This window comes from Rhyacophila brunnea, unplaced genomic scaffold (assembly GCF_057557595.1).
Source record: "Rhyacophila brunnea isolate RB1 unplaced genomic scaffold, BYU_Rbru_1.0 scaffold_2, whole genome shotgun sequence".
Taxonomy (NCBI): Eukaryota; Metazoa; Arthropoda; class Insecta; order Trichoptera; family Rhyacophilidae; genus Rhyacophila; species Rhyacophila brunnea.
Genome location: NW_028232859.1, coordinates 48,784,549 through 48,928,727, shown reverse-complemented (window position 1 = coordinate 48,928,727; position 144,179 = coordinate 48,784,549). Strand labels below are relative to the sequence as shown.

Genomic DNA, 144,179 nt, shown 5'->3' with positions numbered 1-144,179 from the left:
ACAGATTATGCCATTCGGCAGACCCGACAAAAAGTGAGTGTCATTTTTTTTCCAGATGCTTCGTCCGTATTAATGTCATTGACTAATCTATAATCAATGAATAATTTTATCATTCAGATAACTTAAGAATTAGGTAAACATTTCGTAACATGTTTCCGAATAATATCTATAGTATTATGTTCGACAAAAATAATGGTACCTACATTTTTAAATTTTGTAAATTGTTCATTAAGTATTTTTTTTATTATTAAATTGTTAGCAACGTGCAAGTACATTAAATTAAAAATTGAAAAGACACTGACAATTCGTAGAATTTAATATTAATTATATTTTCATTTCTTGTAAAATGGAATTCTACCAAGTAAATGCTAACTCAATTAATACACTGACAATAGCTAAGAATCAAGGAAAGTACATAATAGTATTGGTACCGAATAACAAAAACTAATCAAATCTAAAACGAAATTTGACAAAGTGTCTCTGTTACATGATTACTATTAAATTTCGTCATATTTAGGTAGGGTGTAGGTAGCGCAATTAGTAAAGCTCATTGTATAATATGACGGATACGGGTTCGACTCCCGCTAGGCACCATATTTTTTCATTATAATACGTTTGTTTCAGAGGTGTTAACGGATTATGTGTGCACACGGTATGTGTGTACATATGTGGAACTAAGAAGAGTAAGCATTACGAAACAAATTGAATTAAGATCAATATACATTTTGAATGCAAGTCAATGAATAACATGTCGTATATACGCCATACATAAATGGGTTGAGTTTTTTTGGGACATTTTTGTTAAATTTGGAATAGAATACAAATGCCAAAATCAATCATATAAGAAAGGGCACAGTGTTACCATCTTTAATAATATGGTGGTTATAATAATAATTTGTACAGAGATATTGTAAAAAAACAGGAATATTCTTCTTCTCGAATCTTACAAAATTATATTATTTTGGTATCATCATCATCATCATCAGCCTGAATCTATCCACTGCTGGACGAAGGCCTCTTCAAGCTGCTTCCACTTCTCTCGGTCCTGTGCATTGCGTTGCCATGTATAGGGGAATCTCAAATTTTGTTTTTTTTTTATCTTTTACGCCCGGCCCGATAAGCAAAAATGTATTACGTATAATATTGTTATGTATAATACTTATAATAAATTTAACAATAATATATAAACGGGTGACACACATTACTGATTATCGGGTACCAAAAGGAACTCCCCGAATGCAATAAATTATTATTTTTTAAATATTGCAGTTTACTGTCAAATTATTTTCCTCAATATAATATGGATACAGTATTCAATAGGTCACACAGTAAATGACAATATATCTATATGCATCAGTCAAGTGGCTAAGACTCCATACTAGGCGATAATTTAAAACCCACCCGCTTAAGAAAAAATAGTTTTTAATAATTGCCTATTAACGTATTTAAATAATAACTTGATTATGTTATATTCTACAAACATAGGTAATGATTTAAGTAATTTGATACATTTCACCTATATAATAAATAAGTATAAACAATTACACACAATATCAAAACCAGTATCGCATTCTATCACGTGACTTGAGGCTTTTTGAATAAAGCCTAACGGGCCCTTAGTTTTTTATGCGTATGCATTAATTATTTCAACACGCTGGATTCGTCTCGTCGTCCCGTCGTCCCAAGGTCTCAGCGTGGATCCTCGTGTTCTAGATCGAGTTAAATTGCGGTTGGGACGGTAGGGCATTAGTACTTTTTTAAACTATCTATTTCGTTGCCTTTCGACGTTTCTTTAAGGGCTGTAGCACACAAACTACTCTACTTGAAGCTAAGTCAAGGGAAATTTATGCGGGCTGAGAAAAATGCCCTATTGAAAACAATCTGTCTACACTCTACAGTTTCTAAAGCAGTGGTCTCCAAACTGAATAAGGATGTGAGCTACTTTCAGAAATTGAATTTGTCTGGTGAGCTACTTATACATATTCCTTCTTTATAATTATTTATCATCGTCCTTTATCGTACCATACATAATATTATTATACATAAAATAAATTAGGACAATGGTCGTCCAAGAAAATATAAAAAGGTTACTTTAATTATTTATTTATAATCAAAATAATAATTGAAAAATATCTTGAAATAAGTGTGATTAAAAGTAAAAATAATTTGTAAAAAGAATGGCATTCACTTTTCCTCCACATTTTTTTAAAATTCTCGATGAGTAGGTACCTTGTCACCCCATCCAAATGCAATTATTAAGATGTACCTACATCTGTGAGTCTGTTTCTACTTTGAACCACCTTCATAGTGGAAAACGTTGATTAACATAAATATGTAGAACAAAACAATGCCTTTACTTTATTTCGGAGTCCAATAATAAAATTTGAGAGGCAAATTTATAAATAAATGATAAAATATCCTACGCGAGCTACCGGTAGCTCGCGAGCGATCGTTTGGTGATCACTGAACTCTAAAGTCTACCCGCATTGGGTATTGCTAATTCGAATTCGACCAGGGCCTATGAAACCACCTTGCAAAAACATTGGAAAACTATGTGAAGAGCAAGGCGGTAGTGATTGTGATGTATATTTCGTCATATTCATTGGGAAGTGAGAACTGCGATTTATAGCCGCATTTTTCCCAAGGAAACATAGATGTCGCATAGGACTGTTATTCTGAGTATGATTATACTTATACTAACTTATATGACTGCAATCAATGTAGCTGAAAGGCATGAATCGTTGTCACATGTCACCGTTTATTATTTTGATTCTTTTATTATACCAATCTCGTTTGCCATGGTCCACGAAAGGTCTCGGATGTCTGCGGCTGCCATCTGTAATACAAAGTTCAGGTTGTGTCGTTCCTTGCTGAAAATGGGACAATCGAGGAGTAAATGCAGGACGTCCTGGTCGCTTCGATCGTCGCATGGGCACTTTTATTTTACACCGTCAGATTTTCCACTCGCATGACTCAGCGATCGGTAAGGATCTGAGACATCTCAAATAATAGCGACTTGTTCACCCTGACGTCTTGTGCTACTGAAATAGGAGATAGAAAATTCGGGTGAACTCCCCTGTAGGAGAGTTCAATTACCGCGAGTTTCATTCGTTGTTCACCATATCTGAAATTAATTTTCGTGTGGTTCTGAAAAAAAGTTATCATAGGCTATCGCGGTCATGGGTTCAGAGGCACCATGTCAGTGACGTCCCTAGACAAAATGCCGCCCCTAGGCAGCGCCAAAATGCCGCTTCATTTATGTCCAGAATTTTTTTTCATCCTTTCAGAAATCCAATATCTAAGAAATGTGTTATATTGAAACATCAGGTACTAACAAAATATATACCTACCACTAAAACAAACAAAATTAAATTTATAAATATTTTTCCCCAAAAGTGGGATTTTTTTGACGTTGGTAATACCTACATCGCGAACCCGTCAAAAAAATTACAGTCCTGTCAAACCTTTCATGTTAATTACTACATTTTGTTTCCAACCAGTGAGCTGGTTTTTTAATGGAAAGATATTTTCGTTATTACTAAGTTTATGTAGCTATTTTTATATATTATACAAAATGATTATCCTCGATTTGCCGCCCTTTGAGTAACTGCCGCCCACAAGCGACGCTCAATCTGCCTACCCCCATGGGACGTCACTGCACCATGTCATGCAAATTCGTCGGCTCTTAGATTCCCATCCATCCCGGTGAATCTCCTTATCCACTTGAAGCACACCTCGGGGTAATACTGTCTCAGTATTGCTGGTGTACTGTGAATAGAAAAGATAATCGGATTAGTAGACAAGAGTTATCTAATTGCTTGGGTCAAGCTTTTGGAGTCCGAATAAATACAAATACCATGGTTGGACCTGATAATATGAGCCTGCCCAATCCAGAGCGCGTTTTATAAAAAGGTAAAATATATGTTTTTTCAGTAAAATATTGAAGATGAACCAAATTCAAATTCAACAAACTACTGTAGATATGGCTGTTCTAAGACTTGTTTTAAGTTATTTACCACCGCTTTTCACAGATACTTCGTACCCTTGTGGCACAGCCTCAAGGGTTCTGTCGTCGTAGCCGGCCCTCCCTTACCCTGCGGCGGTGCTATACGGGTGATCTACGCGCTGCTGGTCTCCCATGGCGAGAGTCGCAAGCGTTGGTGATGGACCTAGAGAGGTGGCGCGAACTTGTAGTTGCCCTATGCCCCAATGCTGGGTCGTGACAGGGTGAAAGAAGAAAAAGAAGACCACAGCATATCTACCTTCAACAGACACCCTTCGCACTGGTATACATGTGAAAAGGATTATTTTAAAATATCTTGATTTTCGTGGTTATTTCATATTTCATGGTGTTTTGTCTTCTCCATCCTTTATCAAAGTTTAAGGATATACTTCAGCTGGGGCACGGTCTAAAACGATCGTGACTACGTGACGCGAAGATTGTGCTAACAACGCGTGCAGAACAAAGCATAATTTGTCATAAAAATTCAACATGCGTCCATTTAATGTTATTTTTATTGTTCTATTATTATTAATAATAATATATTCATTGACATGTTTTCTTTTTCAAGTTTTTTAGTCATCTTTACACGATTTCAGAATTAATTTCTCCGACGCCATCACAAAACAAATTGACGTGTTCACAGCTCGCTTTTGCTCTCCGATTGGCAGCGAGTCCGAAATTTCGTCGCACCTATAGTTGAAAATTATTTGCCGTTTCACTTGCTCTTAATATTTAGTAGAAAAAATATAGTAAGTAAGGTATAAGTGCGTAGTGTTTCCGGCCTCCTCAGGGTTCTGGATGAGATTTTCCTAAATTATGACACTTTTGGGTGTGTCAGTAGGCACATATTACCTATTTAATATTGGTAAATATGAAAAAAAAATACAAATTATTGATCATAAAATATTATAATGAAAAATGTATAGGTATATTCAATAAAGTTGCCATCATCGCATAATTAAAATCGCACCGTGAATAGAATAACGGTCAAAAAGAAAAACCACGTTGATTTGGTAAATGAACATTTTTAATACTGCTCTAAATCAATTTGGGCAACGTAGACTTAATGTATAGGTATGTAGTTTTTGCTTTTATCCCTGAGGTTTTGAAAATTGGTACCCAATGGCATAGCTTCCTTAAATTAGGAAAGAAAGCCGTGTTTAACAAAATGTAAAAAAATTACAAAAAAGGATGTAAACTGGCTTCTAGCAAGATTTTAATTATAGTGGAAGATAAATCTCACATTTGGTTTTAAATCAATCTTAATAAACTGAAACAGAGGGTAATTATTACGCTTGGAAAAAGAAGCCATCGATATACAACATACAACCACAACAGTATTAGCAGGGCTTTTGCAGGCTATATTAATTGAAAACTTTACAGCTTCGGATTCTTTCAGCAAAAGCCTAGAAACTCAAATCTGGCAATAATCTTAAATTATTACACAATTTATATTACTAGCACTACTATTAAGCATCGTTCAACATTGCCTAATTCTAAGATTTTCGAAATACAATTTCCTTTTAAGTAATGCTTGTACATAATATAGTAGGTACATCGTCTTGAGCATGCATAATGTCCAACTTGTCAATTAGCGGAATGGATTTAGTTCAACCACACCAATAATTTAGTACCTAATAAAAATGTAGAAATCTTATACATTCTGTAATATTACATGATTTTATAATGCTTTTAAATGGTTTGCATTAATATTCTTATTATTTATTTATTTAGCCAACTTATGCGAAAAGCCATTTTCTAATTAACCAAAAAGAAGCACGCGTGACCTTGTCTTATCACTTGATTTGTATAGCACCACACTCGTCCTGCGGTGTGTTAGAGAAAGAGTGAGACTTGAATCCCCATGCTTTAAACTTTAAACTGACGCGTAGTTTCCTCATACCTGCCTTATTTACTTAGGCTCTATCCACACCAAAAAAATACCAAAACTTATCATTTTCCCGACGAATGGGTGTTTAGTAGGGCGAAGTACTTTTGTGTGTTTATGAAAGCAGATCGTTGGAGCGGAGGTCGGAGCAGGAGCACGGAGCACTGGAGCACTGGGATTTTACCCGGAGAATGAGCGGAGCCGGAGCACCGAAAATGTGTAGTGTTCCACTGCTCCGGTTGTTTTTTTATTATTATTAAATTTTCGTCCTAAAATCCAATGAAAATAGTAAGTATATTTTGACACTTTGCAACACTGGAATTATTTGAAATATAGCAACACTGCCGAGTGATAAATAACCTCACTTTTTTGATAGAAGAGGCAAATAATGAGATACGATTTGCTGTCGTGTTTTGTTAAATAGATGATAAAATAAAAATTAAATAGATAATGAAAATGACGATTATTTTAAAACTACTTATTTTTTAACATTTGTATACATATAATACTACCTACTTCATTAAAATTTTACCCGGAGCGGAGCCGGGGCAAGTATTACGCTCTGGATGAAAGAAAAGTGTGAGTTTTTGTTTAATTTAAATTTAAATTTGATCGCCTCATTGTAGTCAGACAGATAATATTAATTATAATACGTTTGTTTAAGTTTAAGAATGACAAAAAGAGGGTGTGGTAGTCTACTTAAAGCGATGCCTGATCTAGAGAATGCTCTTTGCAATGATTAAGAAGACGTATTAAGAAAGGAAAACCAAATAATGGTGACATCCTACTTACCAATAAAGTAGGCTGGTCTCATTATTCAACTTTTTCAGATTTATCAAGTACAGATGTAACCCCTCCATTATACTAGATAAATAATTACAAGATTGAGACAAGTTGTTTATTCTCCCAAGGTGCAGAACCAACCTGCCACTGGTAATGCCAATTGGGAGAGTGATAACTATGTTCAACGAAATTGCTTCGGGTGTTGATATATTCCACCTACGTGAGAATGAGTTTAGGTGAATGTTGTTTTATAAATTCTTAAAATAGGGTCTGCTTAACTCATCCGGTGTACTTCCTTGTACCTATCTAATTCATCTACTGATATATCTCTTTTTTTATGTAATACTTTATATATCTTTGTTTCTGAATGTCATGTTGTGAACGTCTTAAACTTATAATTTGTAATGTCCACAATATGTTAAAAAAATAAATGAATTGAATTGAATTGAATATCACGGACCCAACATAAAAAAATAAAAATAAAAGATAAAAAAAACTTTTTATATACTTACAACGTTTTTAAATTTTCTGTTGAATCATATAAACTTGACTTGACTAGCTTAAACGATCAAAAAAATTTGTACTTGATAGAAATAATACTGAAATGTCATTTTGACATCCATATTGATTTCCATAGTAACGCACGTATATATTAATAATTTAGTTGCTAGGACCCCAGACCCCTAGCAACCAATAATAGTGGATTGGATTACGGATTTCTTCCGAAATAACTTTTCATACAAAACAGAATTAACTGAAAATGAATTCAATTCTACTTAAAGATGGCTAAAAGTATTAAAAAATGCATTGGCATCGTGTTCTGATATATTCTAAAAGTTTCAAATGTCTAGCTAGTCGGGAAGTTAGTTAAAAATCGATTGCAAGAATTGTACCGGGATAAACAACCACCGGACAAATAACACTACGACCTAATAAAAACGTTGTAAAATATAAATCTCCCTTTTCTCAGTCAATGTTTTATTACCGAGGATCCTGGGTTTCATGAGCAATTCCTAATCCTGTGCAGTCTCTGAATTCTAAACTGGCTGAACGGGTTACCGATATCCGACGATGAAGATCCTGCCACATTTTTGATTCGATCATTTCATCGGCTAAATTATATTATTATAACACGTAGATATCAATAATTATCAGCATAAATTTTAAGTATGTACAATAAAAAAATGTTTAATAGTCATGAGCATGATTTGGGCGCACAGAAGACAGACCTTTATGATGTTACACGTATTTTTTCCATCTAACATTGAACCGTATTTCAAACAAAATGTATTAAAGTACGCAGGTTATAAAAAAAAAGTAAGAAAATGTTTGTCAGTTGAACACTATTATGCAATTATTCCAAGATACCATTTTGACACAATATTTTTATTATCGTTATCAACCGCAGAATATTTCGGAAAGGACTTTAATTAGTATCAGACTTTATACCGCAAATATTCTTAAAACCATATCAGCGGAAGTAAAAATTTAGATTTTAAATTCTACAAGAAGTCTCCTTCCGCAGAAGGACGTCACAACGTCAATTCTGAAATTCATTGTTGATGCTCATAATAACATTCTATATTACAAACGTTATTCAACAATAATAATAATACTAGGTACCTACAAGAACCCCATGAATGAAACGTCACAAATCCTTATTTGCTATTTACCTGTCGAATGGCTAAATCACGAATGGCGAAAAAAAATGTTAACAAACCGATGACGTCTTTTGCCCATAAAAAAACGACGCAAGAAGCTACAGCATGGTGGACTGCTTTTAATGGGATTTAGTGGGAAAGCCATTGGCAGCATTTTCCGCGGGCATTAGAACCTTGTTGATTTTGTAGATTTCTCAGAATATTTACGAAGCCTAGAAATAGAAAAATCGTACGCTTGCGAACGAGATATACCTATCAGGTATATGTGTGATCCATACTCTAGGTCAGTGGTTTCCAAACTTTATGTTACTACGCCTCCCTTTTAAAAAAATCTAATCTTTAAGCACACTCAATTTCAATAGTAGTCAGTCCAAATGCATCATCGTTCATTGACAAATGGATTCTATCATGGGCCCCACATCCTGAAGCGGGCCCACCTACCTATTGCTGAGGTTAAGGGCAGTGTGGTGCTCAAATATAGTAAATTATACACGGGAGTAATCATTTAAGAATATCAATCACCATATAGGTATCACATCAAATTGCAACGCAACAACCACATATAATATTATTAAATATCTGTGAAACAAAGCAGCCCCGCAGGCGACTTATTTTTACTCTTAATAAAATAATGTGAAAAGTGCATTAGCAAACTAACCAAAAACTCAGTAAATAGATTTTTGTTTGCTTCAATATATCCGGCGCAGAAATCATTTAAAAGTGGAAACATGGCGAACTTATTTTTTTTGTAATTTTGATTTTCAAAGCTCCAACTTTTTATGAATGCCTTCACTTTGTCTTTTAAAATTACTGAATGCATTAGTGGGCTTGGCATTAATTTATTTACTCTTTTTTTATTTCAACCAAAGAGACAAGTTTAACAACAAAATTATCGTTCCTAAACAAATTTACCTCAAATTTCAACATTATGATTTGACCGTTTTATTTCATTTTTTCACGAAATAGCCAGCACGCTTCACTAGAAGTGAGGAATTATAAAATTAGTCTCCTTATTTTCAGACAGGTTTGCAAACAACCTTTTATAAGACTGTTTTTATGTGGTTTATAACTGGCGGCCGTTATATAAACTATGCATTTGCAAACTGCAAACCAGTGGCTGCATTAATTTTGGTAAACTTTTCGCGCCTGCCTTCGCAACACTCCGCGCTTCCCAGTTTGGAAATCGCTGCTCTAGGTACAGTGGATCTGAAATTCGTAATAAATTTAGGTTAACTAAAGATATAGTAAAAACACAATATATCCTATAGTTAGGACGAATTTGAGAAAAATTATCAGGGGCCAAATGTAGTCCAAGAGGTACAGTTGTAGCATTATTATAATTTCCCACTGGAAATATTCGACAATCAGGTAGGTCATATTATTGGAAAAATTCATTTTATGAGATAGTTAATTCTAATTTAAGTGTAAGGATGACAGTGTCAAATACAGTGACGTCCCGTGGGGGTAGGCAGATTGAGCGTCGCTTGGGGGTGGCAGTTGCCCGAAGGGCGGCAAATCGAGGAGAATCATTATTTATATATCAATAGCTACCTAAACTTAGTAATAACGGAAATATCCTTCCATTAAAAAGTCCTTTGTGAACAGCAATAACACGTGCAGATTTGCAAATAATGTTTGAATTATAGGTAGGTATCCAAATTTAATATGTTTGCTAGTTACTCGCGAGTTTTGGAAGTTGTCAGGCGTATTTTTAAATGTACCTATCTGAAATCGTAGACATTGTCTATTGAAGCAGATATGGCATTTAAATTAGATTTAGTGGTATATAATTATCATTTTAGTAATGTATCCACACTACCACAGATTTCTTAGATATTGGAGTCATGAAAGGACGATAAAAAGTACTGTACCTAACTATAAAAAAATGTGCGGCATTTTGGAACTGCCCAGGGGCGGCATTTTGTCTATGGACGTATCTGGTCAAATACACTGGATAATCTGAATAATGAGCCGATTTTATGTAAAAGTCCATTAGGATAAATAATGTAAGATAAAAAAATCATTAGTTCTCTTTCCTCTTTTTCACAATAATTGCCAGTAAGTATATTAATTTATGTATCGATTAATAATATTATGTACCACTTGAATTATAAATGTAATACGAGTACAATATATTAATTGGGAATACGTTACTATGGATACTATGATAAAGTAACCATTAAATTAAGTTTATATTACCTATTAATTTATAATTATATATTATTATCAGCATGTCATACCAGAAAAACGCCTAACAATCGTACAAAATCTTGCCTTTTCTTTGTTCTTCGAATAAGTTAGAATCCTGCAATTTAGAGAATATCGTCATCCAGTATTAATCTTTTTCTTCGGCCATGTCCGTCCCTTAGCTGCATATGGATACCACGCAGCGTTCTTGCGTCGTTTCAGGTCATACCAGCATCCCGTAGCTCCACAATAGATAGTGTTAGTCGGTTGGATTGGATAACAGGCATTCCAGATTGAGCTGGGAGCCAGGTCCAACGTCGCTTCTTCACTGTCAGGGTAATGAGAGGCTGCTTGGTGCGTTCTCTTATCTTCTCGTTACTCCTAAAGTCATACAACCTAACGCACAGTAGATATCCATTGCAAATATCTGTTCTTGTGTGTAACTACTTTTAAAACATTCCCAAAAGTTAAAAAAAAAAAACTGCTGATGCTTCACAGACCGAGTGTGGTGCGGGGTGGCTTGATTTGGGGATTCCATGTTTGTATTGCCCCACTCTCTGTAGGTTCCTATCAATGACATTAATATGGACGAAGCATTTAGAAAATAAAATGACACTCACTTTGTGTCAGGTCTGCCGGATGGCGAAATTCATATTTAATATCGGTATCCTACGCTCAAATGAACATTCTGCTTGCAAGCGGTCTGGCGACACCGCTGGGTCTGCCCATACAAAATTTCTGACTGTCAGGTTTCGACTCTACCGTTATTATTGTGTTACAAAATGCCAATGTGCCTAGCTAAAAATTGTAAAAAAATCTACTAAACACTCCAAGAAAGATGGGATATCACTTTTCATGTGTTAGTATTATTTATTATTTATAAAATGCCATTTTAAGATGTTGATGAATGTTTATTCAATGCAATTGAATGACAGGAACCATTGGACAGTCAGTCGCCTGTGATTCGCTGGGCTCACTTGCGTCTAATCTCCGAGAAGTCGTAAGTAACCAAGAATCTATTTCTAACGCAATGAGTCATGACACTAATACGCCATTACAATAAAGGTTATATTACTATAAATTCTCGAAGCTTGTATCGCATATTGGAAACGGATACGTCATATGGTCACGTGACATCTACCTATACATCTGTGAATGACTTTCATGCACAATTTCTCATGCGCGCCGGGTATGAAGTGAGTTGTCCATTTAATATGTCATTGGTTCCTATCCATTCATTAATGTGAATTTAGACATCATCAATCATAATAACGAATTATTGTACAATCGTTCCCCAATTTTTGGATCGGTAATAAAATATAATATAATCAACGTTCACATGCGTTTATCAGTCACATTCATCCCACCATGTCAAGTATGACGACCAAAATCCCCGTTAATCTCTGACGGTAGAAGAATAATTTTATTTCTCATCGTATCGTGACGCATGCCAAACGCAGATGAAAATTGGTGGGGATTACCTGCCAACTGATTTACGCGGTTGCGGTTGCGCCTGCCTCCAGTGGAAAGACTGCCAATGCCAAGTGAGTGTATGTGTAGTACTCGGATGTTGTTTGTATTGTTAACTACATGCATCAATCGCGAGCTGGGAAACACCTTACTCTGTATGCGCATAATCAATCTATTTATAAACGACTACACTTTATACTAGTCTTCATCTGAAACAACCAGCGACAAATCTTTTCATTTTTAATGTATTTTTAATCTCTATATAATAATATTATAGGTACTTGTGCCCTATTTATTCTTATGCAATAAATCATGGGGGGGGCAAACTTTTTGGATGGAGGGCCAAATTCAAGAATTCAAAATGAGCAGCGGGCCGCAAGTAAAATACCATTTTTAGATATACACTATTTATTATCACGAAAAATAAACAATACAAAAAAATAATGAGAAGAATGAAACTGTTGTAAGTACATTTTTGAACATTTTTTTAAATTCAGGTGTTAATTTTGTAGTTGATATTCTCAAAACTGCTTGTAAATGGGCATCGGAGATATTTGATCGTAAAGAATTTTTATTGAGGTTCATGATCGAAAATGTTTGTTCACATATTATATAGGTTGATCCAAAAATAACGAACATTTTTCTTGCATAATCTTGTAGTTGGTTGAATTTGTCTGAATTAAGGGCATTGTAAAATTAGGAGATTTCTTCACGACGATGCAATTCTCTTAAAGCAGTGTCACACTGCAGATCAATAATCTCAAGTTGTAGCTCTGTCGACACACTATCAATATCTATTAAAATCGATATTCAACGTAGAAAATAGTGGTTACATGGTGTGAGACGAGATGAAGACGTACTGAGATAATACATTTACGAAACAACAAATTCTTCAAATTTTAATCTATTGTCAATATTTTTAAAATTTATAAAAAAGTTATTCGTAATCAGAAGTACAATTAATGATAGCGGGCCGCAAAAAAATACACGGCGGGCCGCAGTTTGCCCCCCCCCCCCCCCTGCAATAAATAGTTCCATTACAATTCAATCCTGTCAGAGCTATAAATTTAAAAAGAAATATGTGTAATTAAAAGTATTCTCAATCAAATTGTTGTAAATTTTGGATCTGTTGTATTTTGTATGTTGGCAGTTTGTATTCCTGGCACCGCTCTATGATTTCTCTGACGACTTGGATATGGTCCCTAGTGCTGTATCCTCCTCTAAATCCGGCTTGTTCTCTTGGTTGGTTCTCGTCTAGTAAGTACATTTTGCAGACGGTTTGAGTGAATTTTTGTGAACGTCTTGTAGAGAATAGGGAGTAGACTTATTAAACGATAATTTGCTGGGTCTTCTCTGTCACCTTTTTTGTAAAGAATGAAATTGCTGGCATTTTTCCATGCCTCTGGGACATCTTCTTTGCGTATGCAGGCTGTGAACAATTGTGCAAGCACTTCATTTGCATCTATCGTTAGATCGTCTTCCCCGTGGCTTTCCCACTTTTCATGTAATTTAAAGCATGGGTTACTTCCCAGGATGTGATTTCGGGAGTATGGTCTTCCGAATTTCCATTTCACTGAAGGTCTAAGTCTATAGTCGTATTGTCAGCGTCATCACTCTAGAGATCGCTGTAGAACTCTTGAACTCGGCTTAACAAGTGTTCCCAATTTCTGATGATAGAACCATTTTTTGCTTTTAGTGCTGTGATTTGCCGTTTTCCTATCGACAAGCATTGCTTGTTTTTGTTCAAACTTCTGTCTGCTTTCACAATTGCTTGTATGAGGTTTACATTGAATTTACGAAGGTCTTATATCTTCCCTCGGAGGGTTTTGCAAAGTGGTGAAAACTCCATATCGTTTAGTGCCTGTTTCTTTCTAGATTTTTACGCCTTTTTTTCTGCACATTGTAGAATGATATTCGTTATATCCTCCGCGTTGGATAGGGAAACAGTTTCATTCTCACCTAAGAAAGCCGATAGTGGATTTTTGAGTTCATCTTGGAATTCAGTATTGTTCTGCAAGTATGTGCGAGCATTTGACTTCTTCTATAGTTTGGATCTTTCTGATTTGACGTTCAATCTTATCTTACATCTCACCATCCGGTGATTGCTGCCGGTGTGAAACCGATTGATCACCTTACAGTTTAAAGATGTATATTTTCTGTCAGTGAGGATGTAGTCAATTTCACTTGGTCCATTTACGTCTAGGTTTTTGTTGAAAAAGGGAATTCATGATATGAAGATTGTTGATTTCAGCAAATTCCACAAGCATGACCCCTCTACCATCCATCCATTGAGCCATATCCGAAATGTCCGACCGCTACGTCATCTCTTTGGTGTGATCCAATACGTGCATTGAAATCTCTCATTATCATGTTGAAGTGGCATTTACTTTTATTTTTCAAAGATGTTATTTCCTCGTAAAACTCTTCCACTTTTTCATCAGGATAGCTCTGTGTCAGAGCATATGAATGCAAAATCTGAATCCGGTACCTAGAATTCTGCTCCGAATGCTCTTTTAGTGTAAATGCAACTTAAGCGGTCGACATAAAGATGCAACATTGCAAATATCAACAATTAATACACATTCCGATAAATTTGCGACTGACTTCGTATCTCTCGAGTTACGGCATGGCAGCCCTGCACGCCTGTTGACCTTTCCCGCCGTAATAAATGTAAGAGCCAGATGCACCGTACGCCTGCGAGGGGCATAGAGGTAAAATTTACCAGGCATATTATTTTCGTCTAGGACTAGGATGACTTTTATTTCTGGAAGTTTAAGCCGCAAACTTTGATTTATAATTATATTTATTACTTACTCAAAAAATTATTTTGACTTTAATAGGAAACATAAATAAGCATGTACCTAATTATTTTTGTTTAAGCGGTTATCAGTGAAAAACTGAATTCACATTCGCTCATGGCAATGTCTTACAGTGTTTACAATCGTTGGGTATGTAATGGTTTTATTTTTAGTTCCATAATAATATAATTATTCAGTTGTCATACCTTCCTTTGGTATATATATAGGTACATTCTCATTATGACGCTGTACAATGGTATAGTGATCAGTTTGAATAGGTACGCAATGAATGAATTTATCAATGTCATTGCGACAGGTAGATACTTACACTGTGTTAATATTTCTATAAATTTGAGTGCTGAAAGATTATGATATTAGTAATAATATTAATAATGTTTTCCGTGGCGCAATTTATTGGAGATGAAGGTCAACCGTTGGGAATTCCGCATTATAAAGACGGGTCAACGAACAATCACATGCCGTGGTACCTAGGTATACCTAGCATTCTCCGGTGAGAGGCGGCCTTAACATTCAATCGATAATGCTATTATTTATTTAACATCAATTAAGCTGATATTGAAAGTTTTAAAAAGATGCATCGAGCTACAAACTAGGCAGAAGCAGAAACATAATATTTGAAATATAATGTCATAATAATTATTTTATTTGTAATGCTGCGCATCTGGCGAATAATCCTGAACGTTTCTCTTTGGTACGCTCTTGCATGATGAATACGGCGACCACCCGTCTTTGCTTAAAACCCTTTGGCGGTCATTTATTTCAGCGTGTTGTCATTAATTTAGATATTATTTGTAAGTAAACTACTACTATCAGTTTTTGTCCTTTATTTTGACTTTAAAGCAGTCAATCCAACAACTAACACTTAAAAATACTTACAACTTACTATAGATCAGTGGCGAGGGGTGGAGGTAGGCTGTTAAGATTCGACATAAATAGTGCATACCTACTAAACTTTGTTAGTTATACTTATTTGTTTTCATTGAACTTAAAATACAATTTGAAGATGGTGATGGTGATGGTTCGTTTTTAAAATTCAATAACATATTCAATTCAATAATCATACCTAAAACAAACCGTACTAGTCTAAATCAGTCCTTCTCAAACTTTTCATACCACGGCCCCCGAAATCAGAAAAAAACAAATCCAAAGCTCCCCTCCCTAAAAAGTTTAGTCTTTAGTGACCAACAGTACATTATTTACCATTAATTATTATTATATGTACATTTTTATTAAAAACAATAGAACATTTCGTTTACATATTTGCTTGTAAAGCAAGAATTTAAAAAAAAACAAACAAAAAATAACTTCAAATTTATTACAGCTACAGCTTACAAAAACAATAAAATCAGAGATATTTTTACATATTAAATCAATATCCAGTACAATTTTCCATATCGGATGTGAAAATTCGACCTCGAGATTTTGACTGATTTGTATCGGGTATCGTCCAGTGATCACGTTTTATGATTTTTTTTCAAACACTGAAATATTTCGCGGCTCCCTGGCAATAACTCCAGGGCCCCCTAGGTGGCCGCACCCCCCAGTTTGAAAAGTACTGGTATAAGGTGCTATGGGCGATCCGACAAAAATAGTGAACACTTTTTCAGTCATACTTATTTGTTTTCGTTGAATTTCATTAAGCCCTACCTAACCAAACCATAATCGATAAAAAAATATTCTTCTATCTATAATTAATATCTAAAATTATGTATGGTTTAATAGTTTTAGATATTTAATTGATAAACGATATTTTTTTTACTATTATCTACTATGGTTTGGATTAGGCAGGTTTTAATTGAATTTTAAAAACTAATATACACTATCTACACCAGCGATTTCCAAACTGGGGGGCGCGGAGTGTTGCAAAGGGAGGCGCGAAAAGTTTAACACAATTAATGTAGCCACAAGTTAAATGCATAGTTTATAAAACGGTCGCTAGTTATAAACTACACAAAAAAACAGTCCTATAAAAGGTTTGCAAACCTGTCTGAAAATATGGAGACTAATTTTATAATACCTTACTTCTATACTATTGTGAAGCGCGCTTGCTATCTCGAAAAAAATTAAATAAAAGTGTCAAATCATAATGTTGAAATTTGTTTAAGAACGATAATTTGTTATTAAAATTGTCTATTTGGTTGAAATTAAAAAAAACGAGTGAATAAATCAATGCAAGGACCACTAAAAAAGACAAAGTGAAGGCATTCATAAAAAATTGGAGCTTTGGAAATCAAAATTACAAAAAAAATAAGTTCGCCATGTTTCCACTTTTAAATGATTTCTAGGCCAGATATATTGAAGCAAACAAAAACCTATTTCCTGAGTTCTTGGTTAGTTTACTAATGCACTTTTCACATTATTTTATTAATGTTAAAAAAGTCGCCTGCGGCTCTGCTTTATTACAGAACTATTAAATATTTTAAATATCTGGTTGAAAGATCCTGGCCTGGGGGCCCGCTTCAGGATGTGGAGTCCACGATAGAATCCATTTGTTAATGAACGTTGATGAATTTGGTTGACTACTATTAAAATTGATTGTGCTAATAAACAAGCACATTCGTTGCATGAAAAACAAATTAATTAAAAAATGAATTTAATATAAGTAGTAAAAACTTGTTTTTTTTTTCATTTTTGTATTACTTAGTACCTACATTGTTGACTGTTTAAAAAGGATTTCATGAAATAAAGGAGGGGGAGGCACCAAAATTAGGTTTTTTTAAAAGGGAGGCGTTGTAACATAAAGTTTGGAAACCACTGATCAACACAATGTAGTCATGGTTCAATGAAAACAATTATGTTTGACTGACAATGATTAAATGCACTATTTACTAGTATGTGGGATCTTAACAGCCCACCTTCACCCTTCGCCACTGCTATCGATAGTGTTCATAATATGTCTTCAGTATTTATAGAGGAGATCGTTTATTTCGGGCAGAATCTTAAATGTTAAATAACCACCTTTCTTATTTTTGGCTCTTTGTCATTTCAAATTTAAAGTATACATTTGCTTTTCCCTCCCCCACCCGCCATGTTTCCACATCCGTTATACAGGTGTATACCGTGGCGTAATGAACGTTATGAGTTCTTCAAAGTTCTGCTGATAGTGTCCAAGAAGCAACTTCCCAAGATCTCGGTTGGCGTGCACTAGACTGCAATGTTTCTTAACCTTTATAAATCTGCGGACCACAAAATAATCATAAAATGTTTTGAACATTGGAACAAAATAATAAACTTTTTATATTTACACTGTTTTTGAAACAATTGTCGAAATATAATAAAACCCCACTTCAAATGTTGGGTTTCTAGGTAACTATTTTTGAACTGCAGAATATTTTTGCGGCCCTCCCAAAAATCTTTGCGCACCACCGGTGAAGAACAATGCACTTGAGTGTGAGTGATTCCTACTTCGGTATAATGTATTACCTACGGTCAATTCCCGTTGAGAAAAGACCGTCTCGCTCGCTGTAAAATGCGGCAAACTTTTTATAGGCTCGTAGAAATCAAGTCGCAATGGCCGACCGGTGCAACCGAGGGTCGGACCAACTTTACAAACTCTTCCCTATCAACCGACATATGGAGAAACTCCCAGAGGATGTGATCGGGATCTTGCAATTCGTCACATAAACAAGTCGGAGATTCTTTAGGCCAAGCTGACAGAGCTTGGAGGCAAAACCACCGTGTCCGGTTAAGAACTGAGAAGTCCAATGACCTGACTATTAATTAATTAAACTAAGTGATATTAATACTAATTATTACAATGTATATCCACCTAGAATTTACAGTTAACACCGTAAAAGAAAACATTATATAATGACAGTTTTAGAACTCGAGTCGACAAATTGTATTGGTGATTTTATTTCTAAATAACGTTATTTAAACTAAATAGCATTATTATTTTAAATATAAACAATACTCAAAAGTAGCCCAGTATAGTCTATTAATATCATAATCGAAATTACCAACAGCCGGGGTCGATCCACTGCTGGATTAAGGTCTCCCCATGGGTCCCTGCACTCTCCTCAGTTCCTAGTTCTGCCACGTATATTCACCGAACTTATTCTACTCTATTAATATACCTATAACTTATAATGTAGATACCTAAAACCCCCACAAAATTGTATCAATATTTTTATGTGCATAATATCTCAATTTGTAAGTGATGGAGAGAAGTCCTTTTGCTTTTAACTTACTCACATAATAATATACTTAATCTCATTTGATAGAGGCGAACTCACCATCATTATAGGAATCCCAAACCAACCATTTAAATTATAACAGCTCATCTAATCTTCAGCTTTGGTAGGCTAGACCTTTCCTCTTTAATTTCCACCTGATATTATGTCAATTACATTACATAACAACTTGATCCTAACCCAATCTAACACACATTGAAAAACAACTCGTGAATTTTAATTTAAGACATTATAAACTGACGCGTTAACTGCTGTAGTATTTCCAACTGTATCGTTTACGATTATAGTATAATACTACGAGTATTATTTTGATTCCGTAAAAAATGTAATAGAACAAAATGGATTGACTCGACTAAATGATTTTACTAAATTACTCGACTAAATTTGTCTGTTCGTATACGTTTAGTTACTAAGTTACTCGCCACTAGACTAAATTACTCAACTAATCCCAACCGGCCTATAATGATTAAAACAATAAAAGGCATTAAAGTTCTCCGTCCTCAAGTGATTATTTTTATGATGTATGACCTCATTTTAAAAATATTGCCATTTTTTATCTATGTGGACGATTTTGGCCACGCAACTTTCGTCAATTTAGTGCAAAAACGATTAATGTAATTTATGGTCAAATAAATTATGATATTTATCGTAAAATTTTATGAGGTTGCCAACAATGTTCTCAATGTGTACACCCCTAAGCGATGGTGCCCATAGAACGCGTCGGGCGGGCGAAGTCGGCGTATGAAGTGTTTATTCATAACCATAATCACACGTCTCTTCCCGCGCATTACCTTCACCTATGTAATAAGCGGCCCAAGCAGCACAAAATAATTATTTTTACAGCGTCTCTCATAACAAAGCAATAAAAATATTATATTATTTCGGGGCTTGTCATTAATATTTACGACGATATTATTCAACCAGCGAAATATAGGACACGGAACAATGACTTCTCTGTAATTAAATAATTGCTTTTCGCCCGTCGATCGACGACGCTTCGCGCAGCGTGATTTTGGTAGCCGTGTTCAATGAATGGACTTCTTTGTATTTTCATTAAATCGTATCGCCGAGAAGCGAAAAATAGTGACTCATACGGCAGGCGGGGCGCAAGGCATCGTCAAGTCCAGTGTGCGCTGGCGTATTTGATTACGTTGTATTTTCGATGATTTACGCGCCACTTGTAGAAATTTTGCGCGAGCGCCGCACTCGCTGCGTCAATGGGCGTTATGCCTAAAGGTTACAGTTACAGTCTCACAACCATGAATAATTATTAATTTCCGTCGTTTGCGGAACTTATTGCTCGAAATGCACTGCCAATATTTACAGTTCGCGTCCTTTGATTAATTATAAGCACCGCATGGAACGGCGAAGTGAAGTCAAAGCGCCTCGATAAAAATTATTGTAGAAGTTACCTCAGCGATCTATGAAAACATGTCCGGCCGTTTGAGGAACTAATTGCTCCAAATTAATTGCCAACGTATAGTCTCTATGTAGTAGTATGTTTCCAGCTCGACTTTGGATAACCGCCGAACAAATGGTTAAAAATAATAAAACGAAGTCTTGATGAAGTCCTGCTATTATTTCTTAATGACCAGTACACAATAATGACGAGAACTCTGCTATGCTAGGACGGGACATGGTGAAGTATTAAGTAAGTATATACCAATGTAAAAATAAATATCTATAAACATCTTATATTATAATAAATATTTTATTGCCAGAAATAATGATCACATTATTTTTTTCCCTTTTCGAAAAAAACTCATTCAGAATGAGAATCGAGAGCCTTTTTTCACCTTTTTTGCAATTTTTGTAGTTACACCAATGACATATTGTGTGTAATATACCTACCTAATGTATATAGTATAATGTAATATAATGTGTAATATTGTGTATGTTACGCCGAATGTGCGAAACTGACTATTACATGAAATGGCCAAAATTTTGGCTAATTCATGTAATAGTCAAGCCCGTTGCCTTATTCGTGAATTAGGTAAATTATCTGCCGAGTACGTGAATTCGCCAGGGTATGGAATTCTTAAACTGTCAACATGACAGTAGAAAAAGTAAATTTAATACGGATGGTTTTATTAGTTACTAGCTGAAGTACCCGGCTTCGCACAGGGTCGTTTCGTGGTTTAGTCCAGGATCCCATAGACTTTTCGTATAGATAATATGCGGAACGCATTCTGACAATTGGAATTGGTTCTAGGGGTCACCAAGATATATAATGTCGATGTTGCCAGACGATATTAGTGGTAAATTTTTTTTTATTGATGTTTTAATTTTTTTTCTTATAACCCACCAAAAATTGTTCTGAGTTCTTCAATAAAACCAAGCCCGAATCAGGGATTGATTGAAAATGCAATAATTGTACAATGCCATCGGCATGGTCGTAGAACGGTTTGTCCCATTTGAAAAAATAAAAATAGCGGGTAGTGCAATGTGTTCAAAATTATCTATTCTTAAGATCCTCCTGGCTTAAATTATTTTATTTAGTAGCATTTTTGCATAGAATCACTCAGATTGCTTTCTTTACCATTAATATGCATATGACATTAGTTTTAGTATTGTGGTTAATACAGAAACAGTGTAGGTTGCACATATAGGTAGGTGTATAAATGAAATAACGATAACCACTAACCACACTAATTAGACAGTTATTAAAAAAAAAAGAAACAAGTCAAGTGTTCAAACTGCTTTAACGGCCCACGTGCTCGTCGTAGGTCAAAATTGAGTTTTTATTGTATTTTCAAACCATGATCCTGGACACTCCTTAAACGTTATAGATAATCTATTTATATAATTTTGAAGCCTTATTATCCTTTATAGTTATTTTAAACATTTGATGACTGCATAAAGTATTTTTGTTACATAAAATAGTATTCTTTTAAACCTCTCGCTCTAATAGTTTAGAATATAGTCATATTTCGGTACATAACTGTGCAGTGGTGTTAAGATTTTTTACGTTTATTAATTTTTAAACGCATTTATGAAACCATTAGTATAATTTATTACGAGATAATTTTTGTAAAATATTCACGATAAAAAATTATATTGATAATCTCTGTGATCCCAAATTTGACAAGAATTAGGCATTTTATTATTCAAAAAATCGGCAAGATTAACACATTTGAAGATGATTTTAGAGATACTTATTATAAGTTATGTCTTTGACCATTCAAGTGTGATAAACATCTTATGAATAATGATTGCTTTATAATAATTATTGACCTAAGAATAAGGTAGTGTTTTTTTGAAATACGGCATTTCTTTTGTCATTCCCCGGTGGTTAAGCTACAACATACGGCCGTAGCCATAAATTGACAAACTATAATTAAAATAGGGAGTAAAATGATATTGACGCGCGTGTTTGAACATGTACCGTTTAAAAAAAAATTTAAAAAAATCGGTTAGGTACATGGTCAAACACGCGCGTTAACATAATTTTACTCCTTACTTTAATTATAGTTTGTCAATTTATGGCTACGGCCGTATATTGTAGCTTAACCACTAGGGAATGACAAAAGAAATGGCGTATTTCAAAAAAACACTACCTTATTCTTAGGTCAATAATTATTATAAAGCACTCATTATTCATAAGATGTTTATCACACTTGAATGATCAAAGACATAGCTTATAATAAGTATCTTTAGAATCATCTTCAAATGTGTTAATCTTGCCGATTTTTTGAATAATAAAATGCCTAATTCTTGTCAAATTTGGGATCACAGAGATTATCAATATAATTTTTTAACGTGAATATTTTACAAAAATTATCTCGTAATAAATTATACTAATGGTTTCATAAATGCGTTTAAAAATTAATAAACGTAAAAAATCTTAACACCACTGAACAGTTATGTACCGAAATATGACTATATTCTAAAACATTAGAGCGAGAGGTTTGAAAGAATACTATTTTATGTAACAAAAATACTTTATGCAGTCATTAAATGTTTAAAATAACTATAAAGGATAATAAGGCTTCAAAATTATATAAATAGATTACCTACAACGTTTAAGGAGTGTCCAGGATCATGGTTTGAAAATACAATAAAAACTCAATTTTGACCTTCGACGAGCATGTCCCCCCTTAAGTATCATGATCACAGTTTTTACAAACACTACTTACACATTTGCACAATTTTTTCAATTTCAATTTCAATTTCAATTTATTTATTTTTACATATTGTGGACATTACAAATTATAAGTTTAAGACGTTCACAACATGACATTATAATTAATGATATACTTGTCAAAGCCGATTTTTTATAACTACATGATAATGTACAGCACTTAGAATTACATTTGCATGGTGTAACTGAATAATTAGGTTCATTCGTCATTTGTCTTGGATACACATTATTTTCTTGTAACTCATAGCCAAGTTGTAGGAAATCAATAGGCTCAAATAGTGGATCAGATGAGCTTTTCCATAAATAAACTTGTGCTGAAGCCTTTAAACAGTGTAAATACAATGAATCATATCTGAATATCACTCTTGACAAATTTAAACTAAATCCAATATTTTGGGAAATAAATTTAGATCGAAGTTCATCCGCTGTTGTTTTTTGTTTACATAATAAGTAATTGCAAACTTTTTCCACGTCTTGAAACTGCTATGGTCTCCAACAATCCGTTTCCTAAAGCAGAAAGTGCATCCTGAACAAAACTCATTGACGAGATGGTTAAAGCTTGTTTTTTGTACCTATGCGACTAGTGGTGTCGCAGCCGATTAAAGAATGTAATGCTGGCAAAATATTACAAATATTTTCGCCAAGAGATTCAGCTGCCAAATGGCATCCTAAAACACGGGATTTCTTCTGAGATCCCTCAAACCATAATCCACGGCAACCAATCGTTGCAAGTTTATTCCAGAAATAAATGCCTAAGATTAAAACATCTGTATCGGGACTGTGGTAATCTCCAAATTTTGCATTTTTACAGCATGAAATATATGACAGAACATTCTATAATCTAGAGTCTGCTTCTAAATGATTTTGATTTTAAATCAATGGCGTCAGTGAAAATTGATCACCGCAATTTAAATCATTGTGTGGGGTCGTCAAATCCACCACAAATTTACATTACATTTCATTTTGATTTTTGCAAATGTGGGAGCATTTTTGCAAATAAATTTAACAAACTGTAATTTATTTTGAGCCTACTGATTTCCCACAACTTGGCTATGAGTTACGAGAAAATAATTTGCATCTAAGACAAATGACGAATGAACCTAATTATTTCGTTAAACCATGCAAATGTAATTCTAACTGCCGTACATTATCATGTAGTTATAAGAAATCGGCTTAAGAAAATTGACCACAATACTAAAACTAATGCCATATTCATATATATAATATGGTAATGAAACCAATCTGTATGATTCTATACAAAAATGCTACTAAATAAAATAATTTAAGCCAAGGAGGATCCTAAGAATCAATAATTTTGAACACATTGCACTACCCGCTATTTTTATTTTTTCAAATGGGACGAACCATTCTACGACCATGCCGATGGCATGGTACAATTATTGCATTTTCAGTCAATCCCTGAATCGGTCTTGGTTTTATTGAAGAACTCAGAACAATTTTTGTTGGGTTATAAAAAAAAATTAAAACCTCAATAAAAAAAATTTACCAATAATATCACCTGGCAACATCAACATTATATATCTTTGTGACCCCTAGAACCTATTCCAATTGTCAGAATGCGTTCCGCATATTATGTATACGAAAAGTCTATGGGATCCTGCACTTGTTATATTTATCTTAGATACGAGGGTGGGTCAATAAGTCCTTAGAAAAGCCGACAGGTGGCGCGACTAGTACTGTAAGCGGTTTGTTTTCATGCAGCGGCACTACCGATTCAGTATGCTGCGAAGTTTCAATCAGATTGGTCGGGTTGTTGTGTGTTTCTCGTACATTTAAAAAAAAATTTGCTTGTGGAAAATGGAAAAATGGAAAATGGAGAAAATTGAGTTTAGAGCTGTTATTAAACATTTTAATATAAAAGGGTTAACAGCAAAGGAAATAAAAAATGAGTTGGATTTAGTTCACGGCATATCTGCTCCTTCACTTGCAACTATTTATAACTGGTTAAATGAATTTAAACGTGGTCGTACATCAATAAAGGATGAACCACGCTCAGGACGTCCTGTAGAGGTGACTACACCAGAAATGATCAATAAAATCCACGATATGGTGTTAAGTGACCAAAGATTAAAGTTGAGTGAGATAATTGAGGTTACAGGGATCTCAAAAGGTAGCGTCATTTCTATTTTACATGACAAATTGGGCATGAAAAATATTTCTGCAAGATGGGTGCCGCGTTTGCTCACAGTCGACAATAAACGCAATAGGGTGGTGGCCTCTAAAGCCCTGTTGTCGCTCATGCAACGCAATCCGGATGAATTTTTTCGTCGCTTTGTGACTGTAGATGAAACATGGGTACACCACTATACTCCCGAGACGAAAGAACAGTCAAAGCAGTGGATTGCGAAAGGCGAACCATGTCCAAAGAAGGCGAAAACCGTAAAATCAGCTGGTAAGGTTATGGCTACTGTATTTTGGGATGCACGTGGAATTATTTTCGTTGACTATTTGGAAAAAGGAAAAACAATAACAGGGGATTATTATGCATCTTTATTAGACCAGCTAAAAAACAAAATTGAAGAAAAACGGCCTCATTTAAACAGGAAAAAAATCCTCTTTCATCAGGACAATGCCCGTGTTCACACATGTTTACGATCAATGGCTAAAATTGAAGAATTGAAGTTCGAATTGGTCGACCACCCACCGTATTCGCCAGATTTAGCTCCCAGTGACTTTTTCCTTTTCCCAAACTTTAAAAAATGGCTAAGTGGACAACGTTTTTTTTCAAATGAAGAAGTCATCGATCGGACAAATGCTTATTTTGAGGACCTTCCGAAAACTTATTTTTCTGACGGTTTAAAAAAAATTGAGAAACGTCTAACCAAGTGTATTGAGCTCCAAGGAGATTATGTTGAGAAATAAAAAAAAAATACAAAAATAAAAACTGTTTTAATGCTTTTTTCTAAGGAATTATTGACCCACCCTCGTATTTAAAAAATAATAAGAGGTAATTATTTTTTTAATATTAAACTATCTGTGTAATAAAATATGGCAATATGAAAATAATTCTAATATGAGTAAAGTTCAACCAAAAGAACACTAAATTAGAATCGAATGTTATTAATATGTAGTAAAAAAAATCAAAATTGGATGAAACAAACAAACAACAAAATTTGTATTTTATATAATACTTTTTTATCTAAACCTTCTCAGGTGTACGCACAACTGACAAAAGTTTCATCGCGATCGGATGAATGGTATAGGAACGCATACGAATAGAAGAAGATGATGATTTTCTAATTCAGAAATCTTCGTGGGCATGCGCACGAAAACTCACCAAAGTTTCATTGCAATCGGATTAGTGGTATATGAACGCCTACGAATAGAAGAAGAAGAAGAAGAAGATGGTTGTACTAATTTAGAAACCTTCGCGGGCGTGCGCACAACAACTGGTCAAAATTTCATCGCAATCGGATGAATGGTATAAGAACGCATACAAATAGAAGAAGATAGAGTAGAAGAAAAAGAAGAAGAAAATGATTGTATCAATTCAGAAACCTTTGCGGGCGTGATTACAACACTTGATCAAAATTTCATTGCAATCGGATGAATGGTATAGGAACGCATACGAATAGAAGAATATAGAATAGAAGAAAAAGAAGAAGATGGTTGTAAGTACTAATTCAGACATCTTTGCGGGTGTTACCACAACAACTGACGAAGGTTTCATCGCAATCGGATGAATGGTATAGGGACCATACGAATAAAAGAAATATAATGAAGACGAAGAAGAAGATGGTTTTTCTAATTTAGAAACCTTTGCGGGTGTGCGTACAATAACTGACGAAAGTTTCGTCGCAATCGGATGAATGGTATAGGAACCATACGATTAAAAGAAAATAGAATGAAGAAGAAGAGGAAGATGATGATTTTTCTAATTCAGAAACTTTCGCGGGTGTGCATACAGCCACTTACCAAAATTTCATCGCAATCTGATGAATGGTATAGGAACGCATACGGGACAGACAGACAGACAGACAGACAGACAGACAAACAAACAGACAAACAGACATTCACTTTTATATATAAGATATAGCCTATACTATTCGCGCAAGTGCAAGCAAAAAGTTGACAAAGTTTTATCGCAATCGGATGAACGGTATGGCAGCGTAGGGCATTTTTATATATTAGATAATTGGACATAATATAATATTATTATTATTAGGTTAGGTTAGGTTAGGTTTTGTAATTCTGAATTCAACTGAATGTCCATTTTGAGGTTAGCTAACAAAAATCAACAAACTATGACAAACATACAATCGACCATTGCACGATTGATACCCAAGCATGAATCAAATCGCAAAAATACCTTTTAATAAAATTCTTCCGTTATCATATTATAGTTCTAGATTTTTTTGTGCATAGTAAACGGATATGAACATTATTGTAGTTATTGATTGGTATATTTTTATATTATAATCGATATCAATGACATTTGGCACATTTGGTTAGTTTGATTAGTTGCAAAAAACACCAATGGAGTGCGACCATCTATTTTGACCATAGAAAATATACGTAAAATTTGGCCAATGCATGAGCATTATTAATTGACACATTTAGTTTAGTTGCAAAAAACACCACCGTAGCGCTTCTATCTAATTTATCCAATGCATGAACTAGGCAGAAAAATTATTGCCGAATTCACGCACTCGGCATATATTTTGTCTAATTCATGAATAAGGCAGCGGGCTTGCAATTTTCATGATTTAGGCAAAATTTTGGCCATTTCATGTAATAGTCAATTTCGCACATTCGGCGTAACATGTATAATGAGATATTATAATTTAAATAGGTGTATAAACATAATTCAAATTTTAAAATCATTGTTTTTTTAAGTTACATTTTGTGTTCTCAAGGGGTAGAGACATGCTAGCAGAGAACCTAGCTGAAAAATACGAAGCTTGCAATTTGAGATTTTTTTTTGATAATTTACAGTTTCAACTGTACCTATTAATTAATAAATATGTATCTGAAAACATTAAAAAGATCTTTTTTTAAATTCAAAGATAAACTTACAATTATTGTAAAAAAAATGTAATAAAATGTGAATTCGTTGCAGGGTCACATCTTATTATTACATTATATTTTATGGTCATATTTAATATTAAAATTTAGTTTATTAAGTTTTCAATTTTTTCTCGTGTAGATTTTTGACTAATTCGTTTTAATATTTTTTATATTTATTTTAAAAAACATCGATTTTTATAAAAATATAAATGTGTAGATATAACTTGAAATCGTTTTATTTTTATTTTTAATTTAACATTAAAATATTTGTTAAATAAAAAGTAAACTTATTTAGGTGAATTTATTATTATTATTCGACCATGTCCAATCCTAATAGGATCATAATATGGGCCTGGGGTTTGCTTTAACAGATTTTGTTTTTACGATAAATGGATGTCAGCTACTTGTTCAACCAATTAGGTCCATACTCTGATTCATACACAAATTGAAAAACAATATGTGAACTTGTCAGACCCATGATCCTGGGACCCACGACGCTATAGGACGATGCTTAAGCCGCGCGGCCAACGTGGGTGAATACTTATAATAAAAAAAACTGCTATAAATTGTGGGTTCGTTGAACAACTGTTTTTTCCTGGTACAGCGTATTTTATGGTTGTGTCATTTAATAATTTCTTTAGGAAATTCTAGTGGCGAACGGAAGAAGATTCCGAAAACGAAAATTCCGGATACAGAAAGTTCCGAACACAGATAATTGCTAACACAAACATTATATTATTCAGATGTATAAAAATTCAATTTTAGAACGATGAGAAGTTTAAATAACGTTTGTTATTAAATTGTTGATTGCACCTATAGGTAGAGATACGATTGAAAACAAACTAATAAGTATAGTTTTTTAATTTTGTAAATTTTAACTGTTTCTTTTTCGTTTATGGTGTTAACAGTCAATTATTCATGGTGGAAATTTATGGTACTATTAATTTAAATAAAACGCAATTTTATAGGACTAATTCCACTTTTATTAAATATTAAACTCGGCGGGTTTCGGACCCTCAGTGGGATATTGTCAACTAGTAAAGAATATACAACAAAATATACATTTGTATATATACTAAATCAGACTAACCAGGAAGCAGACAAGGGTTTGCGATGTAATAGAGTTCATTAAAAGCCTCAAATGGAGATGGGCTGGACACATAGCTCGAAGAATGGAGTTATTTAACTTTTTAGGCTTTTTGTTATTTTTCATCATAATTCCACCCACCACCCCCCAAAAATGCTGCAATTGCGCACAGAGGGAGAAATTACAGTTAATAAGCATAACTGAAATTTACAGATAAATTTACCGCCGTATTTACTCGTGAGATGAAAATTCATTTTGACTTTTCGTATAATGGCGGACGCTGATTGGTCCAAATTTTGTAAGAGGATGACAGACAGAGTGGGGGTAAAATGCCGCGGAGAGAGGGTACCAATTAACGAAAGTTACTAACTTTCCCTTTTCCCGCGGCGGGTGCCTCATGTAGTATTATAGCTCATTGGAACACTAAAGTAAAATCCAATATTTGGCATGTCCGAAAAATCACAAGCAGAACTGATTTAGGACGACAGGGAGGAAATAGCACAACCTTCCTAAGAAAATTCACAGGGGTTCAGAGGAATCACTCTTGGGGGCCTCAAGGCCCTGGGATTTCGGTTTTAACGCCGGAATATGATTCCTCATGAACTCCACTACCCTGAGGATCATTTGCGGGGAAGTTTACCATCGAGCGGCGGCGGCCTGAAAACCCGACCCCTCGCGGGTGTTCTTTTCGCATCAAATAAGACGTCCAGGAGAACGTCACGACAGTGTACCGAAATTTGGCATCAAGACGAAGTGATGGACACCTCTAACTCCCCTGTATGTGCGATACTCGAGGGGCTGCACCCGGGACAAGAAACCGCGGAACCGAGAATTTCATAATAAAGTCAAAGGGAAATTCGGGCCTAACCGATTCGTCCAAATTGCATAGAAGATCACTTAGGAATTAGAAAATTGATGAGGAATTTCATCCCCTTGACGAGGGTTGACCTTTCTTGGGTTAGGAACGCTGATATCAGAAATCTAATTTTCAGATTCATATAAAAGGAATCGATATTCAGTTTATTTCCGAGATTCAGAGGTTGACTCCATGTCGGATCATGGCTTCGTGAGCAACCCACCAGTGCTCGAAATAGAAAATTTTATGAACCGGAGCGCTCGATAATTTTCCAAAAAATTACGTCTGCCAGATTTTTTGTTATAACTATAGATACCTACTTAAACTACCTACCATGGAAGAATACAATTAAAATAGCCATTAAAAATGCACATCGACTGAAGATATGGACAGGCAACGCTTATCAGCGCCGCAGGCGAAAATACAATGCATTTTTACGAAATATACTCTAAAAATGTATAGTTATTTTCTTTTTTGTCTCTATTTTCTGCATATGTACCATCTAACCCCACAGGACGTCACTGTATTTTTACTTATAATTAATAATGTATTTATTTTGATTGATTTGATTTAATATATTGATTTCGTAATAACACAATCAGGGGCGTTCCTAGGATATATGCTGCCCCTTAAATAGACTGAAAATGACGCTCTTCCGTATTTCCAGAAAATATTATTATCCTTCACGTATATTAAAAAAAAAAGATTTAAGAACCGGTACGTTATAATATTAAGTAAGTCGCTTGAGGAGTTTACTAGACAGCTCGCTGGAAGTCAGATATTTTACGAACCGGGACGCCATTTTAGAGGTTTTTACGAACAAGAACGCCATCTTCGGAAATCCCACGAACCGGAACGGCACTCCGGTGCGTTATGCTCCATTCCGAGCGCTGCCACCCACTAAAATCCACCAGCCGAGAATTACGTGATAAATACCTACCAGCCAAACTGGCAGGCCGCCATTTTGAATTAAACGTCAAACCGTAATACCTACCTAGGCGACAGTTCGGTACTTTACGCTTCACTTCACGGTAAATCATCGGTGCCACAACAGAGGCTCTTTAATGTTGGCGGTTCTCCAACTTGTATTTTATTGACTCCGCGCCTACTATATGGACTTACGTAAGTGTTTGTGTTTTTGTGAACCCTAATTTCGTTTTACAAACTTTACCGATTCTTTTACAAACAATTTTTACAAGCGAATTTTTACAAATAATTTTTACAAACTTTTACTTTACAAACATTTTTACAAATTTACTTTTACAAACTTTATGTGGAATTATAAGACTTGTGTTACGTGACAATATATAATTAAATTGTGAAACTACATATCGAGTTTGCTTTTTGATAAATATTTGTAAAAAGTTCCTCCACTCCATGATCCATACACCCTCGAGACCTTAGACGATGACCCCAGATTTAGGGCAGAGCTAGCTGCTGATCTGATGTGTTTCACTAGGTAATTTAATTTTACCCAATATTTTTTCACATTGGGCTATCAATCAATCACGAAACTAGAGCTCACATTAATAATGCCAGTTTTTATGTTTATTAGAAAAAATACTATCAATTAAATATGCGTCATTTCTATGTATTATAAACAATTTGTCTTTAATCCCAAAGCAAAACCGACATTAATTGACTATGTATAAAATCATGTAAAAATATAATTGATGCAAAATATGATGCCTAGAAGACTTGATAAAAATGACTGTATTTTTTATATAAATGCTGAAACTTTGTTTATTGTTTGTAACATTAATTATTATTAAATCAAGGTAAATTATATTGTTCACTAGTTCTATTGTAAATTAAATTTTAATGTTATTATTATGTAGGTCTTAAAAAATATGCAATTGTCGTTCCGTGCCTCCCCGTAGGGCGAAGATATACCTATATCTTACCAGTAAATTATATTTTTAAATAGAGTTAATACTTTTACTAATAATTTTAGACTAAATATATAAATTCCATAGTCGTTGCTAGGACCCCTTAGCAACCAGCAGCGACCATAAGACCTACTGTTTTGCTTCAATGTTTATTTTTATAGAAAACTAGCGAGTACCCGGCATGCCACCCAAAGAAAGAAAGTGTTTGTGTATTAATTCTGTTTATTGAAGTGCTTATGGATACACAATATTTTTTGTTTTTCCGTCTGGTGCGTACACGAATAAATCAGAAGATTTTCGAATCAGAAGAACACATACGAATAGAAAAGGATACAATAGAAGAAGAATAAGATGGTTGAAATTCAGAAACCCTCGCAGGTGTGCGCATAATAACTGGCGAAAGTTTCATCGCAATCGGATGAATGGTATGGGAATCATACGAATAAAAGAAGATATAATGAAGAAGAAGAAGATGGTTTTTCTAATTTAGAAACCTCCGAGGGTGTACACACAACAACTCGCCAAAGTTTCATCGCAATCGGATGAATGGTATAAGAACCATAATTGAGGCGTCTAATTACAAAAGCGACAAGTCCACAATTCAATTTTCGGGAAACAACATTATTATGTTTTAAGTTTCAATTTATTATTTGTTTTAACGTGAGATTATTTTTTCCGTTGTATTCTATGTCGAAATTTGAACCAAATGGCAATTCGTTTCAGCCGATAAACTCTTAAATGTAATAAATATAGGCAAAATAAAATTGGACGAAGCGCTACTTATACCACACTTTTTAATTTATTCCGCATAAGGCACGTATTTCCGTGGCACTGTCAAGAGTTTACCAGATGCTACAGCATAGGAGACGCTCTTTTCAATATTGAACGTTACCTTATTGGTTGACTTAAACACGCGCGAAATCAACCAAGCTTTAAATAATATGAAACACGGACTTGACGCTTTTTGTAATAAATCGAGACATAAAATATTTTTTTTCGTAGGGTTATGTCGCGTTTTTGAATTTATAGATCAATACGTCATATTGTGTAAAAGTATACAAAGAATACGTGCGTATTTTTTTCTCGATTTTGACCAAATGTGGACTTATCGCTTTTTGGAATTAGACGCCTCATATAACCTCAGCCTTATATAACCAAGCCATATAAGCCTCATAACGTATAATATAAAATGGTATGATTATGATTATGTATATGAGTATGAGTATGAGTATGAGTATGAGTATGAGTATGAGTATGATTGTGATTGTGATTACGATTACGATTACGATTACGATTACGATTACGATTACGATTACGATTACGATTACGATTACGATTACGATTTCGATTTCGATTTCGATTTCGATTTCGATATGATATGATATGATATGATATGATATGTTCCACTTTTGACTACAAAACAAAAATGAAATATTTTTATTATTTTTGGCGGTGACAACTGACAGATATGACGTTAGCTGGTACTACCTATACAAAGACAACTTACAACATGCATTCATAGACTATAATATACCTGGCCGTAAAACAATATTAATTTTACCTACGCTGTCATTTGAACAATAAAATGAAATTGCTCAGCCGTAGTGGTTTGGCGGGCGCGGCGTGGCGGCGTCTTGCGAAACTCAAACGTATAACCGTGTGTGAAATGTTCGTAGACAGTGTCTTTTTTTGGGCGTAATACACACGGTTATACGTTTGAGTTTCGCAAGACGCCGCCGCACCCGCCAAATCACTACGGCCGAGCATAATTTTGTTTATTGGTTGTCTTGATATTGAACGTACCTAGTAAAATTGAGATTTTTAAAGTTTAACTAGCGTTGAATATTAGGTTGCTCGTTATAAACAAACGAAACATTTATGCACGCAGGAGATCTAACGATACAGTGAAAGCCATCAATTTTTCAAATAAATACTATGTGCTGTGACATTGGAGTGGTGAGAATTGTTTTTTGAGACAGCTTTGACTGTTGTGAAGAGCTTCGCAAAGGATAGTACTTTTGACGACACATCTATAAAAATACATACAGGTGCTTGTCAAATTGAAGCACGAATATATTAATTTGTACACATATTATGGAAAAGAGGTAGGAAGGAAGCATTACAGCCGGGTTGGCTGTGACACGAGACACTTTTGACAGGACACAGATGCGGTTGTTTTTTTTCGGAATATTTTAACGGGTACTTAGGTTCGTTTCTTTCAACATGTACGAAACAAATCCAATTAAACCATAGACAATATACATACAAATTGTATGAGACCGGAAATGGTTTGAGATTTGACGTTTGGTTCAGTGTATCATTGAAAATCAAACCGTTCTCGGATCATCAGAAATGGTTTGACATGAAACTTCAAACCAATTCGGACGATTCATAGACTAAGACGATCTGTCAAACGGGAAATCATTAAAAAGTATACATAACCTGAAAACGATATCGATCTAAGATTTTCTACAAATATTTCGTTTGTTATTTTCTCGACATTTGACTTTAATATAATATTTTGTAGGATTAAGGAAAATCGACATGCCTAAAAACAGCATTCTCTGGCATGTGTAAGATCATCGTGATATGTTAATATTAATATATTTTAGATTTAGTACTTTGTATTTTTGGTTTTCAATACAATGGATTTATTTCAATGTATCCCATTATTTTTTGAATCGTCGTCGGAAGATTCGTCTGATGATGATTTTTTCATGCTGGAAGACTTTCAGCCCATTGCTAATAAGAAAAATGAAAATTATTGCGAAGATACTGTTGTAGACTACACGGACAGGCAGTTCATGATGCATTTTCGCGTTTCTAGAGATGTGCATGCAGATCTCACGGAACGATTTCAAAATTCTTCTCATTTTCCAACCCAGAACAGAGGCGGCAATGATAGAATCATTGCCACATACCATTTACTGATATTCCTTTGGTTTGCTGGACATAAAACTGCGTCATTTCGAGATGTGGCTGATAGATTTAATATCACTATCGGTTCTCTCTCCAGAGTCATCAAAAGAGTGACTGTGTTTATTAGTAATTTATCCCCAGAAATAATACAATGGCCAACGAATTCTGAGAAAGCAGTTATAGAGATGGCTTTTAGGGAGAACGGGTTTCCGGGAGTCACCGGTGTCATTGATGGTAGTCATATAAAAATAGATAAGCCAGAAGATGATCCATTGTCATACATCAATAGGAAATTATATTATTCAATGCAGGTAAGACAAGATATTTTTCTATGATATTTCTTTGTCTTAGATATATTTGTGTTTTAAAATAATAAAAAAGACTCGCCTTAGATTAAAGAATAAATAATCTCACATAAATTTAATCATAGCACTGGTTCAAAGAATGTTTTTTAATAAGTTTTCCAAGTACCTAGCTGAAAATCACAAATCTCATTCGTGCCATACTTGTTTGCAGGATTTTATTGCTTTCTGTATGACTAACTATCCTTTATTTTAGTTGCAGGCTGTGTGTGATGATAATCTCAAATTTCGAAATATCTATGTTGGATATCCAGGCTCAGTGCATGATAGTCGAGTATATCGAAATTCTTCACTGTATAGACAACTTGGCGACAGTAGATATCCCTGCCTCAGGAATTTGCTGACACCTTATAAAGCCAGGGGAGTACTAAATCAAACTCAAATTAATTATAATACCAAACTCAGTAAAAGTAGAATCAAAATTGAGCACGCATTTGGTCTACTGAAACAAAAATTTAGACAACTCTACCACTTAAAACATTGTTTTAATTACTCACTTTATTCGAGCATGTTGTGTTTTACACAATATGTCTCTAAATGACCAGTTTGAGTGGGATATTGATTCACCTACTGGAAATAGTGTTGAAGCAGGTTCATCCTATTTATCCCGCAATAATAGTACAGCTGGCGCAGATAGACGAAATGAGATAGCTCAACTTCTTGCATCCAGGAACTTTCCATAAAATTTTTAATGCTTTTAGTATGTGTATAGGCAGAGTTCAATATTTCAGTTAAGTACCTACCTATCATGTTTTTATCTGTAACTTGTTTCTATGGTATCTATTTGTTGTTCGCCGGTAGTAGGTATATTTGGTTACTTCATCAAATATAGATTTTGTGGGAGCAAAAAGTATCAACTGAATGGAGTCCTACCTGGTATTCTTAAAGTACCTCTTACCTAGTTTAATTTGTCTTTAATATTTTGTTTAATGGTTAGTTATAGGTTATTAGTTTTAGTTAGTCTAGTTTTTTCAATTTTATTTAGGTACCTACCTAGTCTTTATTAGTTACTATATTTGTTTCCACACTTCACTATAAATATGTTTTCTATTTTGTTTAATGGTTAGATATAGGTTGGTAGTTATATTTACATACATTGTATATACTTATTTTTGCTTAGGTTAGCAATAGTTTCAACATAATAAGTATAACAAAAGTATTAATTCTTCTTCTTCGGCCATATCCATCCCTTAGTTGGAGCATATAGACACCACGAGGCGCGCCCAAGAATCCCTGTCGTTTGCCAGTTTTCTTGCATCGTTCCAGGTCAAACCAGCATCCCGTAGCCCCGCCATACATACTCTATAGATAGTATTTAGCGGCCTTCTAGGACGCCGGAATCCAGTTGACTTGAAGAACAGGCAAGCCAGGTTGAAATTCTCTTCTGGCATCCGCAGCACGTGGCTGAGCCAGGTCCAATGTCGCCTCTTCACTCTCAGTGCGATGAGAGGCTGCTTGGTGCGTTATACCTCCTCGTTGCTCCTACAGTCATACCAGTATCCATCGCAAACATCTGTTTTCGAAGCTCAGTCAACTTTATACTGAGCTTCGAAAAATATGTAGAAGGCTTCTTTTTCTGTGTACATATATATTACTAATATTGACCATAATGAAGAGACTTTTAAATATAAAACGCTGTGGAATATGCCTCCTGGGGAAACCACAAAGTAAAAAAAAACGCACCATAGTACTATACCTCCAGGGTGGTGTGGAAATCAGTACCTACATAATATTTGTTTCGGTGTTGTAAGTGCCTATTATTTAACGAATATAATATCATATAAAAATAATTCACTGGAATACAGCCACACAATTCAGGTTCAAAATCCCACAAAGCCGGGTGTGATTTCAGCCACTGGCATAGTGCCATATACGCTAAAAACTGCTGGAGAAGGGACTCGTGGAATTAAGAAGAAAAAGAATATGCTATGAATATAAATAAAACAATATCTATCAGAAATGGTCGAGGAAGATGCAATGATAGACTTAGCCACGCCTTACAGGTACTTACCCACTGGCTGATCTGGAAAGATATAGAAGATTCGCATTGTATCTCAGGATACCATTGTGATATAACAATAAAACTAGACTGCTCTTTTAAAATTACATATTACTTCATTGAAATAAAATCATAATATGTTAAAACTTGTTTTTTTTTTACAATTTTCCATAAGTACCATTCCGTAGGTTACCATCCGGCACCACCAGATTTTCTAGTGCTTGTTTACTGAGATTACATCATAATGTTGGGCATAAATTCTAATTCTGAGACTAGTTTTCATAAATTCTAAAACTGATTCAATTAGTTTTAATTTCAAATCTTGCCAATACAGTTCAATCAAATTTTAAAATAAAGTGAATTAATGATGGAAAGTATATTGTCATGGTAATGCTTAAAAAAGAAAGTGTAGAATGTTTTTAATATTTTTATTAGATTAAAAATGGGCATTGGAATTTTAATTACAATAATGGAAAAGGTCACATAACTATTTAACAAATCAACTTAACTATCACAAAAACTATAGCACAGATCAAAAGTAAACACTTGATGTTAATGGAAATATTATGTGACACATTACTGTGTCGGACAAATACAACCATACATAGGAAATATAAAAAATCAGTTGGTAAAGCCGCGTTCGCACGGTCCAAGTACACTTGGACCGAGTGCCATCCAAGCGCATTCGTATGAGACAGCTTTATACTAATTATTCCTATCCAAGCTACTCTGACCGCGTCCTACTCATCCAAGTTAGCTTGGATAGGAGTAATTTGTATAAAGCTGTCTCATACGAGTGCGCTTGGATGGCACTCGGAACGAGTCAACGCGGCTCAAATGATCACAAGCATAAGATTGTCAATTGCACAATGGTGCTGCGGAACTCCAGTACGCAACCCTGGCTCCGCACAAAGGTATTTCTGAAACAAAATGTATACACATTAATAATCAGTATGAAGGTAGCCATTCAAAGATGCGTTTTATACATGAAAGCAAAATAGGGTAGATTGTTTATCATTGCTTTGTAAACTGAATATTTTGTAATGTTATTAGGCAGCTGAAATTTTGCGAGTATTAACTATAATGATTGAGACATTCATGGTTGTCACTTTTTTTAAGGACAGACAGTGTGTGAAAATCGATTCTGGGTATTTAAAGGTTGTGAAAATACCAAGCACTTTGTAAACACCAACCCATGCTATGTTTAGTAGGGAACGAGATGCTGCAAGAAATTCACGTGGTGTCCATAACATCTCACTCATGAATATTGATTATCTTGGGACGAGTAAGAGATATACATCGATATAGTATTAGCCAAAGATATCTGTAACACCGCGACCAAGCCTAATTTTATTTTACCAAACTATTTATTATTACGGCAATATGGACAGTTCCGCAGAACTGACTTCTATACGCGTGGGTACAACACTTTGGTATTTGTTTTAAATAGTCTTAAACAACTTACCTTGTTCCATTTTGAATCTACGTAAACTTCGTCTCAATTTCTGTTTGATCGCGTTAACTGTTGTTAGGCTTCGTTGTAGTGTTAATCAATAATTATTATTCGGACGCGCTGAAGGACTGCCGGTTGACGTTTCAAAGTTCGTTTTTGACAGGTTTTTGTTTTGTTTGGTAATATTAGTCTATGGTAATGGTGTTGTGACGTAGGAGTTGCCGTTTTATGGAAATAAATGAATGAATTAATTTTAAGCATTGGCAACACTACTTAGTTGTCAGAAAAGCGTTTCCGTGGACATTTACCAAACGGTCCCAAACCATCCCAAACCCAACCGCCCGATTTCGTTTGTTTGATGCAGGTTGAATGATACATACTTTGTTCGCGTAATTTAAATGGAAAAACAATAAAAAATACATAAAAAAACATCCAATAAAATTACTCAAAGGTATGCATTTAAAAAATGTGGAAAAAAATATTTTGTGTTAAAACTTGACGGCTACCTAGGTAGGTACTCAAAATCAAATTTCACGTTGACGGCGCTCCATTGACACGCAAGTCAGACGATTTACAGTCTTCTGACTTTTTTTTTCGTGTGGAGCACCCCAGATCTGCGGACTTTTTAATCCGTAGACCAGGCTCGTTGGATTTCAAATTAGGTTCGTATCTTTCAACCTGAACGAAACAAATCAAATTAAACCATAGGCAATATACGTACAAATTATAAAGTAGAAAGTAAGCCGGAAATAGTTTGAGATTTGACGTTTGGTTCAGTGTATTGAAAATCAAACCGTTCTCGGACCATCAGAAATGGTTTGACATGAAACGTCAAACCAATTCGGACGATCCATAGACTAATGGCGATCTGTCAAAGTGATGATAGGCATTATTCAGCATTTATATATCGTGAGATGTTCATATTAATATTATGTTAGACATTTACACCATAGAAGCTTACCTGAATTATGAACCTATATTATCAAAGAGATTGGACAGTCTTCAATCTCTAGATTAGATCTAGATCTAGAGGTATTATAGATTAATAATCAATAGGTACCTATTATTCATAAGTAACCATAGGTACGCGAACAAGACGCCGCTTTTGGTCATAATATCTCAAAACCCAGCCATATTTTCTATTGTTGTTTTTATTTAATAAAACGCATTTTTTTGTAGTACTTATTCCACTTTTAATCAATAGATTAGGACCGGTTTCGGACACGGACAGTTGAAAATGTCCCTCTGAGGCGGACGAATAAATAAGTCGAGCTGTCAAATAAAAGTTGCGACTATCGTAATGTCTTCCGATAATCCTATAATTTTGTGTTATTTTAGACTTGCATAAAATAATATAGCAGTGAAAACAATACAAGTTTTACTTTTTCTTTTATGTATTTCATAAATACAAATAAAAAAATAATTGATCAATCTCTCATTTTCTAATGTGTAAATTATTAACAAATTAATTAATGAAAATGTTTAAAACAATTACAGATTTTTTTCGGTCCAAATGATCGCGTATTAATGTAAAATCGAATTTGCATAATGATCGACGGACGAAATCTGGCAACTAGGAGAGTAAAATATCAAACATGTTTGAAATCCAACAAGCCTGGTCTGCGGATTAAAAAGTCCGCAGATCTGGTGTGCTCCACGCGAAAAAAAGTCCGAAGACTAAATCGTCTGACTTGCGTGCAAAGAGATTGGACTTGGATTGCGTGCCAATGGAGCGCCGGTTTTAGGATCGAACATTGTAAAAAAGGACTTTTTCTGTTAATTACCACAGCCCACCCTCCTTCAACAGGCACTCTTCGCCACTGTACCATGCATATACGTTTTAATGCCAGCGCTCCATTGGCGAGCCAAAAGTCCGAGGACAATAAGTCTTCAGATTTTTCTACATTCTGCTACTGGCTAACAGACGTTCAACGAAACGAGGTATATTATTAATTTGACGAGTAAAACCGTCGACTTTGACAGCATAGATAATATACGTAAATTTGACAGTTAAATCGTGATGGCGTTAAATGATACCGACGTTTTGTGTTTTTTGGGTTATTGGGTGGCAGATAATCTAATAACGAAGCAAAGGGTACACAAATACTGGGTGAAACAATGGTTAAGGAAACGAACGACATTATCCCACACAAATTTAATATGAGAATTGCGTTTGCAACCGAGCGATTTCCGCAATTATTTGCGAATGTCGGAGGATGTATACACAGAACTGTATAATTTGGTCTCCCCATTTATTAAAAAAAAATACTATTATGAGGGAAGCTATTTCTCCTCATGATAGATTATGTGCAACCCTGCGATTTTTGACTGCCGGCGGAACGTTCACTGACTTGCATTATAGAACTGCGATTGGAAGACAAACTCTGGGCAAGATAATTCCCGAAACTTGCCAAGTCATCATTGACGTTTTGAAAGGAGAATATTTCAAGGTGTGTATTATATTATACGTCATCTAATAAAGTTGGGCAAATTTACAAATATATAATTAACAAGTAGACGTCGGTTGGTCTTATAAAGTGAACGTTTAGTGGATTGTTTTACCTATATAACTCATAGACGGCAACAGCATAAGAATGACAGACAAGATGCATTTGAGATAGGTATATATATAGTCACAAATAAGGCCATCGTTGACATGCTAAATATTCAATAGACCGTTAGAATTCTGTACCTAGCCAGGACTCTCCATATAGGCTGTAAGCAAGCTACTTAATTATTCCTGTTGAATGTATTGTAATACTAGTCATATTCTTCGAAAAGCAAGCATGGAATTTGATTTCTAAATGAGGCCACATAATAATATAGGTATGCTAACATAACTCAAATACTTACCATTTGTTGTATCGCTTAAGCCTTAAGGTTTATAGGCATAAAAAACAAACAAAAAAACAAATATTTTACAAGATATTTATTCACACAAAAAACATTAATTTATTATACCGGCTTTTGTACATTTTTGCTTAATATACGATAAACTGGTTGAGTATGAACAGTAGTTGCTGGCATTATTTTGTCACTTTGTCCCATAAAGGCAACTTCATGCATCAGCTTCTCGGCCAGCAATCTTTGTCCCTGTGACATCGATCGTAGTTTCATGGCCATCATTTTGCCAAAAACATCAAATTCATCTTCAGTCTTGCTTAGTTTGTCGGTGATTAATTCTAACACTTTGTTGGCGCTATCATTCGATTTTTTTCGTTTGAACGATGGGGATTCTGGTGCTCTATTAAGATTCGACCTTGGAGTAGTCGACAACGTTGATGTTGAAGGCGAATATTCTATCTGTAAATAAAATATTGATTATTTTTTGTTGCAGTTCCCTGATACGCACGAAGAAATGGAGACGATTGCAGAAGAATTTAATAGTAAATGGCAATTTCCAAATTGCCTGGGCGCAGTTGATGGGAAACACATTGCAATGTGCCACCTGCAGGCGCCGGCTCCCACTTTTATAATTACAAACATTTCCACAGCATTGTTTTGATGGCGATTGCAAATGCTAATTATGAATTTATTTATGTTGATGTTGGAACAAATGGACGTATTTCTGATGGAGGCGTACTGAGAAAATCTATTTTTTTCAAACGTTTAGACGAAGGCAGATTAAAAATACCTGCACAAAAAAAACCTACTGCTAATTCTGATGCACTGCCATTGGCGATGAAGCCTTTGCATTACGTAACGATTTCTTAAAGCCGTATTCACAAAGGCAAGTAAATCACAGTAAAATAATATATAATTATCGGACATGCAGAGCCAGGCGAATTATAGAAAATGTTTTTGGCATTTTAGCTGCTAGATTCCGCATTTTTCAAGCTCCAATAAACATGAAAATTGAAAATATCAATACAGTTGTATTAGCTTGCTGTGTGCTGCACAACTTTCTTCGTCGCAAATCAACACATTCTTATACTCCTTCTCATGACCTTGATAGGGAAAATCCTGAGACAGGTTTAATAGAGCTCGGACTGAGGTTACAGGACACCTTAGCGCCTTTGGAAGCAACGACTAATCGGAACTCGACTGCCAATGCTAAGAAAGCGCGAGGAGATTTTGAAAAATATTTTAATACTACCGGGGCTGTCACATGGCAAGAAAGTATGATAAGCAATAGATAAATTAAACCAATGTAACAGTTTAGTTAAAATGTTTTACCTCAATACAATCTTCGTTGTTTAACGAGTTGGAGTAACTCTCATCAGGAGACATGTTTTCCAAATCGTCCGCCATGCTGGATATTGAGCTCGATTCTGTAAAACAAAATGTAAATTGTTAAAATACAACATAATACTCAAACTTGTTTTTTATTATCTCTCCCCTAAGTACCCATTCCTTCATACGGTTAATATTGATATGATTATTTATATTGGTATAATTGGTGTAATCCAGTATATCAGGTATTTTCAAAATGTGTTTTCCGCTGTATTCCTCATAACCAAACTGTACCATTAATTTTGATTGATGATTGACGATTTATTGATTGTCTCTGAAGGAACCTAACTCGAGCGATTTTTGATTTCATGATCATTTATTTTCTTCTTCTTTCGACCATGTCCGATCATAATATGGACCTCCACGGAGTGGAGGTTTGTATTGACAGATTTTGTTTTTACGAGAAATGGATGTCAGCCACTTGCTCAACATATTAGGTCCATACTCTGACTCATACACAAATTGAAATTCAATGTGTACTTGTCAGACCCAGGATTTGAACCTGGGACCCGACCACGACTCAATAAGCCAACGCTTAAGCCGCGCTTCCACCGCCATGATCGTACCTATATATTATTATTTCTTACCTACCTCAGCAAAGAATAAGTAATTTTATTGTGACTAGAAATGATTCATAGCTGTATGTTTTAATTGCTTAATAGTTGCTAATCTAATGCGATGTCACTTTCAGAGCTACGACAATGTCATAGTCTGCACGTGTATAATAAATAGCTTTAAAGCATTCCCTCGTACCTATATATTATTATTATTTATTACCTACCTCAGCAAAGAATAAGTAATTTTATTGTGACTAGAAATGATTCATAGCTGTATGTTTTAATTGCTTAATAGTAGCTAATCTAATGCGATGTCACTTTCAGAGCTACGACAATTTCATAATCTGCACGTGAATAATAAATAGCTTTAAAGCATTCCCACGTACCTTCCATTTGGTCGTTCAAGAACTCCAAATTTTTATAGTACCACAGTTTGGGTAGATATACTGCGTCTGTGCCGGCTCCGCTTCGATATGATGTCCTTACTTTATTTCTCTCCTTTCTGTAACCCGACCTCAATGTCTGTATTTTCTTTTTGACATCGTTGACCGTTGCCTGCGGCTCCACCTTGATTAATATTTCCAAAAGTTCCGCATACGCCAAGGACTTGGCATCACGATTCTTGTCGTCTTCCACAACGACGGGTTGTCTTTAAAACAACTAATAAAATCTTCCAAGAAACTTTTCGAATGCACTCGTAGATCTACCATTGTTGTTTTCGATGTCCGAACACTTTGAATGACAGTAAAATAATGATGGCGCTCATAGACTAATATATGGCGCTGTCGTCCGTCGGCATAGATATAAATAATGTGACGGTAAAGCGTGGTGAACGTACGAATTTCAGCGGCTCGGCGAGTAAAATATCAAACATGTTTGAAATCCAACGAGCCTGGTCTGCGGATTAAAAAGTCCGCAGACCTGGGGTGCTCCACGCGAAAAAAAAGTCCGAAGACTGTAAATCGTCTGACTTGCGTGCCAATGGAGCGCCGGCATAAGAAGTAAATAATAAAGACGACTTACATCGTCTGATTTCCGTGGCATACATTTTATTAAAAAAGAGTCTCCTCCAAAGAGATTGAAGACTGGAGTCCAATCTCTTTGGTCTCCTCACTAGAGAAATAAAATCCAATATAACGCAGACTATAAAAAATATTATGAAGTACCTAATGTTTTTTGTGCTGAATACTTTAATTATATTTTCCCAATTTCATAATTTGTATTATAATGTGTCAAAAATTATGGCAATTGGCAACACTAATAAATGTCAAAAGACGCCGTTCATGCCGCAATATAATAATTATTATGGTTCACGCTGTCCTTTTTTCTGAGTTATCAGCAGCGTTAGTTCTAAATATAATCATGGATATGTGAAAGAGTGTTAGAATTGCAGAAAGAATATCGTTGGATTCAATTTATGTATTTTGTTATTACTTCACCTGGATTAAATAATGGCCCCCTTACCGTGTCGCCTGTGCCTCGAGCCTAAGAAGCGAAAGATCGACATATTTGACCGACGCCGTGGAAACAATGAGCGTATCGACATTTCAATAACGAAACTTTTTTCGTTTACGGTACGGCACTATTCACTTTTATATTTTACTCTTCAACATTTTACAAACAAAATATGTTTATAGTATCTAATCCATACCAATCAATGGTCAATCACACAGATCAGATTATTTCCCTGGTCAATCATGACAAATGGAATACATACTATAAAATTACCAAATATTTTTCATGTTGACTATAAGAAATGTAATAAATACAGGGAACTCAGAATTTCTGTTTATCACTATAAACAGAAATTCTGAGTTTCCTGGATTCCCCGATTTTTCGTTTTTGAAGGGACTGAAAAAAACGTAATAGAGGGAAAACTGGGTCTTTTTACTGGTTCTCCGCCACCGGCCGCTGTCATCTGTCAGTGAGCGCAGTGTTGCACAACCGAACTATAATTATAGTACATTTTGGTTCGCGTACTATTCGAAAAGGTACATTTTCGTCCGCGTACTATTAAAAAAGTATAGTACGTCAAAAACACCACAATTTTGAAATTTTTTATTAATTGAATTCGCCGGTTTGATTAGGGGTGTGAAGCGAGGGACGGTGTATAATAAAAATAATATAAGATCTCGGTGTGCGATATTAGTCTATGGACGTGGTTTTGCGTTGTATACCTACTCTAAAAAACTAACGTGACAGTTAATAACGGTGGCCGGTGTTAGCGTTTTTCGGTCGTAAGAGGTGTTATAATTAAGCAGGGCATCGGAATTTCTTGAATTCTCCGTTATGTTTATGTGACAAAAAAAAAACTTTCATTTTCTACACGTCCTATAATTTTTGCCGAAATACTATAATGGCTTGGACCGTGTACTATAATTTGATGACAAAAAGATAGCTAAAATTCAAAATGGCGACTGACAGATTACAATGACGGAGAACCAGTAAAAAGCACCCATAACTTATATAAAATTAGAAATCGTACAGATTGAAGTACTTGATGGAAGAACAACTTAAGTAAATCACCTTAAGTGGTTTTTCGGTCCATATCGTATTTAGCAAAGTCTTCTGACTACCTACAGTAGGCGCTCGGTAATCCGGCGTTCGCCAATCCGACACGTCCAATGTCCGCCATTTTGCAACTCGGCTCTCATGCTTTATAATCCGGCAGGTTTCACATTAAACTGCTAGATTACAGAGCGGAGAGCTGTTCACTCGGTAGTTCGGTGCCTGACCTTGACAGATAAACACATGTTTCCTATAGAAATCCAATAATCCGGCATAGGTGAATAAATAAGGGTGCCGGATTACCGAGCATTACACGATTACTGTACCTTCAAAAAATTATTTCTGTATATAATCAATAAAGCTCGCTATATTCATTTAAGTTGGGACACCTCACAAGTGGTTCTTCCACTTGAGTTTCATTTTGGTGGTATAACCTTCCCCACTTTCATCTGTCAGATACTTTAGTTGTGAGATATTTTGAAACATATTTTTGTTTTTTAACCATAAAGTTTATACAATACCAAGAAATATTCTGCTGGATGAAATAACAACTTAAGACATTTGATCATTTTCAAGGCTATAACTTTTTTACAAGCATAAAAAGGTTTTATTTTCATTTCCTACTCGAATAGCTGAACGGCAAAATATTATATCAAATGCACAAATATGTAAACATATTGGTACAAGTCGGTTATAGGGAAGCCAAATGGGTACCGCACTAATTGTCATAGCTGATTTTGGCAAAATTCATGAATTCAAGAATGAAAACCTAACTTAAACTAACCCAACCTAACAAATAATCCAGTATATTGGCTATTTTCTAAATGTGTTTGCCGCTGGCTTCCCCATAACCGACTTATACCAACATATTCTATACTAGCACGAAAATGTTTTCGAAATGTTTAACACTGAATATCTTTCACCAGCTTTCGAGGGTTAAGTGGTTCCTCCATCAAGGTCTTCAATTGGTTTGGAGCAAAGATGTTAAAGAAAACCTTCTGTAGAGATGGAGCCTAAATGTATGAAAATGGACCAAAAAAAGCACCACTGGTCTACTTAGAAAGGTCCCTGTAGATGTCAGTTCTGTTGTCCGTTCACTCGAGGTTTCCGTTTTGGTCCGTTCAGTTTTGAAGCGGCGGTGTATTTAGACAATCAGTTTAGTTGTCTGTTCGGTCTCAGTTGATAATTCAGTTGCGAAACAGCAATGTATATTCGAGTGCTTAAAGTCAGACAACGTTATCTACAAAAGTGTTTTTTTTTTTTTTTTGAGATAATGTTATTTTACATTTACGGCTACATGATAGTCAAACAACGGTATGTCAATCTTTTCTAATTTCTTATTAAATCGTCAGTATAGTTTAACGCTAACTACATAAGTTACCCTTATTTTCATATTTTTTAAAAACTATCCCTATAAATTTTAACATCATCATAAGCAAGATAAATGTACAATACACAATAAATTATAAAATATTAACATTAGGTTTTAAATAAACATTTCCCTTATTGAGTTACAAGAATCTAAAATAACGATTTTTGGCTCTCCTGTAAAGTTGCACTTTTGTAGATAGTGTTGTTTGACACTAAGCCCTCGTATTTATGTATTTTTCATCCACTAAAAATGAATATTATTTTTATAATAAGTTTCTAAACATATTGGTTGGTATAATGCAGTACCTTACCTATATTTGAAGAAATAAGTAATAATATTTCAATCGAAATAAAAAAAGTAGTATGAAAAATATAGCAACATAGTAATGTACACGTTAATTTAACTGGCAACTCTAAAAATATGGATACAGTCACTGATGAAAAACTCATCCTGTCTCATCTCTGTTTTGATTTCAGTCAGCCGCTTCAGTTTTGCATTTACACGTCAGATTAACTGACAGCTCGACTGAAACAGAGACTAATCGGACAGCAAAACTTATTGTTTAAAAGCACTTTTAAGTTAGCTAACTCTGACATAAAAATCCCATATATTTCCAACGTTCTGCAAGCTTGAATGAAGTTTTTTTAAAACTCTCAGGTTGAATAGATTTATCGTTTCAACTATTTTTTCATATTAATTTAGTATGTTTAAAAGAAAATTATTCTTTGTAGGAAAACTAAGGCTGGAAATAAATAGACCTTTTTGAAAGTTTATTTCTGCCGAAAAGAAACTAAAAAAAAAATATTATTAATCAAGGTTGCTGAATGTTGTGTTGGTTGCCCTTCAAAATTCTATCTTCTGAGCATGTATTTTCAATTTTTTTAATTGACTCATTAATTTAGCTAAAAACTAGCCTTCTAGTTCTCTTAGCTCCATTACATTTTTTCTATAACTCGTGCTCAATCATAAAAATACTGCTGATGCTTCATGCCAGACGTAGGGCATGGTGATATCGTCTATGTAAGTTCAATACTGCGTATGAGCCAATATGTTCACAATACGTATTTTTGGCGCTCTCGTTTAAATGGCACAAGCCACATTGATTGGTGGATTCAAATTTTGAAATTGACCAATAGACTACTTGCACTCGGTTAAAATCAATACGGCTTATGAATTATCCATACTAAAGAAGCAAGCAAGACCGCGTATATCCCTGATCCAATACAGCGGATGAACGGAGAGTTGCGGCAATACCGCGTAAGGTCCAACTGATTTACAAAATAATGCAATGGCAATTAATTTGCACAGACGCATACGATAGTAAAAATATATTTTCTAATATAAAACAGGAAGACACAATCAACTGCATTTAAATTTATTTTTTATCTTTTTTATTGACGAAATTGCAAGGTTTTTTGTCCCTCCCGAACATTTTGACAAATGGTTCTTCAGTAGTATTAAACTTACATAGACGATATGCTTCGTTAAGACTGAGTGGCGGGATGATTAGGAGGGGTCTATATTTTTGTGTTGTTCCTCAATCTCAAACAAGTCATGGTTTGTAAGTTCCTCCATATCAAGTTAATTTACATCTTCATTGTCAACTTTCAGATTGAGTTTAATGTGTACAGTATTAATGTGTTATTTCCCCTTTTCGAGAATGATGGTGTTTTTCTTTGCTGTGACATTATTTTGAATGTGTAATTAATAGAAAGAAAAAAACTTAAACAATTGCATTGTGTTTAAAATTGGTCTCGGCCACTGCAGCCATAACAAATATAAATAGAATTGGTTTCTAATTATTAATCTATTATATTAGTATATTATATACCTATCAATGACGATGGGTGGAAGTAGGCTGTGAATACAGAACATAAATAGTGCACACTATACTATGTCAGTCATACTTATTTGTTTTTATTGTATTAGGAATATAAATTGCAGATAGTCTTGGTTACTTTTCCAAAGTCAATTAAGCCCCGTTTAAACCAAACCATAATAGTTTAGGTATGTTGGTGAGATTCGACAAAACTAGTGCACACTTTTCAGTCATGCTTATTTGTTTTTGTTGAATCGTTAAATCGAAAATGTGTATGATTTTATCGGCAGAATATTATCATAATCTGTAATGCGAAATAACTTGCAGCTAATTTAATCATTTGCCTTCGTAACTTTTTTCAGCTCAATTTTCTGATATTTAGGTTTTGTTTCAACACCTTTGCATTCAATCTTGTAACATTAAAGCAGTGAAATAATGATATATAATATTCATTTGCGTTTTATTGCAGGTGAACCCAACTGATAAATTACGATTAATATGTGTGAAATGTATGAAGTTAGTAAAAAAGTTCAATGAATACTATAGTCTGGTGAGAAAATCGCAAGTCTTCTTGGCAAAGACTGGTTCAACAGTTGATGATTACTCAAAGGTTTGTTAATTCAAATAATAAATGACTTTTTCAAATTTAAACAACATTGAAATGCAAGAAATCCTAATCACCTTTTCGCACGCAAGCATCCAATGATTAAAACAAAATACGATACGTTTCTGTGATAAATTAGTAATACTTTTTAAATTTTCGTTCACAATGTCAAAAGTTTTAACCAAGTTTTTAAAAATCTTGTATTGCCTTGTCATTTTACAGCCATAACACAACTAACAATATTATATCCTCGATTTAAAAAAAAAGTAGTGTATGGTGACCTTCTGAAACCGTGGGGCGCGTTTTAGAATCTCGCATAATATAATAAATTTAGATACTTTTTTAATGTGTTTCGGCCATTGATATACTACTGGATGAATTATATGCTTTTTAAAATGACGCCCGATTTTCAGCGACTCGGCCAGTGTTAAAACTTACTGTTTTAATATCAGCAGACTTAACTCAATATAAGCTCACTTAATATTTGTCTCGAAAACGACCTGGCAATAATTATGAGTAAGCCCGATCTAGCTTGCATCTTACTCTAACTAATAGTCAGCGCATGACGACTTGCTCTGTCCGCTCAGACATGAATTTTTGGTAGCTTGCAAGCTTTGGGTTGCAGACACCCTTAGGGTCACTATTCCAAGAACGCAAATTTAGTTTTACAGCCAGGGCAATATGGGTGAAATTCGGGAATCCATATTAACGGTCTTAACGCATTATACCTACAAGGAAATATTATAAGACGATATTCGTAATATCTTCTTTTGTGGTACATTTTTAAAGTGACACTTGTATTGGAACTCCTCATCTAGTAGTATATCAATGGTTTCGGCCCACATCACAATCTGAGTAGGTTGTGCAAATGGGTAACAACTATTTCTCATTAAAACAGAACCTGTCAAAAAAAATCCTCGTGAGATGGCCATGAGGCAATTAAGGAAATAGTGATTGTTGCACGTATTTATTTTTTTTATTTTTTTCAGAATATGTGTCTGGACACCATAAAAACTGATGAAGTTAAATTTGAAATCAGTGTACTACCCAATTCGTATGTATTTAATGATACAATTATTACGCAAAAAGCTTCTGACAATATCAAAAATGAAATCAGTGTTATGGAAGCCACAGATGACAACAGTGTCATCGATGCAACAGGCGAATTAAAATCTGAAATCATCGATAGCAAGCCGTGGCTTCTTCCCAATATAATTTCTAATCGATCGAATCCTAAAATGCACAGCAACATGTCTTCTAGCGAGGCTATCAAAAAATTATTCCAAAGGATGGAATGCAATGTCACAGTCAATAACGGCAATTCGAGGAAGTCAAAGATGACTGCAATGAAAACCATCGCTAAAAATAGCAGTCATGAGAGTGATGACGATGATCATTTTGATAATGATTCGATAGGCACTCATTCGCAGAACGAAACTGAGACCGTCTTTCCCGATGAAATCATGAAAGACGGATTCTTTGTATTGAAAGGTGACAAGATGCACAAGCTAATTACAAAGTTTTACAACCTTCGCTGTGAAATCTGTCTAAATAAACGGAAATTCACCAATTTTTCCGAGGTATAAAGTTACTACATACATAATTGAAATTTGTATTTATTAAATCTTTCCATTGTATAGCATCCTTTGTATAATAATCCTGTAATCATTTGAAATGGACTAATCATTTTTTGAATCAATACTTTTCATTACACCTGAAATTCCAGCATTTTTGATCATTAAAAAATCATGTTTTGACTCATTTAGTGCTAACACCGTGACTGGCGCGTTTGGAGTTGTTGGCCATTAGATATGATTAACATGTTTAAATGTGGTAATTTAAAGGTTAGCAGTTAGTTGTAAAATACGAAAAATGGTAGTTGATGAATATAAACGACATTGCAATCAATATCCATGTTATGTAGTTATCTCAGCAACAGGATTGGTAGGTAGATCAAAGACTTTTGAAGATTAGTTTGTATTTTTATTCATCTCAAAAGAGCACAAATACAAAGTATTGAATACATGAATACAGAGCTTAGAGGTATCAGAGGGTGTTTAAAATGAATGTCCTTTAATAATAGGGTTATATAGTTTATATAGAATAATATACTTGTATGTATATGTGTTGCAGTAAAATACTTGTATGCCAGATTATTACAAATGTTAAATTAGGGAAATATATTGAGGTACATAATAATTATTCAATAAAATATCGGAATCGACGTATTGATTTTGATGGGATGGAATTTATACAATAAAATGCCATAAAAGTAATATATCGAGTTTCACATCAAACCAATGGGTGCAATAAAATAATATACAAAACGTTGACTCAAAATCAAACAATAGTTTTAGTTAGCATCTGCCTTTGATTCTATATTTACCCACCGTATTCAATCAAATCAATTATGAAGGAGTAATACTTTTTCCGCGGATGCATCGTAAAGTTAAACACAATAGATTGGGTGGGTAATGTGACTTGATTACAAATGAAAATAGGGGTGCTAACGCTAAGAATAGTCAGTACATGACATTCGGCTTAATGGCACCAGGACAACTGGACGCCAGGACAAGTGGGCACTGCACTGTCGAATAAAATAAATAGATGTTCGTTACGATTTAATACAGAAAGTAGACAAGAAGTTTAATAAGTTTCTATCTACTGCTCACTTAGTAGTTTTAATTTATTTTGCTCTTAACATAATGTTTTTTTTATTGTGGATTGAGAATTATTATGTCTTTTAATTTCTATATGAAAATATAGAAATTAAAAGAACACTCTTCTCGTGTATGTTTAAATTCTCACCAAGTATTAAATATATATTTTTAAAAGTACCTATAATTCACGAATGTCTATTTTTATTTTCGAATTTCATTAGATTGCGTAGTGCCCAGTTGTCCCGGCGCCAAATCGTCCTAGACCCAGTTTAATTGTATCTGACTAACAAACGGAGATATTTTATGAATATACATACAATGGAAAAGTACTCACGGAAGCAGAAGCAAGAAAAATATTTTTAAAATGTAAAAATAGAGGTTACCGACCTTGAAACTAATATAATATAATATTCTCAGATAAGTTATAATATATAATATACAGTAAAACCTCGTTAATACGAATTCCATGGGACCGAAAATCGAATAAAAATTCTAATTACAAATTATTAAATGTATGGGGGAAAAATATAAAAATTTTGAAAAAAAAAATTTTTTGATTTTCATTGATTTCGTTTCCGATCATAGATGTGCCTACCGAATTGGGTCATAAAATGACAGGATTATTTTTATTACCTTAAAATAAGTAATTTTTGATTTTTTAAGAAAAGTCTCACAATTTTCAATGACTGGCTCATGAAATAGTGTACTTTATTACGATTTATTGAATATTTTTGTATGCCAGGGACTCTGAAATCATTTCAAATTACAAAATTCGAATTAAATGTATTGTTTTATATGAAAATAATGTTCAAGGGACTTTTTTTCGGGAAAATTTCGAATTGCGTCGAATTTCGAATTATCAGTGTTCTTACTAACGAGGTTTTACTGTAACTTATGATCGCCAAAAGATACACATAACAGATATACAATGGCGAATTGCAAGTTTTTCTCGACGTTATGATGTGTTTAATATTCATTCTTTTTTTGTAGATGTGTAGGCATTATAAAACTACCCATGACACAGCTGGTTATGTTACATGCTGTGGGAAAAAATTTTCCGGATGGGAGGTGATCAAATGTCACATGGTTTCCCATCTGCAGCCAGAAGCCCTCCAGTAAGTTTTATTCAAGTATTTGTCGGTTTCTTTGAAGCATTTAAAAGTCTAATGAATGACTGATCCATTACCTCGGTTAAGTAGGTTAGTGTAAGCTTGGAAGTAAAATAGATGTATTATTTTTTCAACATTCCGGATTACCTTCATCCCCAATTAGTCCGGGAAGTCCAATTGTAATAAAAAGAGTCATCACTATCTCGGCCACTTCCGATTCACTGCTGGATGAAGGCTCCTCTTTACTGTGTGTCCACTTGGCTAGGTTAATAATCATGTCGATTCAGTGTGCCTTTGGTCACCCTTTGGGTCTTTTTAAATATCCCGGGTATTTCTCCGTTAATCAGGTTCACCTTCATTTATAAAAGCTCCTACTTCAGGGGTGGATTTTTGAATTAAAAGTTTTTCATGCGCGGTACTGAATCCCGCTGATGTGACACTAACGGTTCTCAAACGTCGACGGAAAATCCCATTTTGATAATAAGTATAAATATCATAATTAATTGCTTTAGATCCGTAGCACAGCTTGATTGTTTGTTGATGTAAATATTTTCATTGCAGGTGCCCAATTTGTCAAGTAAAATCTTCTAACACTATTTCTCTTAAGAATCATATGCGCAGACATGTGCCAGTTACGGAAAGAACCCATAAATGTGAACAGTGTGGTCGAGGGTAAGATTATTCATTTAATTTTTACTTTATGTTATTTTTGGAAATACATACTGACAGTTACAGGACTGTATTTCCCAATCAATATTTTGATATCGTAGTATGGATACAAATTAGAAACTTTATTAACATTAATTTTTTATCACAACAGTTGAATTTCAAGTAGCAAGTAATGAACACATTCAATCATCCAATCATCTGTCTCTCAGCAAATTGTGTCATGCAGCAAATGCTTGCCCTATAAACGTAGATATGCAGTCGCAGTCGACACCCATGGTGGCCGCGTGGCTTAAGCGTTGGACTATCACGCCGTGGGTCCCAGGTTCGAATCCTGGATCTGGCAAGTACACATATTGTTTTTCAATTTGTGTGTGAGTCAGGGTATGGACCTAATAGGTTGAGCAAGTGGCTGACATCCATTTCTCGTAAAAAAACAAATATCTATTAATACAAATCTCTACTCTGTGGAGGCCCATATGATCCTATTAGGATCGGACATGGTTTAAATAAAAAAAAAAATGCGCAGATATATGAGTGTATTAAATGGTTCGTGGTGGATTTATGTGTCTCACTTATTGCTTCTAATTAAAGTCTCTTGAGCGCAGCCTTATTAGATTATAACTTAATCCTATCTTCCATGTGAAAAGGTTCCCTAGCCTGTTCAAAGTTAATTGCATTTTTGGGGAATATATAAAATGTATATTATCTTACGCCGAATGTGTAAAATTGCGTATTACATGAAATCGGCAAAATTTCAGAAAAATGCAAGCCCATTGCCTTATTCGTGAATTCGGCAGTAATTTTTCTGCCTAGTTCATGCATTGGGCAAAATAGATAGTGGCGCTCCGCTCCAGTGGTGTTTTTAGGAACTAAACCAAATGTGTCAAATGCTCATGCATTGGTCATAATAGATGGTGGCGCTCCGCTCCGGTGGTGTTTTTTGCAACTGATCAAACTAACGAAATGTGTCAAATGTCATTGATTATATAAAAATATACCAATCAATAACTACAATGACGTTCATATCCACTTACTATGACCAAAAAAAATCTAGAAATCATATGATAACGGAAGAATTTTGTTAAAAGGTATTTTCGCGATTTGATTAATGCTTGGGTATCAGGCAATGGTCGATTGTTTATTTGTGATAGTATGATTTGATAGTTTGTTGACAGTTGTTAGCTAACCTCAAAATGGACATTCGGTTGAATTCAGAATTACAAAACCTAACCTAATAATATTATATTATGTCCAATTATAACTAATAAAACCATCCGTATTAAATTTACTTTTCCTACTGTCATGTTGACAGTTTAAGAATTCCATACCCTGCCGAATTCACGCACTCTGCAGATAATTTGCCTAATTCATGAATAAGGCAACGGGCTTGCATTTTTCATGAATTAGGCAAAATTTTGCCGCTTTCATGTAATATGGAATTTCACGCATTCGGTGTAACATATGCACCTATATCTAAATACCTCTTAAACTACAACAGGCTACGTGGGCATCAATTACAGCAGTGAAAGCACTCATACTTGAGAAAATCACACGTCAATATATATTGCGACCTCATTGAGAATCGAACCCGGCACCCCTGGTGTGAGAAGCCTTCCGCATTGGACTACGGGAGCCGCCAATATTATGATAAAGTTGTATTACTAATTCGAAATGAAGACAACTTATCGAGGTTAATTTAAATTTGATTGAACTATTAGTGTTCTTCGCTGGGTCAAAAACTGTATAAACAGATCTTAATAATAATTGTGTTAACAGTTCAAATAAGAATGATTTTCCAATTATTGTGGGTTTTATTTTGTTAATTTCCCGATTTTCAATGCTTTAGGTGTATCACCGCTTTTGCATTAAAGCAACATTTATTGACACACCGTTCCTATGAAGAAACTCATCCGTACACATGTGATATATGTGGAAAATCGTAAGTTTTAAATTAATGTTTTTGAATATCCTAACTGTATAATTCCTGTGATTGAATTAGTGGATCATTTAATCAATCATTGGTAACCAATGCATGATCTTTCCTGTTCGCGCTTGAATAACTTTATATTTATGTCCAGGTCCGCAAAATATAAAAGATGAATTCGAAAAATCCAACACTTCAATTTGCCCAATACCTGGGGAATACAATAATGCCTATTCAAGATCCTTTTTTAGAACTAGATGATAAGATGTTGATTTAGTATATAAGCAATAAGTAACCATATTCTGTATCAGTTGTATATGTACCAATAGGAATACATAGAGGAAACTTAAATTAATTGAATTTAAAAACGATTATACTAAGGGAAAAGGGATTAGCCAATGTCTAATAAATAAAATAAAAGAATATGAAGCTTTGTGTATAGAAGGTAAATATTTTTCCGATTTTTAGTGACATTATTAAATGTTAATGTCAAAATGTTAAAAGCCATGTGAAACGAAATATCAAATGTTTTGTATTGCAATATTGAAAAAGCGTGAATTGTGTTTTTTTTTATACTCACTTTGGCCGTACTCATTTTATTTAGAAATTAAATCGCTCAGACATTATGAATTGAATGATGTCATAATTATTACATACATAGTAGGAGGATGTCTGCTAAAGTGACAGTATGTGATTCCGTGTCTAAAATATTGTACTTCAATTTAAAATAAATTAGGTACTAAAAAAATCTCGAATGTAGCGATAAAAATTATATATTTTTGTTTAGTTTTGATACAACAAAAATGATAATTTGAAACATAATCATGATTGCTTAAATTCTTACATTTGCTTATTTGCGTCGGCTGCAATGTCGGATCATTTCAAGACTATACCATAACTCAAAGTATTTACAAAATATGTGTATACATAATATTTTGTTTGTAACCAACCATAAGTGGGTTTTTTTTATACCCATTCAAACTTAATAATATGTGTCGTAGGGGTCTGATTTTGTAAAATACTTTAAGGTTTACTCTGAATAATAGTGGTTATGAATCACTGCTCTAAATGAAATGATACAAAAATAAGCTATGCTCATTTCAAAATTACTCTTTTTTTATTGATTAATTGCTCAAACCAAAGTAAAAAAATATCTCTTATACACTTAGACAAGAGGATGGTCATGTAACAGTTTTATTCATTTTATTTATGATTTCAGATTCAATAAGCATTATTTCCAAATTCATCAAACTTTTGCGCACACAAACACCGTGGGTACTCATTTGTGTCCAAAGTGTGGTCGCTGCTTCCGTAACAAGTATGGGTTACAATATCATTTGAAATTTCATGACTCCAGTGACGAGAGAAGGACCAAGTGTAAAGAGTGTCTTACAGTGTAAGTAATATTTTCGTAACATAGCTAATATGAAATATGATATTATACAGCCATATGAGCATGTCTTTTCAAAAACTACAGTAAAGTTAAATAACCTCTTAAGGGCCCACATGCCCAACGTAGGTCAAAATGGAGATTTTATGCCATTTTCAGAGCATAATCCTGGACATTTCTTAAACGTTGTAGATAATCAAGTTATATAACTTTGAAGCCTTATTATCCTTTATATTTATTTTAAACATTTGATGACTGCATAAAGTATTTTTATTAATAAAATAGTATTCTTTTAAACCTCTCGATCTAATGTTTTAGAATATAGTCACATTTCAGTACATCCATATGCAGTGGTGTGAAGATTTTTTAGATTTATTAATTTTTAAACGCATTTACAAAACCATTATTAAAATTAATGTTAACATTATATGGTGAAATATTTACGATAAAAAATTATATTTTATAGTCTCTGTGATCCCAAATTTGACAAGAATTAGGCATTTTATTATTCAAAAAATGGGCACGATTAACACATTTGAAGATAATTCTAAAGATACTGATTATAAGCCATGTCTTTAACCATTCAAATGTGATAAACATCCTACGAATAATGATTGCTTTATAATAATTATTGACTTAAGAATAAGGTAGTGTTTCTTTGAAATACGCCATTTCATTGGCATTTCCCAGTGGTTAAGCTACAACATACGGCCGTAGCCATAAATTGACAAACGATAAATGAAGTAGGGTGTAAGATCATGTTAACGCGTATGTTCAAACATATACTGTTTTTAAAAAAACTATTTTTTTTTGGTTGGGTTAGGTTCATAGTTCAGTCAGATCGATGATTCCCAATGAACACGAACAGTGTCAAAAGATCATTGAAACATACAACTTGAAACCTTCATTTTATTAGAGTAAATTATGGTTACAGGACATCATTGAAATATATTAACCTTTTCGTCGCGCCAATGGTCGCCCCAATGTATATCATTTGTCAGCGGCGTGATTTTTACGAATCATAAATCATATCATAACTCGTTAAAAACTGTCATTAAAAATCCGAGAAGCAGTAGAACCGATAAATATACATTCCTAATAATTTTACGACATCTAAAAATAAACAAATACGACTTAAATGGGGCGATATAGCTTGAACAAACACGTCCCATAGTAAAAAAACCATGCATAGGTACATACCAGGCGGCCACTGTCGTACTTCAAGTGGCATGGACACTTGCGCCGATGACAAGTTTATTAGGGCACGATACGATACGTGGGAACCCCACTTCAAACACAGAACACATTAATATTTTACAGAGCACATAAAAAATATTACGAAATCACTTTATTTATTATTGAGGGGTTATTTCAAAACACTTAACATAAAATTTTATCGGACAAGAATTTAAAATTTAATAGTTTCATGGTAATCGTAAAAACAGGGCTGAGGGCACAAAGCTACATCACATTCTCGACACATAATATTTGTCATTTTTCTTTTTGTATTTTTAATGGTAGATTGGGAACATACCCGACACCGCCTAAATGCTTTGACTTTTTTCTCAGTTGGGGGAACTTGACGTGGCAAATGTTTTAAAAGTTCGGTTTTTAACATTCTTTTTGGATTATTACTGGAAGAAGGTATATTTAATGATGTTGAAGGTTTTGAGGCACTACCATATTTTTCTATTAATTGACGAATTACTTTAATCTGAAAATCGGCCAAAGAAGTTTTTTTACCGGTTATGACTGTGTAAATAATACTAGCATTTAATAAAAATAAATCAATGATGTGGAAACCAACTTTTTTGTACCACTTAATTGTTTTTCGCATGCACGACAGACTACTCAACATCATGTCAACTTTATCGACAGAGCCCATGTTTTTGTTGTAATCAACAACGCACTTCGGTTTTATAATGGGTAGTCCCGTGGCTCTATTGGTTTTATGTGTGGGCACCATTGAGTCGTCGTGCATGGTAGTTATCATGTGTACCTCCCTTTTGTCATGCCATTTCAACACAAGCAAAGGGTGTCGGTTTAAAGATTTTATTTCACCCTTTTTTAATTTTTGAATTTTCGGCATTTGCTTCCGATTGCTGCGAACTGTCCCGCACGCATTTGTTTTTTGTTTAAACAAATGTTCAAATAATTCTGGGCTGCTGTACCAATTGTCGCAAAAAAGTTTATGGCCTTTGCCAAAATAATCCCTCATCAATGTGGTCACAACAGCCCCAGACACACCCAACTTTTCACTATCGGTAATTTCAGTTCCGTCGCCACAATAAATTATAAAATCTAAAATATATCCAGTTTCAACATCACAAATAACAAATAACTTAATCCCAAACCTATGTCTTTTTGAAGGTATAAACTGCTTAAATATAAGTCGTCCTTTAAATACTATAATACTTTCATCTATACAGAGGTTTTCATTCGGCAACATCGAGTCTTTGAACAAATTTCTGCAGTGGTCGAGAAGTGTTCTAATTTTGTAAAGTCTATCACCGGCAGGGGTTTCACTGTCAGAGTAGTGAAGCATTTGCAAAATTAGCTCATAACGATCTCTGACCATTGTTTGGCTAAAAATTTTTGCATTTAACAAAGGGTCGGTACTCCAGTGTTCCTCTATTGTAAGACGGCGGTTTCTCGTCATCAATAGGGTAACAGCGTAAAATATGTACAATTCGCTTATGGAAGTATCATACCAGTTATGAATTCGGGCGTTAGGTGTGTGGACTTGTGTGTTGGTCAGATGATCGTGATAGCCGTTGGTAAAGTTCACTATTTTACCCATTATATCTTCATTTAAAAAGTGTGTGAAAAACTCCATTTCACTTGAATTCTCATTCAAGCCTACACTTGGATTAACACCAGTGTTAAAACTGTCAAAGTCATACACAATTGGCACAAATGGTCCCGCGGTCCACGGTTGACGTGGAGCCTCTGGTGCTTCATGTCCAGAGGTGGAAGTGGAAACCTCTGGTGCTTCATGTCCAGAGGTGGAAGTGGAAGCCTCTCCCACATTATGGTCAACATCAGAAGGGTCGTCAATATTGTGTGGTTCTGCCAGCCCTGTTTCTCCTTCATCATCAGTTTCCATTTCATAATCGGAATCCAAGTATTCAATGGATTCTTGGGCTTCCTCATCGGATACACTATCACGCGCAGACATTTTGATCGCAATGTACAAAAATTAACTTTAAATATTTCACTACACAATGTACCGACACGAACTTATTGTCACTATTACAAATGTATATAAAAATATATATGAAGAATCTGTGAACTCGAAATTATATTATTGAAATTTAAAATACTACTTTTACACACATTTTCCACTAATTTCAATGGGTAAAATGTATGAAATCTCCAATATTATGATTAAAATAATTACACTTAATCACAGAATCGCGTATTCAAAGTAATTTTATAAAAGCCGAAACTGAATGGTATCGATAACCGTACGAAACCAGACACACACTGTTGAAATAGTATCACCGCACTATTCCAAACAAAGCCGAAGTCGGAAATGACATCACACGCCTGCGCATATTGCGCAACCAACTAGCGGAGATATTTGAATCGACAAAACTGATTATTTGTATTTTGAAGGAAGTCGATATGGGTCGAGTCTTTGCTATATTACGAACTATTTCATAATGTTTGGATGACAAAAATCAACAGATGTCAGTAGAATAATAATGAAGCAAGTTCGTAAAACAAATTTCGTCTCTGTTGCTTACCAAATAACGAAAATACAGCAGTAGAAACTTACTGTCACCTCTAGGCGACGCTCGCGGCTCACATATACGGCGATCACCGGCATCTCTACATGACGCGCGCGAGGAATAGGTTAAGATAATTATTGGTGTATGTATTCAAAGTGTAGGTAATACCACAAGAATAGTGAGAAGTGCATCTTCTGCAAGTATTAAAGTTTGTCACGTAAATGCAATGCGCATTCAATATTGGTACAGTATAACCCCTATTTTATGTTTCAAAAAAATAACGTTTTATTAAAAAACAACGTTCAATTTAAATTTTTATTGAAAAAATCATGTATATTAATCAGTTTGTTGCATTTTTGTTTTTTTTTTATGTAATTCTCTTTCAACATTTAAAAGTGTCATCTTGAATATCAGCAAAGCTTGTAAAGTAGGTTTTTAAACCCTCGGTGAACCTCATTGCTTCTTCTTTTGTTGGAATATCAACCTCTTCTTCATCAGACAGTTCTTCAGAAGCGCGCGTAACTCGCATATTTTGAATATTTCAGACTTAAATCGCGGGAAAGAAAAACGTAAATGCGGGTATAAAATGTACTGAAATACATCGGGACTGAAAAAATTACACGCAATTGCCGGGAAAACGTGAATTCTGGGCACGTAAAAACGAGGTTATACTGTAGTATGTATTTGAAAATATTCAGAGGGCCCCCCTGTATTTAGTACATAACTGGCATTATGTCGAGACAAGATATAATAATATATAGATCAAACTTCTGAAGCTGAAGGCGGCGAGTTTGAATCTTATGCGATTGTTCATTTAAATGACAATTCATTGTGTAATTATTTCTTTCGGGCTTACAACGGTGCAACATGCGATTGCTACAAATCAATGAATCTGCAATCCAAAATGTTTTTCACAACTAAATCGCCGGTACTGTTTAAGGCCATGCATTAGTTGAGGCACGGTCTAAAAAGATCGTTGCTAGGCGATGCGCGGACTGCGGGTCGCGGGTGCAAATGACACCTGTCAAACGAAATATTATTTTTCATATAAATCCAACATACGTTCATTTTATGTTCTGTTTATTGTTCTATTAGTAACAATAATAATATATTCATTGACATGTTGTCTTTTTAAAGTAAATGGGTAACATTTTTAGTCATCTTTACACGATTTTAGAATTAATTGACCCGTCGCCATCACGCAGCAAAGTGACGTGCTTCTGGCTCGAGATTCTCTCAGTGAATGGCAGCGAGTCCAAAATTTCGTCGCGCCTACAGTTGGAAATTATTTGGCGTTTCACTGATGCGTCACCTTAACAAAAACCAGTCACGAAAGATGAGCAACCGACTGAAAGTCCTGACTATTGTCGGAAATACACAACAATAGCATACGCAGAGCAATTAACGTGACACATGCATACTCTTTACCATCCAGTATTAAATCATAATTAAACATTGATTAGACATTATGTACTTACTTTGTTATTGTATTCTTATTGTTCATTTCATTTCTAGTTTTGACAGCCCTTCAGATCTGAGAGACCATATTGTGATCATGCATGGCGATATACTAAGCCTTTGTACTTTGTGTAACTACTCCACACGCAAGCCTGTAATGCTACGTCGCCATATGAAAATCAGACATACGGAGCTTACACCACATAAATGTTCTCTGTGTCATAAAGAATTCAAACTGAAACGTAGCTTAATTGTAAGTACATTATAATATTACTCCACAACAAAAAATGTCTTAGTGTACGTCCTGAGTGGCAGCGTTCGGCGCAGCGTTGAGCGTTTTGCGCAACTCAAACGTATAACCGTGTGTGAAAATGTTTGTAGACAATGTCTTTTTTTGGTTATACATTTATACGGTTATGCGTTTGAGTTGCGCAAAACGCTCAACGCTGGCACTGAGGCCTCACACTTAGGCCGAGATGTATATATTGTCACTAATCATTAATAAGCCGTTTTTCGGGTATTTCGTATTTAGTGTGTGTAAATATATCTTATTATATTTGAGGATACATAATATGTAGAGTCTGTACTATTTATGCTGGCGTGCGGTTTCCCCCCCGCTTCAGCATCTTAACACTGCATTACCTCTCGTTCCCTCCCATTGAAAACTCGAAAGTCGAGCGCTTTCCGTCCGTGAGCGACGTGACGTGAACGCCAGCCAGCATAAAGAATACGGACTCTTCTAATTAAAATATTTAATTCTAACATTGAGAATATTTTATTTAGCTATTTGCTTTTTCTAATTGTTTACTTGTCATGTCAATAAAAAAATATACGCCTGAAAAGGACATTGTAGGTATACTGCAGTCCATCAGTATATTTTTTATCTGGGTGATCAGTAAAATAAATACTGCTTCCCCAATACTTTTTTGTTTATTTGGCAATGGATCAAGGGCATAAGAAAATATACTGAAACCAAAATAAGGTAACTTACCATGTTCGACCTTAAGCGGAGCATATTGGTCCATAAAAAACATTGAAGATATTAATTATGTGTTTTAGGAATGATAATTCTAAAATTTATGGTACTATCCATATACATACTTATATAAATAAGTGGGTTTATGCATTGTTTAGAATGTGAAAGCGTCTTAGCAACGTTACATAAATTAAGGGCCCTGTAGAATAGTGCTGTGGGCAATTTATTTTTAAATTTTAATGAGAATATAATATGTTTCTATTGTTATTCTCTTCTATACATAGAACACTCTGTTAAGCTCTCTAGCTTTCTAGCAAAAATTAATATTATTCCAAAGCGTCAAAGATATACTGTTTGCTCCTAAAATCTAAGATGATGTTTTGTACCTAATCGCTGATCAATGTAATGTAGCCATGGAACATTACATGAAAACATTGTGTCAATTGCTTGTCACATTTTAAATATTTCTTGTATTTCTCAGACTCACATGGCGCAACATACCGGAGAAAAAAAATACGCCTGCGTTTACTGTCCGATGACTTTTGCAGCGCCCAGCAATTTCTATATTCATCGAAAGAGAAAGCATTTAGAGCAATATATAAGGGACAGTGAGCTTGCTAACGTGAATAAGCCCGTGAAGATTTTAAAAGTATGTACTTTATTACGAATTGCTTAGAAACTGTGTAAATACTGAAGAATCTGTTTTAACAGGATTAATCCATTGATGAGGAGTTAATACAGTAATACCAAATTATTGTTCATAACAGACAGCATTTCTCTCAGTTTTTATGCTATTTTACTAATGAGTTTTCTTAGTGTCGTCAATACCATTTCATCGATTTACCTTTTGAGAGGAATGTGTTCATTTATCTTTAGTTGACTGCTAGATAAAATAACATCATTCAAAATTTCATAATATATTAGAATATGAATGGTGTTTATGAAAGAACAGGGGGATTTTAGAATTTAAATTCGAATTCCATCAAATACCCTCGGTTGATAGTATTAATATTTATTTTATTGTTTAAAAATAAGGTATGAAGGCATGTTGATTTTAGCAATATTTTAAGCTTTTTTTGGTGTTGAAAAAGGCTAGATTTAACGCCATACGACAGATGTGTATTATCCAAGCTATGAATGCCTATTCAAAAATGCAAGACCTGGCAAGAAAAATGTCAAGTTGGCAGCTCTGCATGTGACATTATCCAATGGGATATATTAATACCTACCTACATCTTTTTGAAATCTCACATGCTCGGTGTTTAGAAAATATTTTATTTATTACAGGTGAAAAGTAAACGACCACGAAAAGATTCTAACATGAGTGATTCTTTGCCACCATTGGAGGAAGTATAATAGATAAGCTTCTCCTTTTCTTTAAAAATGTACAATGTATAGATTTAACAATAGTTTCTATGAAACGCTTTCTGTAATTCTTCGGCCACATTATGTTAGTTTGGAGCAGCCTGAAGAGTTGAGTGGTCACTGGTAACATTAAATGAAGGCGGTCATCAAGGCATGCACCTTGGATGGAAGGAGATTGTTGGCAATGTCAGTAATTTCAGTGATCACTATCCTGAGTAATGAGGGAAATGATATGATAGATATATATGTAAGATTTTAATTTGAAATAAAATAACTTTTTCAAACAATGTCTTATTATTTTATAATAGTTACTACCCCAATGTGAGTATAGGCTATGTCCAGACTTGTGCGTTTAACCTGCGCTAAGCATATGCAGCGGCACGTGCAGAAAAGCTTGCTTCCGGTCGGTTGAACAACGTCATTGTCACTGGTACATGCACTACTGCACATACTTAGTTTTGTTCAACAGTCCGTGCAACTTCTCTCTTCGGCAATTTCAGCTACTATTACTTCTTTTAAACTAGTAGTTTTTTTTTTAGATCTAGATTCATGAATTCTTAAAAATAATGTTTTCATTTAATTCCAATTCCTTCAGTAGTCAAAACATAAGCTTTTTTCAGTATCAATCACCGGAAGTACATATTTTTGATGTCTTTTTCTCACTTTCCAGCAGTAAAATTATAGCACTTATACCTGGTAATATAGCAGCTTCAGTGACATCCAATGCAATTTCACATTTACTCTGGTCAAAAATTAAACACTAATTGACACAGGTGTTGACAGTCAAAGGCGTGCGTATGCGTCCAAAGCATTCAATCTATGGCATGGGCTAGACTACTCGATGTTGAAAAGTGGAATCAAAAGTTGTAATTGAAAGTGTGTAAGTATGAACGTAGCGTATAGCATTGTTTCCCAACGGGAACTGCAAGAATTCGCATAAACTTTTTGGTAGACTTCAGAAGGTTTAACATGACCTATTTTTAAACGATTAGGTATATATTGGAAGTACTTAGTGAAAGTTTTACTTAGGAGAGATGATTTTGTTGCAACAAAGGATGAACGCAGTGTTTCAACCAGCAGCGGCTCCTCTAATATCATGGAAGTGCTACGCACTGCTTGCATTTTGTAAGACATCGCTCAACTTTTCATTGTTATTCATATGTGTATCACTCACTTCGCGAAGTAGAACATGTAGCAGTATTGAACAATACTCATTTCATGCGCGCAAAGCGGTGGCGATTTTCAGTTTGCACAGGATTACAATGAGGTCATACTACTTCACTGGTTTGCTGCCACCGGATCCGCATAGCCACTCATATTCGGTGCCGCCGTATCCGATCGGAGCCGCCTCTATAGTTATCATGAAAATGTTATTCTTCCACTAGCACTACCATTGAGTGGTTTATTTCTTAGCTGGCATGTAGTTCAATACGTTACCGATATTTTTTCCTAGTTGGTTTTATTTTGCATCATAATTCGATTTTTTATAGACATTTTTCAGCACTGTTTTATAAGGTCCTACCTACATGCCACTTATCATTATCAGATTATCACATGTTCAGCAGTGGCAGCATTAGGTTATTCAGAATATTTTTCAGTATGATTTTATAAAGATAAAAAGTTTTTTAGTCAAGCACGCCACTCTTCAAAGAAAATATTAATTGGCCTTCATATTAGTGTTACTCAAGTGGATTGCTTTGAAATTTGATAGTTTTCATAACACGGTGAGAACCAAATTCCATAAAAGCAATTATGCAACCAATACATTTCGTTTTATCTCAGGCCGTAAAAAAAACCATAAAACAAAACTGCTTAACATAATATTTTGGAGCATTTTACAAGGGTCGACATTCACAAAACCCACTTGAATATTTGGAATGGGTAGGTACTGTGAATTTTTTTTAAATTTACGACTTGTTATAACATAACTTATTTATAACAAATACAGTTCAAGTTGAAGTTCAGTGCCGCCTGGCTCCTAGTGGTGACATTATATTTTACTGACATATTTACATGTTATCGACTAATAAAAAATATGAATATTATAGTCGTCATTTGGTTTTGTCTACTTGCCCTAATTTTTACGTTTTCGTGGATTGGCACATGGGGTCAATTCTATATTATATGGGGCGGCAGTGAACCTGTTAAACGGTGGTCCTATGTTCCTCTAGTGCCGTTTTGTGTACCATTTTTACACACTTTAGATCGGCGCACGAAATTAGGACTCTAGAAACAAAACTGCCAGTTTCTGTTTTATAACAATGTTGGCGAGTTAATAAAAAATATATTATAAAATCTCACTAGTGTATAAACAATTTTCATTTTATACATTTTTCAGATATTGTACCTATAAGAAAGATAATATGAGACATTTTTAATGAATTGCCAACATTTTACGAAAATAAAAACTGGCGCATTTATTTCTAAACCACTCAAATACATTCAATATAATACAAAAAACAACAGCACTACATGAGTAGTAGGTCGTATGAGAATGATAACATTAGAGAAACATACTTCTAATGACATAAATACATCCGAAAAAAACTGAGTTTGAATGAAGGTTGATATATTACCCACGTAATGTTAATTCATTTTATTATTTCACGTAAATTAATAAAAATATGAAAAATTTAAAAAATAACCATACAGCTTTGCACTTTTAACAAAGTGAATTACCAAGATGTCATCCGTTTTTACGACAGTTTCATATTTGGCTGACTAATTGCATGAAGTGTAAAGCCATAAACCGTGACATTTATGTTTCTTTATTGATATTAAATCATTCTCCCAGTTCATTAGTCCACTATTATCAGAAACAGCAATCTCATAATATAAGTAAACACTAAATACAATATTGATTCTTCGCAATTTTATAAATACAGTAAAACCTCGTTAATACGAATTCCATGGAACCGAAAATCGAAAAAAAATCGTATTACGGGGGGGAAATATAAAAAAAAAAAAATTTTGGTTTTCATTAATTTCGTTCTGATCATAGATGTGTCTACCGAATTGGGTCATAAAATGTCAGGATTATTTTTATTACCATCATAAATTAACTAATTTTTGATGTTTTAAGGAAAGTCTGTCACAATTTTCAATGACTGGCCCATGAAATAGTGTACTTTATTACGATTTATTGAATTTTTTATATGCCAGGGACCAGTGGCGCACCCAGGGGGGAGGGCAAGGGGCCCTGGCACCCCCAAAAATGAAAATTATCAGAATGATTTTAAACATTGAATTCAGCGCTCGGAATGGACAGGAACGCACCGGAGCGCCGTTGTGGTTCGTGGAATTCCAAAATATACCGTTCCGGCTCGTGGATTCATTTAAAATTTCGTTGCGGTTCGTTAGATTGAGATAATTATATATGAATGTATCTATTAAAGTTTTTCTCAAAATTAAAAATTAACGATGTTATGTTATGCCGGGCGTGCAAGGGTTAAAAATAAAATTTATGACATCCCTAAATTTCTTTCAATTTTATTTTCTTTTTTGTGTCGATACATCCGTGCCTAAATGCATTGTCTAAACACTCCAAATAATTGCATACTTACATGAAAAAAGTAGCTGCAGCTACAAGCTACAAAAAAATTGTGCCTTTGCTGACATTGTTTGAAAACCTTTTGTACTTAAATAACTTAAATTCAATAAAAAATAAAGTAGGCACCTACATAGTTGTATAATAATTTCTAAAGTATGAAACATCTCAGTACAGTCTCGCTTTTACCTTTGACTGGTATGCATTGCGAATTTACTTACCTACTAATTTATTACTTATATTTTATTGTGAGTGATAAAACTTATTTATTTTCATCGCCATCTAATTGCCGTGTTAATTTTATACCCACGTATATTTTTTCGGGCGAATGAATTGAGTTTTCGGTGGTAAAATTAATATGATAAAGTTTGGTAATTTAAATTGTACAATTCCGCTAAAATATACTTATTAGTGATCATCGCTTGTTTTTTAAAACATTTTGTATTATTTAAATTTGTTCTCTTAAAATTTGGTTAAACATCTCAGCAGGCGATACCTTTCTATATATTATATATATATTGTCGTTGGTATCCAAACTGATTTCTGATGGCCAGTAGCCACAATCAGAATTTTATCGTTTTGAAAATGATAAATATGAGTGGATATTTATAAATTTAATGAAGGCTTAATTAAGTAGTAGGTACTTCGTGTAAATCTGCTAAAACATTAGGAATTCACTCCGATAAGCATTTAAGATCGACAATACAGTGGAAACAGGGTTTTCTGTTTCAATACCATTTCAACAATTGACTCGTGTTAAAAAATATTTATGACGTGTCGTAAACCCTTATTTTTACAATGAATAATGAATGAATGCACCATTATGCCATTTTCCTACAAAAATGTTTTTGGTATGAAACTATTGAATAGCCTACCGTAATTAGTTTATTTTTAAGGGACGTTTCTATTGTGTTATAATTACATACATTGTAACTTGCTACTTTAAATATAATAGAAATAATACATACCTACTATGTAGAGAACTTTTAGTTAATTTTTGTTTGTAAATTTGTTTAAAAAAAATAGGAATATCCTCCAATAAAAATTTATTAGGTACTCTCATAATAATAAATTATTGTTCTGTATTATCATCATTCATCACCGTGACAATAATAATGAGTAAAGACAAACATCATAGATTGAATCGTTTAGTTTTAAATACACTCACAAATTAGGTAGGTAAGTGTTCAGTGCGGACATCTAGTAATTTTAGGTGGTAGTCATAGATTAAATAAATACGGTGGTAAGTTCTTTAATCTGAGGTGGTAAGTGTAGGTATATTACAATAATGGTAACCAAAGCATCATCATTGTAACATATAGGTCATGGCCCCCACAGAGGGTGGACTGAGAGGGCTCTAGCCTGGAGGCCCGGGCTCAGGAGGGGCCCGGCAAAGCGAATCGACCAGATAAGTGAGATAAACATACATCACAAATTTAAAGTTATGTGGTTATACGATACCATTTTTAATTGTGTATTAATACTCGACATCTCCATAATTCGTATGGATGTATTAAAATATACAATAAAACACTAAATATAAAGATTATTGTTACCGCGTACATACTGCCTTTATTCTTAGCGATAGGAAGGGGGCCCCATCAAAGATCCTAGCCTGGGGGCCTGCTTCACAATGTGGGGCCCATGATATAGGTACATACATACACTACAATATTAGTCATTATAATGTTGAATATATGTAGGTACCTACTGATTAATGACAACTTTATATTATTCTATAGGAATCGTGTTTAGCAACTCGAGTTGCACCTTCCGTCATGTTTTATCTTATATAATTAATGATACTTCTCCTTCTTCTTCCACCCTGTCACGTCCTAACATTGGGGCATAGGGCAAGCACAAGTTGGCATTTCCCTCGGTCCATCGCCAACTCCTGCGCCTCCCGCCATGTCAGACCTGCAGCACATAGGTCTCTATTGTAGCACCGCTGCAGGGTGAGGTAGGGGCGGCCACGACGACGGAACCCTTGAGGCTGTGCCACAAGGGTACGAAGTGCCGCACTCTTTGGCGGCATCCGGAATATGTGTCCCAGCCACGTAAATCGTCTCTTCGTGATAACTTCAATCACCGAAGGCTGTTGTGTCTGCTCACGAACTTGGGTGTTTGTAACGCGGTCGTACCAATGTACCCCTAAGATTCGGCGGAGACATCGATTCTCAAAGCTCAAAAGCCGATAATTAATGATACACCATTGGTAATTTAAAATGCTATAATTACGTTGTTTGGTGATGATGGCTTGAAACTTTTCTTAGAAGTAGGTATGGCCTAATAGCCCTTATGGTGGAGAAGGTTCAAAAGAAATCTTTGAGGATCCTTTGTTTGAAGCTGTGTGGATACCATCCATGGCTTTATCCGATTGATTTATCTTAAGTATGCTTACATACTGTACTGCAAAACTAATCTGCAATTGCTAATAATGATTGGGTAGGAAATAACTGTGTTCAACCAAATCGCTTAGGGTATTGGTATATTCCACCTGCGTGAGAACGAGTTTATGTGAACGGTTTATAAATTCTTAGTTTTATAACTTCTTAAATAATTAAATGGCGTAGTTAGCTCTATCGGTGTACAGATAAATGTACTGTATAAATTTTGTATTTGCTCGTCTCTGTATAGGTACTTACTATTTTTTCTAATAGTTGCTGCATCTGTTTCTTTATTTTTTAAACACTATTTTAATAACATTTCTTTGATTTTTTTAAATATTCTATGCTCGCCTTGAATCTATAATCTATAAAGTTTGCTATATGTAATTTTTAATTTAAATCTTTATAGTAGGTATGTGGATATGTTGTTTTTTAAGTCTAATTAATTAACAAACTGAATTATCCCAAATGATACAGTAATATAAGTTATAAGCAGTGACGAGTGCTGATAGAAGTATCATGCCTGCTGATTATGGGTGGTAGATAAAGTAAGAATAAAGAATAATACAATTTTTGACGGTATACTTTGTTGAGACGAGATTCTTTTGCCTGCGGCGCTGACAATCCTTGCCCACTTGCTCAATATACATCCACGTAAGAAGTTCAAAGTTTATTGTTGCATTTATACATCCAAAGTACGTACGTATGTAACGAAAAAAATCAAGCATAGTTTTTTTTCGGAAAATTATAGAGCGTTCCTGTTCGTGAAATTTTCCATTTCGAGCACTGATTGAATTTGAAAGCCAATAAACTATACCTTTGGGCTTAAGGTTCAAATAGACTATATGACGATCGGGCACATATATGCTAAGAGCGTTTTAGTGTCTATGATCAAATTTATGCCATTCCGATATTTATACATACATATTGTATGACAGCTATGACATCGTATTTACGCTCTGTGACAACCTGTGACACAGGACGCCAACATAAAGGTTCAAATAGACTATATGACGATCGGGCACATATATGCTAAGAGCGTTTTAGTGTCTATGATCAAATCTTTGCCATTCCGACATTTATACATACATATTGTATGACAGCTATGACATCGTATTTACACTCTGTGACACCCTATGACACAGGACGCCAACATAAGAAACGGGTTTTTCGACATATATATGACCGATCGTCATAGAGTGTATTTGAAGCATTAGACAAATAAAAACACGGCAAAAAAATGATTTGTATTAATTCTCCAGCACCTGTTAAGAAAAGTTTCTTAGATTTTAATTTCTAACACAAAAATTTCGAAACACTAATGTCAGGTTTTTTTAGAAACCCAATCCCTAATGGAACTGTCAAAAAATTCTCGGTGTCCACCCGAATTCCGGAGTGGTGTAGGTCATGGCTGGGGAGGGCTGATAGGGCTCTAGTCTGGGGGCCTGGGCTGTGGGGGGCCCGGCGTGTCGGGTTGACCAGATAAGTGAGATAAACACACATCATAAATAAGCTTTAATAGTAAAAAATACTTCGCTATAGCTAAATAAATAGCGCTATTATACTTCATGGCTATGAACATTTCCAATTACTTATATAATTGTGCAATATATATTTTGATTATTATGTGTCAATACTCGACAGCTCCATTATTAAAGTAGATGTATTAAAAATCGCCAATATTCACTATATAAGTAAGTACCATTAATTTAAACTAAAACACAATTTGAAAAACGTTAATGTATTGTTTCACACTGCCTTTAATCTTAGCGGTAGATAGGGGCCACCTAAATATCCTAGCCTGATGTGGGGACCATGGTGTAGGTACACCGAGTGCAATAGACAAAAGACCGATAAACGAGAAATTAGGCTGTGAAGAAGAAAAAGAGCCTATAGGACTAATTTACATTCTCCTCCTTTCCCCCTTCACCCCCCCAATATTAAATCCTGGGTGCGCCACTGCCAGGGACTCTGAAATCATTTCGAATTACGAAATTCAAATTAAACGTATGGTTTTATAGTGTTCAAGGAAGTGCGAAAATAGTGTTCAAGGGATTGTTTTTGGGAAAATTTCGAATTATCAGTGTTCTTACTAACGAAGTTTTACTGAAATGAAAATGCGAGTACAAGTAGGTACCTATTTTAACATGAATTTTAAAAATATCCACATAGGATACAGGTATCCATTATGTGTTTTTCTAATCTAAAACTTTTTTGAGAAATAGAATAAATGAACAAAAACATTTTATTTACCTTCTGAGAAGTTAGATGTATGCCGCCAAAGAGTGTGACACTTCTTACCCTTATGGGACAGCCTCAAGGGTTCCGTCGCCTTGACCGGCCCTCCCTCACCCTGCAGCGGTGCCACAAAAGCGATCTACGTGGTGCAGGTCTGACATGGCGGGAGGCGCAAGAGTTGGCGATGAACCGAGGGAAGTCGCGCAAACTTATGCACATTGTTTTCATGATAACAAGAATTAAATAATATATGTGTCGCTACATTTCAAACTCAGCCATGTCCATAATGGATGAAAAGGAGAAAAACACCTTTTTTGTTTCCTTGTGCACACGGTCATAAAGATGAAAATTTATATTATTGCGATTATAGAACGTTTAAAACTAATAAGTTCCACATTATTAGTTTTCATGTAAATTTCATAGATTCTTCAAAAAATGGATTTTTTATATGGACATGGCTTAGTTTGTCACAAAATCAACCAAGTCCGTGCGGACTTGGCTTATTTTGATATTTCCGTGGCAGCCATTTTATTAGCTATAATGGTGTCATTATTCTGGGCTGGACTTAGGAAATGGAAAAGGGCGAAATAATAAATAAATGTTGATGATAACATAAATTTATTTTCAAAAAATTTTCTCAATATAACAATATTATTAATTTAGACAAAAAATTAGGAAAATGTGATTACGACGGAAAAATATGGTTTCTATTTTTAAAACATAAAAAATCGATATAAAAGTGACTTCATGCTCGGCAACACAAAAACCTAAAAAATCCTTCAGGAATTGTTATAATTATAGATTTGTTTTAAAAATTAAATTGTACAAATGGTCCAAATGGATAATAATTAATATAAATGGTTGAAGCCCTCAGTTGGATACAATTCTAGGAAATGCGTTGGTTTCACTAATAATTAAATGCCAATTATATCTCAGGGTATGGATATTCAATAATTCTGACAATTTTATTTTGTTCAGTTTAGTCAGTCAATATCACAATTTTAAATGTTTTAAATAGTGGTACACATTTTTCTATTTGATACCTACAACTTGGCAATCATAAAATAATTATAAAATATATTCTTAATAGGATGTAGATTACCTATTTAATTCAGTAAAGCATGTACGAATAATTATTATTAAAATCTTTAAATTAATTAAGGAGTGGGTACGGTGTGTGTTTTTTCAAGAACTGCAAAAGTCTCGTAAATTAGAATTGTGTAAAACCAAATTTATATTCTCAATACTATGACTAAAATCTCAAATGCGACCCTGCTTGACACCGGATGCTTTTTAGGATGCAGGTTATGCAAAATAAAACTTATCGATTTTCCTTATCTTTGGCGCGTTTTGTCGATTCTGCCTTAATTATTCGTTTTCTCGCCTTATCGGGGGTCACTTCTGATATTTGAAACCTTATTTTTATTAATTATTTCTATTAAAAAATGTTGAAAAAGATACTATTGACACTCACTCACTCAACGGTTCGCAAACAACTGACGGCCATGTTGTTGTAATCGCCTTCAGTGATTGGCCTGAATGGACATGGCTGAGTGTGATATAATTACTGCAGTGGATATGGCTGAGTCTGAAAAAAACTGTTCATCTTTGACTTCCATTTACTTATTATACAGGCGGATTTGGATGGTTTTGATAATACAGAAATGTTAGAAAGCATTAGTTCTGCAGCAATTCACAAAAAAGTCAAAAATACCTAAAAGTGGACTTGGCTGAGTTTGAAATGTAGCGACACTTAATAAAGGTACTGATAAGTACCTATATCAATATGCATATCGCGAATTTGCGACACTTTAGGAGCACATTGCTTGGTATGGAAAACGGCGACCAGTATGTGAAGGATTTATTTGGGTTAAGAATCATATTGTGGTTTGTGTATAAAGTCTCAGGTCATCAGCGTATAATAAATATTTGGAATTGAGAATCACTTTGTTGTCACAGAAATACAGAAAAGTAGTGGACCGAGATATGAGCCTTGTGGTACATCAGAATATGGAATGATACTTACAGATTGGATGAATGGCCGTTAAATACGACATTTGTGAATGGTTAATTAAATAACACTACAGCGGAAGGAAATTCATCTAAGTATTTGGCAAAAAGACTGCAGATTGAGGATCCGTCTGAAGTCAATTACCCATATATTTCCAACCGAAGATAATGCGTAGGTACTATAATTCGGTGACGAAAAGATGGCAGCAGTCTATGATGGCAGCACTGAACACTGAACCAGAGTTGCCAACCGTACTATAATTATAGTATTTTGTACTATAATTTTGGTCCGCGTACTATGTACGATATATAACAGTTATAGTACGCCCAAAATACTATAATTTTGAATATCGGAAAAAATATGTAAAAAGTACTAATATTTCGAGATTTCTGTTCGATAAATTACGAGGGTGGGTCAATAATTCCTTAGAAAAAAGCATTAAAACAGTTTTTATTTTTGTATTTTTTTTATTTCTCAACATAATCTCCTTGGAGCTCAATACACTTGGTTAGACGTTTCTCAATTTTTTTTAAACCGTCAGAAAAATAAGTTTTCGGAAGGTCCTCAAAATAAGCATTTGTCCGATCGATGACTTCTTCATTTTAAAAAAAAACGTTGTCCACTTAGCCATTTTTTTAAGTTTGGGAAAAGAAAAAAGTCACTGGGGGCTAAATCTGGCGAATACGGTGGGTGGTCGACCAATTCGAACTTCAATTCTTCAATTTTAGCCATTGATCGTAAACATGTGTGAACACGGGCATTGTTCTGATGAAAGAGGATTTTTTTCCTGTTTAAATGAGGCCGTTTTTCTTCAATTTTGTTTTTTAGCTGGTCCAATAAAGATGCATAATAATCCCCTGTTATTGTTTTTCCTTTTTTCCAAATAGTCAACGAAAATAATTCCACGTGCATCCCAAAATACAGTAGCCATAACCTTACCAGCTGATTTTACGGTTTTCGCCTTCTTTGGACATGGTTTGTCTTCGCAATCCACTGCTTTGACTGTTCTTTCGTCTCGGGAGTATAGTGGTGTATGCATGTTTCATCTACAGTCACAAAGCGACGAAAAAATTCATCCGGATTGCGTTGCATGAGCGACAACAGAGCTTTAGAGGCCACCACCGTATTGCGTTTATTGTCGACTGTGAGCAAACGCGGCACCCATCTTGCAGAAATTTTTTTCATGCCCAATTTGTCATGTAAAATAGAAATGACGCTACCTTTTGAGATCCCTGTAACCTCAATTATCTCACTCAACTTTAATCTTCGGTCACTTAACACCATATCGTGGATTTTATTGATCATTTCTGGTGTAGTCACCTCTACAGGACGTCCTGAGCGTGGTTCATCCTTTGTTGATGTACGACCACGTTTAAATTCATTTAACCAGTTATAAATAGTTGCAAGTGAAGGAGCAGATATGCCGTGAACTAAATCCAACTCATTTTTTATTTCCTTTGCTGTTAACAGTGACGTCCCTAGACAAAATGCCACCCCTAGGCAGTGTCAAAATGCCGCCCCATTTTTTTATCATCCTTTCATTACTCCAATATCTAAGAAATGTGTTGTATGAAGCATGGCCCCCTCATCCTGAAGCGGGCCCTATGTTAGGATTTTTGCCCCCCCCTACCTATCGCGAATGATAAAAGCAGTGTGACGCTCTACAGTAATGTTTTCCAAATGGTGTACGCGTTAAAATTGATGTGTATATTTAGTGTTTTTTTGTATATTTTAATACATACACTTGAATTGTGGAGTTTTTGAGTATCGCTACACAATTATAAATTGTATTGTGTAACCATATAATTTTAAATAATAATTATCATTATTGAAGGAAAATAACGCCGCAGGCGAATTTTTTGCTATTAGAGCAAATTTGTGATAAGTGTTTATCTCACTTATCGAGCCCGAGCCCCAGGTTAGAGCCCTGTCAGCCCCCCCTTGTGGGGGCCATGGTTTGGATACATTACTAATAAAATATACACCTACCACTAAGCTGAAACATACAAAATTAAATTTAGATATCAATAAATAAATAAGCGAATAAATATAATATTAAATAGACACTTACCCAAATCACTAGAGTCTGAGATGCCATTTGGTTAATATGTCTGACACATTTGGTTTGTATCATTTAGTAATACCTACGCAGATGTATTATTTTCACACCATTTTTTCTATGCTATTATTGTACCCTACAACATGTAAACAAAATAATTTTCCTCATTATTTTTTTAATATAAACCTATATTTAATCATAAATACACTTTTAATTAATGGTCTCAACATTCAACCGTTGATGATTGAAATAAACTACAAATCCACACTATTATCAGCAAAAAATATGTTTACAAAAAAAACGACTTAAAAGAAGGTATTGCACAGTATTGTATTCACAGCACGATAAATATGATATAATCTAGGTAGATACCTACTAGTGTACATTTTTATTACAATTAGATGGTACTTAACGTAAATACCTATTATATGCACGAATACTAATTTATTATGTCAAATGTCAATAAGGATTAATAATCATTATGAATAGGTATATCCGGCAACTTTTAAATCTCGCGAATGACTGGCAAAAATATTTGGATAAATTAAAAAATACGGTATGTACCTATCTACCTATAAATCTCTACCATAAATTCTCCTTGTTTCGTTACCAACGTTGATATAATACCTATATAATATGATTTTCTTTTAATAACTATGGCGCGACATAATTATTAGTTTTTGCGCAGTATACCTACCTACCACTGTTATGAAAGGAACTCTTTAATCTGAGTAAATGACATTATATTATTATGACTGATTTATTATTCGTTTGTGATGTTTTACATTTATAAAAATATTCATAATGTGTATAGGCGCCAAGTTTATTAGCATTTGTATACGAAACCGAGCAGTCAAAAATAAAATAAAAAAAACTCTAGTGGAGCGTGGTGACATCATACTAAAATCGCTGCGAGTACCGACTGGGTAATAATAAAAAAAAGCATCCGGAACAAAACATCTCCAAAGCTCTGGTTATAATATAACTAAGTTTAGGTAGCTATTTCTATATAATACCAAATGATTCTCCTCGATTTGCCGCCCTTCGAGTATCTGCCGCCCCCAAGCGACGCTCAATCTGCCTACCCCCACGGGACGTCACTGGCTGTTAACCCTTTTATATTAAAATGTTTAATAACAGCTCTAAACTCAATTTTCTCCATTTTTGTAAACAAGCAAATTTTTTTTTAAAATGTACGAGAAACACACAACAACCCGACCAATCTGATTGAAACTTCGCAGCATACTGAATCGGTAGTGCCGCTGCATGAAAACAAACCGCTTACAGTACTAGTCGCGCCACCTGTCGGCTTTTCTAATGACTTATTGACCCACCCTCGTAGTACAAACTACTATAATTTCGCAATATATGAAGATTTAGAGAACTTGGAAAAAAAATTGCTTGAAAAACGTAAAAAAATCCCTTGACTTCGGTTTAAAATGAAATTTCTTGAATTCTTCCGTAAGCACTTTTGGTCGGAAGACGTACGTAAATAAAAAGGGGTCTTTGAGTTTCTCAAATTCTTCGTTGAGAAACAAAAAACCTATACATTTTCAACAGATGACAACGGGTACTATATTTTTTCCCCAAATACTATGATTTTGGAGGCTCTGTACTATAATTCCAATTTGAAAAGATGGCAACACTATACTGAACCATAGATAATACGTAATCTTACAACTTGCAACACTAGTGTTCGAGTTATGACAGATGACAGATTAAAAACCAAAACAATTTGCAATTGTATATTTCAGTTATCAGTACTTAATAACATTCTTTTAATTATTTAGATATAACCTGTATTGTCTAATTAAAAATTACGTCGTGTCTTATTAATCCAAAATGAGCGAGCCCTGTAGACTCTGCCTTGATCGGAAGATGGAGACAGTTGATTTATTCGGTGACAATTATTGTGAAGAAACACGGTTGGGGACACTTTCGGGGATCGAAAAACTATTTTCATTTACGGTACGTATTATTCACGGCCACATTATTTCTACGTATTTTATACATTGACATCAATTGTTTGGTATGAAAAATCCAACAATAAAACCTCTTTACATTTTGATATAGAAAATAAAATATGTTCCTTTAATACACATAATATCATCAATAAATTCCATTTTGGTCAACAGTGAGATTATTATTGAATACGTTTTGTATTTCAAAAATCAATCCACACTAATCTCCCATGTAACATACAAAGTTGGAAACCTCGTTAATATCAAAAATTGTCATTTTCTACAAAAAGTTTGGGTAATTGCGCCGGACATGCCGTCATGAGCTTTTATGATTTTTTTTTTTACGAAAACAGTTTATTCCGTGTAGATAATTATAATAAATACCCTTTTCTGTCGGCGCATAGGCTTTTCGATCCAATAATTGTTAATTTAAAATTCGAAATTTTCATACATTTTGATGCATCATTATCACAAACTAAGATTATATCAGGTAATATTAGGTTGGGGTAGGTTAGGTTAGGTTTGGTTTGGTCTAAAAAGAAAGTTATAAAATCTCATGACGGCAGCTGCGGCACATTTACCAAGTCTGTTTACTGGAAGCCAGGTGGTAACAGCAGCAATTTTCATAGCCGATTTTGGCAAAATTCATGAATTCAAGAATGATAACCTAACCTAACAAATAATCCAGTATATCGGGTATTTTCAAAATTTGTTTACCGCTCGCTAGCTTACACTACACCAGGGGGGGGCAAACTTTTTGGATGGAGGGCCAAATTCAAGAATTCAAAATGAGCGGCGGGCCGCAAGTAAAATACCATTTTTAGATATACACTATTTATTATCACGAAAAATAAACCTTAAAAAAAAATAATGAGAAGAATGAAACTGTTGTACATTTTTTTTAATTCAGGTGTTAATTTTGTAGTTGATATTCTCAAAACTGCTTGTAAATGGGCATCGGAGATATTTGATCGTAAAGAATTTTTATTGAGGTTCATGATCGAAAATGTTTGTTCACATATATAGATTGATCCAAAAATAACGAACATTATTCCTGCATAATCTTTAAGTTGGTCAAATTTGTCTGAATTAAGGGCATTGTAAAATTTGTAGATTTCTTCACGACGATGCAATTCTCTTAAATCAGTGTCACACTACAGATCAATAATCTCAAGTTGTAGCTCTGTCGGTACACTATCAATATCTATTGAAATCGATGTTCAACGTAGAAAATATTGCTTACATAGTGCGAGACGAGACGCAAGGAAGATGTACTGAGATAATACATTTACGAAACAACAAATTCTTCAAATTTTAATCTATTGTCAATATTTTTTAAAAAATTATCAAAAAAGTTATTCGTAATCAAAAGTACAATTAATGATGGCGGGCCGCAAAAAAATACCCGGCGGGCCACATGCGGCCCGCGGGCCGCAGTTTGCCCTCCCCTGCGCTACACAGACAAGAACCTATTTTTTAAGATATTTTTTCAACTTGATACATATATTAATTTTTGACGATTCAATAATTTAATAATGGTGTCATTTAATTTACTTTTAGATTACTCCGTCGGAAAGAATGAAATACGTATGCATTACGTGCATACGATTAGTGGAAGAATTTTCTGTTTTTTTTACCTCGGTAATAACGTCACAGATGTATTTATCAAAATATGCAAACGATTACAAAGGAACATTCACTTACCAACCACCAAACAAAGGACACCCTGATAATTTCAAACAGGTTTGTTAATTTAATTCAACTTCATTGGGAGTTATATGTGATTTCTTTATTAATGCAGGCAACGTCGATCCACAGATAGATGAGGGACTCCCTTAGGTCCTTCCACTCTTTTTGGTCCCTAGGTCTTCTAAGTAAAATAAAATAAATAAACTTGACGAGTTTTTCGATTCAGCAAGTTTTTGGATGCCCTTGTGGTCGTTGCAGCGATGCAACTAGTGTAAAATTTACATGACTTTGATAGATAATAATATTATTATGTACTTGACGATTAAATATTAGTTTTATTTTTTTTATTAATTCCTAGTCAGGGAACTCGGAAATAAGCTGAACTGAAATACCTAAGAAACAGGCAACCGATCTCGAGTGTGGAAGAATATGGGATAAACTTAAACACTTGTCAAGAATACGCTTGTATTTCGTTCTGACAACTGCTCTTGTTTTATGCACTGACGCTTAATCAATATTGGTGTATTTGAAGGTTGCAACACACTATTGCACGTCTATAATGTGTGGTTCATTTTCGTAGGACACTCACACATTCAAAACCATGCGTGAATTAGAATATAACCTATCGGAATTCTATTTATTAATCTGTTCTGTGTTCCTGGTCAATAACCCTGTATTAAGGAAGTTTTAAATATTATTTTAAAACATTACAGATAATTAGAAAAAATATGTAACTATGTTAACCACAAGTTCATTAACGTCAAATTGTTCTAAAAAATTTTCGAGGTACATAGTAAAATGTGGTGCATTTATATTGATTAAGTCTGGTAAATTACGATGCTTGTTTATGGTTGAACAAGCATCTTAATTTACTTGATTGATGATAAATTTAATATATCCAATCAACTACCACAACAATTCAATTGCAATTGTTTTTATTAAGTAATTGATTTTAAGGGGGGACATGCTCGTCGAAGGTCAAAATTGAGTTTTTATTGTATTTTCAAACCATGATCCTGGACACTCCTTAAACGTTGTAGATGATCTATTTATATAATTTTGAAGCCTTATTATCCTTTATAGTTATTTTAAACATTTGATGACTGCATGAAGTATTTTTGTTACATAAAATAGTATTCTTTTAAACCTCTCGCTCTAATGTTTTAGAATATAGTCATATTTCGGTACATAACTGTGCAGTGGTGTTAAGATTTTTTACATTTATTAATTTTTAAACGCATTTATAAAACCATTAGCATAATTTATTACGAGATATTTTTTGTAAAATATTCACGATAAAAAATTATATTGATAATCTCTGTGATCCCAAATTTGACAAGAATTAGGCATTTTATTATTCAAAAAATCGGCAAGATTAACACATTTGAAGATGATTCTAAAGATATTTATTATAAGCTATGTCTTTGACCATTCAAGTGTGATAAACATCTTATGAATAATGATTGCTTTATAATAAATATTGACCTAAGAATAAGGTAGTGTTTTTTTGAAATACGTCATTTCTTTTGTCATTCCCCAGTGGTTAAGCTACAACATACGGCCGTAGCCATAAATTGACAAACTATAATTGAAGTAGGGAGTAAAATGATATTGACGCGCGTGTTTGAACATGTACCGTTTAAAAAAAAATTAAAAAAAAATTGGTTAGGTACATGTTCAAACACGCGCGTTAACATAATTTTACTCCCTATTTTAATTATAATTTGTCATTTTATGGCTACGGCCGTATGTTGTAGCTTAACTACTAGGGAATGACAAAAGAAATGGCGTATTTCAAAAAAACACTACCTTATTCTTAGGTCAATAATTATTATAAAGCAATCATTATTCATAAGATTTTTATCACACTTAAATGTTTAAGGACATAGCTTATAATAAGTATCTTTAGAATTATCTTCAAATGTGTTAATCTTGCCGATTTTTTGAATAATAAAATGCGTAATTCTTGTCAAATTTGGGATCACAGAGATTATCAAAATAATTTTTTATCGTGAATATTTTACAAAAAATATCTCGTAATAAATTATGCTAATGGTTTTATAAATGCGTTAAAAAATTAATAAATGTAAAAAATCTTAAGACCACTGCACAGTTATGTACCGAAATATGACTATATTCTAAAACATTAGAGCGAGAGGTTTAAAAGAATACTATTTTATGTAACAAAAATACTTCATGCAGTCATCAAATGTTAAAAAAAAACTATAAAGGATAATAAGGCTTCAAAATTATATAAATAGATCATCTACAACGTTTAAGGAGTGTCCAGGATCATGGTTTGAAAATACAATAAAAACTCAATTTTGACCTTCGACGAGCATGTCCCCCCTTAATTATTATTACAATTATATTTTTGTTTTTTTTAAATATATATAATGCACAAATGAGTCTGCGTATGCACACAACAGTGCTCGCGGGTTCGCAACTACAGGTTCTGATATTATATATATTTACATAAGTCATTTATATTTTGCATCGTCTTTAATAATAGTATTGACCAGTATACCATCTACTTCTACTATTTCATTAATGTTATTAACCTGCTCAACATTAAAAAATCCAATGTCAAACATTTTTAAAATTCTGAATTTACTGTTTGTTGAATTTTCTGTGTGCAAAATTTTATATGTGAAATTTTCATGTGCGGAATCTTCCATTCACCACTTTCAGTTATACTTATGCTAGCGTTCACACAGTATAGAAATTCAAATATTTTATCGCTCAAAAATATGTAGTTATTGTTATAGCCGGCTTTATATAACAAGCAATGTATAAAAAAAATCAGGCAAAATTTCATATTTACACGAATCTTTGGATAAGATTGAAAATTCTGTCAAGGTTCATCATCTCTAGTACGAAAATCTTAAAAATTTATATTCTTCATTTATTTTCAATTATCAATGTTCTTTACAGAAAATATCTTCAAAGATGGTAAAAATTGAAAAAACGTCTTCCGTAAACACAATGAAAATGTCAGTGATAGAACCATCACCGATTTATTCTGAGGTTAAACAAGAATTATCGAATCAGAATCAAATAGAAACAGAGATTTTAGACGACTTGCGGGATGATAAATTAAATAATGCAAATGGACAGCATGAAATAAAGTTGGAATTTTGTGAAGAAAACAATGATGCTTTTATTGATGATTGTTCGGATTCTGATCAATTGGACACTGATCGATTGAACATTGAAAGCGATAATAAATCCTTTATCAAAAAACGGTCTGTGAACGTAAATACCAAAAGAAGACGATCAGGCAGAAAAAAAAGGTCTACCACTAATAAGACATCAATTTTAAATAATCTATTAATTAAAAATGCTGAACATATAAAAAATAAACCGAAGAATAAACAGCTGAATGACACAACCTCTAAATCAGAAAGAACTGAAAAAATGGCTTCCGATGAGACAGAAGAAGAAAAGCATTTACAGCCTGTCAAATTGCTCGAGAATGGAAATTTTATACTAAAGGGTGCGTTGCTTGAAGATGTGGTCAGAAGATTTTACAAAATTCAATGTGAAGTTTGCCCTAATAAGCCACAATTTGAATTTTTAAATGACGTAAGTAATCAATATTGTTTTATGTGTTTTATCTGTTTTACATTCATTTATTATAGAATTATGTTTTCCAAGATTTTTTTTTTCTCTTACAGATGTTTAAACATTATGAGACAGAGCATGACACCAAGGGCTACATCGTGTGTTGTAATACGCGATGTAACACTCGTGAAAAAATCATACACCATATGGCACGTCATATGCAAAATGATGCATTCCGGTAAGCCAACTGATGAATTGATTATGCAACTTAAAAATAATATGGAACCCTTGTAAGAGTGTCTATAATGAATGCAGCAAAAAATCGTGTAAAATAACAATGTCTAAATCAACTACGTCTTTATCCGAGTATTCATTATCCGAGTCCCCGCAGTTACGAATTTGAAAGAAAATGCAAAACTATAAAACCACATAAACAACACTAGTTCAATAGCTCACGGTCGTCAACTGTCACATTCAATCCCACACTACACTATTTCTGTCTTGCTCACGTATCTTTTTCTTGGTTACATGTACATTGTACGTAAAACATTTGACCGTAGCACAGTTCACCGTGAGATTTCTATAGGAAAGAGATGACTGTATACTATATGATCTCTAATTTTATTAGATTCAATATGAACATCAATTTAATTTTCATGAAAAATTAATGAATTCAAGAAAGAAAACCTAACCTAACCTAACAAAAAAATAATCCAGTATATCTGCTATTTTCAAAATTTGTTTGCCGCTGGCATACTGTAAACTGACAAGAACCGTGTTTTATTTAGACATGAATTTTATGTCAGTACTATATGACCCAAAGAGGTTGAATGGTCTTTAATATACAATCATAATATATTTCCGATACAACATTTCACGGTGAAGTGTGATACGGTGAACTGCATACGTACAAATTTCCGGACATGCTTTTTCTTTCCTAAACGTGTCCTAATTGAACTAATAAGTAATTTTTGTTTCAGCAGTATAAAAAAACCTTTTTATTTTTTTAATGAGCAATTTGTTTATAGGTGTCCTATTTGTAAGAAGGATTTGCTTCATAAATCAACTTTAAAATCACATTTACAGACGCATTTGCCGGAATCGGAGCGTCCTCACAAATGTGACGTGTGTGATCGGAGGTAAGCCACACAATCAGTTTTCTAGATATTAGAGGCATTAGACGAATAATTACAAGATAAAAAGAACTTTTTATATACCATGTTTTTAAATTATCGTTTGAATCATATAAACTTGACAATTCTATGTATTAATAAATACTTTTTTGTACTTGATAAAAATACTGAATAAATATAGAATACTGAAATGTCATTTTGACATTTCATATTGATTTCCATAGTAACGCACGTGTATATTAATAATTTAGTTGCTAGGACCTCTTAACAACCAATAATAGTGTTTTACTTTTTTTTTTTTACGAATTTTTCCCGAAATAACTTTCCATTCAAAACAGAATTAACTGAAAATTAATTCAATTTTGCTTAAAGATGGCTAAAAGTATTAAAAGAATGCATTGTCGTCGTGTTCTGATATATTCTAAAAGTTTCAAATGTCTAGTTAGTCGGGAAGTTAGTTCAAAATCTTCAATCGTCCAATACAAATTTTGGACAAACAAGAAAAAATTTGTACTGGACAAACAAGAATACGTGCTAATAAAAACGTGGTAAAATACACCTGACCCAACTGGGGAGGTGACTAATCTCAAAAAACATTCATTTTTAATAAAATCATTTTATTTAATACTGAGTATAATATAATATACACAAGAATATTGAAATGTATGATTCTTTTTGTTGAAAATACATGATTTTTATAAACAAAATACTTTGAAAAAAATTTGGACTGAGTGGACTTCGAATTGGCACCTTTCACTTTCTGGGTGAGTTTTCTTATCCATTTAGCTGCTGATCCGTGTGAATAATTTCTAATTACTAAGTTATTTGAGTTTTTCAAATTTCACATACATGACATGGGTATTTGCAATTATTCGCACAAATGACAGATGTATCAGTGTCTTAATGTATAAAAGCACTCATCTGGAAAGTGGTAGATGTGAGTTTGAATCCCACTTGGTCAATTATTTTCGTTATAGGATTTTTTCAAATAGGTATGTTTCTGACGTTTTCAAAATTGTGCCAGTATTCATTTTTAATTTAGTGTGCCTACAATAGAATACTGAAGGCAAATAATGGCTTCATTTGAATCTCCATTCTATTCTTTTATTATTCTATGTCAGTGGTGGTCAACCTTTAGTCTATCTCGAGCAAATTAAGAATTTAAAAATTTAGGCGAGCCACACAAGACGATGACCTTTTTTTTGAAAAAATCAGCACAATAGGTAAAAGAAAACACAATAATATTACACTACTCAGCATCGTTCTTACATAATGTGATGAAACCAATACCAGAACCAATCATTGCAGGTGCTCCGTCGGTTGCTATGCACACAAGTTTTTGAAGGGGGAGATAAATTTTTTGAATGTAGTTTTTAATAACTTGGTACCTATATGTCCTTTCCACATGTATTTCCTTTTAGTGGCAAAACTGAGAGTATAATAGAATATTCGGTACCATATTTTTTATGAACCGTTGTAAAATGTCGTTCTACGTTGCACTTTTTTCCAATAGCAATTGTTGAACCGCAAATTAAATTAACCTTAAAATAAATAAAACAATATTTCTCTTCCCAATCTTCTTGAAAATTGTAAGTGTATATCCGTTTTTTCTTTTTATCTGGTTCATATTCAAACATAATTATTAGGGTAACTATATGATAAATATAATTGTCAAAGTGACATTTGTGTCAGAACGCACTTTATCTCGCCCATATCGAGTCATCATCTTCGTTGAGCCACATTAAAACGGTACGGGTGGGGCACCGCTGTTCTATGGTAACAATGAATTGCGTGGAAGATAAAGCTCTCAATGGCCATTTTATTTATTTTTTATATGCATAATTATTTGGTCAATCTTTGGTAATTTTTTTTTCTGAAAATGTTAAGATTATTAATCCTTTCCACGCGGACAGCACACCTGTTGTACACTAATTAATTCGCCATTCGATATAATTAGCTTGTTATTTAAAAGCGGTAATTTAATGTCAACAAGTTAAATTTTTGTAGACAAAGAATTTGTTTATTGATCTAGTGCAAAATATTTCATTGTCATATATTTATATTTTATTATCATTTTGTACACACGGTGGCTTAGTTGATTAAGCAGCCAAATTTGAAGTTATGGATCGCATATTCAATTCCACAGCTGAGCAATTAAAAATGTATGTTTTTCAATGTGTTGTTGTTTTGTGTGGATCGCAACCATTTCTCATATAACCTTCACCCAGTGGAGGCCCATATCCTCCCTTTAGAAGGGAAAATGTTAATAAAAATAATTGTTATATTTAGGTATTCTTACCCTTCTGGACTACGAAGCCATAAAGAAACGCACCTTCCAGCTGAAGAAAGACGTACCTACAAATGTAAACACTGCGATAAGTTGTAAGTAATATTCATGAATTTATATTATCACATTAAAGCTGATACATGCTGATCACTACTACATCAGCGTGCATCATTCGTGTATACTTTTGAATTATTTTACAGGATTTGCCCATCGCGTATATTGAAAACATAATTGTTCCGTACACAATATGCCCTTGACGAGAATGAGCTTAATGTGCTGCTCATTACCTATTAGTCGCAATCGTTAGCAGCTGCCTTAACACCATAAAAGTGCGCTGCGCTCCCTATAATATAGAAACCACCGGCCATCACTGGTACCAATCGTATTACATAATAAGTTTTACTTAGACTCAGTGACTGCTTTAAAATTCAATCTAAAATAGCTTCTTCTGGGGATTTCGTTTCCTAATGATAGTAATTCTTGATTTAAACCTTTGCTTTCAGATTTCCTTCAATGTCTGCAAGATCACATCACATATTTTCAGTACACAGTGGCGGACAATGTTTATGCCCTGAGTGTGGGCGCGGTTTCCCATCAAACTCTTCTTTGGAAGCTCATCTACAGTCTCATGATAAAGTCGGAGAGAATAATGTTCAGTGCAAGCAATGTGGGGCTGTGTAAGTGAAATAATTCATTTACATAATCAAGTGAAACATTAAAAAATCGATGCGTTTAACAAGGAATGAAGATCTGTACCTTGAAAGTCTGGAAGTTACATATTCAATATTTTGCAGGAGAGCAGTTTTAGCATAGTTAATCTAATCTAGTGTAAATACTTACTCGCGTTCGGACTAAAACTTCATATGTTGGACTTCCGCACTTTTGCAATTAATCTTTTTGCTGTAGATTAAAGCAAAAATGATTTAAATTGGACATCCATTCCTTCAGCTCTAAAGTATAATAATTGGACTACCATTTAAATCTGCATACTTAACTCAAAAATGATAAAAATGTGACTTCCGCACTTTTAGCTTTGAGGTACAGATATAAATATTGACATGCAATCTAATTTATTTGTGTAGCTCTAATGCTACGTAGTATCTAAAAGTGTATAAATTAAGTATTAGAAGATATCAACTCTGGAATGTGAATAATTACGATTCAATTATATTGAAAAACCATTTGACGAGTTACTTCTTATTCAATCATTTCACGATAGTCTGTTTCTCACTTGCACTCGTCATCGATACGTATCATCATATGAATGCGTGTATTAATTAAGGTGCTAAGTACCAAAAAGTAGTATTCCCTGTGGTTACAACATACTGAGTCATTGCAGTAAAATTGCATGAAGCAGACCATTTGAAAAATGTGGTTGCACAGTGTGAAGCAATCTCGGCAGCTTCCATAATTTTAGGAATTAAGAACTCGCGAGTGTCAATACACCGTCGACAGCTATTTTATATTGAATGCCGTTGACCACTGTACTGACCAACAACCTACACCATTCTAAATAAAACACGCCAACGAACTTACAACGTGGCCAAATTTTTTTTCTGCATTTTTGACTTGCGGCACTTAGACCATAGTTGACATTATTAGCGTTGGTATAATATAGAACATTTTTCTATAAAAATTTCAGTTTTTATTTTTTTTGTACTTAGCGCCTTAATTAATACATGTATTCATATCGTTTTTGACACAGCTTGTGGTTGTAAATAGTGAAGTTTGCTATAAATCCGCTGTGCAAAATTAATTACAACTAATTTAAACAGTAGGCAATGAGTCTCTTTTTCAGCATTTTTTTCATAATATAGTGATTTAGGATCTGTTCAGTACAGAAGATTTTCTTCAACATTATAGGCCCTTTAAGGTTAATGTTTAATTTTAAATTTTGTATTTGCTATTATAATAAAAATAGGTAATTTATGCTATTCAAACTATAGATATGAGCTGAGCTAACCAGTAGTGTAGTGCTAAATATTTGTTTTTCAATATTTCGATGATTAGGCTGCACCAATTTTGAATTTCACTTCGTTAAAAATAACATTAACAAAAATTTCTAGAGTCACGTGATTCAAAATTATGGTGTGTAATCAGTGGCCATCAGTGGTGGTTTCCAAAATTGCTTTCATTGGGGGTGCACTAAAAATTGTCTTACCTTATTTAAAAAGCATATCAATTCAGCGTTGTTTCTGTTTAGCGAACACCTCAATCACTTCTCATTAAAGTCTGGAACTATTTGTAAAAGTTTTTTCTCAATGCTTAACACAGGTAGACAGTTAAGTCTGTCCTGGTTCATGGTAAGTATTTCTTAAAGACGATTTAATTCTTTCAATGGTGGAAAAACACTTTTCACTTTCCACAGATGTCATCGGATCATCCTTTATTTATTCTGACTCTTATTATTATTATTGATAAAGTCTACGTTTACCGAAGTCATTTTAAAACACATACACTTCACTGATTAAACAATAAGTATATGTATTATTATGAATCTTTTATTCAAAATTTATTTTTATGAACAAAATTATCGAAATAACGTGACAAAACACCTAAAAAAGCCGACTATAGATCGCAACGACAGAAATCATACTGAATTGTATTGTAAGTAAATAAATATTTGAAGAAAATATTTTAAAAAAAAAAAATATATAACTGTCGATTGTTTTGAATAGGTAGGTACGTATTTTTCGACTCTCGGCGTCAGTTACTTCTACAAAAAGCAATAAAACTCCGCGCAGCATTGTTAAAAATATGACATCTGTTATAATAATTCACTCACTTTGACAAAGAACATGGTAACTAAGATATTATTTTTTTATAAATTATATTCAAATATTTCTAAATATAGAACGATTTAAGGATCGTATCCATAATATTTATGTTGACAATCAATTTGTATTCAATATCAGCCTACTTTCAATGAATTTATATGAGATTTAAATAAAAAAAAATCTATTTTTTTATCAATCCTGCTAAATCTCAATTACTACATTTTTCCGCGTAACTGTTTTTTTCTGTGTCGAAATTTGTGCTGCGTTCCAAAAGGTCATAAAATTTTGTGTATTTATGAGTTGTTTATGGGTTTCACGTGTCGGGTTGAACTGTTATTACACAGTGTAATATGAATGGCAAACCAAGATCGATATTAGGGCGCTCACCACAGCGCTCGTTTTCGATGACTGTTCAATGGGTGCATGCTTTTGGTAATTTACATGGATTAAATTGCGATAAACGAGTGATGACTTATGAATAGCATTGTTGCACATTGAGAGATGTTTAGGAAAAAGGAGTGCAGCGCACATTCATGGTGTTAGAGAAGCCGCCGCTGTGTGTAATATAATATTGATGAGAATTATTTGAATAAGTGCTGAAGCCCATTCCGCCTCCACTACATCACTGATGCTAACTTAAGAACAGGGATGAAAGTATAATATGTATTTAACGAAAAGCGTCTTCTGCAAAACTGGCAAAACCAAATTATTGTGTTTTTATTTTGAAAATGTAATATTATATATTATGCTAATAAATAAATATCTAAAGCTGTGTTTACACATGACCCAAGCCTCGTAAGGTGATTATGACAGTAGCAATTGAGCAAAATTTATACATTTTGTTCTTTTCGTCATTTTTATGAGGTTTGACTCATGTGGACTGACTACGACGCAGAGGGTTGTTTGAAGACAAGCTGTAGTGGTTCAATGGTATGGTCCAGGATGCGTGAGCGATCAGAATCAGAGATTGTGGGAGGATTGTGTGAGATAAACTGGACTGAGGACAATGACTTGAGGAGACCAAGACTGTTGTCCCATATGTGATACATATTATGTAAATGTGAATTTTGTGTAACCTATTTATAAGTATGTATTTTAATAATTTAATAACTGAATTTTTTCTCTTTCGATAGATTAAAAAATCGGCGAAGTTTAATAAGTCATCAAAAAATGCACAATGAAAAGCGTGCCCGGTGCACAAAGTGCAGTTTCGCCACATATCGGGTCGGCCAACTGAACTTCCACATGAGGGTCAAACACACCGACAACAAGCCTCATGAGTGCAAATTTTGCGGCAAGCAATTCAAACTGAAGTCGGTTCGCGATGTATGTTACGTTCTGCCTATATTTATCAATTTAATTCTGAAAAATATTTTGAAAAAGACAAGCGGGACCATTATTTTTTCTTAAGGCTTATACTTCAGCTGTGGCATGGTCTAAAAAGATTGTCACTACGCGACGCGCAGATTGTGCAAACGATGCGTGCCGAACAAAACATAATTTGACATAAAAATTCAACATGCATCCATTTAATGTTATGTTTATGGTTATATTAGTAATAATAATAATATATTCATTGACATTTTTTCTTGTTCGAGTACATGCGTAACGTTTTTTAGCCATCCTTACAGGATATAAGAATATATTCCTCCGACGACATCACAAAACAAATTGACGTGCTCACGACTGGACTGCCGCTCTCCAATTAGCAACGAGTGCGAAATTTCGTCCCACCTATTGTTGAAAATTATTTGCCGTTTCACTGATGTATGCTCTTAAGGATATTCAGTAAAGATTGCTACATTTTTTATTCATGTGTATTATCAATTGAATAAAGAAATAGTTTAAAATATAACTCTAACTTGAAAATGGACGCCTATTTAAATTTAGAATTATGTACCCTATTTCTTGTGGAGTATTTTATAGTTTTACGTTGTGTATGAATCATGAATATTTATTATTCAGTTTTATTTTAACATTTAACTATTCGTAATGACATAATTTTTATTAAATTTAATTACTTATTTACTTATTAATAATGTATTGTTTTATTTAGACCCATTTGGCTCAGCATACTGGAGAAAAGAAATACTCTTGCACATACTGCCCAAAAACATTTGTATCCTCAGGAAATTGTTATTCCCATCGAAAGAGAATGCACGCAGAACTTTATACAAGAGATATGAACAGAAAACGCGAACAGCAAATTGAAAATGTGAGTATTTGCTGTGAGATTATTGACTTAAGGGGGGACATGCTCGTCGAAGGTTAAAATTGAGTTTTTATTGTATTTTCAAACCATGATCCTGGACACTCCTTAAACGTTGTAGATAATCTATTTATATAATTTTGAAGCCTCATTATCCTTTATAGTTATTTTAAACATTTGATGACTGCATAAAGTATTTTTGTTACATAAAATAGTATTCTTTTAAACCTCTCGCTCTAATGTTTTAGAATATAGTCATATTTCGGTACATAACTGTGCAGTGGTGTTAAGATTTTTTACATTTATTATTTTTTAAACGCATTTATAAAACCATTAGTATAATTTATTACGAGATAATTTTTGTAAAATATTCACGATAAAAAATTATATTGATAATCTCTGTGATCCCAAATTTGACAAGAATTAGGCATTTTATTATTCAAAAAATCGGCAAGATTAACACATTTGAAGATGATTCTAAAGATACTTATTATAAGCTATGTCTTTGACCATCCAAGTGTGATAAACATCTTATGAATAATGATTGCTTTATAATAATTATTGACCTAAGAATAAGGTAGTGTTTTTTTGAAATACGCCATTTCTTTTGTCATTCCCTAGTAGTTAAGCTACAACATACGGCCGTAGCCATAAATTGACAAACTATAATTAAAGTAGGGAGTAAAATTATGTTAACGCGCGTGTTTGAACAAAGTCTTTGTCAGTCAAAATTAGAGTTTCACTGTTTGTAGGTTTTATTGGTTTAACCTGCGATTTTATCTATATTTTAACATGTTTCATATATGTAGTTAATTTGCGCTTTAATGGTCATTATTAAGTTTTCTTTTGCTGTGTGTAGGACACGTAGTTTTGTTTCTTCTTGTTGCCATTACTTCTGCTGAAGTTACTTGATTCAATGATTCAGCAAGTTTTAGAGTGGCATTTTGGAGGCCTAGTGCCTCTTGGGTATAAATGTGTGACAGCATTTTCCAGTTCCTTGTTGACATTCCAGGCTTTTCCAGTAGTTTTGTGACTTTATTAAGTCGCATATTCTTGTCTGGTTCCTTATCAGATGGTTTTTTTGTGCTATAATGCCCTTTTTATATTGTGTGAACATTTTCCACTTCTGGAAAAACTTGATGGCAATATTCTTTTCCAGGTGACTTTAAGAGAGAAGGAAGCTGCGGAAACAGAATCTCCCAGTGAGAATCAAGTAGATTCACAACATGTACAAGAATTTGTCCAAAAGGAAATTAAAAAATTGGACTCGAAAACACCTTATCGCTATCCTAGAGGAAACCTTGATACTATAAATTAAAGCACTGGGTTTAAAAATGAAAATCAAGATTGAATGATTTTACTAAAGAATAACTAAATTAGTGATGAATTTATATAAATATTTATATTATATACTATTAAACACACAATACATTGTTTTCATCACTTTACTAGCATAGTGAACAAGTCTTTCCTTTAAATACAAAATGTTGGAAAATTCTTATCCTATTTACCTATTATACCCTCTCCCTAAGTTCGGCCAAAAATTGTATACTCGTTAACTGCTGACCACTTAATGACCACATTTAATTATAATGTTAATTGCTACGCGCCAGATGCGGTTTGCGCATTGAACGACTTAATATTAAAAAGACATTAATTGCAAACACTCTCTGTGAAAACAGTGTTCTGACTTTTTGGCACCAAATATTCAATTTTTAAATCTCTACAGTCTGGTAACACCATAATGTTATTTGAAAATCGTATTCATTGTTAGAAACAGATGTCAAAATACACTAATGTGAAATTTGCAAACATGGTCTGGCAGAAAAGCTAATTTATGGTTGACAACAAAGACGGCACATCCCACAGTCACAGGACCATGGCCGCCTCACCCAGTACCTAGGGCCTAGAGACGTTTTAGAGCGGGCCTATGAACTTTTTAGTGTATATTATGATATTTCACCTGAAAATATAAATGTATAATCAATAAGCAATATCCAATTACCCCATTTCAATTCAAAATGTTTATTTATTATATCCTCACATACAATAAGAGAATAGACACAGTAGTATTGTGTCTAGTGGTGTCAGTTTTATCAGTGGTGTCAACGTTTTTGGCTGGTGGAATCCTTAGAGCATTTTGTAAAATCTCAGGGAACCCCTACCTAAATGACACATGTGTCCAGAGGGATAAATTACAAGAAATCAGTAACCAGTAAAATGCCACTGATAAGCAAACTCAAATTGTGGACCCTTACTATCTGTAGCCGAAAATGTATCTATTCAGTGCAAATAAAATTTATATTTCTTATGGATTTACGAGTGTTAACACTTGGAATATAAATCAATATGTACTTTACTGCAACTGAAAAGTTATCATACCTACCAACCAACGTTCCCTCTAATTTTTCTATTGTGTGTGCGGATCATCAACGCATCTGAGCAGTGGCGTAACTAGGGTTGGAAGCCATCCATGGACTGAAACCGTATGCGGTTTAGATTCGTGTGCCAACTTATGATTTTTGTTCATGAAAATATATTTTCACTAAATTTGTAAGTGTAAGTGTATGGTATAAACGCATACGATCAGATGCTTATAATATACTTTGTGGAAATATTATTTCCATGACCAGAAAAGATAAGCTTAGTATAGCACACGGTTCGAAACCGCATACGGTTTCAGTCCATGGATGGCCTATTGGTGTCACCTGTCAGTGACAAATTTACACCCTCCCTCCCACAAACACACACATACAATTTGTCATTAAAACTTATATTTTTAAGGTACATGTGTTATGGGTACAGGATACAGATTTGTGCATGTGATGGTTTTGTGCATTCGGGCAAAACTAAAATCTGACGGGAAAATTTTATTTACAATATTTTTGTTTGAGGACTGTGCGGAGGATGAAAACATGTGTGAGGACACTGGCACGTGTGTGGGCGCACACCTTATATTATAAAATAGAATGTATAAAAATTAAAAAAAAACCATTTTTAGATGATAAAGCTGAATACATTTTTTTTAAATCTTTTATTAAGATACAAGACGACAATTCCATAGACTAATAAATACATATGTAAAAAATATTACTGGCAATTCGTAGACTGTCATAAACAACATACTGGCAACATTTAAAAATGACAGATGTCAGACCTACTGCCTGCACAATGCCACAATAATCTATTATTTCATTATCAGTGTTTAAACAAGTTATTGTTTTATAATTGTAGCTGTATTAAAGTTAAATAACGGACTAGTTCAATAAAACCGGCATTTCCCTATTTTTCGAAAATTAAACTGCTAGCTGGATTGTTTTGTTTAAAATGTTCAAATTGCCACGGTTGTCACTTAGCCGCAAGCCTTGTCGACTATGTCTTGATACAAAAATGGAGAAAGTTGATCTATTTGACGATGGCAATTATGATGAATTCTCACGTCTAGAGATCATTATAGCAATTGAAAAGATTTTTTCATTTACGGTATGTAAATTTGGCAGTCAACATATTCAGCTGTACCAATAAACACTGTTTTTAAATCATGTTTTCCAAAAATACTTTTTTGTAACTTTTTTTATTTTTGGACTGACAGTATAGTTATCTAATGCCCCGTTTACATGTGCATCGCGTTCATAACAAAAAAGTACGTGTAAACATGTATTATTGTGCAAATTGGAAGATTGCAGGATGGCATGCATGAATCAAAAAAGTTAAGAAGCTTCACAAAGAGTATCAAACAATGATAACAACGCGTCTTTTTTACTCTTGAAGAATGAGATTGGCGAGACAGTCAGCATCATAACGTATAAACAGTTATTATCGCGATAGTTTAAAATACACATTATTGGTGCAAGTAAATCCATGCACGTGTACAGGCGCTATAACATTTGAATTTGTACATTCATCTTCTTCTTATTGTGCCATCCCCTAGCGGAGGTCGGCCACCATCAAGGCGATCATTCATATTCTCTGTAAATCTAGTTCTGTTCTAATTATTTAACATACATAACTTTGAAAACACTTCTGCGCATCTATTCTATACACAAGACTGCTTTCGGCCGCTATCTAGGGTAGGAAAGTAACGAAATAATAGCACTTATTGTAACAATTACAATAAGATAGTTGTAATTACTACAATAAGTGTTATGTTTTAACAGCACCTCTTGGCTGTGATAAATTTTAGAGTGAGATAGACAATTTTGACAGTTGAGACAGCTAACTTCTTGTGATTGTTACAATAAGTGTTGATATTCCAATACTTTCCTACCTTATTTAGCTGCCGTAAAGGCCGAGAACACGTTATAACCAATAGAAAAAATCTTTTTGAAAAAAGAGAGATGCAGATTCGATTCCTGTATGTTAAAATTATGTATGTTCAATAATTAGAATATTACATTCTTAAAATTATGTGAATTATTCATTGAATAATTTAAGTAATAAATTAAATAATACTTTTTAATTCAAAATCCTATGTAAATCGTCACTTATATTTTAGATCACACCTACAGAGAGGATAAACCTAATATGTGGAAAGTGTTTGCGTTTGGTAAAAGAATTCTCTGAATTTTTCAACTTGGTTGTAAAGACACAAACTTTTCTGTCAAATTTTACAGCTGATTATAAGGAATCGTTCATATACCGACCACCAAATATAAAACACCCAGATAATTTCAAAGAGGTTTGTTCATTCAATGTAATAATATTTATTAAACCACTGAGCTTGACTTCGTTTAGCCACACACAGACGTGTAAAGTTTGTATTTTGTGAACAAGTCCTTCGTCCGCCTTGTCTCAAAGACTACCGTGAACTGCATAGGGTATTTTCTATGGGCACCGCAGAGTATTTGAAAATTTTACTGATTAATGGTTAACAATCGTACATTCATTTCTGTTTTCTCTATGTGATATTTCTAAATCCGTTCTGTAATTCACAGGAAAGCACTTGCATTAAAGTTTATAAGACCTATTACCGATTCTAAATTTGACTGTGTGACTGAAGGTGTAGTGCAAGTGATAAATGTTATGAAAAAAGCAAGCATTAAAGAGCCAAAATTAAAAAAAAACTCATAATTGTGATATCTGATAAAGTTGTTTTCTCTTACCAGGCGTGCACCCAAAAAAGTGTCCCATTTCGAATACTTATCCATGATAATTTATTATTGTGCGGTAACAGAATTGCAATGCATAGCCTCTAGACGCACTATTCCGGGTACATTCATCATACCCAGATACTCCACACTTTGTGTCTTGCTATGAACATCTGCCTTGCAGCTATAACTACGGGTGCTCACCTATGAGTTATTACAAATGGCTATCGAATGCATGCGGTCATAACTATTAGGATCGGTGGTGTCCGTTTTCTCTTTTAGACATGCCGCGTCAAAATATTAAAGCAAGCATTGGATTCCTTAGACGGTTACATCATTTCAAGAGTGACATGGGTCTTCCATAGGTCTTGCGTATTGTAAAATGTCCAGAGGAGAGAGGTCGATTCCTTGAAAAGACTGTTCGACAGCCAAATTATTCAGGTTACGATCCTAAGTCATAAGGTTCTGACAAAGAAGAAGAAGTAATATTCGATTAACCTGAACAATTTATATTCTTTTTACTTCCTGAGTCTGGACCCGAAAACCCCCCGTGTGTGCGCGCCTGTCTCTCACGATATAAAAGGAAATTGTTTTTGAATAGTACCTATCTTGGCAACTAGACTAGCCAAAAGTCCTTTCATAGTGCTAACATGGAGTAGTTCACATGGATTCAAATCCTATCCAGGGCGCGATCTCTAAATGAATACGAAATTGTGTTATTTATTGTTTAATTAATGACTTCTACTATTTTAAATGGTCAATGTGCTTTTCAGCTAATTTCTGTAGATGTTTTGAAACATGAAAACATAGAAGCATTTACAATCCCAATGGAAATAAAAGAAGAATCATTGAGCCATAGTCAGTTGGAAACTGATGTAGATAACTTGGAGGAAGACAATTTAAATTATGCAACTGTTGATGAAAAAATTGAAATAAAGGTGGAATATCCTGAAGAAAACATTGACAGTTTTGTAAAGTCAGATCAATTGAATGTCGAAAGTGTAGATAATCTGATTTTAAAAAAAGATTCTGATGACATAAATAACCATGAATTATTGTCAATAAGTCTGAATACTTCTCTTCCTGGTGAAGATGTCATTAAAATTCAGACGGAAAGTAATCAGCCGGCTGCCGTGAACACTGAATTAGAGGAAAACGAGCGGGTAGATTCTGATAGTCGTGTCATGGAGAGAAATATGGAGCCCGTCAAATTGTTTGAGAACGGAACTCTCATAGTGACAGGAAATAATCTTGAAAATGTTATCAGAAAATTTTATAATCTGCAATGTCAACTTTGTTCTCATAAGCCGAAATTTAAGTATTTATATGACGTAAGTAATCAATATTTAATTAACCTCAAATACTGTTTGGTGCATATTTAAGGCCATGCATTAAGTGCATTTAATTATAGGGATATCAAAAATTAAACAATTTTTCATAGAGTTCCATTAATAATTTTTGTGTGCGAATCGAAAAAGGCAATAAGTCTTAAAACTTGACAAACGATTTGAATATGCCGAATCAACTATATTTTCAGTTGATTCTGTTTAATTGGGACACATTGGGACTAGGAGGCGTATGCATGAAATGTCAAACCCCTAATTAGCCCTTTGATCGCTATAAAATATGTTAACAATGTGACGGCACTGCGTAATTGTAAATAGCTGTCTCCTGTGACAGCCAAGTACACTTGTGTACAGAAAAAATGAGTTCACTAGAAGCATGACTACAAGCGTTTACTGCGAGAATTGAGACCCTCGTTCATATTGGTTTAATTTTTTAGAAAATGAGCCATCTATTTTTGTTATTTTATTAGATAAACCTGTTATAAAACCTCAAAAATTAGAAAGAACAATAAAAAATTGAAAATATACTTAATATGAGGTTCTTTATAATGTAACATTATGGCAATCTGTAAGATAATATATCTAAATATTTCAATTCACTGCACATATGAATTTTTTACAAATACCTACGGATGCATTAATTGCTCTGATTTTTTGCGACCGACGCTCATCAACTTACTTCTCATGTGTTTTTATTTCATCACAGTTGTTTCAACATTATGAAGAGAAGCATGATACCAAAGGCTACATCACATGCTGTAATACTCGCTATCACACACGCACAGGCGTTGTACATCATATGGCGCGTCATATCCAAAGTGATGCTTTCCAGTTAGTACTCTTATATTATTAATATTGGATAACTTTTTCTACATTATGGCATGAAATTTACTTATTTTATATAGGTGAACAATATAGTGATTGACCATTATTCATCTTTAAGTTAATAAAATAAGGTGCCAGTTATATGCTCTACTCAAATTGTAGCTCCGTCGTCCTTTTCTTGGTATGTTGTGTTACGGAGTAAAAGGGAAATGTTAGTGTCTTCAGGGTATTAACTGAAAAATGTGATAAATTTTCCATTATGAAAAGTTGCTTTTTAAATACGGTCAAACTTGGTTATTAACATCACGGAAATAGCGAGATCCGGATGTAATGAGGAAATATTCGTTGACATTTTAGTTTATGATTTTCTCCATACATTTATTCACTTTTATAACGAGCTCCTTCTCAGGTATACCAAGCAAAATTTACCCTAAGCAATAAAATCCGACCAGGCAGTTAACTAGACTGATGCTGGCGTGATCGGATTACGATTATGATGCTAGTTAATTGTCTAAGTACCTAATTGGTGTTTTCGCCGACAACATTGAAAAAGTATCATTGATTAAGTAGCATATGGTTGAAATTGCATGTAAAAAATCCAAGCTTTGTGAAGTCAGTAGGTACCTACCAGCACTTCATTACAATAAACAACTTCTTTTGTAGTTTATGAATGCCATACTTGTATCGGGGATTTTTACAATGGGTTTTAGATTTTTTATGTTCTATGCTTAAATAGAATGTGGCGCAAAAAATGTTATATAACGAGCAAATTTCCAGTCGGTTCCATCTTCCTCGTGATAACCAAGTTCGACTGTATATGACAATTTATATATTTTAAGCTACATTGTATTTTTACAAAATATTCTGATGACTGTATATTATGTACAGTTTTAAAACTATGGATCTAGTTCTATGGATAACATCATATGGGCCTTCACAGAGTGGAGGTTTCTGTATTAACAGATTTTTGTTTTTTTACGAGAAACGGATGTCAGCCACACACTTATACACAAATTGAAAAACAATATGTGTACTTGCCAGACCCAGGATTCGAACCTGAGACCCACGACTTAAGCCGCACGACCATCGTGGGTTTGACATAACAACCAATTATTAACATTACTGTCCGAGAGTTTTAAAGAATAGAAAAAGGAAAATTTGGTCACATAATTTAATAAACCCATATGAAGTTAACTATGCATTTTTTTCATGTAAATATGACTCTGAGGAACAGTTGTTGACTGGTTGGCCAATAGCTAGGTTAGTCATATGAAATTTACTGTGTGCAAGATAAAATCATCTTTTTTTGGAGGTAGACAATTCCTAAAAACAAATTCATATTCAAGAGCAATAAAACAAAGGATATCCTATCAAAAATAATATGATATTCTTAATATTATGTAGCATTTAACTTAATAAAGAAACCAACAGCCAAATCTGCTTACTAATCTATATATTATATAAAAATTAATGTTTGTCTGTCTGTCCCATATGCGTTCCTATACCATTCATCCGATTGCGATGAAACTTTGGTGAGTTGTCGTGCGCACACCCCCGAAGGTTTCTGAATTAGTACAACCATCTTCTTCTTCTTCTTCTATTCTATCTTCTGGAAATCAATGGAAAATCCATGCTTCTCACATGGACAGCTGTATGTGGCCTGCTCACGCGTTGGAATTCGTGTACGCACCAGACAGAAAAACAAAAAATATCAGTCTATCCAAAAGAACGCATGCCGGATATTCGCTAGTACTAAATAAACTAGATCACCCAAAAACTGAAACGAAGAACACAACGACAGTTGAACAATAATGTATCGCTTTCTCTTGCTCGGCGTCCATACAGTGAAATGAAAGTGCAAAAATCGATCAACCTAACACAAATCAATTTTTAAGATGACAAATGTTAATTAACATGAAACTTATCCCTATCAAAAGTTAAAAAAATTGTGATTACAATTTGATTACAGGTGTTATATATGTAAGAAAGATTTATCAACTAAAGCAGGACTGAAAACACATTTACAGACACATTTACGAACACATTTACCGGAATATGGAGGGATTTACAAATGCAATCAGTGCAATAAAAGGTAAATTGTAATTTTTTATTATTCATAATTAATGTGAGTTTATATCACATGACGCTATGTAGTGTAGACTATAATAGCAAGTAGCTAAATAAAGAAACAGACTGTTTACACGTATAAGTGCTGACTGTCTCTCCAATCTCATTCTTCAAGAGTAAGCGAGACACGATGTTGTCATTTTAGTGTACTATTCGACGTCGTAAAAATCGGTTAACCTCAAAATGAATCTCCATGGTATAGTTCATTTTTTGCTGGCAGGTTCGCACTATCATTATACTGCACAGGTGCAGATCGGAAAAACTGTTGCATGAAAATTTAGAAGCTTCCGAACTTTTTTGATTCATGCATGCAATCTTGCAACTGCAGGATAATACATGTTTATACGTACATTTTCTTGTTATGGCAATAATCCGTACTGTCTGCACCATGGCCCCCACATCCTGAAGCGGACCCCCAGGCTAGAATGTTTGGCGGGCCCTGGGCCCCCTTACCTATCGCTAAGGGTAAAGGCAGTGTGACGCGCTGTAGTGGCGTTTTCCAAATGGTGTATGCGGTAAAATTAATGTGTATTTTAAGCGATTTTTTTGTATGTACATCCATTTGAATTATGGAGTTGTCGAGTATCGGTACACAGTTAAAAGTCATATCGTAAAACCAAATATTTAAAATTATTGATATCATTGAAGTAAAATATCGCCGCAGGCAACTTTTTTTACTATTAGAGCAAATTTGTGATCTGTGTTTATCTTAGTTATGTGGTCAACTCGCCACGCCGGGCCCTTCCTGAGCCCGGGCCCCCAGGCTAGAGCCCTGTCAGGGTGAGGGGTGGGGGGCCATGGTCAGCAGTAAATCCATGCACGTGTAAACGAGAAATATCTTCGTAGCAAATATTATTTATTGTGACTACAGTAATCTAATAAATGACTGTATTTTTCAGAGGCGAAGACTCCATACTAGGCGATTATTTAATGCCTACCTTCATAATAATTTGAAAATTGTAGAATTAACAGAAATTTTGTTTCAAAACCATCGTTGATGGAGCTCAACCACGTAACCGCCAGTTCAATTTATATGATAATTATGTTACTTTTTATCTTTATAGTTATACAAAGCAGTCATATTTGACAAAGCATTTAGAACTACACCATCGAAAACGCTTTCGGTGTACTGAGTGCAGTTACGTTACATGCGACGTTCGACTATTAGCAGCGCACACAAAAGAAAGCAACAACGACACCACACCACATGAGTGCAAAGTTTGCAACAAAGAGTTCAAATTGGAGGCGTGCCTAATTGTATGTACTCTTTTATTACATATTTTTTAATATGAGACCATTTTTATTTAAGTGCAATTATGAAAATTACATATGGTTGAAGTAGTTGTGAAATAAATACATGCATAAAAATATATGGGAAATTAGATCAAGTACTTTATGAAAACTGTCGTATTCACTAGCATTCTCTTTTGATAGCCTTATTTGTGAATATCATAATATAATATTGAGCATATATAATTTTGAAAACACTTCCGAGAAAATATATTATAACCAATAGAAAAAATCTTTTTGAAAAAAGTAAGACACCCCACCCCGCAGAAATCGAACCTGCATCTCTCGGGTATCGCGCCCACGCACATAGACCACTATGCTGAATGAGTCATACTTAATTCCGACAAATTTTGGCTAAACTATTGGCTTTTAATACTCATTGAAGCGCTTTCTAAATTGAGCTACCATTGGCGGTCGGCTTTTGATTTTAAATCAAAGTAGGTATTACTTTAATTACTAATCGATGTCACGGACCACTCCAAGATTTTTTGTTGTAACTTACTTGAACTTGCTAATTTTTTTATTCAACGAATAATTCACAAGATTTAAGAATGGAACATTCTAATTATTGAACATACATAATTTTGAAAACACTTATTATAACCAATAGAAAAAATCTTTTTGAAAAAAGTAACACACCCCGCAGGAATCGAACCTGCATCTGTCGGGTATCGCGCCCACTCGTTGAAAAAAAATAGTTAATTAAATAATAGAATGATATGTAATCCATTAAATGTATACGACTAAATATCAATCCAAATAATTTGGCGTACAAAGGATGATACTGCACAGATACTTACATTCCTAAATTAGCTAGTTGGCAGCCATTTTTGATATTTATTGTCTTTATGCTGTTACTTATGCTTATATGTACTTGGGTGCAGTTTTAAACAATTTTATAGGATTTTCAACAAAATAATGCGGAAGTACTGTTTTGATTATCTCCTCATCGTGACAGATGATTGTCTTTTCATATACCCTGGAAATTGGCAAATAAATGTCATGGAAGTTGAAAGCTATCTTCAAATGACAATTGTCATTATCTTAATTTTCTTACTTCTTTTATGATTCCTAATCTAGAACTTGCGATTTAAAGTCAGTCATATAATAAAAATAATCAGTGAGACGTGTGGTGACTTTTTTGACTTATAGATATGCTGTTACTATTTGGTGCTTATTATCTACTGATATTATCTGACTTTTAACTTTTTGTGCTATCTACGTTTGCTATGTTCTAAAAATATTTGCACCAAATAACAATTGTATAGAACCTTTAACACGTTGGACGCTGAAGACGCACCGTGTGCGTAATCGTATACATTGGTAAGGCGCTGATTACGCGACTGGTGCGTCAGACGTTAGTATGGGTTTGTATGGTAAAAAATATTCGTCAGCGTGTTACAAATGAACACATACACATGTAGCATATCATATACGTTCATTCCAATACCTTTCGTCGACGAAATCGGGCGTTTCGCGCGGCTTCATAAAAAATCTAGATAAAGGTACATTCACACTCTCGGTCGTAATATTATTTAGAGCTCTTTTTTATAAACTTATTTACGGTTCGTTACAAACATAAACATTGAGCAGTGAACATAAACAACGTGAACATTTTACATTTTTTTTACTCTTTATCATTTATACATAGTCTGCTACTGTTTTTTTTTATTATCAAAATAGATGGTCCTTCAAATTCTAAAAGAGCAAGGGTTGAAGATGACGATAGTGACGGTGAATCTATTGACATTGGTGATGATAGTGACTTTGAATTTGAGGTACATAGTGAATCGGAAACAGACTCAGGAAGTGATGATGGGGTGATTAGACTGGCACGGTTGCCACCCGATCGCACTTCAACATCGGGACAGGATGATTTTCAGATCAGTGAAACACCTGAATTATTACGACCTCAACTTCTGGATCCACACAATGGTCGAGTACGCGAAAACCCGCTAAAAATATACCATTTTTGGGAATACCGGGTGTAAAAATTGACATCCCAAGCAAGGATCCTGTAGATATTTTCAATGTATTATTCAATAATGACTTTTATAATTTAGTTATAAGTGAGTCAAACGCTTACGCAGTAGAGGTCTTGGCTCAATCGGAAGGAGAAAAAAGCAGAATAACTCATTGGAAAGATATTACTGTGGAAGAATTCCGTGTTTGGCTAGGGCTTTTGTTTCATATGGGCACTATCCGCATAAATAGGATAAATGATTACTGGAAAACAGATGAGCTGTTCAATCTCAAAATGTTTTCGAAGTATATGTCTAGAGATAGGTTTTTATTGATAATGCGTGCATTACATTTCAATAAGAATGTCGAAAATAGTTCTACATTGGATAAAGTAAAGCCGCTGATAGATTTTTTCAACCAACGAATGGACACTATTTATGCACCTCAAAAAAATTTATCTATTGATGAATCTCTCATGCTGTGGAGAGGCAGATTGATTATTCGTCAATACATCAAGGGTAAAAAGGCCAAATACGGGATAAAATTATACATACTGGCGGAATCGAATGGCCTGGCTTTGAAAATGATAGTTTATGGTGGCGCCGCTGACAAGGAGTTGGGTGGCAAAAATCATACAAACAAAGTGGTTTTCAAACTAATGAATGGGAAAACTGGATACGGTCATTCATTGTTCATGGACAATTTTTATAATAGCGTAGAACTAACAGAATCTATGCTAAATGAAGACACGTTTGTAACTGGAACACTGAGAAGCAACAGAAAAGGAAACTCAGTAGATGTTGCAAATAAAAAACTAAAAACGGGAGAATCGATTAGTCAATATACAGAGCACGGAGTCTGTATTACGAAGTGGAAGGATAGAAGAGAAGTTCTATCAATATCTTCAGAATTTGACGGCGAACTTACGGAAACAACAAATCGCTTCGGGAAACGGGTTACAAAACCAAAAATGATAGTGGAGTACAATAAATTTATGGGTGGCATCGACTACCATGATCAAATGATGGCATACTATCCATGTCAACGGAAGACACTTCGGTGGTATAAAAAACTCGGAATACATATTTTTCAATCAATGTTGCTAAATTCTTATTATTTATACCGAGAAACTTGTGATAAAAAGGCTACGTTATATGATTTTAGGCTAGCCATTATCAAAAAATTGTTGCATTCTACCACACCGTTGAGTTCTACTCTACCATGTAAAATACATTTACCCATTTTATTAGAAAAGGGGAATAACGGGGAAAAAAAAAGAAAAAGGTGTAAATATTGTTTGGATACTCTCAATAAACGCTGCGATTCCATGTATTGCTGCCCAGATTGTTCCGGAAATCCCGGATTTTGGCTTGACCCATGTTTTAGGTTGTTCCATAAATATAAGTAGTGTGAATAATAACTTTTATAAAGCTAATTGGATATAAACATGGTGTAATGTTCGAAAACCTATAAAAATTAAAAAAAAAATGTAATAAAATGAGTGAAAACAATGTGAATGTAAACAATGTGAATGCAAGATAAGATTAGCCTACATTGAGACGCCATCACTTCCAGCATAAAGTAAAAAATAATAAAACGTAAGTTATGTGTAATGTGTGAACGCAGCTTTAGTCGTCTTGAAATTACTTGTTTGATCATTGTTTGACGACGTGTTGTGAGTCACGCATCCGGTAGATGCGGCGCGTGTTGTTCGCATTCTTCGAGTCAAATAGTCAACTGACGTTTTCAATTTAACACTTTTGAATATTTCATATTTTTGATAGGGTTTTCGGGTTTTGAAAATTGCCATTTTTTCAGCATCTTATAATGCTCATGATAATGTGTACGCAGTGAATGTGTTAAAAGAAGTATAGTTAAATAAAATTTACAAAGCAATTGTACAATAAATACCAACATATTATATGGCACTTTAAAAATTGTCTAAGGATGCTGCGCATCTATAGCATCCATTGGCGAAGGGTAGAGGTAGGCTGTTAAGAACCGCCATAAATAGTGCACACTATACTTTGTCAGTCATACGTATTTTTTTTTCATTGAAATAAGACTATAATTTACAGATGCTGTTAGTTAGTTTTTTAAATTCAATTAAAGTCTGCGAAAACCAAGCCATAATAGATAATAGTCAAAAAATACTCGTCTATCAATAAAATATCTAAAATTATACAATTAAATCATACATAACTTTGAATAATTTATAGATAGAATAATATTTTTTATCTATTATAGTTTGGTTTAGGCATGGCTTACTGAATTTAAAAAAATGAACCAACAATATTATGTAATATGTATTCTTAATCCTACGAAAACAAATAAGTATGAATGAAAAAGTGTGCACAATTTTGTCATATAGTCCAAAATATACCAAAACTATCATGGTTTGGTTTAGGTAGAAAAACTAACCAATAGCATCTGTAAATAAATAATTGTAGTCTTAGTTCAATAAAAACAAATTCGTATGACTAACAAAGTTTAGTGTGAACTATTTATGTCGAATATCAACAGCCTACCTCCACCCCTCGCCACTGATAGCATCTATGAACCGCACACCACTGGAAAATATATTTATTTATTATGTGCAAGAAGAATTTCACTAATCCGACAATTCAGAGGTGTGTGTTCGTAATCCCATGATGATAGCCACTTGCTCAAATGATTAAAGTCTATACTCTGGGCCCAAACACACATTGAAAAACAACATGTTAATTTGTCAGCACCAGGATTCAATACTAGGATCCACGACATTATAACCCGCTCGGCCATCGTGGGAAAGCCATAAAACTCACCTGATCTTAAATGGAAATACAAATATTCACATGTAATTTTTTATTTTTCAGGTTTTCATTCATTCCAGTAATCTGTCACCGTCTTATTTTATATAGTGTCATATTAGTGTGGTTCTACGGTATTTATTTTTTAATAATCTATTTTATTATTTAGACACATTTGGCTCAGCACACTGGAGAAAAGATTGAAGGAGATTCTGGCACATACCCCCCGAAAATCCCTGTATCGCCAGAAAATCATTCTTCACACCGAGAGAACCCAGAGGTTGATACACGAGATATGAGACACATACAAAAACTCAATGTAAGTATGCATGTATGTATTTTTAAAAAAATACTCGCTTAGTTCTATAATTTGCAGCTTTTTTTCTTTATTGGACTACACTATTATTATTTACTTTAACAATCTTGTACATTATGGTGTAGATTCGATCCCAAGTCTGTAAAAAAACAAGTTATACTTTGAATGCATGTTTGATACCGAATGGACCAAATAGATTGAGTAAACCTTTCATCTAATCTATGTAGTGAAATTAAGAAAATATAGTTGATCAGCCTAATTCTACTCATAATTTTCAGCAAATTAAAAGTATTGTTGCAGTTAGTAGCGGAAATTCAAATCCAGGGCGGCTTCAAAAAAAAAAATCTCGGTTATAAAGTAATATTTGGTACACTTACTTGTTTTATTTATGAAATTTTTTTTAAACGCTTTAAAGCTCAAAAATTTGAAAATATGTATTGAGCAAGCGAATTTTTAGCTGTATGGTACAATCAATGAATTTATAAGAAACTGACTTTTACAGATTCCGAATATTGAACGGAATTCCACCAAGCTACCCATGTTATTGGTGGGAACTTGTATCTTTCGGAATTTTTCAGATTTCTAAACATGTTATCTTTGAAACATGATATTGTGTTGTGACATTTGATAATATTATGTGTCTTTCGGAATACTATAAATATCTGAGGCGTAGAGTTACAAAACCCGCTCTGGGCGATTTTTCAAAAAAAATAGTTATGAATGTACGCAGGAGCTCTTTCGTAAGACCTATCTTCTGTTCTAGGTGAGAGTTTTAAATTCCTCTCTGTTTCTTCAAAAAATCAAAATAAATATCGAGGAGACTGACTAAACCCGCTCTTAAAATAAATTTGTTCTGGTAAAACCCTCTCTGCGTAACCGGCCAATCAGACGCCGCGATTTAAATAATGACTCTTCACGAAACCTTTAATCTCCATACAAACCGTCAAACCGTTTTCTCGTGCGCGTCATAATTTTGCTTCAATTATTTTACTATTTTTTACTTTTAATAATGAATGTTTCAATAGTTAGTGTGACGGAATCTCAACAAGAACAATCAAGGAAGCGTTTGAAAAATTCAGCTGCTTGGAAATGTAGCCTGTTACGCCAAGAAACGTATTTAAAAATTGACTATATTTTGCTGTATTGTCATGAATAACCCAGTGGTGGCTCATATTATTTTCTAGTTTTACGTATATTTTTTGTTGTCATTTATATTTAATATTCTGTGTGATATAATAAAATATCATATGGTTCTTACACGTTTTTATCATTATTTGGTTTGTGTCAAAAATATAATTAAAGGAAAACTATTTTCTGTCGGAGAAATGCTTTTTGTTTGATAATTTGTACTATACAAATGATAGATTTAGTAGGTTATGTTACGTTAGGTTAGTTTTTTCATCTCCCTTGATAAAAAATTACATTTCTTATCATTATCTCCACGGGACAAGTTTTTTTCGTCATAAAATTGTATCATTCGTTAATATGAACGATAATGAATTTTAATTCAAATATGTTTATTAATTTGTAGATTAGCTTAGTTGTAATAACGACACATAGTTAACAATGCTGTGCTATCTTGTAGAAATACCGTTACTTTTATAATACGTTTTTGCAATAAATTTCAGAAATTCCACGTTTACTATTATTTGTATATAAAAAGTAGCAGGAACAACAGAATATAGGTAATAAATATTTATGTGGGAAAATAAGTAAGCTCATACTTCGCGACTTTTGTTTATCGGATTTGGTTTCTGAATTAAATGATATAAAATATCTAATATACCTAAGTAGATTATGAATAATATAGTTTAAAATTATTATCATTTTATTTTTAAATTTAATAAATAGGTTGGTAGTTAATGGTGGGTTTCCCACAGACATGGAATTTTGGGACACAGGTAATACAGGGATTAGCTAGGTAAAGGCCGGTACTTAAGTCCGCTGGGTTTTTTTATTTATGCTATTGATATTATTAAAAATATAGTTATTGTTATTTCAAATTATCTTATAATTACCTTTTAAGTGTTTAAAAATATCTTTCTGATTCAAAATATGGTCATTAATATTAAAATTATTAAGAATTATTAGGGCACTTATATCATGATAAAAGATTAGTAACCTATTAAACAAATAATTTGCATGGTATGTAGGTAATAACTAATTATCTCCAGAAAAAGTAACATTTTTTGATAATGGTTTTTTTGTTTATTATAGAATAAAAGTAAGTACATGACATTAACATATTAAAATTAAAAAGTTTCACAAAGGCAATTTGACATAGTAAAAAGTAGGCAATATTCAACTAAATAACTATTTTTTTAAATCTAAAAAAAATATCTTTAAGAAAAGTAAATACCACTATTTTTAAAAAATATTACATACCAATATAACAGCTAAATATGTAGGTACAATGCGAAAAATATACAGCTACCATTAGGTAAGAATGGCTACAAAATATTTTCTAGAAAAATTAAATTCGAAAATATATTACATAATTAAAATAAATACGGACCGCTACTAAACTATCATCTCCTGTCGACAATGTACCATTGTGCGACAAACTCCGCTCTTTTTAAAAAATTCCGCGTCGAACGCCGCTCTGTCAGGTAGAGACTGACAAAGACCGCTCTTGGGATAATTAAAATGGATTTATTTGAATAAATACAGCTTATACATTGGATTTGACATTTTATTATACTTTTCCGTATGTAACGGAAGAAATATATTATCTAAAATTACACTTAAATCATCATGATATGCCCAAAACAGTTTTTCGTCATTTACTCAAAACTCAAAAAAGTCTCTAGAGCGGGTTTTGTAACTCTACGCCTCATCTATTAACTCAAATAATGGAACGATTCATTGTATATATGTAATTTTTATTATATTATATTATATATATTAATATATGTAATTTTATTTTAAAAAGGGTTCCCATGAACACCAGACTCACCCACACTTTGGGGTCTTGTGCACTTTAGTTCGCCACTAGGTGCAATCTATTTGAAACAATGAACTATCAAAATACCCTTATAAAAATAGTAAACAATCTTTTATTTTACTATTGTCATTGAATCTAATACAAAAACCTTAATCTTTTTGTAGATTTCCACCCAGCAATGTTTAACCGAACATTTTAATAATAATGAGAATCTGCTGGCAGTGTATAATAGTAAGGACACACTTGACAAAGAAGATGCTGCCATCAAACACATAGAACCTGCAACCAAAGATATCCAAGATACGATCATAGAGCATTCAGAGATAACCGTTGACGCAGTAAACATCAAACAAGAATTACAGCCACTATACTTGCCCAAGGTGGTTCGAATTTCACTGAGAAAATTCATACATTTTCCACATAATTTTATTTGTGGTATTTGTTACGCGGTGGTTGGATCCAGAAATGATCTAGAAAATCACAAAATATCAGAATGCATCAAACCACGTAACGTGATTCATGCCGGCGAAAATAAAAATATTTGTGAATCTACCTCATATAAAGACTCACCACCTGATTTACTAAAAATTCATAAAATTAACCATACTAGTAAAAAATTTTATAAATGCAATGTTTGCTTACTTAAATTCACACACCTTGGTATATTCAAAAGGCATAAAACAACACATATTGGTGTAAAATTTAATAAATGCGATATTTGTTCATTTAAATGTACGAATGTTAGTAATTTCAAAAGACATCAAATGAGGCATACTGGTGAAAAACTATATCAATGCGACGTTTGCTCATTTAAATGCCTGAGGCTCGATAATCTCAAAATACATAAAATGTCACATACAGGTATAAAACCATATCAATGCAATGTTTGTTCACACAGATACTCGACACTGAGTGTTCTGAAAAAACATAAAATCATACATACTGGTGAGAAACCATATCAATGTGACATTTGTTCATTTAAATGCACGCAAAGTTCTCATCTCAAAACACATAAAATGACACATACTGGTGAAAAACCATATCAATGCGATGTTTGCTCCTATAAATCATCGCGCATCAGTAATCTAAAAAAACATAAAATAAAACATACCCGACACAAGAAAAACATCAGTTCTTACACAAAAATGTGAAAAATCAAGGTTAGTATTTTTGTCATCCAGAAAATAGACAATGTTTGTATGAGGAAATAAAATAATTGAGTGTAAAAAGATCATTCATTTCTACTAACCCAAATTTTTCGATATCATAAATTAACACAGAAATATTGGACTTATTCTGGGATAGATAATACTGATAAATCATAGATTTCTGAAATTGTAAATGTGCAATAATAAATAAATAATATTAATACATATAACGCTGTTCATATTTTATCATCTTTTTACATTATCAGGCCACCCAAACATTTGTTTAGATTTCCGTGAAAAGGTTCGCTATAGGGTATGTTAAATCTCTTAATTTTTTATTGTTTGCAAAGTCGAGATTATCATCAGCATGATAAATCCATTGGTAGATGAAGGGATCTCCGAGTTGATTCCATTCCTCTTGCTATGCTATGATTCAGTGGTCTCTAGATCTACGTTTTGAAAATATTGGATACTGCTGGACTAACAAGATTTGTCCAGCAATTATCTATTCTTCGAGCTGTCTTCTGCAGTACTGTTGTAACGCATGAAGGTAGTCACCAATACACAGATACAAATGAAAGCAACAGAGTTTATTTAAAAAAAGATATTTTTGGAAGATCAGTCGGGGTCGAATCAGTGTCAGATAAAAGCCTACTCTAACTTCTTCCTATCCTCTCATCCTGGTACTAGCTTTTTACCACCACTTCTGCTCAATTTAATTAATTGTTGATTCACCTATTCTTATGCAACAATGACCATGGGTGGTATGTTTATCTGTGACTTGCTGCGACCTGTCACACTCGCAAGTGGTTATCGTGTGCGTCCCAATTATTTGGACATATCTTTTAGACAAGTCGTATGGTAATATTAAAATAAGAGATTATATTCCTTTCAAAACTATAAAAATACTGATTTTTTCGATTAGGGGATGTTTTTGATGGAACCGAAGAACCTCCACATGTGGCGCGCCTGCTACCTAGATGTTATATGATCCACTAAATTGTTTTATACAACTTATAGTATAAACATACCACATTATCATAAGGTTCGATAGTTTTGGCAGAAACAAGACATCTGGAGAGGCACAGGGAAAGAGAAAGTGATGCAAATTTGGCGATGTAAGTTGTAAGTACAATCGACGATACAGTAACACTTGTCACATGAAGCGTCTAATTACAAAAAGCGACAAGTCCACAATTCAATATTTTCGGGAAACAACGTTTTTATGTTTCAAGCTTCAATTATTTGTTTTAACGTGAGATTATTTTTTCCGTTGTATTATATGTCGAAATTAGAACCAAATGGCAATTTGTTTCAGCCGATAAATTCTTAAATGTAATAAATATAGGCAAAATGAAATTGGACGTAGTGCTATTTGTACCTCACTTTTTAATTTACTCCGCATAAGGCACATATTATTTCCGTGACACTGTCATGAATTTACCAGTGGGTCTATTCTATACTTATCGAACACTAAATTGATAAATAGTATCAAACTTAGGGTAGATTTGTATCAAAATATTAGCATTTATTGTAACAATTACACGAAGCCGGTTTTTATTGTTGCAATAAGTGCGATATTTTAACAGCAGCAAGATAGGTGCTGTTGAAATATAGCACTTATTGCAACAATAAAAACCGGCTTCGTGTAATTGTTACAATAAGTGCTAATATTTTGATACAAACCTACCCTAAGTTTGATAATATTTTTCACTTTATCACTTTAGCGGTCGATAAGCATAGAATAGACCCACTGATGCTTCAATACATATTGTGTAAAATTATTCAAAGAATACGTGCTTATTTTTTTCTCGATTTTGACCAAATGTGGACTTATCGCTTTTTGGAATTAGACGCCTCACATTAACCCTGCCTATTTCCAGGCCACAAAAAGAAGTCATATGTTGAAGGTTAAATTATTATTCTACCATATTAATTATAAGCGCTTTCATGAGGTGATTCCGGTGCCAAAATAAATATTTTTAGTTTTCTTTAAAAAATTAAATTAGAATCCAATTCAAAAATGTAGGTAAGAGTAAACATTGTTATTTTTCCTGATAAAATGGTATTTATTTAGTTGATTATTATTTTGACAGTTCGCTATCGGCCTCTTCCACAGGACAGGGAAAAGCATGAATAGTAAAAAATATGACGCTATCAATGAGATGGTTTTTAAAAATGGTTGACTTATTATTCAAAGTATCTTTTTGGGTTGAAGCTGTCCCAAAAACGTGACAAATGTACTTTAGTCAAGATCGTAGACTAGGGGTGAGGAACTTGTAGCCTTCTGACAAAGAGAACAAATCCAAAAAGTTGAAATTTTTGAAGAACAGAGTCAGCAATGTGAATTATTAAATGTTTTTTTTATAGGAACGTTGCATTTTTGTGTGATATGTTAAATCAAAACAACTTAAATATTTTCCTTGTAAGTGTATTATATTATGGCAAAAAAATTCAAGCATTTCGAAAAAAGCTATCTTTTCTCAAAAGGAAATTTTGAATGACATTGATGAGCAGGATTAAATGCGAATCATTTGAAAAATACGCAGCTTTTATAGACCAATATAATTATAGAATACAATGAAATGTTTACAAATTTTGAGAATCATGAAATTACACTCAGATTAGCATTTTCATCTTCATCTAGTTGATGCTATCAAGACACATCAGAACTCCAAATGGAATAAATCGAGCTCTCAGTACTTAGATGAAATTTGAAAGTCATTGTTTGATGCTAAGAAAGATCCAATTGAAATATGGAAAAATACCCTAGAATAAGCACGCCTTCGGTAACTTACCAAAAAAATGTATTTTAAGTAGGTACCTATATCGTTACCTTACTATTAAGACCTCGTATCGTCCGTTATGAAAAAGTGAGGTTTGACAAAATTTAAAGAAAAAAACATTTTAAATCATATCAAAACCTAGACTAATATGCTGTCCATCTATCGAAAATTTTTAAAAACTCAGGTCTCGTGGTTTCAACAATGGAATTAAAACGTCGTATTTCACAACCAGTGTTAGCAGATTCATCGATTAGAGAGGTGTTTAAAATATTTTTTTTATTACGTTTTTCCTTCCCCTCAACATTCTTCTCAAACAGACTGATGAGGTTTTAATAGTAAGGTGACGATATGGAATTGAAGTTGCTTGAATGTCAAATTTTGATAACAGATTAATGTGGATATCCAACATGAAAAGGTTCCCCATCACTGTCAGATAGAGGTAGAGTATAGGATTTAGGGTGGCAATGATTTTACATTTATTATTATCTATTTATGTATTTATTACCTACTACATAATATTATATTGCAAGTGAATATCGTCACCGTTTTAGCAAAACCATCTATGTGTCACTTTTATCAAAAATGACTTTTAAATACCAAGTCATTCCTTATTTTTTTCTCTATAGGCCAGTAAAATGATCTATGTGTTGGGTAAACTCGCTCCGAAGTTATTTCAAAAAATAAAAAACAGCTATGTGTAAGGTTCAAAAACCACGGTTCACAAAAACAACTATGTGTATATTATAGTAACATATAGATGGTATTTTGATATCGAGAGTGTAATGTTTTTTTACAGTTTGGCTACACATAGTTTGTTTCTATGTTATATGCTATGCATTATGGTCTTGCACGACGGTTTGAAAGATGCTTCCTCAAAAAGAGAGACAGGAAATATTCAATAATTTCTGGAAGATGCCTACATGGTCAATAGGGTATAGGCGAGAATTAATTTAAAAGTTGGATAAACAACTACAAACGTCTCGATGACAGTGGCCAATTGAAAGCAACAATGACAGGTAATAAGAATCTGACTGAAGATAAATAATTGGTAGTGCAACCAAAAATCAAAACGGAGAGATTTGTGGAAAAATGTTACATTATGGTTGGATTTAATTCCAAAGTTCCCAGCCATTATTGCAGAGAAAATACCTCCAGGGTGTATGTGGAATCGTGTTTCCGATCCAAAATACAAATGCATGATGAATATAAAAAATGGTCTCTGGAAAATGGTCATAAAGCAGCAGAATATACTCCAGCCACCAAAAAATCAGTATCCACCAACCACGTAAAGATTAGTGTGCCATCACTGCCATCTGCTGTAGTTATAAAATGAAGAATGTTTCAGAAATGGAATACAATAGCCACATTATTAAAAAAAAAAAGATGCTAGAAGACCAAAAATGAAATGAAAGAGAGAGTACCAGAACGTGGACGGTTAGTAATCACAATGGATCTCCAAAATGTGCTGCTATGTCCAAAACACGGGCGCAAATGTATTATAAACAAAAGCTGCAACTACACAATTTCACCATATACATTCTTCATAATGTATCTTCTAATGAATTTGTCTCATCTCATCGAAAGCAGGACAATACAATGAAATAATTCTAATATCGGATGGGTGTGGATATCAAAACCGAAATAAATTATTCGCTACTGCTCTAAGTTATATCTTTAGAGAGAAAAAACATCGAGATTCAACAGCTTTTTCTGGACAAAGGCCACACCATGATAGAGGCCGATAGTGCACATGCCACCTAAGAAAAGTATTTTAAGCCTCCAATATATTCACCATCTGGTTATATAGCACGTATGCGGCTAGCAAGACCAACACAACCTTATAAAATTAATGTCATTGATTTTTAATTTTTAAGAATTATGGATAAGATTAAATCTGGATTAAGTTCAATCAGACCAGGAAAACGAATTGGAGATCCTGTTGTATATCGACTGTGGAAAGGCAAAAGGAGTTAATCCACACTAATCACATTTTACAGGAGGCACAAAAAACGTTTTGATAATGATTTTGGGCCAAAGTCTAAATATAAAATAGATACAAACTTGAAGTGCATGATGATTAATAATTTGGTGTTTTTTTTCCCCCAATCTATAATTAAATAACGAAGTTATTGAAGAAAAACTAATAAAAATGAGGGTTAAGTCATTTTACCTGACTAAAAATTAGGTAGGTATTAACATATTTGGAGTTAGACACATACATTTTACATGCGATTTATGTTATTTCTATAATATATGAACATAAAACAGTGCATAATAATGATATTAGTCTATTACAATGATATTAATCGTAAATTAAAGCGAATTGAAAACAATTTCAATTGAGAAGTGTTTTTGACACATGACATAACCTATAAATCGCATGGCGGTGTTTTAAGTGAATTAGCAAATATTGTAATACTTTTCTCAGATATTATGAAATCATCAAATCAATTAATCGATAATCGACAATTAAAACACAATATAAGTCGTAACAGGCCGTTTCATACCGATATAGATAGAATTTACAATGGCTCTTCTCGTGTGTGATATAAAAACTTCTAGATGTAATTTTAAACACTAACAGTACTTGTCGGGATTATTTGTTGCGTCCATATTAACACCACACATTTCAAGAATCATTTTGCTTCGTTCTGTTACCATTTTCACTCAATGCTTTAACTTTAAATGATTTTTTATGAAAAGATTGTCGAAATCCGTGTTAACTGTCAAACGACCGACCGAGAAATGTATGTGGCTTAAGTCTTCCTTCTGGTTCATAACTTACCTGTTCGGCCGGCAGAGTTAAGTAAAACTACCATTTTTTTCATACATTTGCAACGTAAGATGCATAACGCCTTTTTCCTTTCCGTAAAAGATTACTTGAATGACTAATAATGTCATTGATGTGGAATAAATCCTTTTACCTGGACGCAAATTTCAAACGCCCTTCTTTTTTAAAAATTAAAAGCTAAAATTTGATAATAATTTGGCATTTTGCAGCTTACATCCTTTAGACAGAACGTGTATTTAGTTGTGTGCAATGCTATTTTTCAATAAAACCTATTTTGCAAAAAGTGAGGGTTAAATCCTTTTGCCTTTCCACAGTCGATATGATATTAAAATGTTACAGTATCTACCAGATGGAACAATCTTTTACAAACTCAACTTTATCAGTGCAACCGTTTGACTGCCTTTGTAATATTATATAATGAATCATTGCCAATATCGCAGTCGAAATACATACATCTTCAGGAATTAAAAAGTGTAATAGAGAAAGATCACCACTATTTCTACGATAACCTAACATTTAAACCTGCTAATAGAAAGTAAACGAACTTATAAATATAATATCATCTCACTATTGCATTTATAATTAATAAAATGATATTGCAATTTATCACTAACGCACTATGTATATGTCAACTATTATTTATGTAACAGTTTTTCATGAATTTATTATTATTCACATTTTGATGAATAAATTAAACTATGTGTATTTACAAAACGGTCAAAACAACTTATGTGACATCACAAACTGTATTTTTATTATTTTTGTATTAAAAATAAAAGATTTTTGTAAACAAAATAATAATCTTAGACCATTTTCTGATTATAATAAAGCATTCTTCATAATTTTAATGTTTAAATGTAACATTATTTTTTTATTCAGTTTTATCCTTCTCCTGCACAATTTGAGAAAGTGCACATAGATGGTTTTGCTAAAACGGTGACGATATCATCAAATTGATCTAATTTTATGCGAGGTGATTAGGTGAAAGAGACGTATCAGTGTAGAAAAAAGTGAAAAGTTATGAAGTGTCCAGCAGCCCTGGGATTGTGAAAATTGAAGTGTTAATAATTTTTAGTTTTTTAAGAATATTAAAAAAAGAAACACTACACAGACCAGGGAACTCAGAAATAATGGGAACTTAAATACACAACAGGTAAGGCGATAGCAGATAACCGACTCGAGTAAGGAAGAATCCGGGTTAAACTTACACACATGTTAAGAATACGTTTTACGTCGAATACTAAAAACTGTTCTCGGTTTATGCATTTACGCTCATTTAATGTTGGTGTATTACACACACTATTGCACATGCATAATGCTTGCTTCAATTTCGAAGGACACTCACACATTCAAAAGCCTGCTTTACCATGCGGCGTATTGAATATTGCCTATCGGTATTCTATTTATTATCTGTTCTGTGACACAGACCATGAGGCCCATTGACAGTAGTGTAATTAGTAACAGAGGTGAAACAATCACAAACACACAGGCTTTGAGAAAATAACATACCTACCTACTGTATTCTCACCGGTCAAAACCTGGAGCCCCCGGATGAAAGGCCAGCACATGAACTGATGCACTGAACTATGGGAGCCGCCTTATTGCCAACCGTTATATAATATTATAGTATTAGTATGTATACTATAATTTTGGTCCGTGTACCATGTACATAAATGTATAGTACACCCAAAATACTAGAATTTTGAATAATATGTGAAAAAGTTTTTTTCTTACAAATTTAATTTCTATGTTTCCGTTTTATAATTTGGTGCGAAGTACCTATCATAAATTCGTAATACAGAAAATTTGGCGAGAAAAGCCCTTGACTTTGATTTGAAACAGAATTTCTCAAATTTGCCAGTAAAGAAATGGCTTAGGAATTTTTAAAATTAATTTTGTGATAAACAAAAAAAACATATACCATATACCTATGTTGATTGTCAAAAATGGCAGCCATATGGCAGCACTGACTGAACGTCAGTGCTGCCAATCGTACTGTATTTTTTTTTCTAAATTTCTTTTAATTTTCATTAAATAATCTTATCAATATTTAGTTATATTATTTTTTTCTAAATTCATCAATGTCTACATTTGAAAAATACGCCAAAAGTACCATAATTTCCAAAGAGATTGGACACAGTCTAATCTCTTTGATAATTTCGGTATTTCCGTACCTACTCAACGAGTCCAATAATCTTTGTCCGTACTATAATAATTTGGTGTGAGGTAGGTACTATAATTTCGTAATACAGAAAAAACCGAAAAAAACTAGTTTTTACATTTTCAACTGAAGATATAATTTAGTGAAAATACTATTGGGACCGCGACCCGTAATTCGGTGAAAAAAGATGGTTGAACCTCAGGTAGGCAACATTAAAATTAAAGTCCGACGTCAATTATCTATGGTCAATTTTGTCTATGACGTTAATATGACGTTCATCAACAATCATGCCTAGATGTCATTAAAACACCAATAGTTTTTAACAGTTTCCCATTTTAATGATATTGAACTAGAACTTTGTTTAAAATGCCTAATTTGTCACTTAGATATAAAATGTACAAGCCCTGTAGGCTTTGTCTCGATCGTAGAATGCAGACAATAAATCTATTTGACAAATTCAATACTACTGAATGTTCAAGTTTAGAGATCGTTGCAGCAATCGAAAAGATTTTTTCATTTAAGGTATGTGAATTTAGAAGACTCTTTAATACGTAAATAACCAGGATATTGGCATCTTATTTTCTCTTGTAAAATGGGTTACCACTTAGTATTCACTAACCACATCATAGAAGTCTAAATTACACGTAATGAATACCACTAAGTATGCGCTGAAGCTCTCAAAAGATCTTATTTTCTTTTTCAAAATAAGTAAGTTCCTTCAATAAGTTGTCTTCTTTTTATATCATTTATTCTATTTTCTTATAATCTGTTATTAGTTGTTGCCAAACTATTTAAATAGGTAAGTACTACTTAAACTCATTTCGATTTCATTATGGGACACGATGGTAGGGTATATAAGTAACAGGGTTATTATGCTATTAAAAAAGTTAAAAAATTACAATTGAGTTCTTGAGATCCTATTTTTCACTGTGTTCATGGCTGAAAGCATTTCTCTTATTCTTTGAATAATTTTTTCCTTGTTTTCAAAATTTTCTAAGAGATGGAAGCATTTTAACCACGCTTCTTTCATATTATATTCCCCATCATTGAACGGTTTTCCATTCTTAGTGGTTATGTTTGAGGCAAAATAACAAGCAGCTATTTGAATGACTGCCAATAAATTCCATCAGGTTTATTGGTTGAATATTTTCAATTGTCCGATTGGTCTCAACATTGTAAATCAATCAAAATTAGAGTGAGGTCTGTGCAATAATATTATGTGACGCATAAACCCTAGACCAGTGGTTTCAAACTTTATGTTACTACGCCTCCCTTAAAAAAAAATCTAATCTTGGCGCCTCCCCCCCCCCTTTATTTCATTAAATAATACAGACACCTTTTTAAATAGTCAACAGTGTACTAATACAAAAATGTAAAAAATAATAATTATAAAAATAAACATGGTTCTACTTAGAGATTATATTCATTTTTAAATTAATTTGTATTTCATGCGATGAATGTGCTTGTTTATTAGCACAATCAATTTCAATAGTAGTCGATCCAAATTCATCATCGTTCATTGACAAATGGATTCTATCATGGGCGCCACATCCAGAAGCGAGCCCCCAGGGGAGGATCTTTGGCGAGCCCACCTACCTATCCCTAAGGCTAAGGGCAGTGTGGTGCTATAATGTAGTGTTTCCTAAATTATACACAGGAGTTATCATTTAAGTATATCAATCATCATATAGGTATCACGTCAAATTGCAATGCATAACCACATATTTAAAATATTTAATAGCCCTGAAACAAAGTAGGCAACTTTTTTTTTCTATTAATGAAATAATGTAAAAAGTGCATTAGCAAACTAATCAAAAACTCAGTAAATAGATTTTTTTTTTGCTTCAATATATCTGGCGCAGAAATCATTTAAAAGTGGAAACATGGCGAACTTATTTTTACCAAAGCTCCAATTTTTTATAATTGCCTTTACTTTATCTTTTTTAATCAGTGAATGCATTAGTGGTCCTTGCATTGATTTATTCACTCAATTTTTTTTTAAATTGCAGCCAAATCAGTGATGCCAACCGTACTATAATTATAGCACAATACAATAATTTTAATTCCGTGAAAAATGTAAAATACTATAATTTTACGCCAAATATACCAAAATACTATAATTTTTAAGGATTCAAGACGAAAAATGTTCCTGTCCTATATATTTTTCAGAAATACTATAATTTTTATGCCTTTGTCCTATAATCAGCATAGAAAAAGATGGCAACACTGAACCAAATAGACAAGTTTAACAACAAAATTATCATTCCTAAACAAATTTGTCTCAAATTTCAACATTATAATTTGACCCTTTTATTTCATTTTTTCACGAGATAGCCAGCGGGCTTCACAATAGTATTGAAGTGAGGTATTATAAAATTAGTCTCCATATTTTCAGACAGGTTTGTAAACAACCTTTTATAGGACTGTTTTTTTATGTAGTTTATAACTAGCGGCCGTTTTATAAACTATGCATTTGCACACTGCAAACCTGTGGCTACATTAATTGTGTTAAACTCTTCGTGCCTCCCATTGCAACCTTCCGCGCCTCCCAGTTTGGAAAACGCTGCCCTGGACTGACCTATTCAATTATATATTTACATTAATCGTGATGCTTATTCTTGAAGAGTGTTTGCCTGCTATTTTTTATACAATGCGATCTGTCGTTCACACTATTTACACTAGCGCCAGTCGGTTGTTTTAAATTAATTAATATATTGTACACAATATCCTGACATCTCTTGTAATCATGCTGACATTCTTAACCGATATACAAGTCTGTATGATAATACTTTTAATGTATCTCTAAAAAAAAAATCGATGCGTGTACTTATGTACACGCATTAGAAGTTATACTTTTTTGGCATAAAACAAATACAAAACTTGTGATAACCTAGATTCTTCGGCTAGCTATTCTAGCTAGTCTTATTAAATTACACACTTAAGAAAAGGGGCCGCTTTTTGGAGCGCCGTTAGTTTATTTTTATAGACTTTAACTTATATTATTAAGTTATATAATTATTTCTCGTTGCTTTTATTTTTAAAGTAACAACTATCACTCTGACGTTTAACACATTCGCGGACACGACGTCTATAAACGTCGTTTTTTTAAGTGTGATATGACAGAACGTCTATAGACGTCCTGTACTGTACAACGTAATACGACACTATGTGTTTAGAAGACGTATTTTCGATTAAAACACTATGTTCCTTATCTACTTGTGTCACGGTACAAACATATTTCCATTAGATAAGTGTCGTATCTTAAATGAAATAAAATAGAAAATACTCATTTCTATATATCTAAATCGAAAACTTTAAAAATAAATTTTTTAATATGTGTCATATCACCAACATGTATTAGCTAACATGTGTCTGTGAATGTGTTAATACTTAGTTTGTTTTCGTAAGGAATTGCAAATGGAATTGCAAATGGCCGAGAATAATAAATTCGTTATTATACGGAACAATTCTACTATCAAACTTGCATTTGTATACACCTGACCGATTCGCAGCTGACTTCATACTGTCGCGCACTTTCGTAACGGTGTGCGCGCGCAGCTCTCAATTTTACTCTACCAAACGCCCTAAAAGAAGTATAACTTCAATAATGATGTTTCTAAGGTTTTATTTTTTATATAAATTACGGCCCGCCGGGTACCACCATTCTAATACCTCCCGGCATTTAAAGAGTTTATAATATTATATATGCATTTATTTTTAAAACTTTTTTGTATTTTTTTAATTGTAGATATTTTTTTTCTCTCTTCAATATAAAACATTCGCGTGCCATACAAAATCGTTTCATAGATTCGCTCACCATCACTAGTATATAATATTTTAAACTTCTAAATCCTATGTACTTAATTGTTAATTTTTATTCCAGATTACACCAACAGAGAGGTTAATATATATATGTGGAAAGTGCATGCGTTCGGTGAAAGAATTCTCTGATTTTTTCGATTTGGTAATAAAGGCACAAATTTATTTGTCTAAAAATGCAGCTGATTATAAAGGAACGTTCACTTACCAACCACCAAATATAGAACCCACTGAGGATGTCAAGCCGGTTTGTTCATTCAATGTATCATTATTTGTGTTAACCACTGATTCTTACTTATCCACATAAAGATACAAGAAGTTGGTATTTTGTCAAGGAAAACTATTCTGTCTAATTTCAAAGATATGACAAAAATAGTACACACTTTTTCAGTCATACTTATTTGTTTTCGTCCATGAATAAAAAAAGACAGGAAGGAACATACTGATTCATCGCAGTATGAAAAGTGGCAACCAAATTCGCCATTTTGGAAAGCGACGATTTTGCATAAACAAATATCACGTGGTCTGTACGTTCGGCCAAATTTGCCAGCCTTTCTGATTGCCGTGATTTGTACACGTGTTCCTTCCTGTCTTTTTTTATTCGTAGGTTTTCGTTGAATTAAGGTTTTGGTCAATTTTTTAAAATTCATTAAGCCTTGCCTAACCAAACCATAATCAATCAAAATATTCTTCAATCTAAAAAATATCTAAAATGATGTATGGTTTAATGGCATAATTTTAGATTTTTTTATAGATAAATGATTAATTTTTGACCATTATCTACTATGGCTTGGACTAGACAGGGGTTAATTAAATTTTAAAAACTAACAAACACTATCTACAATCTACACATTGTAGTGTTTGTTCTATGAAAACAAATAAGTATGACTGACCAAGTTTAGTGTGCACTATTTATGTCAGATATAATTAGTCTACCTCCACCCTTCGTCACTGCAGTATATTAATATCAAATTTGTGCACACACTATTTTAAAGTGCCAATGTTTTTTCAGATTACTTTTGTCAATGTGATAGACGAAAAAAACATAGAAACTCTCCCAATCTTAACGGAAGTAAAAGAAGAATCCTTGAACGAAAGACAATTGGAAACCAATGTTCCAGATAATTTGGAGGAAGATGTTTTAAATAATGTAGCTGCAGATGAACAAATTGATATAAAGTTGGAATTTTGTGGAGAAACTATTGACATTGATTTTGTTGATAATCAATTGAAAACTGAATCCGTAGATAATTTGATTTTAAAGAATGAGGCTGATGATATAAATAACGATGAATTATTGTCAACTAGTCAAAGTCAGAACACATCTGTTGCGACTAGTGAAGTTCCCAGTCAAGTTATTCCAACAGCGAATAATCAGCTGACTGCCATGCCCGATGTATTAGAGGAAACTGTGCAGGTAGATCCTGACGGTCAAGAAGTGGAGAGGAGTGTGGAGCCTGTCAAATTGTTTGAGAATGGGAGTCTCATAATGACTGGAGATAAACTTAATGATGCCATCTGTAAATTTTATGATGTTCGATGTCAAATTTGTCTTCATAAGCCGACATTTAAGTATTTGCGTGATGTAAGTAATCAACATCTAATCTAATTTATATACAGTCAAACTTAGTTATTACGAGGAAGATGGGACCGACTGAATTTGCTCGTTATAAGCGTTACTCGTTATATCAGAGAATAGGTATTTTTAAATGAGCGGTCACATAACAAAAAGTCGAAAATAAAAAATCTGAAAACTATTGTAAAAATCCCCGAAACAAGCATGGCATTCATAAACTACAAAAGAAGTTTATTGTAATGAACGCTGGTAGGTAGGTACCTACTGACTTCCCAAACCTTGGATTTTTTACTTATTTCAACCATATGCATGGATACGTTTTCAACATTGTCGGCGAAAACATCAATTAGGTAGGTACTTAAGACTCTTAACTAGTATCATAAATGTAATGCGATCCCGACGGCATCCTCTCCGGTCGGATTTTATTGCTTAAGGCTGAAATGTTTTTAAACGATTGACATGTTAACAGTTTTAAGAAAAATTTTGACGATATTTTTGCTCGGTATATCCGATAAGTTGCTCGTTATAACAGTGAATAAATGTATGGAGAAAATAATAAACTAAAATGTCAACGAATGTTTCCTCATTACACCTGAGATTTATGGGATTTGTTTGACATCGTGTATTGTTTTAGTCAGTATGCCCTCTCGTATTCACTTGCATGCTTTTTTTACTGTTCAAGAAGTTTGGCCTATATACTTTGTGCATCCGTGACAGCTTATCTGGTATACACCTGCTGAATCCAATAGCCGCGAGTCCTTTATTGGTCTCAAAATATTCCGGACCTCCGTTGATGTTGAGAATACCGTTTCGATTTCGTGTTCCTCTATCCTGGAAATGGCATCGGTTGTATATTTGATGTATGGCAGATAAGCCTAGCCTATTTAATTTTGTCGGTTCTTCATGATTAAGTAGGTTGATTTTGCTCTTGCTGGATTCTTGGATTGTCTTGTTAAAATATCCGTTTATCTGGTTGCTTGAAGAGCCTTTGATATGTGTGACATTTCGACTTTCAAATACAATTCGCAGATTCGCCGAGTTCTTGTCATCGACGTCGAAATTAAACCTAATTTTTGAGAAGGTTGATGGTGAGATGATGTATGTAAGTAACGATTAGTGTGGGTTGGTTTCCGAGACTGTCCTAGACACCTATCGATCTTTCTAATAACTTCTACATCAAGAAATGGTAGAGCTCCATTTTGTTCAATCTCCATTGTAAATTTAATCATTAACCAAAAGCTCTAAATGAGTTTCTTAATACATACTATTATCATTGCAATAAAATGTATTTGACTTGAAAGATCGTCTTTTATTTATTTTTACCACACTTTCGTTTTTATAATAATAATTATTATGAATACTTATTTACTCACATAGTCGGAATTCATAGTCAATCCAACCAAAGACTCCACTTATAGGGGGGTATCTTCTTGTATGGAACTTACGAATCTAATATATGAAGCGCTTAGTTTCAAAAGCCTCTAAAACGGTTTTTGAAAAATTTTGAGTTAGATATGTATTTAGATGAATATTTTTGTTACCTATATGATGGCCAAAGATATAACTGTAAAAAACGTCAATACGTATGATCAAAAATTAGGGTGAATTTCAAAACCTGCTAAAATGGTTGGGTGTGCTTTTCAAATACCGCTAATATGGAAAGCCAAAATACTCTTTAGAATGTAACGGATTAAAAAATAAATACATAGATTTAATCACACAGTTCACAGATTTAATAGATATGATTTTTTTCTCATTTTTCTCAGAACTACCTAAAATCATTTTAGGGTCTTTTGAAACTAGGCGATTCATATATTCATCCGTTATGGATACCGTACATATAACTAACATAATATTATCTGTGTTTTGTTTGATTCACAGTTGTTTAAACATCTTGAATTAACGCACAATACCAGAGGCCATGTCACGTGCTGTGACAAGCAGTATTACACACGCAAAGGCCTTACACACCATATGGCGTATCATATGCAAAAAGATGCTTTTCGGTTAGTATGTACTGAAATTATGTTCCTTGTACATTCGAATGTGAAATTTTCATATTTTATCTACATATGTACATGCAATTCTATTACAGGTGTAATATTTGTAAGAAAGATCACGGTAATAAAGAATCATTGAAAGCACATTTATTAAAACATTTACCAGAATCTGAAAGACCCCATAAATGTAACCAGTGCGATAAAAGGTAAGGACAAAGTCGACCTCAGTTTTATACTTAGTACTTATATCACACAATATTATGTCTATTTTAATAAAATCGCTGAGACCAGTATTACAAAATGAAAACATAAATAAAGTATCTTAAATTCTACAGATTCATTTATAAGTCAATAGCTTTTCTGGTTGTCCTGTTACAATAGTATCAAGACTACGATGATAAACTATATGTCGTTGATTAGCGTGCCACGGACGAGTTAACTCGCCAAAGCATGTATGTCGCGTCAGGCCACGGATGAATAAACTTGCGGGTTCTAGTAAACGTCATAATTTCTGAATTAACTATTTGTTTATATGTTATAAACAATATTTATCATTTTAGTGTGAAAATATTCACGATAAACTCGAGAAACATGTTGATTTGATAAGTTTTTACAAATATTTATCATTCTGTTCCTACTTCGTATTTTTTAAGGGCTTTATTTTATTCCAAAAATAGCTGGCCTACAAGTGTCCACCTAGTAAAAATTGGCTGGCAGTGATAAGTTAACTCACAGAAAGAGACTCGATCTTCCTTTCACTTTAGCAACTATTCCAGAATAATACTCAAGTACGCAGTATTGAGAATAGCTCGGGTGGGGGGAAGTGTGGGACTTGGAAGATAACACATGTTTGTACACATTTGTGTCGGGGTAATCTCCCACAATAATTAACATGGAGTAGCGAAATTAAAAAAAAAATATTAAGCTCAAATCTTATAGTCTCATGAGTCTAGCAAAAGCATGACTGGGGTGGGGTTTCAATGCAGAAGACATCCATTTATAATCTTTTAGAGGAAGGGGGCAGATGGAGGAGTATGCGGCAGAATCCTGTTTGTATGATTACAAGTTGAATGCGAAACGTTCCGTCTTTAGTATGTAATGCCGTTTTTGGTTGCCTGGAGATTTTTATACTTTTTTTCACATTACGCGCGACTATTGGGGTAATTATAGATCGGTGGGGTATCTCACGTTGTATAATTTTGTCAGGGTTTCTCATTGACGAGACACGTTTTGACAGTGTCAGTGTATTAGAAACTGTATTAATTAAATTTACTTTACTTTTATTTACAGGTTATTAAATATATTACAGATCGCTTGAATAATGAATTTCTAACTTCTCGGGCATAAACGTAAATTATTCAATTAAAGACGATTTTATTTCTAATTCCTTCGTAGCAAATATTTTTTATTGTGATTAATGAAATGTAATTTGATATGTAATTAAAAGTATTTTATAATTATTATATTGTGACTTTTTACACTCTTTTAAATAATAAAACATATACCCTACTTAAGTATGAACTGAAAAGTTTGTGTTAGAAAAATTTATGTGGGTTTTATTTAAAAAAAAATATCATTATGTTTATCTACAGCTTTCTTGCCAGTGCCAGTCTGGAGACTCATAAACAAACACACCTTCCAGTTGAACAAAGACGCCCTTGCAAGAGTAAAACACAGGATAAATTGTAAGATATGTTATACTAGTAATAAGTTTGTTCTTTCTTACATTAGCTGATTTAACATAGTATTTCATGTGTATTAGAGGTAGGAAAACTTGTCGATTTTGAAGACTAAGTATACTTACTTTTACTAAGTATACGTTGTTTTTATGTCAGGTTATAATATTTTTGAATGAATATACAATGATTTTCCGATATTGTTGTTATTATTGTATTATTTACGGATTGGTAATCCGACCCTGGCGGCATCCTGTCCGATCAGATTTTATTGCTTAGGGTCGAAATGTTTTTAAACGATCGACACATTAACAGTATTTTAGCTCGGTATATCCGATAAGTTGCTCGTTATAACAGTGAATAAATATATGGAGAAAATCGTAAACCAAAATGTCAACGAATGTTTCCTCATTACATCCAAGATCGTAATAACCGAGTTCAACTGTATTATAATTCATTATGAAAAAAATAAATATTCAAATATTTCAATTGATTGATCGTGGTAACTTATTATTATTGTTTGAAAAATGATCACGTAGGTTTCTTTAAACCATTCTGAAAACAATGTGAACCTCCACTTTCAAGATTCACTTGCCGCCACTGATTATGGTAACTACTGGTTTTAGGATCCGTTCAGGAGAGACAAAAGATCTTCATGCGGAATCTGAGGAATCCAGCAAACAATTTTTATGTCCTACGTGCGGACGCTGCTTTGGAACAATATACTGTTTAAACTCTCATGTCGTGTCTCATGATAAAAAAGGAGAGAACAGTGTTCAATGTAAGCAATGCGGAGCTATGTAAGTTCATTTAATTATCATTTCCAACACCAGACTTTTACTTGCTTCTATACTTAATAATATTGTTTTCATGATCTTTGAATGTAACGATTTGGTCATACATAATAATTGAAAACATTTCATGCATATACCTACCAGAAAAAATACAACACGAATTTGATAAGCATTAAGCCACACATTCCCAACTATTTTCTAGAACTGACTAGAAAACCCTCGTTGACCCTTTTTGGGGTCGCGACCCAAAGGTTGGGAATCACAATTTGATGCGCATTTCATGTAAGAACTACTAGTTAAAATCGTTGTAATTAAGTAGGATGCCCGTAGCTTAATTGGAAAAGTACACTGGCGCGAATCCAGTTCTCGATCTTCAAGTTCTTTTCTCGTAGGTGTATGCATGAAATGTTTTCAAATTGTGTATGTTCAATAATATGTAGAACGGTACAATCTCAAATCTGTGAATTCGTTGAATAAAATAAATTGGTTTATTATTAATTTGGTATATAAATGATATGTAATTAACATAATATTTTATTTGCATTTTCCATTGATGAGTGTGCACATGTCACAAAAAGCGAAACCCGGGTTGTAGAAATGACTCAAATGGAATCGCACAAAACTTAAATCAATAAGAATTTAAATTCCATTCCATTTAAACACCAATTTTTACTTGAGAAAGTTTAATTTTGTGAGACGATGTAGCAAAGTTTTATTTCATATCTCGTATGAATCAGTGTGTTATTTTTGCTCTATGAATAGTAAATACTGCACTGGATTTTTAAAAAAGATTATTGAAAGCAACTTTTTAACAGGTTTGAAGTCCGAACCAATTGTTAAAAAATTGTAGAATTAACAAACTATTGTAATGATGGTCTACCTCAGGGGGGGGCAAACTTTTTGGGTGGAGGGCCAAATTCAAGAATTCAAAATGGACGGCGGGGCGCAAGTAAAATACCATTTTTAGATATACACTATTTATTATCACGAAAAATAGACATTACAAAAAAATTAATGAGAAGAATGAAACATTTTTAACATTTTTTTAAAATTCAGGTTTTAATTTTGTAGTTGATATTCTCAAAACTGTTTGTAAATGGGCATTGGAGATATTTGATCGTAAAGAATTTTTATTGAGGTTCATGATCGAAAATGTTTGTTCACATATATTAGGTTGATCTAAAAATAATGAATATTTTTCTTGCATAATCTTTAAGTTGGTTGAATTTGTCTGAATTGAGGGCATTGTAAAATTTGGAGATTTCTTCACGACGATGCAATTCTCTTAAATCAGTGTCACACTGCAGATCAATAATCTCAAGATGTAGCTCTGTCGGTTCACTATCAATATCTATGAAAAATGGATCGCGTACTATTGCTAAACAAATTTTAATCTATTGTCAATATTGTTTTAAAAATTATAAAAAAGTTATTCGTAATCAGAAGTACAATTAATGATGGCGGGCCGCAAAAAAATACCCGGCGGGCCGCAGTTTGCCCCCCCCTGGTCTACCTAGTAAACACCAGTTCGATAAATATAATAATTGTGTTATTTTTTATCTTCCGATAGTTTGAAAACTGCGGGGAATTTGAGAACCCATCTGAAAATCCACAATGGAAAACGTTTACGGTGCACAGAATGCAGTTACACCACATGCACCAAAAGTAGATTAAGTCGCCACACGAAAATAAAACATAACGACATCAAGCCACATGCGTGCAAATTTTGTGACAAGAAATTTAAACTGAAGTCCTACTTAATCGTATGTAATCATTTATTATATCTTAATTAGAGACAACGTGTATTTCTTGATTTATGACATTTCACATAAATAAATTGTTATTGATTGGTTGTCGCTCCCTACTGTTATGGTTCGGTGTATGACGCTAACTAAACTAACTAGACATACAAATAAATAAATTGTATTATAATACAATTTTTTTTTTGTTCAAATGTGAATTACGAATGTTTTAGAGTCATAATTATATTAAAATATATTAAACAAAAGACAGCCAGCTGACATAACAGTTTATTTATTCCTGACTTTTTGAAAACAACCTGTTGTTAACTCAACCTTTAAGATAAGGGAATTTCTCAATGTCACGGAGAAAGTTACAGATTTTTAAAACGTAATTGAATTAATAATGACATAATAGACATCTCAAATACCTAATATATATCGCAACATTTTTTTCTTTAAAGTCTGTTCGCTGAACCTTAAGGCTATACCTCAGCTGAGGCATGGTCTCAAAAGATCACAACTATGCGACGCGCGGATTGTGCTAATGACGCGTGCCGAACGGAACATAATTTGTCATAAAAATTCAACATGCGTCCATTTAGTGTTATGTTTATTGTTATATTAGTAATATTAATAATAATATTATATTCATTGCATGTTTTCTTTTTCGAGTACAGGCATAACGTTTTTTAGTCATCTTTACACGATATAAAAATATAATCTTACGACGCCATCACAAAAAAATCGACGTGCTCCCACCTCGAATGCCGCTCGGTGATTGGCGACAAATGCGAAATTTCGTCCCACCTATTGTTGAAAATTATTTGCCGTTTCACTTATGTATGCTCTTAATGTTTGTTTTTATGAAAAATGCCAGAAAAATTACAAATGATTTATCAAAAAACAAAAATTAATATATTGTATGAATAACGTATCTCGGTCATAAGTTGAGGAATACCTGTATTTTAGTAATTAACCCATTTGCGAGAATAACAGTTATAATCAATCGTAAACCTAAGACGGCTGAAACAATCGCATGTGTTTTGCCACAAAGAATAAAATTGTAGTCTAATGATTCTAGCTGAAAGAATGTTGATGAATACAGTGAAACCCCGATTTTACGTTTTTCAAGAAACTAACAAAAAACAACATAAATAGCAAAAAAATATAATTGTAAAAGTAAAATTTTTTTAGTTGGTGTTGGGCATGTTTTTGGCTTGTTTATGTAAAACACTTTCAATATTATAAATTGATTTGATGGATTGAATTTTTTTGAAAATATTTGAATGGATGTAAACAAAACAACTTAACTTACTTAACAAACAAAACAGAAAAATTATGTGAACAAAAAGAATGAAAAATGCGATTGATACTATTCGACCCAAACCAGAAAATGACAAAAAATACTGTGTGCTCACACTGGTTAAAGTAAATAAAAGAAGGGTTGCCCACCAGCTGCATTGTATAATCTTAATAATAATGCATACGTAATTATTAATTATCACTTCATTGAATTTAGAATATGCATTTTCGATATAAAATGCGGGAAATTGTAAAACCGGGAATTGAATGTATTCAAATAAAACGGGACTGCAAAAACTAACACGCATATATTGGGAAAACATGAATTATTATGGCCATGTAAAATCGAGGTTCCACAGTTTGTAGAGTTGAAGCTCAAAATTTAATTTGCAATTAAAAGATAATTTGGTTTAATATTATAAGTAATGTAATTAATATGTATTTTTTTTTAATGATCTATTTTTTTATTTAGTTACATTTGTGCCAGCATACTGGAGAAAAGAGGTATTCTTGCACATACTGCCCCAAAACATTCGTATCATCAGGAAATTTGTCATCACATCGAAAGAACATGCACCTAGAGCTTTATACCAGAGATATGAAAAGGAAACAAGAAGAAAAACTTAGAAATGTAAGTATCTATTTAAAAAATAGGTCATCCATATTTAATTTAGTGTCACCTTTTTTTGTTTATGCATCACCATGATGATGTTTACAATAATCAATCAAAATTCTTTATTGGCTAGTGTACACTATGTATCAATATTATTTGGCAATAATACATCGTATGTAAGTGCATCGTATTGTCATGGATGCGAGTAATTAAATACATAGATGTAATTTTTAAGAAAATATTTATTAATCAAGCTTAATGTTCTTCCCCAGATGAAATCAAGAAAGACATATTTTGATATGAAAAATCCGGTGGAAGCGCAGCATGTGCACGAGGAAATAAAAAAATTGAAGGTGCACGAGGAAAGAAAGAGATTAATTCTGGAATAGACAATGTGAAGCTTAAATCAGTGCCGTGGAATACTCATCATTTTTGTATGGTGCAGTTCCAATTCCACTTCTGTTAAGTTGGAACTGGGAAGACCGTTAATTACCATCCTCAGGATTTATGCCGAGGGACTATGGCAGGGGTGGCCAACCTTTTGCATGCCAAGCACCTTTTCTACCTTCTAATATTCACGATTTGGGTTGGAAAATAGGGATAGGATCTGCTTCGCTTAGGGGAGGAAAAGGAATAACTCAATCACGCAATTAAATTAATTTATTTATGCCAGTTCAAAAAACACGTTTATTGGAGCACCAATCTACAATAGTCAGAAATGATCTCTTGGACGAGAGGGTGATCTCTGTCGTGGGCCTCGCTGATGGTGCTACAGCTGCCGGAGAGTCTCGTTTGGTGAAGATAACTCTGGACCACAGTTGTTGAATGTGATGAGAGAGAGAGAGAGAGTTCTGAGCGGTATGGAGCCCTGAGAGCTTTTGAGCGTTTGGATTTCGCTAGTCTTTCAATGTTTGGTGTTAAATTTGTTACAGAGAGCAGCAGAGAATTCTTCAAATTTGAATCAATTATTCACAACCTTGCTTTACTTTGAATCAGCACTCAGGTGTTGAAAATATAAAGTTGGATTCAGTTATGGCGCCTACTTCAAAAGAATAAGTAGGCGCAAAGATGCAATGCGCCACTTGTAATTATCCAATGCACCACGTTTGGCCATCACTGGGCTATGGGATGCTAGCATGATCTGGGAAGATGAAAAAAAGACCAAGCGATGAGAATTTTTGGAGAGATTACTTTGTGTCTATATGCTCCACCTGTGGACCAGACATGGATAAAGGAGATGGAGAGGGATCGATAATGATACATAATAAGAATGTGTTTTTAAGCCTGAACTTGCAATAATTGTAAAAAAATATCACAAAAAATTTAATTTTCATCCAATTTTTTTACATCCAATATTTATCCATTTTCCAATGCATGGCATTAACCTTTGAAAATGATTTCGGTCATATGGCCGCTGTAGCTGTTCTTAACAAAACACATTCTGGACATCCATTTTTAGGCCACATTTTCGAATAAAATGTACACAAAGTTTTGTACATAAAAATACATGAAATTGTAATTAATAAGTAAAAATTAATTTAGGTATAATTAGGTTTTAATCACATTTAAGTAAGGTCAGTCTTAAGTTGTTTTTACATGACATCTCAATATTTGTATAATGAGAAAGAAGTACCCACCTAATGTCAGTACATCAAATTTAATATTGATACTTCAATAGTAATAAAGTCAATGTATTATTAACCCATTGGAAACAACCGGCGCCAATTTGGTGCCGCTACAGACACAGTCATTCTGGACAATTGGCGTCAATTTGACGCCGCTCAGACAGCCTTCATAAAACAGTAATATTGACCATAAACTACCATCTATCGAAAAAGTTGTTAATCAGTTAGGAGATAATCATTCCGTATTTTAATACTGTCAGTATACTATATAGGTATATGATACAGTGACCCATATAAATTCGATTCCTGTCTCGACCTGTTCGAAAATGTCAAAATGGCGAGCGGTTCGGGTTGATAGGTTCCTACGAAATAGTTTCGGCAAAACGTTAACAATTGACCAAATTCGCGACATTTTAAATCAATCTGATGATGATAGTCTCTGTGATACGGATAGTGAGCCAGATGTTGATGTTTTGGATAAAGAACTTCATATTTCATCTGATGAAGATTCTGAAAACAAAATTCCTACACCGTCTACAAGCGTGCATAATGGTGAAAATATATTTCCAAATGAACTTGTACGATTGGAATTCCATTCATGGGACAGCCAGGACAGGCCGAATGACAATAAATGCATTTGAAGATGATAAGTCGGAGTATCGGGAATTTTTTACGGAGCAGTTTTGGTCTCAAATTACCGCCGAAACCAATCGGTACGTACATGTTTTATAAAGTTATTATTTTCTATTTTTTATAATTCTCAATTGAAATTTGTATAAATGAATCCTTTACGTCGAATGTTGTATATTTATTTTGCAATATAGAAGCGTCATATTTCAATGAAAAATAACCTAACTAATAACTAGACACCGGACATCTGGAGTCCTTTTTTTTTTGGGACGGACTCGAATATTACAACATTTTTTAATTAAAAAATGTGTTAATAATTTATGGAACCTATGTTTTTCAGAAAAATAAGTTGTACGATGTGGTAGGTACAATGAAATATGAAATAAATGATATTGATAATATGTGCAAGAGACTTTATCGATACTTAATTATATAGAAACGCTGCTATTAGTAGATATACTATACTATTTAGAGAAATTAATGAAGCGCTTACGTATAGAGTGGACGAATTAGTTGTTAATAGTAATATCTATAATATTTAATAATATTCCACTTTTTATATACCTATTATTGAAATCAAAGTTTAAAATTTCCACTAAACTACTTCTATTTTCACTATCAAATAACAAATCAAACTTGCTCCCATGATGAGAAGAACCGGACAGCTAGTGTATTATTAAAATCGTACCAAATCTGAATGATTTCGTATATTATGTTGATACTACGAAAATATATAATAAAAAACATATTATTATATTATTCTAAAACCAATTCAACGAGGATTCAAATCAATGCTTATCAGCTCTGAGTAAAGACAGATTTTTACACATTGCACAACAGCGGCCACTTGAGAATATCAAGACACGTCTGTTATATTTACCATAAGTACTTAAGCCAAACTAGTAATTAATTTTGAATACTCCACCTATAATACGTTCCTTGTGTTACGATAATGCGATAGATAGCGATGTGGATTTATGGATGGGTAAAATGAGGAATATCGGACCTACGTGGTTAATAAAACCCTTTAGAAAAAGTTTTGTACGAAAGATACTTCAAATCGTACATTTGTGTTTCAAGCAAGTGGTTGGACATGTTAAGATATTCAATTTTAATATATAGGTACTGAAGTTGTAATGTTTTTTTGACATTTTGATAGGCCATTTTCAAACACTTTATATTCATCATGCAAAATATGTAAGTATATGCGTTTTCTGTTAATTGCTACTCCCTAATACTATAAATTATATATCATAGTATTATTTCAATGAATTGTTTCGGAAGTTATCAAAATGATACAATCATAATTAGTCGACATTGACACATTGTGTATATATAGTACCTAATACCATTGATAATAAATTATTTTATCAAGAAATATTAGATATAAATAGGTATAACACAGTTGCAGTGCCTACCATTTCTTAACAAGTTGACCTTCCCTAATAGCTCATTGCTTTATCCAATCTGGGAGTTCACACATGAAACTATAATTTGATGTTATAGTAATATGGTAGAAAAAAAAAACTTAACCTGCGCGCTTGTTAACTGATCTATGTATTTTCTTAAAATCCGACATCACTTCAGTTTTCACGATTATGGATTATTTATAGCTTAAAATTGTTTATTTGTTTTTTATTTAGTGAGTAGGTATATTTCGTGATATTTCACATTAGCTGGTTCCATTGTTTACGGGAAATGACGATTTAATGGGCTTACCTATTGAATGTATTAATAGTATGTAAGATATTCATTACGAGTTTTCAAACACTTCAGATAATCAAAATTTGTTTTTTACTTGATCCTTTACTAATAGGTAAGAAGGTTTTCACATTCTTTTATTATATTAAATTACTATATAAACGAAAATTAGCTTTTTTCGATGTCAATGTGCATTTACGATCGGTGAGTGCGCATAGTGCACGAAGAAGGCATACGCCGGGTCGTAAATAATGACTTAAATAGAATACCTAGTACAAAACATAAATCAATTAGAATTTATTGATTAATGTTTTTGCCACTCGTACCCGTTAGATATAGGGACCATTATACCACGTTTTCCTCCAGAAGGTATATAAGGTACTTTTGAACTGATTTTTTGTCCACAAAATCACTTTATATTGAGACGTCACACAACTATCACAACTTACGAGATAGTGGCAAAAGATACGTCTTAATCACATAACATTACTTTATTTCTTGATCACATAACATTAATTTATTTAAAATGCAGAATACGATTCGTCCAAAACGTGCGCCAATTTGGATTAAAGACTATAGTGATGTGAGTTTTGATGGAACTGTCATACGTTGCAGTGTGTGTAATATAAATATACCATGTAATAAAACAAAGTTAATTAAGCATGTTTCATGTAAGACTCATCAGCGTAATCTTGGTGTTATTGACCATCAAAGTGACTTTAATTTAGACTTTGCTGAATTTCTAATAAAGTGTAACATACCGTGGATGCAAGCGCAGAATCCAATAATGCGAGTTTTTTTAAATAATTGTATAACGGGTAAATACGCTAAAGTTACGCTACCTACAGAATCAAATCTACGAAAGCGCTATTTACCAAAGTTATATAATATAGTAGTAAATAACATTAAAATAGATTTAAGTGATTGTTATGTATGGGTAAGTGTCGATGAAACTACGGATCAAAATGGTAGACATATAGTGAACGTGATTTGTGGACGCTTAGCCGAAAATGAGGTGAAGTTATGCCATTTAATTTCAACAAAAGTGATTGAAAGGTGTAATTCAGATACTTTATTCCGTTTAATGAATGATTCTTTGTTGGCACTGTGGGGTGAAAATTATGAATCTAGCAGAAATAAACTTTTAATATTAGTGACCGATGCAGCACCTTACATGATTAGATTTGGCAAAAAAATGAAAGAATTGTACCCAAATATGCTACACTGCACCTGTTTTGCACATGGAATTAATAGAGTTGCAGAAGAAATTAGATCCGTATATCCTAACGTAAATAAATTAATTTCTAATGTTAAAAAGATTTTTTTAAAATCTCCTTCGAGAGTCGCAGCATTTTCGAGCATTCTTCCAAATATACCACTACCTCCAGAGCCAGTAGTTACACGGTGGGGAACGTGGATAAGTGCTGCGTTATATTACGCAAATCATTTTGAAGGGATTAAATCCATAATAAACAGTTTTGATAGTCAGGCTGCATTATCAATTTCAGCTGCTCAGAATGCGCTTCGAGATGGAGATATTGAAAATGATCTAAATTTTATTAAAAATCACTTCTCAGTAGTAAAATCATCTATAGACAAATTAGAAAAACGAGGGCTAGAACTTAAAGACTCCTTCAACATCATACAAGATCTTCAGTTGGCATTATCAATTGTGCCTGGAAGTAAAGGAAAACTTATCAATGAAAAGTTACGAAATACATTAGTAAAAAATCCTGGGTACCGAACGTTGTGTCAAGTTAATAAATTATTAAAATACGAAGAAATTAACTGTACTGATGACGACAATATAAACACAATAAAACTGTTCGAAAAGTTAAAATACTGCCCGGTCACATCAGTTGAAGTTGAAAGATCATTTTCTCAATTAAAATGGATTTTGGCGGATAATCGACGTCATAATATAACACCAATCCACCTCGAGCAACTCTTCGTCGTTTACTTCGAAAAACAAAACAGTTCATCATCATGAATCATCCGATACATTAACAATTATTGTAAGTACAGACAATTCATATGAAATTTTTCTATTCAATTTCCTACCGTGTTTGTTGATAATATCCACCTTTTACCATATTTAGAATGAATTTCACCATAATGAAATGTATACCTAAAAACATGTTTTTGTAGTGACCACCAAGGTCCAAGACACACAATACGGTTATTGTACATTTTGCATTTTTGTTTATTGTTATTAAATCTTAGTTGATATTATTCTTTTGACTTATTAACTTAAAAATAACAATAATGGATGAAATATAATATTCCTAAAAATTATAATATGGCACATACAATATATAATTATCAAGCCTCGATAGCGAAGGCTGCGTGACTATCAAATGCACTATGTAAACCTGCTATTAATATTCTTTTAAAAGCACATTGCATTGTTATTTTTATAAGATTATCCTTTGCTTTGTAATTTTATTCTTGTAAATCCACGGTAAACATAAATTTATATACAATATTGGTATATACTACAGCTGATGATGATACATACTATCGTATGGAAAATAATTCATTTTTGAGTAGTGGACTTTTTGTATTCATCATGCGATTGAAAACAATAAAACCACATTCAAAATTTGTCATTGGTGGGGAACCTTTTTTAATATCTGAGGTAGGTGAATTTTAAACACAGAAAATTTTTCAGTGATGAATTTACGCTATTTCATAATGTATATTATAAATCAGTCATTTAATAAATAAGGACAAATATCACCAACAAGTTAGTTCAAGTAAACAACGACTCCCACGTTATCTATACTTAATTAATTGACTTTTTATGCAATAATATGTACCTACCTATATTTTGTAATGTTATTCAATTGAAAATGTCCATTAGGATAAAATCGGTTAAATATCAAAATTATGAAATAAATGTGGAAAAAGTACGAAAGTACATATAAAGTGTTTTAATGAAATATGTATCTAGGTACCAGTCGTTTTATGTGATGAATAGTTCTTTACACTTTATAATATGTAAGTATTTAAATCAAATACATAATATAATCATATATCAGATAATTACTTTTTAATTACAACATTTAAATATAAAAATATAATGCTAATTATGTCGAATCGCCACCTAATCGGCGCGCCTTTAGCGTACAATGTATTAAATGGGACGGCGGGACTTTTTTAACGTTACACACCTACAAACTTACCTGTAGAATGGACAAAAATGGAACTACGAACTATCATAGGACGCCATTTTGAAAATTTCATTCGAATGTCAGATTTTGTCCAGTTACGAGTCTTGATTGGGTAGTTTTCGGCAATGGCTCCATTTTTTTTTGTAGTACTTATTCCACTTTTAATCAATAAATTAGGACCGGTTTCGTCCGCCTCAGAGGGACATTTTCAACTGAATCTTCCCTTGTTCAGTTGAAAATGTCCCTCTGATGCGAACGAAACCGGTCCTAATTTATTGATTAAAAGTGGAATAAGTACTACAAAAAAATGCGTTTTATTAAATTAAACAACAATAAATATTAACGTAATACAATGACTAAGTGAAAATCTGAAGCAATATTATATTGCAAAACCTTTAGAAGAATGCAATTATGGCTTACGCAATACATAATATTATAATAGTAGGTTCAAACGATTATTTTCAGGGATGTCTCGCATCTACAGATGTACGCCACTGGTATTTTGAAGATGAAATTTCTTACGATCGATTTGATGAAATTCTTCAATGTCAATAGTTTATAATCAAATAGACCAGTTTGGGCAGAGCATCCTCAAAATACTTAAATATCTAAAGAAATAAACAAGTAGGTGTGTGACTTTTTTATCGATATGTAGGTACGGTATTGTTGCTTGGTAATACTAATAGGTATCAATATGATAAATTTAGAACATAAAACGGGTCAGCGGACAAAATCTTTCAATATTTGTATTTATATTAGTGGTAGGTTATAAAAAGGTTTACCATTACTTACCTGCAATAAAACAAACCATCAATTTTGTAATGCGATATTTTTAATTGCGATTTGCGAATTTGAATTCGTTTGAAGTGGCCACACTTCGCATAATAATATTGGCAAGACGATTATTTTAATTACAATAATTATCATCGCACCTGAGCTGCCAGAAAAAACAACTGACTAATTGTAGAAATCCATACTAAGAATCATTTGGGCAAAAGTCTCCTTAGGATATTGGATTCGTCCACCATTTTAATGTGTTTTTTTATGGGTTGACGGTTAAAGACTCGAAAGATCCGGCCTTTACTAATAACTAACAGTGTTGAAAGTGCCCCATTACTTATTATTTTAAAATTATTTTCAGATATGCCACGGAGTCGTTGGAGTCAGCAGGCGCATCAGGTCAGCAATGGAAGCATGTCACTTTTGAGGAGCTGCAGGCCTTCTGCCTTTCTATCCTATGGGTGCGGTTCGGAAGCCGATAATTAGAGGTTACTGGTCTCGGAGGAAGGTTACAGAGACGCCCTTTTTTATATCTGTAATGCCATGGGTGAGATTTGAAACTATCTCTAAGAATGTGCATTTTGCGGATGACAAAGAAGCTTCTCTAGGAGATAGGTCCAATAAAATTCGCCCCGTAATAACTCATCTGCGTAAGAGATTTCGCGATGTTTATAAACCTAACTACAAGCTTTCAATCGATGAAAGCTTGATGAAGTTCCGGGGACGTTTATGCTATATTCAGTTCAATAGGAAAAAACGTGCCTGGTTCGGCGTAAAGTTTTTAAACTTTGTGAGTCTCAGTCAGGGTATTATTTCGATTTCAGTATTTATACTGGGTTGAGAGAGGGAGATTTATACCTACCGTCTAGTGAAGCTATTGTGCACCATCTGTTGTCAAGATATAAGGCTGATGGACACATGCTCTTCCTAGACAATAATTGATACTCGTCTCCTAATCTTTTCCTCAGTCTAAAAGAAAAAGGAACAAACTGTGTAGGTACAGTTCAGACTTTTATGTGTTTTTATTATAGTTTTATTCTGTTTTCTGGCATTTTCTAAATAAAATTTTATGTACAAAAAAAAATGTTTTCTTTTATATATTTCCTTAGTCCTAAAAACAATTAATACCTAAAGTAAAATTAATTTATTCATTTTAATATTTCAATACCAATAAAAATTTCAAAAAAATATTAAAATCAAATAGATAATAAAGAAGTTATGGCAAATTTCGTAAGACATTATATTCTTTTAAAATTGACCAATAACGAAGTTAACATGAAACTTCGTCAACCAAATTCGTCCAATAGTTAGCGCAATCGACTCTCCCACGTATAGATTTTCGAAATATCTGGCGTCACTTTTGCAACCACATACCAACGCCACCGCATCATGGGTTAAGGATTCAACACATTTTGTCAAGTTATTAGCTGATATGACTGTAAAGCCTACTGACCTCTTAGTAAGCTTTGACGTAGAATCACTATTCACAAATGTCCCCCTAGTTGATACCCTAAAATGACTTTTCAAGCACTGTCTGACGTCAAGCTACTTTAGCTTTCAGGGTAAAGTGTTTCAACAAACCGAAGGTGTCGGGTCTCCTCTATCTCCCGTGGTTGCGAATTTTTTCATGGATAATTTTGAATAGACAGCTCTTGACACATGCAGATTAAAACCTTTGTGCTGGTTACGGTATGTCGATGATACCTTCTTAATATGGCTTCACGGTATAGAAGCTCTAAATGAGTTTTTGGCCCATTTAAACAATCTACATTCAAATATTAAATTCACAATGGAGATTGAACAAAATGGAGCTCTACCATTTCTTGACGTGGAAGTTATCAGAAAATTGGATGGTTCTTTAGGACACAGAGTCTACCGAAAACCAACCTATACCAATCGTTATTTACATGCTTCATCTCACCATCACCCTGCTCAAAAAATAAGTCTGATTTCGACTTTGATGACAAGAGCTCGGCGAATCATCGTATATAAAATCCGAGATATCTCAAGTATCAAAGGCTCTTCAAGCAAACGGATATTCTAACAAGATGATCCAAAAAGCCACCAAAAGCAAAATCAACCTTAACGCGGTTAGTCAGGAGGAAGAGATACAGTTCAAAGGCCGGGCCTATCTACCTTATATCAAAAACACCACCGATACTATTTCTAGGATACTTCGGAAACATGAAATCGAAACA

At 33.5% G+C, this 144,179-nt stretch overlaps 4 protein-coding genes across 5 annotated transcripts; all 4 read left to right on the top strand.

Moving 5' to 3' along the window:
• The first annotated feature begins 44,781 nt into the window (after positions 1-44,781).
• On the top strand, positions 44,782-65,398 carry LOC147072453 (uncharacterized). The gene is made up of 10 exons (XM_085947233.1): positions 44,782-45,102; positions 49,697-49,837; positions 50,821-51,411; positions 53,482-53,606; positions 54,162-54,272; positions 56,116-56,208; positions 57,413-57,589; positions 62,833-63,028; positions 64,233-64,400; positions 65,039-65,398. The coding sequence occupies exons 1-10, from the start codon at positions 44,980-44,982 to the stop codon at positions 65,105-65,107; spliced, it is 1,794 nt and encodes a 597-aa protein (XP_085803359.1). The 5' UTR covers positions 44,782-44,979; the 3' UTR covers positions 65,108-65,398.
• A 13,648-nt stretch (positions 65,399-79,046) lies between these two features.
• On the top strand, positions 79,047-94,397 carry LOC147072452 (uncharacterized). The gene is made up of 10 exons (XM_085947443.1): positions 79,047-79,326; positions 80,880-81,062; positions 83,943-84,593; positions 84,686-84,810; positions 85,601-85,711; positions 87,995-88,087; positions 88,496-88,669; positions 91,903-92,095; positions 92,826-92,984; positions 94,138-94,397. The coding sequence occupies exons 1-10, from the start codon at positions 79,201-79,203 to the stop codon at positions 94,294-94,296; spliced, it is 1,974 nt and encodes a 657-aa protein (XP_085803569.1). The 5' UTR covers positions 79,047-79,200; the 3' UTR covers positions 94,297-94,397.
• A 1,724-nt stretch (positions 94,398-96,121) lies between these two features.
• Positions 96,122-112,949, top strand: LOC147072451 (uncharacterized). Its single transcript, XM_085947169.1, has 8 exons — positions 96,122-96,461; positions 97,474-97,656; positions 98,839-99,396; positions 100,118-100,242; positions 102,206-102,328; positions 103,428-103,620; positions 108,574-108,723; positions 111,829-112,949. The coding sequence occupies exons 1-8, from the start codon at positions 96,306-96,308 to the stop codon at positions 112,813-112,815; spliced, it is 2,475 nt and encodes an 824-aa protein (XP_085803295.1). The 5' UTR covers positions 96,122-96,305; the 3' UTR covers positions 112,816-112,949.
• Positions 112,950-120,809: 7,860 nt separating this feature from the next.
• LOC147072450 (uncharacterized) lies at positions 120,810-143,059 on the top strand. Of its 2 annotated transcripts, XR_015070720.1 has the most exons (11): positions 120,810-121,072; positions 124,434-124,616; positions 125,382-125,954; positions 127,827-127,951; positions 128,041-128,151; positions 129,538-129,630; positions 130,248-130,421; positions 131,986-132,178; positions 133,932-134,090; positions 134,345-136,410; positions 142,343-143,059. XR_015070720.1 is itself a non-coding variant. In XM_085947760.1 (10 exons), the coding sequence occupies exons 1-10, from the start codon at positions 120,917-120,919 to the stop codon at positions 134,459-134,461; spliced, it is 1,884 nt and encodes a 627-aa protein (XP_085803886.1). In that variant the 5' UTR covers positions 120,810-120,916; the 3' UTR covers positions 134,462-136,492. The 2 variants fall into 2 exon arrangements, 1 of the variants encoding a protein (XP_085803886.1); XM_085947760.1 differs by lacking the exon at positions 142,343-143,059 and having other exon boundaries at positions 134,345-136,492.
• Positions 143,060-144,179: the final 1,120 nt, after the last annotated feature.

Coding starts and splice junctions, on each gene's coding strand:
- LOC147072452 (XM_085947443.1), top strand. CDS start 79,201: ATGAGCGAGCCCTGTAGACTCTGCCTTGATCGGAAGATGGAGACAGTT. Junction 79,327..80,879: donor AAAAACTATTTTCATTTACG/GTACGTATTATT, acceptor ATTTACTTTTAG/ATTACTCCGTCGGAAAGAAT. Junction 92,985..94,137: donor GCGAACAGCAAATTGAAAAT/GTGAGTATTTGC, acceptor ATTCTTTTCCAG/GTGACTTTAAGAGAGAAGGA.
- LOC147072451 (XM_085947169.1), top strand. CDS start 96,306: ATGTTCAAATTGCCACGGTTGTCACTTAGCCGCAAGCCTTGTCGACTA. Junction 96,462..97,473: donor AAAAGATTTTTTCATTTACG/GTATGTAAATTT, acceptor CTTATATTTTAG/ATCACACCTACAGAGAGGAT. Junction 97,657..98,838: donor ACCCAGATAATTTCAAAGAG/GTTTGTTCATTC, acceptor TGTGCTTTTCAG/CTAATTTCTGTAGATGTTTT.
- LOC147072450 (XM_085947760.1), top strand. CDS start 120,917: ATGCCTAATTTGTCACTTAGATATAAAATGTACAAGCCCTGTAGGCTT. Junction 124,617..125,381: donor CCACTGAGGATGTCAAGCCG/GTTTGTTCATTC, acceptor ATGTTTTTTCAG/ATTACTTTTGTCAATGTGAT. Junction 134,091..134,344: donor AAGAAGAAAAACTTAGAAAT/GTAAGTATCTAT, acceptor GTTCTTCCCCAG/ATGAAATCAAGAAAGACATA.
- LOC147072453 (XM_085947233.1), top strand. CDS start 44,980: ATGGCCCCCTTACCGTGTCGCCTGTGCCTCGAGCCTAAGAAGCGAAAG. Junction 49,838..50,820: donor CAGTTGATGATTACTCAAAG/GTTTGTTAATTC, acceptor TATTTTTTTCAG/AATATGTGTCTGGACACCAT. Junction 63,029..64,232: donor AACTGAAACGTAGCTTAATT/GTAAGTACATTA, acceptor TGTATTTCTCAG/ACTCACATGGCGCAACATAC.